General features: G+C 44.8%; 7 protein-coding genes across 7 annotated transcripts; 3 read left to right on the forward strand and 4 right to left on the reverse strand.

The window, feature by feature from the left end:
- Positions 1-20,062: 20,062 nt before the first annotated feature.
- On the reverse strand, positions 20,063-41,982 carry LOC136524160 (uncharacterized). Its single transcript, XM_066517622.1, has 8 exons — positions 41,273-41,982; positions 41,022-41,189; positions 40,101-40,719; positions 38,286-39,414; positions 37,885-37,953; positions 34,190-36,807; positions 22,009-23,238; positions 20,063-21,405 (listed from the first exon to the last, which is right to left on the reverse strand). The coding sequence occupies exons 3-8, from the start codon at positions 40,428-40,430 to the stop codon at positions 20,320-20,322; spliced, it is 6,462 nt and encodes a 2,153-aa protein (XP_066373719.1). The 5' UTR covers positions 40,431-40,719; positions 41,022-41,189; positions 41,273-41,982; the 3' UTR covers positions 20,063-20,319.
- Positions 41,983-42,998: 1,016 nt separating this feature from the next.
- Positions 42,999-47,953, reverse strand: LOC136522207 (pyrophosphate-energized vacuolar membrane proton pump-like). Its single transcript, XM_066516001.1, has 8 exons — positions 47,588-47,953; positions 45,496-46,070; positions 44,949-45,328; positions 44,734-44,820; positions 44,318-44,648; positions 43,765-44,175; positions 43,618-43,677; positions 42,999-43,519 (listed from the first exon to the last, which is right to left on the reverse strand). Exons 1-8 carry the CDS (start codon positions 47,847-47,849, stop codon positions 43,313-43,315), a joined length of 2,313 nt encoding a protein of 770 aa, XP_066372098.1. The 5' UTR covers positions 47,850-47,953; the 3' UTR covers positions 42,999-43,312.
- Positions 47,954-51,711: 3,758 nt separating this feature from the next.
- LOC136522208 (UDP-glucose 6-dehydrogenase 2-like) lies at positions 51,712-53,003 on the forward strand. Its single transcript, XM_066516002.1, has one exon. It carries the CDS (start codon positions 51,806-51,808, stop codon positions 52,298-52,300), a length of 495 nt encoding a protein of 164 aa, XP_066372099.1. The 5' UTR covers positions 51,712-51,805; the 3' UTR covers positions 52,301-53,003.
- A 9-nt stretch (positions 53,004-53,012) lies between these two features.
- Positions 53,013-64,260, reverse strand: LOC136524161 (UDP-glucose 6-dehydrogenase 2-like). The gene is made up of 2 exons (XM_066517623.1): positions 63,454-64,260; positions 53,013-53,333 (listed from the first exon to the last, which is right to left on the reverse strand). The coding sequence occupies exons 1-2, from the start codon at positions 64,069-64,071 to the stop codon at positions 53,013-53,015; spliced, it is 939 nt and encodes a 312-aa protein (XP_066373720.1). The 5' UTR covers positions 64,072-64,260.
- A 34,771-nt stretch (positions 64,261-99,031) lies between these two features.
- LOC136524163 (secreted RxLR effector protein 161-like) lies at positions 99,032-99,928 on the forward strand. The gene is made up of 2 exons (XM_066517624.1): positions 99,032-99,620; positions 99,834-99,928. Exons 1-2 carry the CDS (start codon positions 99,032-99,034, stop codon positions 99,926-99,928), a joined length of 684 nt encoding a protein of 227 aa, XP_066373721.1.
- Positions 99,929-103,017: 3,089 nt separating this feature from the next.
- Positions 103,018-106,379, reverse strand: LOC136521656 (ER membrane protein complex subunit 7 homolog). The gene is made up of 7 exons (XM_066515409.1): positions 106,163-106,379; positions 106,017-106,060; positions 104,919-105,027; positions 104,556-104,619; positions 104,355-104,471; positions 104,108-104,216; positions 103,018-103,370 (listed from the first exon to the last, which is right to left on the reverse strand). Exons 1-7 carry the CDS (start codon positions 106,258-106,260, stop codon positions 103,285-103,287), a joined length of 627 nt encoding a protein of 208 aa, XP_066371506.1. The 5' UTR covers positions 106,261-106,379; the 3' UTR covers positions 103,018-103,284.
- A 277-nt stretch (positions 106,380-106,656) lies between these two features.
- LOC136521332 (phosphoenolpyruvate phosphatase-like) lies at positions 106,657-112,346 on the forward strand. The gene is made up of 10 exons (XM_066515062.1): positions 106,657-106,862; positions 108,154-108,350; positions 108,437-108,634; positions 108,981-109,092; positions 109,743-109,966; positions 110,100-110,238; positions 110,898-111,118; positions 111,271-111,392; positions 111,628-111,789; positions 111,972-112,346. The coding sequence occupies exons 2-10, from the start codon at positions 108,180-108,182 to the stop codon at positions 112,051-112,053; spliced, it is 1,431 nt and encodes a 476-aa protein (XP_066371159.1). The 5' UTR covers positions 106,657-106,862; positions 108,154-108,179; the 3' UTR covers positions 112,054-112,346.
- Positions 112,347-133,132: the final 20,786 nt, after the last annotated feature.

Here is a 133,132-nt window from a genome sequence, read left to right on the forward strand (position 1 = left end):
AAGATCCAATACTTTGGCATCATTGAAGAGATATGGGAACTTGACTATGGAAGGGATATAACGGTGGCCCTGTTTCGATGCCGCTGGATCAAACAACACCAACTGAACGAGATCGGATTAAGAGTTATGGACCTCGAGAATCTAGGCTACCAAGATGACCCTTGGGTGCTCGCTTCACGTGTCGCACAAGTTTTCTATATGTCTGACCCATAAAGTAACCTCCCCCCAAAGAAGAAGACAAAGCACGTGGTTGCCTCCGGGAAAACAGCACATTATTGGAGTTGATGGCATGGACGATGTTGAAGCTTACAATAACTATGATGAGATGCCGCTATTCACAGACTTTCCTAAGAAGATCAGTGTTGTGGAAAAGAACCTCCCCAAATATATATTGCCATGGGAACGAAAAGGTGTCAAGGGGAAAGTCGTTACAGCGGGCTAGCTAGTTGTTTAACGTGGAGTGTTTATGTAAATGTGTGTTTATAAGACTTTATTTATGGATGCGTGTGAGACTATATATTTATTCATATATAGAATAATACAAAATATTATACAGGCGCCTGCCCCCGTATTTATAAGACTTCATTTATGGATGCGTGTAAGACTTTATGAAACTATGAGTCATATGCGAATTTATGAACAATGTTTCCTAATACTTTGTCACATGAAGAAGTGACCAAAATAAAAGTTGTAGATAGTGAGGAGTTCAACAACTTTTATGTTCACGACTTTTATTGTTGAAATCATTTAAGGTTTCAAAATCTTGTTTGAAGTTGCCATTTAGTGAAATTCAAAATTTCAACTGTTCAAATTTGGTCAAATGAAAATATGATCAAAATTAAAGTTGTACATATTGATGAGTTCTACAACTTTGGTATTCATGAGTTTTTCATCTGAAATCATTTACTCTTTCAAAATATTATTTCAAGTTGAAATTGTTTGAATTTCAAAATTTAAGTCGTTCAAACAAAGTCACATGACAAGATAACCAAAATAAAAATTGTACATGTCGATGAGTTATACAACTTTTATATTTATAACATTTTCATTTTATTTCATTTAATGTCATAAAATTGTAGTCGAAGTTTTAAAATTCAAAATTTTAATTTTTGTTTTCTATATTGTTTTGACTATAATTATTTATATATATATTTATTCATATATAGAATAATACAAAATATTATATTTGTGCATATACATAATTTTTTTATATTACTTTGTGTTTTTATGATATAAAAAATATAGAATTTATAATTTAAAAAATAGAAACTGTTTGTAGGGGCAGTTGGATCAGGAACCGCCCCTACAAATGTATTTGTAGGGGCGGCTGGATCAGGAACCGCCCCTACAAATGTATTTGTAGGGGCGGCTGGATCAGAAACCGCCCCTACAAATAGTCCCAAGTATAAATAAGAGGGCGCACGGGAGTCAGACTATCTAGGCGCTATCTTCTTCCTCCGACGCCGTCAGGCTGCCCCGCGCGCCTAGGGTTTCTGCCGCTGGCCACGCCGCCGGTCCCGCGCCCGCACCTGGCCCCTGGCGCCCGGCCCCTGGCGTCCCGCCCCCGCACACCGACGACCAGGCTCCCGACGCCCCGCGCCCGGCCCCCTGCCCCCTGCCCCCTGCCCCCACGCACCGACGACACATGTATGTTCCTCCTCTCCCTTTCTCTGCTGTGCTGCGTCTGCTTGCTGTCATTTACTTAGCAGTTAAGTTGATTTCCTTTTGAGCTCTTATCTGGATTGGATTAGTGCTTGAGAATAATATAAGTACTACTGGTGGTCTTAGTACTTATTTATTAGTCATCAGGTGTTGGCAGTAGCTCAGTTCAGGTCCTGTCCTGTATGTATGTATGAGTGTACGCCATGTATGTTAGGACCCCTCCCAGGTCTAGGTGCTGGAAGGAAGGCAACACCAGCTTAGTGTTGCCCTAACTTAAAATTCCCATGTTGTTTAGCCATTCTCCGGTTTCCAGTAGGAAATTGAGCAATCAGTGGTAGCATTAGTACTAGCTGAACCTAGGATCTGGCAAAGATCTTGAAACCTTGCTGTAACATAATCATGTGTCACTTGCAATGATGTAGTACTAAACTGGAGGGCTTGGAGATCCAGTTGGCAGCAGGTTGGTTGGGTGTCCATCCCCATCTTGAACAGAGGCTGAAGAATCCTATGCTAGGATTCCCATCCCCTGATCCCAGCTTGTCCCCCTTGTCTGTGTTTTGAACATAGTAAGGCTTCGATTTTGGTGATCAGGGTGAAGTGGGGGCGGATGGTTAGTAGTTTTGCGGGCAATTGAGTTCACTGTATGCAATTTGAGCTGTCACTGTTTTTTTGTGGTTTTTTTAGTGTGAAGTTGTATTTGAGAACACTTTCAGAGCGTAGAATTTGCTCAGCTGCTGAGATTTGTAGACGTCCTAGCTGTTGGATAAAATATGACAATGGTTTTATGATTGATAGAAGTTTTCTGTTTTGGAGGCTATTATCAGTAGACAGCTAGTTACCGTAACCGTAACACATCAGGTCATCTTGCGGCATAGTTCTTTCTTTTTTACATACTTGCTAAAATCTGGATTAGATTTTTGGAAGGCATCGTGGCGAGCTGTTCCAGAGTGTTGTTTTAAGAAGACTGATTAGATTATTATTAAATTAATGGGCTAATAACATACATCATAAGTGTTTTGAACAATGAAATGCTTAAAGGTGAAACTCATGACTACAACATATGTGATACAGAATTAGATGATGTGTTTTGTGAAAGATTTAAAGTAGTTCTGGATAGGACAATTTAACACATAATTTTTACTTGTTTTACTCATTAAAATCTTTTGTCAAAAAAAACTTTCTGTATCGTGTGATTGTGTCCATGGAATTGTGTTATAATGAGCCTCAATGCTGGGCATATAAGTCCAGAACTGATTTTATTTGCTCATCTTTATCTTTTTTGCATCTGTATCTTTTTGCCAATAATTAGGACACTGAATTATGCAAATTGGTTTGCTTGTACAACTGGGCATGCTTGTACAATTGGATGCCCCAATTTGGATCCACCACTGCTCCGCTCTGCTTGCTGCTTGCTGCTCAAAATTGAAACATGCTTCCAATTATAGAAGCTGTTAATGCTTATCTTGGACATGATGATGGCTATTTCAATTTTTACACGCTGAGCAAAGTGCCTAGAGTAATGGGAACTATACATGATGTTCATGCCCATTTTGATTCACACGGAGCAAAGTGCCTTAGGTCAATGATGTTAGATTTTTAGGCGCAGGAGGAGCACCCTTAGGTGCGGCAACCGCACCTTACTTACGATTGTTGTCTGCAATTTTTGCTAGCTAATAATCAGTACACCCCCTCAGTGCATCCTCCCTATCTAATTAGCACTATTTCCTAATGGTATCTATGGACTAATTAGTAGCTTTGATGAGAACTTGGGTTATTAATTGAGGCCTAAGACACTTTGCAATGATGTTTCTATACATTCTTAATAGTATTATTTTCCATCTGTGAACTGTTGGTACTCGTTTCCTGCCATTTGCAATAGCTCATTAGCTCATTAATCCTAGCTGTTCTGGTCCTAGATACATATAGAGTTGTCCATTTTTGGGAGATATGATTTTTTTGATGTCACTGTCAGGTTTTCACCGTGTGCTATATAGTTCTGCAATTTTTTGTATTTCTACCATGTTAACATCAAAACTAGCTCCTCTGATGCTCTTCTTTCATTGTATGCTTGCAACCTTGCACTTGTTTGTTTAATCCTTGCATTTATATTATTCTTCTTACATTGTCATTTGTCAGTATTATGATGATCCTCAAGTTTTAGTAAAAATTAAAAATACACTATTGTGGCCGGTGGCTACTAATCTTCTCTGTACTTGCTATCTTCTCTGTACTCCTCTTCTACTACTACTCTCCTCTACTCCACTCTACTCCTCTCCTCTCCTAAGCAGCTGTTGCTTTTTTTGCTACTTCTACTACTTCCCTACTACTACTGTCTACTACTTCTGATTGTCCGATCTGCTTATCAGGTTCGGAAGATATTAAGCATATGATCTTCTTACATTGTCATGTTGCTTTTTCTGGGAAGCAACACCTGCTTTTTTTTGCCAAATCTCCCCTCTCCTCTATTTGTTGCCACCTTTCCTATCCTCTATGTTTTGGAAGCAGCACGTGCTTTTTTTTGCCAAATCTCCCCTCTCCTCTCCTCTCCTTTGTTTTGCCGATGATGAAATCGTCCAAGTCCATACATTATATGGAATATGAGCTGATGATCAAGAACTTGTGAGGAACTTGGCATCATTAGCAGCCGACCCTACATTACCTTCTCCTCTCTTCTCTGTTATGATGCCTTGATGCTCCAAGTTCAAGATCAGATGATGATTGACATGTTTCTGAGGCCTCTACCACTGCTACTTCTTGTTTTTTTATATATTGTTGTTTTATAGGACTACTTTGGTTTATAGACCTTTTTGATTTTTTATACCTTCTCGTGTACCTAAAGCACACTTTCTTGCATCTATTAGAACAAAGCGCGAAATAATGTCGCGGACACCAGACAGTGCAGCCCGATGCCCCGAGCATGATGAGCAGCCAATCCTTGAGGAGCAAGCACTAGAGGACTAGCTTACTCAGGAACAGTTCAATAAAGAGGTAGAAAAGGATCTAGAAGTGATGCTTACTCAGGAGTAGTGTGACGAGGAGGAAGTCCCCGAAGGAGAGGCTGCTGAAGGCGAAGAAGAAGAGGATGATGATGATGATGACTCAGGAGAGGGATATGTAAGTCCCGAGGATCCTTTCCCACGTGAAGCCAGAAGGAGGCCAACGGAGGAAGATTTGGACAAGGACTTTGACCCGAACGAGAAGGTAGGGAAAAAGCCTTAGCTTGTAAATTTTGCTAAAGCTTTGGCTGTGTTACCTCTGCTAACACTTTGACCTATCGTATATACAGGTCCCTCCTGAAACTCGGAAAAGACGATGTCGACGTCCATGACATCTCGCTGGACAAGACGGAGTAGAGGAAAGGAGAGCAGAGGCAACAGCCACAGAGACGGATCACGATGCCTCTGCTCCACAACCTGAAGACACAACCACGACTACCAGGCCTAAGAGGAAATGAGGGGATAGAAAAGGAAATCTATATCCAGATAAGGCATGCTATGTGATAATGGAGGTCGGGCCAGCAGGAGAGGTCCTTGAGCCAAAGGAATTAAGAGGATGATTCCATAATGCGATCGGGGCCCTAGTAAGAGATAAATTGAACCCAACAAACCATAACTAGAAAGAGATACCAGAGAACAAAAAGAATGAACTATGGGATAGGCACCTGAGGGTCAATTTTAGATTTCTGGAGGGTAAGCACAAACTGGTAAAAAAATGCTGTCAGGATGATGGGAGAGGTATTCCGACGTTGGAGGTCGGAGCTCAACACGAAGTATATCCAAAAGGGGTTAACTCCCTTCAACGAGTTCGGCAAAATAACTCCTAGTCAATGGGAGGAGCTCGTGGCTCAAAAGACTTCACCGGAGGCATTGGAGCTCAGTGCCCGTAACACCGAGCTGGCGAAGAGGAACAAACACCACCATCATCTAGGCCCCAGTGGCTACTATGCCAAGGAAGAGCAATTTAGGAAGATGGACAAAGAGGCCACAGCTGCTGGGAATATCGATGTGACAAATTTGAAGGTACGCTCAAGGAACTAGATATATACGAGGAGTACAGAATCATCCTGCAGTAATCTTAAGTTTGATAAGCCAGAGACCCAAGAGGCGGTATCAAGGATACTGAAATATGCTGAAGACAAGGAGAAGGGCTCCTTCAATCCTTCTAGAGAGAGGGACGAGCTTAGCCTTGGCTTAGGAAACAAGGAGCACACAGGCCGCACCAGGGGGCTAGGGAAAAGGACGACCTAGAAGCAAGGATTCGAAGAGGACAGACACATGTATAAGAAACATGGCCGAGACCGGGAGACTAGTCTTGAGCTCCAAGTGAAGGCTCTAGTTGCGAAGGTGCTGGAGGAGCAAGGACTGTCTACGGAGCCACGGATATTAGTGACGCCGCCGAGAGAACTGGCATTAGTTGGCAGCCCTCCGAAAGTTCCTAGCAGCCAAGGTTCCACTGCAGCCACAACCCCCGTCGATCGCATATGGGAACCAACTAGTTGCACCTTGGTGTTTCTAAGCGGCCGACAGAACACTGTGAAGGAGGTGGCAATGGGTGTGGCACATCCTCCTAGTGGCTTACACCACAATAATAAGATACCGCCAGACTACACTAGGGCCGAGGTGCATACCGTGAAGCCCAAGTTCATGCAGTGGAGGATAGACTATGCAACTCCTGAGGGGCTGGTGTTACTCAGAGACGTTATTGGGCAGTTCATCCTCTGGCACAAACGGGACATTATATTGACTGCTTCTTCGCCGCCTCCTCCTCTCCCAAATTTGGAGCGAGTTGTTGAGGTTGGGGAGATATTTTCACCGTCTCATGACCACCACATACCTAAGATGCCACATTCTTCCCTGCCTCCTAGCGAGCATGTGCCTGATGAGATGCCACAACCTTCTCTAGCTCGTACCAAGCAAGTGCATGATGAGATGCCACAGTCTTCTCAACAAGCACAGCCAATACATGAACAACGAGTGCTTCCTAAAGAAGGTGATGCACAAGAAGACAAGGACGTGCCTGAATGGGAACTTTGAAAGAAGATTCCAATCAACATAAGGCCAGTTTATGTTTCGGTGAAAGATGTCTCGTCGGTGTCCAAGTGGTATTCACATGACCAGTTCAAGCCTGAGAACCAAGTTAAACAAGTCCCATCACGGGGTTCTGAGGAGGCCGTAACTAGCAAACTCCACCAAATTGCAAAGCAGTATTCAAATATTGATGACATCAAATGGTCAAAGGATTGCCCAAAAACATATGAAAGAGGCAAGCCCTTCATACCAAACCGGGACATCCAGCGCCTACCACTTGGAATGAGAAGGTTCCATGATTGGTACTTGCGTGTTCTCCCAACGAGCATAGATCTCGTACAAGCATGCTTCCCCACCGGCACATTTGGAAGCCCAGCCAGGAAAATTGTCTTTGACTTCAATGACATGCACACATGCTTTCACCTGGGAGAAATAGAGATGAATCTAATTCGCACGTGGTGCTTGTAAGTCCTTATCCTCCCGATATGATATGAATGTAATCTTTGAATTTTGTTGTAACTAACCAACGCCGTGATTTGTAGAATGCAAGTGCACATTGTCAAACAAATGCCAAGTCTGAAAGCCGGATATGTAGACCCTCAAGCTATAGCCCAACCAAATTTTAATTACCCTAAACAGTGGACACTAGATGCCAAAGAGCTAGCTGCTTCAAAGACTCTTCGGGAGAAAGAGCGCATCCGTACGGCAAAACTAAAGGAAGAGTCCCTTAAGGTTGCGGCATACATTGCTCTGGCTTTCAAAAATCTACAACACTCTACTATATGGCTACCATACAACTTCGAGTAAGTTCAAGTATATACTTAAAGCTTTGTTCGATATATTTTATTTGATGCAAAAGAGCTTATCTAGTTCTATGATTAAATCCATGCAACAACCACTGGATTTGTATAGCCGTCGATGTCGGGAGGAGCATGGCATGGGTCTTTGATTCAATAGATAAGGACCCGGCGACATACAAATACTTCATATCGATTCTCAAGACGTATACATATCGACAATCCTCATTAGCTTATATGTTTGTATACATACTTGTAACGTTCACTTATGGATACTAACAAGTTGTATTTGCTAAAATAATTCGAACAGCGCATTTAGGTTCTGTGGCAGAACCTCCTAAATTATAGGGCCCACATGCACTTGTCACTGTCCAATGACCTTTGACATCCATGCACATGTTCCTGGTAACTTAAGAAGTCTGTCGGGTGTCCTCGGGGAACCCTGAATCATCCACGATTTCTGAGCAGGATCACATTACAGAGTCATTGCAGTATTACAACATTGAAAACTCCAAAAACAAACTTTTTATAACTTGACAAGATCTACACTTTTGCTTTTAGGCTCAACCCCAAAATATGCTTAGATTTTGAAATGAGTTTTCAGGGTAGAATTTAAATGCTGAAAATCAGGGTTTTCTCGAAAATTCCAAATCCAAACCAAATTTTTGAACTTGATTCAAACAATTCAATTCAACACTCATAACATAAATGTAAACTTGTTTTAGTGAATGCATATCAAAGTTTGCAATATGACCAATGCCTTGCAATGCATATGATGACATGTCCTATTTTTAATATTTAAACACCCGGGGTGTTACAATCCATTCCGTGGCAGAACCTCCTAAATTATAGGGCCCACATGCACTTGTCACTGTCCAATGACCTTTGACATCCATGCACATGTTCCTGGTAACTTAAGAAGTCTATCGGGTGTCCTCGGGGAACCTCGAATCATCCACAATTTCCGAGCAGGATCACATTACAGAGTCATTGCAGTATTACAACATTTATTCAAATATATACATCAGAGTAAAAATAGCGGAAGTCTTACGATAACATAGTTTACAAACCAGTTGTTTCAAACCTTACAAACTAAGTTCGATAATTATTACAAACCATAGTAGTAGTGGAGTGGCATTATAACATAATACAAAACACACAATAGAACTGCCCTGCCCAAGGACCACACATTTACTTCTCATCGTCAGAATGAACAATAGTCATGCAGCACGATCCAAAATAGATCTGCTCATGAGGCTCACCTGCAACAAGGGTCAACGAACCTTGAGTACAAAAGTACTCAACAAGACTTAACCGAAATCAGAACTGATAAACTTAGGAATGCAGGCTCAGGGATTCAAGGTAGGGCTTTAGCAATAATCAAAGTTCTTTTGCGTAAAAGCTTTTTAACAAAATTCTTTATTTCAACAGTTAACACTTCATAAAATCCCATACAAAGATGACACGATCCGTATTGAGATCCTGAAACTTCATATCCAACACCTTCTCAAGTTCAGTTATTAAACTACGATGATGAATAGAGAAATGAGTCTCCATAACCGAGGAGTAACGACGATTCGAACCGATTATAACCCAGCTGGGGATTCCAGACCACACGACATATGCAGGTCCCCGACCTACATATATCAACCTACCCTCAGATCCTCTAAAATAAGAACGGGTCCGCGCCACCCGAGAATACAGTACTCCACCAATCTAGCCCATTGCCACGTGGGTACACGCTATTCCCGCCATCTCTCCACTCCTAGTGCACGAGTTGCCATTCTCGTAATAGAATCACCAAGTTAAGGCTTATCGGAGTATGTGGTTAGTACTATAAAGTCTCACCGCACACAGTTCAACTACGGACGGACCTTAATTGACACAGGCGGAAAGAACCCGCTCACAAGACCTCCACGTTTTGTGGCTCTCACATGCCGAATCCGCCCGGTCTAGATTTATTACTTCATATTCTCATATCTCATGATAACATAAGTAACCAAAGATCCATTTGAAACTCGTAGGTGACAGGTAATCACCCGACTTTGATCTGTCTAAGCATGGCTAAGCATAACTAGACATTTACTACGTAAAACTGGTAACAAGGTAGATACAGAAAAACAATGTTGGTAATGCACCAATTAGGCTTTTACTTAACTCCTTAATCATTTAATGCAGTGTAGAAAAGCAAAAGCGAAATTAATTTGTAAAGCACAAGGTAGGGTTGTATGCATCCGGGGCTTGCCTTCGTTGACGGAAAAGTCTGGTTCCTGCGACGTTCCACAAGTATTCGATCCGACCTCAACAGACGGATTAACCTCCTCCACAACTTGATTAACTACCACGTGTTCACCTTTGTTCACTACACATAGTAACAATGCCATGTTTAACATGATGCGGAATACAAAACATGATGCTCGATGATGGATACAAAAGTTAACAACTGGAATACAACTTTCCTTCACGGTACAGTTACAAGTCAAACTAACTAAACCTTTCTGGAATACTAACATCAATTGCCAAAGATCATTACCAACTAATGACCCAAGGACATCACTCAATCAAAAATTCAAACAAAACCTAAATCACTAAAGGTTACTATTTGCTTTTATGAATTAATTATTTAATTAATAATTATGAAATAAATCAACTTGTTTCAATTGAAATCAAAATTTTTGTAAATGTTTATCACATGATAAGTAAGTAGCAAAACAAATTTCATAATTTTTGGACAATTAAATAAGCCTAGAAAAATCATGGAAATCCATTTATTAATAAATTGAGAAATTTTCATCACATTCAAAAAGTATTGAAAAACATTATTTCATATTTTTCTTAAATACTATACATCACAGAGAAGTCATACAAAAATTTTCATAATTTTTGGAGCTCTAAATAAATCTACACAAAAATAACAAAAATAGACACTATTCATTCATTCCTGAAAATAGAAAATCCATTTTTGAACTACACAGTCACTGACATCCCGACCCCACCCGTCATCGTCTACCTCCCGCCTTGACCACGACGGTGACGGTGCTGACCGACGAAAACTCACTGCCGGTGAGACCAATGGCGAAGGCAATTGCACTAACATGCTCCCCACGACTCTGCGCATCAACTGACGTCCTTAGTTGCATCGATTGCGGCACCAAATGAGCACGGCACCGGCCATGGCGGACACGTCAGCACGGCGGCGCTACGCCAGCAAAACAAGGCCGGTAGCAATTAAACAACTGGCCTAGGAAGACTCAGGAGCTCACCCCGATCACGCTGGAGTCGATGACCGAGCCGAAGGATCAACGGAGAGGAAGATCGACGATCACAGCAGCTGCGGCGGCACGAGCAACGTCGACGGCGAAGTCCCGGTGGCTGCGGTGGACAATTTGATCAAGCATCAAGGTACAAAGCACCACGGCATCGTGGCAAAACTGAATCATGGCTCGGCAAGGACAGAGACTCACCGCAGCGCGCTGGCCACGGCGAAGAAGAGCGTGCCTAGCGAGTTCCCGGTGAAGTCAAGCGACAAAAGCAGGTTGGTTGGGTGCGCAAGTAGCAGGCGGAGCTATGACAAGCTTTGCAGCAGCTGGAGTGCGCTAGAGCGACGGTGAGAGCTCGCCAGAGTTATGGCAGTGGCGACGGCAAAAGCAGAGGAGCAAAAAGAGCGACGGCGACGGCGACTCAGGCTAAATAGCATGGCTTAGAAGCAAAAATAAGCTGCGCTGTGGCCTTCACCACGCCAGCATGATGCCAAAGACGGCCACGACCATGCCTGGAAGCAAACCGAAGGTCGCCGGCGGTGTAGCAAGAGCGGCGGCCACTGTTCACCTTAATTTCAAATTTGGCATTCATTTTAAATTCCAAATTACTCCCAAATTTGTATAACACCTCAAAAATCTCCAATTATAAAAGTTGTTCAAAATTCAAAGTTCTACAACTTTGCTTTTATAACCAACCCCTAATTCGGTCTACATTTTGAAATGAACTTTTGAATTCAAATAGGGGATATTTAACGAATTACGCATTTTCGAATTACTTCAAATTTTTCATAACAACATTGAAAACTCCAAAAACAAACTTTGTATAACTTGACAAGATCTACACTTTTGCTTTTAGGCTCAACCCCAAAATATGCTTAGATTTTGAAATGTGTTTTCAGGGTAGAATTTAAATGCTGAAAATCAGGGTTTTCTCGAAAATTCCAAATCCAAACCAAAATTTTGAACTTGATTCAAACAATTCAATTCAACACTCATAACATAAATGTAAACTTGTTTTAGTGAATGCATATCAAAGTTTGCAATATGACCAATGCCTTGCAATACATATGATGACATGTCCTGTTTTTAGTGTTACAATCCTTCCCCCTAAAAGAAATCTCGCCCCGAGATTCAAAGTCATAGGGTAAGTAATGGAAAAGGAAATGTGTCGCAAGAACACACACAAAATATGTCCAAAAATAGTTGAGGTCCCTTTACAAAACACAACTGGTAACTTACGAGCTCAACTAACATTACTCTGTTCTATATTGACGCAAGAAACTCCAGAAATTTTTCTAATAAGTAATCTTTTGATTCCCAAGTAGCTTCTTTTTCTAAATGTTGATTCCATTGTATCTTGTAGAACTTGATTGTCCTTCTTTGAGTAACACGATCTTTCTGATCCAAAACTCGGATAGGATATTCGGAATAAGTCAAATCTGGTTCAAGTTCCACCCCTTCAACCTCAACATTCTGCTCAGGCACTCGAAGACACTTCTTCAATTGAGAAACATGGAACACATCATGTACAGCTGCGAGATGTTCTGGTAATTTCAAGCGATATGCCACTTTTTCATACCTCTCTAAAATTTGAAATGGTCCAATATATCGAGGTGCCAACTTGCCTTTAACACCAAAATGGGTAACTCCCTTCATTGGTGATACTTTCAGATATACAAAATCTCCTTTATTAAACACCAATGGTCTACGTCGTCTATTCGCATAACTCTTTTGTTGGGATTGAGCTATCTTCAAATTACTTTGTATTTGCTTAACCTTGTCTTCTGTTTCTTTCACAAGGTCAACCCCAAAGAACCTTCTTTCTCCAGGCTCAGACCAACTTAGCGATGTTCTGCACCTATGACCATAGAGTGCTTCAAATGGAGCCATTCTAATGCTTTCCTGATAACTATTGTTGTATGAGAACTCGGCCAGAGGTAAGCATTCGTCCCACTTAGTGGAATAGTTAAGGACACAACACCTTAATATATCTTCAAGCACCTGATTGACTCTTTCAGTTTGTCCATCAGTCTGCGGATGATAAGCTGTACTATACAATAGTTTGATACCCAATGAAGAATGCAATTGTTTCCAAAAAATTGGAGACAAACTGTGTACCCCTATCGAACACAATAGTCTTGGGTACTCCATGGAGACTCATAATTCGCTCCAAATACATCTTGGCATACCGTATAGTGGGATATGTATTCTGAACTAGAAGAAAATGTGCTGACTTGGTTAGTCGATCTATAATAACCCATATTGAGTCAAATCCCTTTGATGTCTTGGGTAGACCAACAATAAAGTCCATACTTATGTTCTCCCACTTCCATGATGGAATAGGTAATGGTTGTAATTCACCAGCAGACCTCAAATGTATAGCTTTCACCTTTTGGCAAGTATCACACTTTGCGATGTATCTAGCAATCTCTATTTTCATTTTAGTCCACCAAAATCTTTGTTTCAAGTCATGGTACATCTTGTTACTTCCCGGATGGATAGATAACCTAGTAGCATGTGCCTCATCCAGAATTGACTGTCGCAACTCAGTAACTTTTGGTACCACCAGTCGATCCTTGAACCATAACACACCTTCATCATCTATGCTGAAGCATTCTACTTTTCCATTTTTTACCCTTTCTTTGATATGGGTTATACCCTTGTTTTCTTTCTGAGCAACAATAACTTGATCTCGAATAGTGGCTTCAATAATTATGTTGGTCAAACTACCTTGTTGAATTACTTCTACATTCAACTTCTTCATTTCTTGACATAAAGTCAAACCCATTGTTCTCACTGCCAGACAATTGCAATAACTTTTGCGACTGAGGGCATCTGCAACCACATTTGCTTTACCGGGGTGATAATGTACTTCCAAGTCATAATCCTTAATCAATTCTAACCATCTTCTCTATCGCATGTTCAACTCTGACTGAGTAAAAATATACTTTATGCTCTTGTGGTCTGTATAAATATGGCACGTATTACCAAGTAGGTAATGCCGCAAAATCTTTAGAGCATGAACCACAGCCGCTAATTCCAGATCATGAGTCGGATAGTGTTCTTCATGTTGCTTAAGTTGCCTGGATGCATAGGCAATGACTCGGCCTTCTTGCATCAACACATATCCAATACCAATACCTGAAGCATCACAATAAACATCAAACGGCTTCTCGATATCAGGTTGGGCTAATACTGGTGCAGTGGTCAACAGTCTCTTCAAAGTCTAGAAAGCCTCTTCACAATCAGTTGACTAGACAAACTTGACTTGGTTCTTCAACAACTCAGTTATGGACTTTGATACTTTAGAGAAATCTGGAATAAACCGATGGTAATACCCTGCCAAACCCAGAAAACTCCGAACTTGATGAACTGTGGTTGGCGGTTTCCAATCAAGCACATCCTTCACTTTGCTTGGATTAACTGCAACTCCTTCAGCCGACAAGACATGTCCAAGAAATTGTACTTCCTTAAGCCAGAAATCACACTTGCTGAACTTGGCATATAGTTGATGCTCTCTCAAGCGGGTCAGAACAATTCTGAGATGTTCCGCATGTTCTTTCTTATTCTTGGAATATGCTAGGATGTCATCAATAAACACCACTACAAACTTGTCTAGCTCAGGCATGAATACTGAATTCATCAGATACATGAAATGAGCTGGAGCATTTGTCAAACCAAAAGACATTACCAAGTATTCATATAATCCATATCTTGTGGTAAATGCCGTTTTGGGAATATCTTCAGGCTTTATCTTGATTTGGTGATATCCTGACCTCAAATCTATCTTAGAGAAAATTTTGGCTTCGGCCAATTGATCAAAAAGCAAATCTATCCGAGGTAATGGATACTTATTCTTGATGGTCACTTCATTCAACGGACGATAGTCGACACATAACCTCAGGGTCTCATCTTTCTTTTTTACAAAAATTGCTGGACATCCCCAAGGTGATGAACTAGGTTGGATAAACCCCTTCTCAATCAATTCTTGCAACTGAGTCTTCAACTCGGCTAACTCCTTAGGTGGCATCCTATAAGCTCTCTGAGAAATCAGAGCTGTTCTAGGTTGCAACTCTATGTTAAACTGAACATCCCTATTAGGCGGTAGACCGGGTAAATCTTCAGGAAACACATTCGGAAATTCACACACTACCGGGATATCTCTAATCTCTTTGACAGCAGTTGCACAAACCTTGCCCACTGATCTTCTTAAGGTTGGAAGTTGGATGAGAAGTTGAGAATTACTATCAGGCAAACTCACCCTTAATGTCCTATTCAAAGCATCTATAACAGCCTTATGCTGATACATCTAATTCATTCCCAAGATTACATCTATATCCTGATCCTTAAGGATAATCATGGTAGTGGGAAAAATATGCCCACCCAGGTTTATGGGTACCTGGTATACCATTTCCTTAGTACACAGACGTCCCCCGGGCGACTGTATAAAGAAACTTTCCTTTGTTGCCCCAATTGAAATTTCATACTTTACGACAAATGTTCTATTGATGAATGAATGAGATGCACCCGAATCAAAAAGTATAACTGCAGGGTGATTGGCAACAGGAAACATACCCATCATCACTGGCTCCCCTTCCGGAATTTCTCTAGCTTGAATATAGAACACCCGTCCTGTCTTCCTCTCATCTTTGCCGTTCTGAGCATTCTAATTGGGGTTCTTGTTGATTGGCAGGGGCCTTCTGATAATTTTGATTAGCCTGCCTAGGATATGGACATTCCCTAGAGAAATGACCAGTCCTTCCACAATTGTAACATGGATAATTATGACCCTGGGACGTTGGAGCATTGCCACCAGGAGCATTGGTCAACTGTGAATTCGGGTAGGTTATAGCAGGACGGACATTTGACTGTTGCCCGGCTTGAGACTGCGGTGGACGATAAGGAGGACGATTATGATTTACTGGATGATAGATCACCCTCTGCCTCTTTTGATTTCCCCCAAAAGATCCAGACGGCATACTCTTTTTCTTTTTGAGCTCCTTATGCTGCCGATACTTTGACTCTGAAGCAATTGCAATATTTACTGCCTCATGATAAGTAACATTAGTACAAGTTGTCATCATTGTCTGTAGCTTGGTATTCAGACCTCTCATAAACCACCTCTTCTTCTTGGCATCAGTATTGACATGTTCAGATGCATATTGTGACAGGTGATTGAATCTTCCCACATACTGCATCACTGTTTGATCTCCTTGCTTCAAAGCAAGGAATTCATCCAGCTTCATAGCCATAACTCCTTCAGGGATATAATGGGCTCTGAAGGCAGTACGGAACTCAGCCCAAGTTATTGGAATGCCAGCTGGTTGCATAGCTACTAAGTTTGCCCACCAAGCACTTGCTGCTCCTCTAAGTTGCTGAACGGCAAACGCAGGTTTCTAATATTCCGTGCATGGGATAAGATCAAATTTCTGCTCTATGGTTCGAAGCCAGTCATCAGCCTCCAATGGTTCATCTGCCTTGGTGAACACCGGTGGTCTCGTGTCTGTAAAATCAACATATGTGGCCTCCTGTCTGTTATGATGGCGACCACGGTTTCCGTGCATCTGATTCTGATTACTCTGAGCTATCTCATGAAGCAAACGAGAATTTTCGGCCATCACATTGATAAGTGTGGTTATAGCATCAGCAAGATTTGTTGGAACTGGTGGCGGATCTGGAATACCGTCCTCATCTTGTGAAGTTCCCGGAATATACGAACCCCGCGTACGACGCATCTGCTCATAACAAACGAAACTTTATTACAAGTCTTTATTGAATTGCACTAAAGCTTACTCCAGACACATTACATAGAGTTTACTAACATAAACACAAACCCACAAGTACAAAAACAAGACTACATAACTTAACTAGAACTAACTATTATACAACTCTACTCCTTTCCTTGATTACTTCAAACTTTAGGGTCAGTATCCATTCCGGAAATATTACCGCCTTCATTATCACTTTCATCGATCATTACTAATTCTTCGGGATCTTCTTCTTCTTCCTCTTCTGATTCGTCATCATCGGCAAGGATGACACCGGGGTCCATGGCATCAGCTTGGGGTTCATGATTCGGATCTAGTAGATTGCTTAGCCTATGAACTTCCTCATGCAGATAAGTATTATGTTCTTCTAATTCTTCTACATAGAATTCTAGCTCATGAGTTCTAGCAGTAGCTACAAATTCCCTATGCCAAGCTTCATTCCTTCCCTCCACCATGCGAACTAACATATGTTCGCAGTTCCTGTGCGCGGTGGTGAGACGCCTCAATTGATCTTGTAATTCTCCTACCTGTATGGCATCCAAAGCCCTATCTCTAGTAGCTTGTGCTAACTCTGTAGAAATCCTCTGTATCTCTGCCTGGGGATTAGGCCTAGAGCTGCTACTGCTAGCACCATCATTCCTAGGGGCAAGTTGGTGACGAGGAACTCCTTTGGGTCCAGTGGACTTACGGGGCGTCATCTTGGTACGAGCCATACTATAGGAAGCCAATTTAATCCAAGTAAGACCATTTGATCAAAGTCTAAAGAGCAGCTAGGATGGATTACATTACTCAAACCAGACTCACTACTCAACTCCAGACTCAGAGGTGAAGGAAGTAACGAGTGAATTAATCATGATGCATGAATCGTTCTTACGAACAAAAACATCAAAGTTTATAATACACATAAACAACATTTGTTTTTATATAGGGCATAGTAAGATTACTACTCCACCACACAAAACCTTTTTAAACCAATAGGGAACGGTGAGAAAGAAATAAGATAAGTAAGAAGCAATTTGGACCAAATTAACAAGTTAAATTTATTTGCCCCAAATCGTTTTGAAGTTTTTGTAAAACAATACTTCAACAACTTTGTAATGATCGCTCCGATACCATTCTGTGGCAGAACCTCCTAAATTATAGGGCCCACATGCACTTGTCATTGTCCAATGACCTTTGACATCCATGCACATGTTCCTGGTAACTTAAGAAGTCTGTCGGGTGTCCTCGGGGAACCCCGAATCATCCACGATTTCCGAGCAGGATCACATTACAGAGTCATTGCAGTATTACAACATTGAAAACTCCAAAAACAAACTTTTTATAACTTGACAAGATCTACACTTTTGCTTTTAGGCTCAACCCCAAAATATGCTTAGATTTTGAAATGAGTTTTCAGGGTAGAATTTAAATGCTGAAAATCAGGGTTTTCTCGAAAATTCCAAATCCAAACCAAATTTTTGAACTTGATTCAAACAATTCAATTCAACACTCATAACATAAATGTAAACTTGTTTTAGTGAATGCATATCAAAGTTTGCAATATGACCAATGCCTTGCAATGCATATGATGACATGTCCTGTTTTTAATATTTAAACACCCGGGGTGTTACAGGTTCTATGTCACTCATCATCACGGAAGGCATGATCCAGCGAGGAAGGAAAAGCTGGCTATAAAAACACTATGTGCGGTAAGTGTAACTTACTTCTTCAGTACTCCGTTACATGGCTGTCAAAAGCATTACCTAACATTTTCATATGCAAAACACACAGTGCCCCAAGCAGAGGCCTGGGAGTGTACATTGTGGATACTATATATGTTCTATGATGAGTAACACCAGTGCCTACAGGAGACACCCCTCAAGGGTAAGTTTGAACCTCTTCATCAGTAGTATAAAAACTTCGTACATGGTATGAAATACTAAACCGAAACTTGTTCTCTTGTAGTGGAGAGAAGAGAAAGGAATAAAAAAAAAGACCCATACAAGGATAACCAACTCTTAGAGCTCGTCGGCGACCTTTGCAACTTCATATTGGACCAGATTGTACACGTCAAAGGCGCCTACCATGACCGAGAGTCTGACTTAGGTAGAAATCCTCAGTACCAACACCTTCGTGAGACTGAAAGGCTAGCTCTGGACGTTGATAACAATGTGTATGGAATTTGTATATTAAATGATGGATTGTATATATCCTTACGAATTGGACTTGTAATTGTAGTTTATATAATACTATTGTGCTTGTAGTCGCGTTCGGAACGTTGGTCGCGGGGCGTTCGGCAACGCGAACGCGGTTCAGAACGTTGGTCGCGGGGCGTTCGGCAACGCGAACGCTGGATGGAATACGCGGAAATAAACAGTTCTGGTCGAATTTGAATTGTAAATTTGAATTTTTTTTTGCGGGAAAACGTACTGTAGGGGCGGTTCTAGATTGAACCGCCCCTACAAACAGGTATTATAGAGGCGGCTGGCACTACAGCCGTCCCTACAAATCGATTTGTAGGGGCGGTTGGTGATTGAGCCGCCCCTACAAATCGATTTGTAGGGGTGGTTCGTAATACCAGCCGCCCCTACAAATCGATTTGTAGGGGCAGCTCAATCACCAACCGCCCCTATAAATTGATTTGTAGGGACGATCTGGGAACCGCCCCTACAAATGTATGATTTGTAGAGACGGTTTGGTAGGGGCGGCTGGCCAAACCGCCCCTATAAATGGTTACCAGCCGCCTCTAAAAATGCTTTTTGCAGTAGTGATGGTTTTCCGAATATCCAAATCTACAATTGCAATGGATTTTGTGTTTTCATGGATATACATCCAATTTTTTTGTGCTGTGTATTAACTAACAATATATAATCTCCGCCACAGGTTAGTGACCGTGTTTTCTTTGATGAGGCTGAAGATTGAAGATTAGAGTGGTGCCTTTTATTTACTTCATTCACGGTAGACTACTGATGCAACTCTTTTAATGTATAATTTTCATGTAAGCATATTTAAATCAATTAGTAATCATGGTACAAATATATGCCCCATGGTAGGTACAACATTTAATTCAAGTTTATATAGTTTTTTTTGTCTTTAGTTACACCCCTGGCAAAAAACTAAATCTGTTCTCTGCTTATATCGCATATATACTTATGTATTTATACACCAGCGAGATTCCTTCTACATCCTATTTCTCCTAACTCAATTCCAATTACTTTTACATTCCCGCAGCAACACGTGGGGAAATCACCTAGTTTAATTTGCACAAACAGCTAAATATACTGAGTGTACGTAAATCTAAACAGTGGTTTAGTGAACCACAATCGTCATAGTCGTGTCTTAAACAGAGCACGATCATAATTCATGGTGGATGCAAAATTGGGCAGAAAAGAATACCGGGTGCAGAAAGGATCTACGCTTGTAGTTCGTCGAAGTCGAGGAGAAAAAATATTCTGAGAGGTGTACTAGCACACATATGAACACAAAAGAGAGTTGCACAGAGGGTTTATGTATGATCCTGATAAAATAAAAAACGTTGACCTCATCTGGACGGAAGATTGCAATGCACCAGCACACAACACTATCATGGCAACATCACCAATTATCAATATAAGAATGTGCCTCAATTCAACGGTTATTCTATAATGGATGTTTGATATGCATATGGTGCCTCTAATGCCATGTATAGAGAATCTACGGCTCTGCATATTCGTCTGAAAAATGAAAAATAAGACTACCCTCTCACCAACAACCGGAAGCTGAAAAGAGGAATAAACAGACCTATGTTTCCAGCAGATGCTGAACCTATACAAGGAAATTGATTCTAGGTCCATTTTCTCCGCTCTATATGTAACTTTGCACCATGTGGCAGCTTGCTCTTATCCTCTCCAGATATACAACTTTGCTCAAGTAGATAACCACAACAAAGGGTCAATGTCTTCAATGTGGTGAGATGTTGGATGCCTGCAGATGCAGGCAAAGTCTGCCAAATGTAGGTATCTAATTTGAATTCCTCAAGGGAAGTGATCTCCGGTAACCACTCTGGCAGTCCTTCGATATTCTCACAGTTCAAAATCTCTAGCTTCCGGAGGGATCTCCATCCTCGGATGCTCTCAGGCAAAGGTATCTTGTCAGCACAGTGGTCGATAGTCAATTCTACAATACTATCGAAGCGCTCAAGACTCTTCCACGATGCAGAAGACAGCCGTCTGCTGTGCCTAATCTCCATTTTGGATGGTTGTGGTAACGGGGTGGATGGTCTCATGATTCGCTGAAAAGATGGACATAGGTCTTCGCGGGGACTGCCTGGGCCTGATAAGACATACATGGCGCTCCTTGGGATTGATGGTTCAAACCTCAATCGAGAACAACAGTGTACCTCCAAATCTTGAAGGCTTGGGAACAAATTGTCGTCGTGACCCTGCTTCTCCATATATATTTCGAACTCCTTATCAGTTACTTCTGATAAGATAATTCTTCTGAGCTTCCTAAGTGGTTCAGTGCACCAGATGCGAACTTTTGGCCCTAGGCTCTGTATCCATGAAAATGAAATGTGCAGCTCTTCAAGACTCTGTAACTGATCCAGATGCACATGCTCAATATGCACATTGGAGAGCTCCAGTTTCACAAGGTTTGTGAGTGAAGACATCCAGCCGGGGAAATCAGCACCAGAATAGTTTTTTATGCGAAGTATTTCCAGGCCACCATTAGGCTGGAGCTTTTCTAAAACATGCTTATTAGGTAAGCCTCCTTTATAGTCAGGACTCCAGTCCAAACTCAGTGAACGCAGATTCTTTTTCCCTATCAAATCCAAATTCTCTGCTTCCTCTGCTCTGCGGACAAGATGAAGATCCTTGATTTGTAGTTCAACAATATGAGGGCCACTTCTGCAGAAGGAAAGAACAGGTCTCTGCATTTACCAGAAACGTGAGGAAACAGTAGTAAGGCATGTTGCAGTGGTCAAGCATGTAAGGACAAAGCAGCCTATGACAAAATTAATTTAGATAACAAAAGGATAAAATGCTTGGTTCGGGGTACCATCCAGTGCCTAAACTTATAAAATGCGCATTTAGAACCCGAAAGTTATTTAATCGTGTTATGTGAGGTCCAAATCACCAGCATGCGTGTGGGTGCCATGTCATCACACAATCAGTGTGCCATGCGTGCAGATTAACTTAAGTTATGGTGATCTAGATATCATGTGACATGATTAGTAAGTTTAGAAATATAGATGTGCATTTTATAAATTTGGGGACCTAAATGGCACCTGAACCAAGCTCGAGGATTGGGTGTGCATTTTACTCTATAACAAAATTCAAAGCTATATCTACTGATAAGTGATAATGTCAACGCTTACATACAAAAATTGTTTATCACATCAATAAGCTATCACGTGCATATAAATAATGCAATGATCAAATACAAAACAGGAAAAAAACTATAAATATTACAATGCTGAGGGAGAAAATAAGGAGGGGTTCAGGTTAGTAATTTAGGACCGGGAGTAATTTACCTCAGGTACATAGCATAGGCGTTTGATGTGTTTAATATTGTCATAGTCCTCTCCCAGCGTGCAACCCTCAAGGATTCTTAAATTGCATTCCCTGAGAACTAACTCGTCCAAAGCAGTCAGGTATCGGATCGATTGGGGCAAAACCTCCAGTTTGGCAGCATGCACTGTCAGCTTCTGTAGTGACGTGAGTTCTCCAAGCCAATCCGGTAGAGCAGAAAAATCCCAACATTCTACTATCTCTAGTGTTTTGAGGGAGCGGTAGCTTCGGATGCTTTCTGGCAAGGTGATAAGGTCATTGCAGGAATGAACACTCAGTTGCTCGAGATTAACACAGTACCGAAGAAGTTTGGAAATATCTGAAGAAAAGCCACAGTTCCGTATTTCCATGTTCAGTAATGCCAAATTCGAACTACCAATGTATCTCTCAGATGATAGTACATCGCTGCTTCTTTCTATGGTACAGCTCCGGCTTCCTGGGAAAGCTGGAACAAACCTCAGCCTGGGGCAGTTTGTAATATTAAGTACTTGGAGATTAGGAAATACTTCATCTCCATGGCTCAGCTCATCATCACGAGTTGATAGTGTTGTGGTCGTCCACTCCTCCAGGTTGTCCATACTCGCAAGGGTAAGTATTCTCAGTTTCATAAATGCCCTGTCAGCCCCATATATATCACCGCCCACTTTTCTGAGGCTAGGCATATTTGAGATGCGCAGAAATTCTAAGTTTGCTAGTTGGCCTAATAAAGGGATATGCTCACACCATAGCATGCCAGAGAGCTCAACTTTCACAAGATTTGGAAGGGAAGAACTTATATTCGTTACCCAAGAACAGAATGTATCACCCCTATAGCCTCGGATTTTGAGTACTTCTAGGTTCCCATGAGGCTGGAGCTTTTCTAGAACTGCGATGTCATTAACTGTGCTTGAATCCTGCGCAATACTGCTGTTGTACCATTCCAAACTCAGCGACCGCAGTTGTCGATATTGGGCCAACTTGCCGTGGTCGCTTACTTCCTCTGCTCTCTCCACTCCTTCAAGATTTTTGATAGTTAGGTTCTTAATTTCGTAGTCATGGTATTGATACAGAAGAGAGAATTTATTGGAGCAACTGGTGGCATAGTGTAGTGGGTGCCCTTCCTCTTCTCCTTCCATGTTTTCCACCTCTCCCTCTTCCACTTCTTCCTCCTCCATCCCTCGACCCCGATTCGTTGTTACCCTAAAAACAGCCTCCTGCGTTGCACGAAATGCGAGATTAGGAACTAAACAAACAAGTAGCCATATTTTGAATGAACGCTGTATGTATAGACCGTGTCACTCCGGCCCATCCGACCAGTCACAGCAACACAGCGTCCCACAAGCATAGCACAATCATTACATTCCGTCATACTAAAGTGGGATTTATATGAATCAATTTAGTAACAAACATACTACATTTTTTTTAAAAGTCACAGTAACATAAAGTTTTGATCAATGGTACATATGATAAAAAATGTTAAAGTTATCGCATATAATTTAATTTGAAACTAAAAATACTGCTAATTTGCTTTTGGAAGTATATTTTGCAATGTATAAGTTCATTGATCATCATGTAGTGCATCTGTATTTTAGGAACGTGACACTTCCTAGCATCTGGTTTGCTACGAAATGCATCCTTCAACTTTTACAGTACAATAAGCCTCCTGTGTTAATGGTGGACATAAAATTTGATACTTGTCAGACTACGCAGCGGAACCGGTCCAGCCACCCAGCTCGCTTTACCCACGAGCTGGTACCTCAGGCTCAGGCTCACCGGAGCCCACAACATAATAAGACTTTGGGACTAACTCAAGCTAAAAGACAAGTCTAATAGGTGAGGGTTGCCCGTCTGATATGCTGAGCTCCACCGCTACGAATTTTTGATGTGTGGCTAAATCAAATGATCTCCCCCGTCATGCATTGGGTCAAACTCTTCACATCACACAACCCTGTGTAATCTCCGGAAGATGTTCTCTAGGCCCAGAGTCCAGCACACATGATCTGTGTGAGTCTCCAAGATGTTAACAAGCTCCCCTATCACTATTTAACCCTGAGATTTTTTAGATTTTCTGATCATGGGCTTTGATACCATTTGAAAGGAAAATATGCCTCTAACGGGAAAGCATGAATTCACACACAAGAAATACACACGAGCACGAGTGATTTTGGTGGCTGGAATGACTTAGCCTTTTTTGTTTTCTATTCTACTTCTATAGCCAAATGTGAGTTACAAATCAGGTTGTGATAGCCTCCTAATTAATGTAGAATATTACCCAACTAATCAACATGTTACTCCATGCTGAAAATTAGCTAAACTAAATGCTATGAACCTAGACACAGGATTATTTCCAGCAATCTCCTCCTACTTCCTTGTGTTGACTTGGAGTTGAAGCAGACCATTCCAATCCTAGCATGAAGCTCAAGGAATCTGACTCGCCCAAGTGCCTTCGTTTGATTGTTAGCGAGCTGGTCCTTAGTGCCGACAAAATTAGCACTAATCCTCCCATCATCCAAGCACTCCCTGATGAAGTGGTAGCGCACATCATTGTGTTTTCTACGCTCATGGAAGATGGGATTCTTCAACAGAGCTAACACTAACTTGTTATTAACCTTCAGCTCGACAGTGCTGGTGTCTCTTCCCTTGAAGTCACCAAGCATCTGTGCCAACCATACCGCTCGTGTGGCTACTGTTGTGGCAGCAACATATTCCGCCTTACAGGACGAGAGTGCCACAACCTTCTGCTTGAGACCATGCCACTCACCAAGTTGTAGCCGTCGAAGAACATGTCCCCAGATATACTCTTCTAGGTATCCACATCGCGAGTGAGGTCGCCAAAGTTGTACCCAAGAGTCCCCAGATGTACTCTTCTAGGTATCCACATCGCCAGTGAGGTCGCCAAAGTTGTACCCAAGAGTAGCGCCTCCTTTATCCTCCCGTAATGGCAGCCAAGACATAGAGTCCCGGCCACATAGCACGGGATCCGCTTCACTGCCACCATGTGTTCCTCCATAGGCCACTCCATGAAGAGACTCGCATACCCCACAATTAAAGCGAGGTCTGGTCGTGTGTGGACGAGGCATCGAAGGCTTCCAATAATCCTCCGGTATAGAGTGATGTCCACCTTCGCTATCGTGCTGTCACAGTTTAGCTTGAGCCGCTCCTCCATTGGGGTGTGCGCACAATTACAGTCCTTCATCCCTGCCATCTCTAGGATGCACTTGGCATAGTGCACTTGGCACAGAGTGATGCCACTACCATCACTGCTCTGCTGCACCTCAATGGCAAGGTAGAATGAGAGCAGTCCCAAATTGCTCATCCTGAACCTTGGCTTCATCTCCACCTTGAAGTGGCTGATCTCTGCCTCGGTCAATCCAGTGATGATCAAATCATCCACATAGACCACAAGGAGTAGTAGCGAGTCGCCATGGGCATGCCGGTACATCACCGGCTTGTGCAGGCTCTATTCGAACCCGAGAGCACGCCATAGTTGTTAAGGCGTCGCTATACCGACGCCATATCGTCGCCATATCGCTGTGGCGTTTTTCTGGCTCTCGCCACGGTGACGCCACGGCTCCGGCGTGTATGGCGTCCGCCATAGCGCCGTGGCGTCCCCGTGGCGCCAATTTGGCGTCCTGTGGCGCCTTTGTGCGCTGTGGCGGGCGCAATAGACGGTGAGGGTGAGGGTGAGGCCGTGAGGGTACCTGTATAGGCCGAGTGGCCGATTGGAGCCCTCCGAGACCGAGCCCGAGACGCAACCGCAAGCAGCCCTCTGAGCCGCCGCCACCGTTGGTCGTCGGGACGGTCGCCCTCCGCCCGCCCCCCGCCTAGAAATCCATCCGCTTCGCCCTCCGTCGGCCTCCCCCGCCCTCCGTTGGCCTCCCCCGCCCTCCGTCGGCCTCGCCCGAGCCCGAGCCGGCCGCCCCCGCCTGGATCTCCCGAGCCGCCGGCCCGCCGCCTGGATCTCCCGAGCCGCCAGCCCTCAAGCTTCAGCGCCCGCCAGGTACTCTCTCTCTCTCTCTCGTCTCTACTCTATTCTGGTGAGTTGAAGTGCTGAGCTGCTGATCGGTCATCGCCTCATCGGTGAAGTGGTCTCGTTAAGCATTGGCTAGTGTTCCACTGTTCTGGTCTAGTGAAGTAGCATGCTGACTGTTGAAGCTCTCTAGTCTCTAGTTTGCTGCACAAGCGAGTAGTGAAGTGGTGATTTGGTGAAGTAGTGAAGCTCTCTAGTCTCTACTCTGTTATGCACTTTGCTCAAGAACAAAGAACAGACCTGTTATAGATGATTTTGGTGAACAACCAATGGATGCTACTGAAGATGGTGGAGAGAACGTGGATGCTTCTAACGATCTCGATGAGTTTGCATTGGACGACTTTTGAGAGATGAGATATTTGGAAGTTTGAGAGATGAGAGAGTTCTATGTCTTTTGTGCTACATTTACATTGCTATTTTGATTTGCTAATATTGTAGACTATACCTTTTAAGCTACATTTGCATTACCATTTGTCAATATAATTTCCTAATATCCAATGTATGTATTCGCCACGCCGATGTGTGTATGGCGTCGCCACGCCGCGCGCCATAGACGCTGTAAAGGTGTGAAGGTGGTGGGTCGCCACGCCTCGCCACGCCGCCATAAAAACTATGGAGCACGCAATGTAAAGTCTAACTTCTCTTTCCATGCCTGCAGTGCTTGACATAGCCCATTGAGCGCCTTTCGCTCGCGTAATACCTTGTGCTCAGTGCCGGCGACGATGAAGCCCGATGACTGCATGATGTAGTCTTACTTGCCCAAGTCACCGTTGAGGAAGGCCGACTTCACATCCATGTGATGCACCGACCAACTTTCTTGTGCAGCCATGGCTAACAATAGCTGCATAGACTCAAGGCGAGCCACGGGTGCAAACACCTCGTCGAAGTCAATGCCTAGCTACTGCACGTACCCCTTGGCGAACAAGGCGAGCCTTTTGATCATTGCTCTAGCCTCATTCTTATTGAGCTTGAAGAATGAAGACCCACTTCAACCCAATGGAACGACGCCCATGAGGGAGCTCTACCAGCGACCATGTACCATTTTTTAGACGAAAAAAGAATTCTATTAGAATATAGCTGAGTACATCATCACGTTACAAGCACTCTAGAATACACTACATATATCTAGAAACTGATCATCTAAATTGTACGCACGCATTCTATAGCTCCAAATCTCAACTCCAAACATGTATAACGATTCGTATGGATGACCGTACCGGCAAACACTCGGCAAAAGGCCTGAGAACAGATGCCCAACAAACGTCGGCCAACGTTCCTGCAGGCAAAGTGGAGAACTTCTTTCTTGTGTCTTCCTTCTTCTTTCTACCACAGAAGAATAAGGACGACCGATCTAAAACTTATCCTCCATAGTCCTTCATTGTGGTCAAATCTAACCACAACAAAAAGAAGAGACAGGAGAAAATAATTCCATGGCGGTGAAATCATCTCCGCTTGAAAGCCCTAGTTTGGTTTTGGCTAATTGATGAAATCTATTGGACTAACCTTATGTCTAAGTGTGTTGATAACTTAGGGTGGTCCAAGTCCAAGATGTGGAGCTAGATGGCACTCATGGTGATGGAGGTGGCCAAAATATGGTGAATCAAATGCTCCAACTTGGAAAAGAAGAAAGAGAAAAACAAAATGGACTCAAGGCAAAGATATAAGCAAAAGGGCCATTTTGTTATGCCAGTCAAGACACTATAGAGAGTGTGACCAGATTTAGGATTGATAGTCGTACTATGAAGTGGAGAGAAATTCATTGTGAAATACGGTTACCAAAGTGCCACTAGAAGTTCTAACTCATTGCATATGCACTTAGATTCTAGTGTGCTAATTAACCCTTGCAAAATGATTTAAAAAATGCTAACACACATGCACAAAAGTTGGGTACACTTTGGTGTTGGTACATGAGAGCAAGGGAGAAGAGATTGCGCTTGAAATAGAGCAAGGGAGATGAAGTAGGGGCGTCGGACCCTAGCCGGCCTGGGCGTCGGCCCATGCGCCTCCAGTCTGGTGGCTAACCCTAGGTGACAACATCTCTACACGTGAGCATCGGACCCAGCTCAGGGTGGGCTCTGGCCCATGAGCTTCGGGTCCGATGGTGCCTTGCATAGTGTGCGCAGGCTCTGGACTCAGCTCGGCGTGGGCGTCATCCCTGTGGCCCTGAGTCCGACGGTGGTCAACAGAGAGTAGCGCGCGAGCAAAGTAAGCGTCGAACCCTGGTGCTTGGTCCGGAGGGTCTAGCCGGACTGGGTCTGACGTGTTTGTCATGTTTCTGGACCTCTTAGTGTGGTTTCTGCACACCATCGGACCGAGGTCGGCGATGGTCCAAAGGGTGCACTATGCGTGTCCGGAGCTGGGTCCGGAGCGCGTGGTCAGTAACCGTTGGAGCGCAGCAACGTGTCAGATATATGGGACAGGGGTACCTGCACTGCCCGTATATGTGACCATCACCAAGCCATTGGCCCAGCAGCCGCCAAGGAGGCCCACAAGGGCTGGCACGATCAACCAACGTGGAGATCAAGGTAAGCCAAGGCAGGTGAATCTGGACGATAGCTACGATCAATCTGTTGCGCATATCGTGTAACAAACTAGGAACTCAATCTCCTAACCCGATCGCCCTCTCTGTAACCCTACCTCTCCTGCCTATATAAAGGAAGGTAGGGACCTCAGGCTCGGGATCCATCTTCCACCATTCCAATCTACTACATAGCTAGGAGCAACAGCCCCTATAATTGAGCATACGAATACAAGAGCAGACGCACCACTGGAGTAAGGATTAACGCGCCCCGCGCCTCAAACTAGTATAAATCTTTGTGTCTCGTGTGCTACCATTTGATTCCGTCTACGCGATCACGTTGCTGGATATTGCCGGAGCAAAACAATCCGATAGTTGGCACGCCAGGTAGGGGCCTTTCGCATTCAGATTTGTTTTTGTGTTTCAGATGGGAATTGTCTTCGACTTCGGCGACGAACTGGAGAAGATGCAGCCAGGCACAAGGATCATCTTCGGCAAGCTCGACTTCATCGCCGACCGGTTTCGGGACCTGCGCCTGCAGGAACCTGAGTTGACCGAATGGGAGGAGGAACAGTCTCTCCAGATCCGTGCTTTCGCCGCTGGATTGGAGGAGGCTGTGGACGGAGGACCGCTCGCCATCGCCCGTCATCTAGCCCACCACGGTCAGCTTTTCGCTGAACCCGGCCGAGAGCCTAGGCTTGACGCCAACCTTTTCCTACGCAAGATTAGGGATCCAGTCCCGACGACGGACACGGAACCCGATCCGATTCACTCTCAATTCTCGGGAGCACCAACACACGCGGCGATGACTCGCAAGACCCAGCTTCTTCAAGCTACCACACTACCTTTCAGATCCCTTACAGAGGATTCACAAAACCCACATCAAACTGATCGGGATCGCAGCGATGATGACTTCGACTTGAATCTCGTCGGAGTCACCATCCACAACCTCAGCTAGGGCGGTGTTGATGGTCACTAAATGCATATCCTAGCCATGAACAATGCAAACAATTCAAGGAAAAATCAACATAGAGCATAGGGATTTGGTTTATAACTAGCGCATTAAAGAAAATACTACTAAATCTACAAATCTAATTACATAGGAAATATAACGCCCGTTTCATGATATTTGTCGCCTATATCATGTAGATCTACTTTGTAGAAACCTAACAAAATCGGTTTCATTTTTTCTAATCCTTGTGTGATTTATTATTATGCATTTTACAATTTTAAGCTAATTTGATCATTTGCAAAATAAATAAATAAAAAGCTAGTAAACAATTTTGCATTGAGAACCCTAAATTATTTTAAAATTCGTTCATATGTTTTTTTTTTCTTTTTGTCGTCGTTAGTGGCGAGGCCTCGGCTGCGGGTGTCGTAACGATGATCTTCGTCGCTATATCTATGTTCCACAGCTAGAACCTAGCCCACTCCAAGTTCTAGGGTGTCATTAACAGTAGCAGCTAGGGCCGGGGATGAAGCAGCAGTAGCAGGGCACCAACGTGGTTCTGCTGCCGAGCCGACTCGGGATGTTGTTGTTGTACGCAGCGGCGCTTGTCGCCTCGCTCTCGTCCTTTTTTCGTTGTGCGTTGCAAACGTTCAGCAAGGGACCAGAGCCATTGGTAGGCCACGTGGCTGTGGCCGGGGTGCTGTTGTTGGCCTGCGTCAAGGGTGTGCGCCCTGTGGTGTTGTGTGATCTGATTTCGTTGGCGGATGTGCCTGGCGGTAGACTTCGCCATGAGGTTGTGCATGGATGTTGGACGCCTGACCTTTGATGAGGGCAACGTTAAAGGATATGCTCTCGCGCTCTAGGATCGGATCGGTATGTTTCCATGATTGGTGTGCCATGGTCCACCTGTATAGTCCGATGGAAAATCATATGTTGCACATGCTGGATTGACTGACAGAGGCGAGCGAGCGGGGCAAAGCATTGCCGCGCACACAATTCTGTTTTATATTTTTGTGTGCACTGTAAAGAAAAACTAATATCATGATAATTCAATGCTTCAGTTGTAAGAAGTCAAAGGCCAGCTGAAAGAAGTGGATGCGTATGTTAGACTTGCAAATCTTCTGGATTGGTGACCACAACTTGGTGCCCATGCAAAATACGTTTTGCTGAGGGAACTATTAAAATATTAGATTTTAAATTGTTGAACATATTTTATATAAGTCTACCGTGTTTTTTTTATTTTTTCGGCACGAGTAACCGGCTTGTGTTAGAGCTATCTCCAAGAGTACCCAATATTTTTATTTTAAAAACATGAAGTTTTGATTTCTTAAAAGGTATAGGGAGGAATAAAGAATGCTATCTCCAAGAGTTTCCAATATTTTTATCTCAAAAAAATTTAGTGCGACACTTTTTTCCGTGAACCGGTCCCAGATTTATGATGTTTTGCATCAGGAACCCTAGATTTGTTTCTATACCCGTTTAAGCTCTCCCACCAGATATTTCTCTCTTGCGCTTTTCCCACCTGGAACCCTGTCTTTCCTCCTTTTCCTTTCCCACCCCTTCTACTTCTCAGACTCAGAGCCAGGCAACGGGCAGGAGCAGGGCGACAGACGGGGCGTCCGACGATACCCTTAGAGATTTTTTATTTAGGGGTATAGATACCATCTAAATATTACTGATTGGATACCTCCAACGGAAACTTAACGTTAATCCTCATGAGACCCTTTAGGAAAAGATAAATCAGAAACATCCTGCCTTTAAATTTATATACTCTAATCATCATACGCAAATAATATCAATTGAATCTATTATGTTTTCTAAAAAAAACTATCCACCTCTGCCACTATAAAAAAATACATAATGTAACTATTAAACTAAATAACCATCAAGTATGCTATATATATTTTAAATTACACACTTCTGCTAAGTTCAAGTTCAAAGTAAGTATAAATGCTATATGCAGACCAAGTAAGCATGCATACATTAGCAATAAATATATAATTTTATAGTTTATCAACCATGAAAAATGTCCTCATAGCAAACCACAGAGAAATGACACTACTATTTATTTTAAATTATATTAATATTCCATGACAATAAAGTTGATAAATTGTGCACTTTATATAAGTTTATACATTTTAACCGTAACATTATGACATATAAATATTGGTAGTTTAATTGTAAACACTATTTTTTTAATAAAACACTACTACACATGATTATTTGGTAGTGAAAATCCAACATTTTGTCGTGGTGTGGGCTTAAATAACTTTTATGTGGTTGTTGTAACTTGTAAGTTGTAACCAAGAGTGCAGTTTGGGGCCTAGAATCGTTTTTTATGAAAACAGAAAAGAATATTTTGAAGAAAAGAAACTAGAAAGCATTGGAGTTTGAACTTAACTTATGGAATAAACTTGCAATATAGTTGAAATAAAAAATACATACTCATAATGTCAAAAAAGTTGCAATGCAACAAAAATTGATATAACTTAAACTATACGTATTAAAGACTCAACAAGTTGCATATAAAGGATGAAAACACATATAGATAGAGCCTATATCTAAAGTATGTATTATGTTAGGAAATATATGTGTGTACATATAGAGAGAGAAAGTAAAGCAACTTTGAGTAGTTATACATACTAAATTTATTCACAAAATTTTTAGTACTTATATGTAACATAAGATTCTATGGCGTGCTAGAGCATGTGTTGATAGGCTAGTTCAATTCAAATTTCACTTCACGACATGTAAACCAACCATAGTTTAACTCGTTAAGTTTCCTGTGTGGAGACTGTCTATCTGGATTCAAGTGCTGGAATTGGTATGGTTTTTGCATTTTCTAGACTTGTTCGAAAAAAGCAATCCTATTCACTAAGTGGTAGGCAACAGGTCTGTTGATAACAAGGCATCTGTGGTAGACTTAATCTTAGCATCTAGCGGCTTTGTCTCTCAAATGTTTTTCTATAGTTATAGGATGTGTGTGCTTTCGTTTGTGGGAATGATTTGTGTGTGTGCATACATGTGCATATGCGTTGGTAGGTACTGTATTAGAAAAAAAAACTATGAAGTGAAGAAAGACTAAACGGGCATTCGTGTGACCATTTTGCCATTTTTTAAAAAACATAAAAAGAATCAAATAAGTTGCTTAAGTTTCACACAAGGAGCAGGTCCAACCCATCATTGACAAAGTTGTAGATCAGCTACCTGGATGGAAGGCAGATCTGATGACACGTGCTGGCAGAGTAATTCAAGTACAGTATCACAGGAATCCTAATCTATGTGGCCATGGCAACTGATCTTCCGCCTTGGGCTATCAAAACCATAGATAAGATCAGAAGGGCATTCTTGTGGAAGGGCCGAAAAGAAGCAAAGGGTGGTCACTGCCTCATTGCCTGGCCTAAAGTGTGCCGCTCCCAGGAACCGGGTGGTCTTGGGATAGCAGATCTAAAGTCTTTGGGTATTGCCTTAAAAGCAAGATGGCTGTGGCTTAAGCGGAGTGTGCCCAGCAGTAAAGAGGTAGCTGGCCTCGTCTCTGTCGCTGTGATAACAGAGGTGGGGAGTGGATCTAATACAATTTTTTGGGAGGACAAATGGCTGGACGGTAAGGGAATTCAGGACATAGCACCTCTTGTCTTTGCACTGGTTCCTAAAAGAAGGTTAAATAAGCGGACTGTGCTGGAGGCCCTAACTGAGGAGAAATGGATAGAAGACATTCAGGATGAAATATGTATGACAGGCTTGATTCAGTACCTAGAGCTTTGGGACATCATGAATTCAGTGGAGTTGAATGATAACATCCCTGATAAGCATATCTGGAGGTTATCTTCTTCGGGACAATATACAACAAAGAGCGTTTATGATACCCTATTTCAGGGAGCAATCTCCTTTGAACTTTTTGAGATAATTTGGAAATCTTGGGCACCCCCCAAATGCAGATTTTTCATGTGGCTAGTTGCTCACAACAGATGTTGGACAGCGGACAGATTGGCAAGGAGGGGTCTCTCTCATCCAGAACAGTGTCTTCTATGTGATCAGCAGGAGGAAAATATTCATCATCTTCTTGTGGGCTGTGTATTCTCAAGAGACTTTTGGTTCTCCCTCCTGTCACATTTTGGCGTTGCATCACTTGCTCCACAACTTTCTGACCATTCCATTGATGAATGGTGGAGAAAAGTTGATAATGCTGCTAGTGGGGATTTGAGGAAGGGTCTGAATTCCCTAGTCATTCTGGGAGCCTGGAGCATATGGCAGCATAGAAATGATTGCATTTTCAATGGTGCAACCCCAAATGTTAATATGGTTCTGGCTTTGGCAAGGGAAGAGGCCCATTGGTGGAGCCTGGCTGGAGCTAAAGGGATCTCCCTTCTCACTGCCGGAGGAGCAGCCTAATGGGCTGCTGTAGCTGTTGGGTCGTCCTTTTGTTTTAACCGGTGATTTAGTTTCCATGTACTTGTGAGTGGGTGTGGGTTTGGGTCTATGTATGGCTCTCTCTTCTTCTATTAATACAATGATACGCAACTCTCCTGTGTGTTCTAGAAAAAATGATGCTACAGAATTCTATCATATATACCATGTCAAGTTGAAACAGAAAATAAGCTTAAATATTATGCTGCGGAATTGGATAAAATCTTTCTCAAATTCTAAAATGAAACGATGGGAACTTACCTTCTGTGTATTGACATATGGAATACCTTGCAGACGGGAAAGTCGGCAAATATTTTTTTCTGACAGTACAGTTATTTTTTCCAATCTGGTCAACCTATACAGAGTTGAGTTCATGTCGGAGATGTTAAATTTTTTTTTGAAAGAACCGCCGATGTTATTGTTTCCAGGCTCTTCATCAAATTCAAGTACAAGTTCTTGTAGTGATGTGAAGAATACCAGAAAGTTTTTAGGACAAAACATGTGACATCTTGCTATCTTGAGTTTCCGAAGATCCATGTTGCTCTTTGCAACTCTAATCCATTGTTTAAGATCATCTTCGGAACACCTCTCAATAGATATCTTTGATTTGAATGTGAGGGTTGACTGAAATATATCATATGTATAATGTTGGATATCTGTAACATCATCCTTGATATGATCCATGTTAAGACTGCATTCCCTGATGACGTACTCTTTACTCATTGGGATGTATGGATACAATTTTATTTTCTTGCAGTTTTCTATCTTGAAATAATCAAGCATAGGGACTGCCTGTTCTGTTCTTTCATTCGATGGACCTGGAGCCAGTGGCGGCCTACTGGTAACTGCAGGTGGACCATTTTCGGTACCGATGTCCTGCGCTCTCTTTGTTTCTCTCGACATGCCACAGGCTGCGGCTTTCAACCAACCCTTCACTAGAAGTCCTCCTGCCGCAGCCATTTTTTTCACTTGCTTATTTATAGGAAGAGAACCAGGTAACTTGTCAGGCTCTTCTCCCATTTTGCTCTCTTCCTCATCATGGTCATTAATTACTCCCACCTCATTTACTTTTGTTCGTATGCTGTCATCAGAAAATATAGATACGGTGGTATTGTATTGCAGTTGAACCAATGTCAATCGTCTTAGCTTCTTGCACGGCACAATTTGTACATGATGAAGCAGGGGCATATTATTGATTTCCAGTTCTTGTAGATTTGGTAAATGTCCCAATGCAGGAATATAGTCACATCCCTTGAGATCACATAATACAATTTTCACAAGATTCGGTAGCGTATCATTTATCTTATGAACCCAATTAGGAAATTGGGTACCCCTGTAGCCTTTTAAAGAGAGGCATTGCAAATTGTAATGCGGCCTGAAATGTTCCAACACTGCCGTAGCCTTTTCCTTTTCAGAAAAAACCCCATCAGGTGGCAAAGAAGACAAACAAAAGGACGTACCCAGTGCAGAGAGCTCCTGCTTTGTGCGGGGTCTGGGGAAGGGTGAAGAAGACAAAAACGAAGACCATTCAAAACTCAAGAAATGAAGCTGTGGATTCCTGCCCAATTCCACTTGCTTTGCTTCCTGTGGAGACACCACATTCTCAAGGCATTTGATGTTTAGCTCATGTTGAGTGAGATCCAGGATCTGCTGGAGAAGCATAATATTGCTGTGGTTGTCACCGGGCTGTGTCCGTACATCAAAGTTGGGCAAGGTTAGAAGGTCTACCAAGCTTGCAATGCCTTGTTCTGAGAAGAGCGTGAACCCTCCAACTGACAGGTATTTAAGACAAACCAAACGTTGGGTGACGATATCCTCTTGCAGCATACCTAACTCTAGCTCTCTATTAGGGTCTTCTGAACTCTCTAAATTTCCTGCAGAGGTTCCTGGATCTTCAGAATAAGCTTTTGCACCGACCCCGGAGAGATTTAGGTACTCCAACTTACCAAATTTCCAGTGCGGTATCAAATTTAGGAAGTTCTGAATTCGAGAACAACCTGATAGATTTAAACACCGGAGCTCACAAACACTGGTACAGGAATTCGGAAGGGCAGCCAGATTAGTACAATCTGATAAGTCCAAAATCTCCAACATCAGGCAGCCAGCATCATTCCAGCACAATTCAGGAAGAACTTCAAGAGAGGTACAACCAGACAAATTCAAAACCAGAAGCTTCTTCATGTACTTAAATAACCCACTAGGCAGTAGTTTCAACTTGTGGCAGAAGGACATATTTAGATGTATCATATTTGCAAGGTAAATGAAATAATCAGGCAGCTCACAAAGTTTGTAACATTGCAATAGATTGAGAAACGAAAGATTCTGAAGGCCACCAAAGTTTGAAGGCAGCGTTTGAAGCTGAGAACAATATGAAAGGTCGAGGAATGCAAGTTTCTGGAGCTCCCCAAACTCTTCAGGCAGTGATTGTAGGCTACCACATCTTGATACGTTCAGGTGTAGTAGCTCTTCAAGTTTATGAATGTCCTGTGGAAGCTCTTTAAGATATGAGCAGCCATGTAGGTCCAAATATTGTAGGTTGACAAATTCAGAAATGTAACTGGGAAGTTCAACAAGGCAGGTATTTTCAGAAAGGTTCAATGCTTGTAAACCATGCAATGAGCTCAAGGACTTAGGCAGCAGACCAGTTTGCATTCCAGATATATTTAAGAACTTCAAGAGTCTCAAATTGCCGAAAGAAGCAGGTAGCTCGGAAATAGTACATGCACTCAAATCAAGCACACGTAAGAATTCAGCTCCCATCAGAGACTTTAAAGTAGTCTGAACAATGCTGCACTCCTTAAAATGAAGAGCTCTTGCTGTGCTAGGAATAGACCAATAAGATGGGGATGAGTCACATAAGTTTGAGAGCAACATGTATCAACAGTTGTCTATATTTGTAGGAGGATTTTGCTGCCTCAAAGGCAATAACTTCGTCACCTGCAACTAATCTTGCAAGCTCACGAACCAAATCATGCATCTGGAATAATACACCTCGAGGTTTGCTATATCTTGCAAACGGCTGAAAAGTGAAATGTACCCATGTTAGTCAACTACCTTCTGCAGTTCAGACATATATTAACCATCATGTATATTTAAAAAAAAAAAGTAAACATAAATTGGGCATGAACTTTAAGAGAAAATTCTCACTAAATACTTCCTCACAAATACAACTATACAAAGGGATTCTGAGATTGTTAGGACAGTTTAAGATGGATAGGACAAGACACATGTATCCCTCGTTATTAAAGCTATGCCTAACCCATTTGTTTAGTAGAATTTAACATGCTCTGTACTAATGTACTCAGAACAATGTTATCAGATCGTCCGATTAATCAGTCCTTATCGGTACCTAGTACAGTACTCGATTAGGCACTCCGATTCGATCAGAGCGATCAGAAACCTGATCGTCCGATTTAGCGTCGATTAATCGCGATAAATCGTCCGATAAGGTGTACTTCAACTGGGCTAGCTCTGTTTGGGCCAGGCCCGTTAGGGTTTCTCTTTTATACCTCTCCCCCACTCTTTCCCTCACCTCCTCAGTCCTCACCCCCAGCCTCCAGCCGTCGGCTGCATTTGTTGTGTGTGCAGCTGCATCTCTTCCCCTCGTCCTCACTCTCTCTACCAACTAACCAGAAACAGTCTTGATGCTCGATTTCTACTATATAAGTATATAGTATATGGTATATATATCATACATATATGATATATGTCTTGCTATATACAGGACGATTATATGGACGACTAGACCGATAAGAGGTCAATTAATCGTCCTGATCGTCGACTAATCGTCCTAATCATCCTTATCCGTACCAAGGCAATTAGCAACAATTAGCCAATTTAATAACATTGATTCAAAATATATTATCTTAGTATTTCTTCAACAAAAGAACCCTCCACATTAATTCTCACGGCCTAGAATTCAGTACTAATTTAATAAGAGAACAAAATCAAAGTACCTCGGCGTGGAAAATCAAAGTACCCATATGCATTTTGAGGAATTGCCCACACCACTACTACGCACATATCTAACCCAAAATGTCCTTATATCTAAAATAACATATTGGAATCCTATGTGACTTCTATAAGATATGAGTACATGGAATACAATAATAGAATCATGGAGGTAAAATACCTCTAACAGAGGGTGACTAGATCATGTACAGATGAATCAACGTGGATTGCCATTTTTGGCAGGGGGGGGGGGGGGGGGGGGGGGGGGGGGGGGGGGGGGGGGGCGGGGTAAGGGGTAATGGAACTAGATGGGGGGGGGGGGGGGGGTAAGGGGTAATGGAACTAGATGAGGTTATGTAAATAGAACTTTGATCTCCAATAAAGTAAAGAAAAATGAAAGTCTTACAGTTGGGGACATTCCAGCTACAGTCCTGAAGAAAAGACATCTCACGAAGATCCTCAAAGTATCTTTCTCCAGCTTGTTGTGCAGTGAACGATTCGCCATGGAGCTGAACAAATCCAAGAGAAATCCACTGCTGAATCAAGCTACTCTTCTCTACATACCAGCCTTTGGGAAAAACAGCGCAATATGCAAAACAGAGCTTGAGATGATAAGACATGTATTGATAACTAAGCTTCAGTGATGGTAGCACTTTCGTATCTTTGAGTAACCGTCCATCATCTCCATTTTCTGCCCAGATATCACTATCCAGTATAGCTTTCCACTCATTAGTTGTCCGGCAAAGGTATCCGAGAGAAATTGCTGCTAGTGGCATTCCTCTGCATTTCTTGACTATCTGTCTTCCTGTACTTTCCTTATCAACATCCACCTTTCCATATGGAAATGCCTTTGCTCGGAACAACTCCCAGCAGTAATTGTCCGGTAAAGCACCTAATTCTATTGTCAAACTCCCATTCATTAGCTTAGCAACTTTTACACTGCGTGTGGTTGCAATGATCTTGCTGCCTGCTTTAGCACCCCGCAGCAATGTCCTTAGTTTTTCCAACTCATGTGGATCTTCTTCCCATATGTCATCGAGAACAATAAGAAACTGTTGCCCTTCTAAAATAGTTTTCAAGCGGTCGCGTGTAGCTTGTAAGGTGATACCAGCAGGGCTGCTTGATTTATCTAGTTGGGATATGATAGATTGACCGATGGTCATGATATCAAATTTTACAGAGACATAGACCCATGCTTGGATTTCAAAGAATTGCCTCGTTCTATCATCATTGAAGACCATCTGGGCAAGAGTAGTTTTACCAACTCCTGCGAAGCCAGAGATAAAAATAATGAGGAAGTTTGAGTCATCTGTTTGCAGCATACTGATTAATCTTTCTTTTTCTTCCATCCTCCCAACAGGGACTTCATCAGCATCTGAGAATGTCTCCCGTTTCCTGATTACTTCTTCATCATTGTTGCTAGTGTGTTCTATGAAGTTGAATTTATTCTGAAGGTCTACTATCTCCTCTATGGTTTCCCTCATTCTTTTCATTTTATAAGGCATCTTCAACCTTTCAAAGCATAAAACTAACCCCTGTTGTCAATAAACGGCATGGGTCAGAAACAAGTTCATCATAAGAGCATCTCCAATAGTTCCTAAAAAAGCAATTGTAAATCAATATATTTTCCAAGTGGCTAAAGAAAGTTGGGAGCATATTTGTTGGGTTCCTCCAACAGTTTCCAAAATCTCGGTCATAAAATATAGAAGACAATTTTACACCAAGAATCACGGACTAGTTTCTAAATCATCCTAACCACTTTATATTTTCTTCTCTCTTGCTGTCCTACTATTTATTCTTCCCCACGTCCTTCTACCTTTAGATTGGCCCATGGATACGCGCACGATTAGGTCGAATTTCCCAAGTGCGGAAAGATTGAGAGTTGAGGTAGAGAGTTGTTGGAGAGCAGTTTTTTTCAAGAAACAACAACAACAACATAGCCTTTCAGTCCCAAGCAAGTTGGGGTAGGCTAGAGCAGTTTTTTCAATAAAAATGACGTACCCAATGCAGAGAGCTCCCGCTCTGTACGGGGTCTGGGGAAGGGTGTTAGTGGCAAGCCTTACCTTCGCCTGTGCAATGCGAGGAGACCGCGACTCGAACCCGGGACCTTCCGGTCACAGGTGGTAAGACTCTACCGCTTGCAGGGAATGGGTTTTGGAAACTCTTGGAAATGCTCTAAGCTACTGTAGTTTAGCTTTGAAGCTGGCAAGTGGCAACTCACCTTTGTAGCCTTGGCGCTAAGCGCAAGGCCTTCACCCTTGTGGGCGGTGGTCCAGGACTCGAAGAGTAGCAGCATATCCTCCAAGTCATAAGCCGCAGCCTTGAGCTTCTTAAGCGTGTGACGGGCGCTCTCTAGCCTTGACGACTGCCTCTCCGCATCCTCAAGGAAAGATTGGATAAAGGACAGGTTGTCCTTGATGCTCTTCAAATCTTTAATGAAATTCAGCTGCAAAGCAATGTCGTTCCAGGTGGCGTTGAAGGCGAGGTTAGCCAGCTTGCCCAAAACCGTCTTCAGCGCGACAGAGGCTAGCAACTCCCCGACCACAACCATTGTCAGATATGACGGGAAAGAAACAGGCTGCTGAATTTCAGTGATTTATAGAGCGAGATCTGAAATTCCAGGAGCAGAGGCCAACTAGATGTGACGCATGCTGCTGGCACGGCGTCGGGGTTGACCACACCTGCACCTGCTGGATGAGAACGATGATTGGAATTTTGCAATGCCACCGAAGCACCTTCTGTGATTTATGGAACGAAATCGAACATATTTAGAGGTTTTATTTTCACAATCAAAATTCTTTGCTTGCTCTCGCTTTGACAGTGCGTGCTTTTCACCACTCCTGAAACAAACAACCAAATCAACATATTTAGAGGTTTTGTTTTCACAAATGAAAATTCCAGTTGTTCATACGGACTTTTTTTGACAGTGCAGTTTTCTGTGAAGTGGAAAGTGCAACCGAAACGAGAATGAGAGGGGATGTGATTCGCAGGGATCGAATGAATGTTTTTTTTTATGAAACAGGAGAGGTTGCCCCCTACTGGAATTTTATTAAAAAGGTAGAAACTAGAAAGCACAAGTACAACAGATCAGGAATCGTAAAAACAAGGATCGAATGAATGTTATTAATTTACAGTATGATACCATGATATATTGTTGTTGTCGGCCAAGCTTTTCTTCAAACCGAAGTCTACACAAAACTTCGTTGGGGTTGAAAAGTGGCAGGGGCACAGAGCGGTGGAAGCACAGGCTCAGCTCAGAAGCAATGGCGCCCACATTTGGATGGATGGGATGTAACCAGGTACTAATATGCTGCACAAAACCAGGTGTTGTCAAGTAAGGGACGAACAGCAGAGCAAAGGCCAGAGCAAGGGGGCACGTGCCATGAACCTTACCAGCAGGAGGAGACGCGGTGAGTGATCTGGGCGTCTGTGTGTCTGTCAAGTCCGGCGAACCTACAGCTGCAAGTGCAAGCGGCGGGGCAGAAGGCCAGCCAAACAGGCAATCGTCTACTCCTCTTACTCTGTCCGCCCTTCGATGTGGGCATTGCATTGGGAATGCCGCAGTTGGACTTTGCTGTTGGAAGTTTGGAACTTTGCAATGCTCGTGTCATTGATCTAGTCGTGATGATGCACCCGAGGAAAATCTCTTGTAGACCTTCGATGCTTCCAAATGTGTTGGTAACTTACTATGCAGTACGCACCGAGGAAGGAGTACAAGAAATTCTCACCCGCCATTGAAATTCTTCAATCCTAGGGTTCCACACGGAATGAGGCCCAATCCATTGAAATTCTCACAAAAAAACTATGAAGTCAGCTTATCCCCCATTTGGTGGTGCGACTCTTTTCCGATATTGGATTGACCGATGCAAGCACCAAAGAGCGCCAACCTCGCAATAGCAGCCATCGGATCCGCATCCCAATCTCCAGTGCTACATCCGTCGTCCGGGCAGTGCTCGCGCTCCCCACGATCTGCTGCCATCGAGGACTGGACTGGAGGGTAGAGAGAATCATGGGACTGCGGAGAAGGGAATTTGCAGGGTTTCGCAGAGAATTTGGGATTGGGAATTCAGCCAAGAAAAGAGGAGACCTTTAATCATGGGCCGTATTTGTCCTTGTTTTCTGAGACAAAGATATGACAGCCTTCATGGGCTTAACGGCAGCTGTATAACTTGGAGTAATTAAATTTCAAAAAACCTACAATTCCATGTATGTATCAAATAAGTACAGCTTCTGGATCATATTTCAAGAATAATAAGTACATCTCCAGTTTCAAGAATCTACAGCGATACATGTGTAAAACAAAAATAACTACTCCCTCCATTTTGAAATTGAAAGTCTTTCGTCCCAAGTTAAGCCCTCTTTGGCACGGCTCATCCAAAACGGTTTTACCGATGAAGCTAAAGCCGGTGAAGTCAGAAAAACTGGCTTTTCCCGGCTTCTAGTTTATTTTAACCCCGGCTTACAAAACGGTTTCACGCTACAGTGCCTCGATTTGGGCAAAATAGATGAAGCCGGCACAGGCATAAGTCATGCCAAAGAGGCCCTTAATATAACTTTGACATTAGATACGTACTCCCTCCGTTCTAAATTATAAGACTTTTTTGACTTTTCTAGATACAAAATATTTGCCATGCATCTAAATATATACTATGACTATACATAGTAAAAACAATATATATAGAAATATAGAAAAAAAAAACAAAATGTCTTGTAATTTGGAATAGCGGGAGTAACAAAAAAAATAAATGTTTCCAATACAAAAGGAAAAAAAGAGAGGAAAACTACTGAGCTATATGTTTTGAAATTAAGCCAGATTTAGTTTCATCCAAAGTTAAGCTTATCTAACCTTCACCAAGTTTACATAAAAATATATTAACAATTACAATACCAAATAAATGGACAAACTAATCAACCTTGATAATGTTGTAGATGTTTTTGTATTTTCTATAAACTTAATCAAAGCTAGAGAAGTTTGTTTTAGAAAGCTAAACCAACTTACAATTTTGAACATAAGGAATGGAACTTTGTGACCAGTGTCTCACAAGAAATGACAGCAGACACAAACATGCAATCATCATCCACATATAAATGAAAACAACATAAACACCAGAGTTTCACGAAGACAGGAACATATGAATTGTTCATTCCTTGATCATCATCGAAATATCTACAGGCCATATCAAACATCCCAATACACCCATGTCCAGACTCCATCCTGTAGAATGCTACTAGACCTTTGCTCCACTCGGCTACTGCAACTAGACCCGAAAACTAGGTGATACCATGGCTGACAAGTTCAACATGACTGCGACACAGTACAAACAAAACAAAAAGGAAGAAATGCACCATATGGGTAAACTGAAACTTCTCTATGACATAGGTATCTAGTGCTCTCCCCCGGCAAAAATAAACCATCGATCTTCGATTCTTCCTCTAAAGCCATTTGAAGAGGATGCCTCCATGGGTGGCGAAGAAGGGGGCAAAGACAAGGGACTCGACGGCCATGAGCTTGATGAGGATGTTAAGCGAGGGGCCTGAGGTGTCCTTGAGGGGATCACCGATCGTGTCACCGATGACAGCAGCCTTGTGTGGGTCTGAACCTTTCGGGCCCAAGGTTCTTGCATGCTCAGATGCACCAGCCTGTAAAACCATGAAGACAACCAAAATTAATCCACTTGAGCAAATATGGGGTTGGAAGAAACCTTCTCACTGCTATGCTATCGTCTTCATGGTTTTACCTCAATGTATTTCTTTGCGTTGTCCCAGGCACCTCCAGTGTTGGATGCAGAGATGGCAATCTGAATGGAAACAATATAGATTATATGAATGAAACATGCAGCATGGTAAGAGATTATGACAATGGAAGTGTTGAAAAGAGTGCGAACCTGGACACCAGAAACAAGAGCACCAGCAAGAACTCCAGAGAGGGTTTCAACACCAAACAAGATCCCAACAATAAGAGGTGTGAGCATGACAAGTGCGCCAGGGGGGATCATCTCCTTGATAGATGCATCAGTAGAGATCTTGACGCACCTCGCATAGTCAGGCTTGGTAGTGCCCTCCATAATCCCAGGGATGGTGTTGAACTGCCTGCGGACTTCCTCGACCATCTTGAGTGCTGCGCTGCCAACACTCTTCATTGTCATCGCTGAGAACCAGTATGGAAGCATGGCACCAACAATCAGTCCAATGAAAACTTTAGGTGACAGAACATCAACAGTCGAGATCGCAGCACGGCTGACAAAAGCACCAAAGAGGGCAAGAGACACCAAGGCTGCTGAACCTATTGCAAAACCCTACATGCACAAAATCATTGGAGTAAGCATTTAGTACTTCAAAATGCACATTTTATAAAGAGAAAAATAAACAAATGCATTGAAGGCGTTGTGGCCAATTCTGAAGAAACACATTGCAATTAACAGTGAGATTGACATTTACCTTCCCAATGGCAGCAGTAGTGTTTCCAGCAGCATCAAGAGCATCAGTTCTCTCACGGATTCTGTGGCTCATGCCAGCCATTTCAGCAATTCCTCCAGCATTGTCACTGATAGGGCCATAGGCATCAATGGCAAGGCCAGTGGCGATTGTGCTGAGCATTCCAAGAGCAGCCACAGCAACACCGTACATGGCGGCAAGGCTGAAACTGAGGAAAATACTAAAAGCAATAGCAAAAATAGGGATAATGACGGATTTATATCCCAGAGCAAGGCCAAAGATGACATTAGTAGCAGCTCCAGTTCTGCAGGAGTCAGCAACATCCTGTACAGGACTGCAGAAGGAAATTCATGTAGTCAGATGCTTGAAACAATATATAAATTAGAGCCAGTAATAAATATGATCGAAATTGTATGCACCTGTATGCATTGCTCGTGTAATACTCCGTAACAAATCCAATAACTAGTCCTGCCCACAGACCAACTGCCACGCATAGGAATAATTGCCTACCAAATTTAGATCAAAGTGAGATCATGTATTTAAGAAAAAAAATGTTATTAAAATATAGGAAATCAATTGAAGAAACAAAAATGTTATTAACAATATAGGAAATCAATTGAAGAAATGGCAGTACCAGTTATACACCGTCTTCTGCACACCAAAGTTGTAGATTGTGAATGTATATGGAAGCCCTAACCAACTGACAAGTGCAATGCCAACAGTCATCACAGCAGTGGAAATTATAAGCTGCTTCTTGAGAGCCGGCTCAATTTCATCTACAGCCTTGATCTCAAAGAAATCCGTTGCAAAAAGAGTGGTTATCAAGCAAGCTATGATACCCACAGAGCTAATGAGGAGTGGGTACAACATAGGGGTGAATTCATGATTGATCCCGAAAGAAGAGATTGAAGCAACAACAAGCGCAGCGCATGAAGACTCAGCATAGGAGCCAAAGAGATCTGACCCCATTCCAGCAATATCTCCAACATTGTCACCAACATTATCCGCAATGACCTGCAAGAAGCAGAAGTCAATTTTCAATGTAGCATGTTGGTGTAAAACTGTAAATATCCATAAAAATGACATTATCATGGTCAATAACGTGCCGTTACAGAGCTTCAACACGAAGGATTAAATTAACTCATGTTTAAGATGCGACTCTTCAAAAATAGAATACTTACAGCTGGGTTTCTCGGATCATCTTCAGGGATATTCCTTTCAACTTTCCCAACAAGATCAGCACCAACATCAGCAGCTTTGGTGTATATCCCACCACCAACACGACCAAAAAGAGCCATAGAAGAACCACCAAGACCATAACCAGTGATAGCCTCATAAAGGCCCTCCCAGTCATCACCATAATAAATTCCAAACAAGTTGATTGCAATAAAAAGAACAAAAAGGCCACTAGAAGCAAGCAGAAAGCCCATCACAGCACCAGAGCGGAAAGCAGTAATGAATGCCTTTCCAACACCCTTCCTAGCCTCAAGAGTTGTCCTGGCATTTGCATATGTTGCAATCTTCATTCCAAGGAAACCAGAAACAAGAGAGGTGACTGCACCAAGCACAAAGGCAATGGTGCTGAAGATAGCATTGGCAAGGGCAGGCTTGCACGTCTTGCCCTTGCTGTAGTGGCATGGCTGACTCTTGGTACTGAAGCTCTCAACAGAACCAAGGAAGAGGAAGATCAGGACAGCAAAAATGCCCATGAATAGTCCCACATACTTGTATTCAGTGAAAAGGAAAGAAGTTGCTCCTGTTTAAAACAAAGCAAGGCTATTTAGAACCACAAGCGTGAATACAATACAATTATACAATAAAACCAGAGAATAACCACTAGTAAGAGAAGGCCTAAAAATAACAAAAATGATGACAGAACTACCAAATACTGAAGATATCGACATAGCAGTAAAAAAAAATGCAATAGGATGATAAGCAGTACTTATCCTCTTTTATTGTTGTGATGTTAACTGCAACAGGACTGGACATGTCACCCAAGAAGCATGTCAACATCAAAATAGACAGAATAATACCTAGGTAAAAAAAAATGATGGACTGTAATCTTCATCTCCTCATGAGAAAGGGAAGCAAAGCAGACAGTAGCAATACTAAAGTAACTAATAGGATCCGCATATCATGGGACAAGAGTCACAAAATCTTCATACGTCTACTCTGCTGATTCCTGTAGAGCATAGTATGGCTCCAAAAGTGAAGCATAACCCAAGCATCACAATGCTAATCCTATTAGAAGAAACAAATCCTGACCAAAGACATGGACAGAATCCAACCAATATCACTACCAACATGAGGCAGCCAATAATGCAAGCACCCAACAGAGGACAAACTGCTTAAAATCTGCAGGCACCTTCAGACAGGCACTGTGCACCAATAATTACCTTACATGACACTGTTGAATGGACCACAAGATCTCTGGTCCATGTGCGTCCGTTCTAGGATTCCTTCCAAGTTCAGCGGATGCGGTTGAAAACAAAACTAATTCCTACCTGCTACAATAATGCAAATCCACGGAAAGTTCGTTATCTTGTTATCCTACATCGGGCAGCAAGGACCACAGGTGCAGCAAACGACGTATCTGCTGCCTGCAGTAACTTATCCTATCCCCACAGGCCACAGGATGGTCACAGCAGGGACTTCTTGAGAACAGAGCACTACCATTAGTTCTATATGAACACATCCAGCCCCACCACAAATATCTCACAAAAAAAATATCTAGTATGGACAACAAAGAGTTTATTTACCGCAATTAGGACACGCACAGCTAAGAGCTATTATAAGATGTGTTGGGTAAAGAGGGAGCATCCCTAGTTTATTGTTGGATCTAACTGTGCCTGGTAGTAATATAACAGTAGATAACCCAGGCACACAGCTAGAACAAAAAAAAACGAAATAGTGAGACATCCATGCAACAAACTAACAAACACGGGACACCAGCTGATCGAGAGCACAGTTTTAGACTGAAACTGAATTGCCTAAAGAATTAAGTAACGCGTGAAATTCTATTCACACGCCTGGTGGACTCTTGCACTGCAGCAAACTGATATGCCTCATAATCATATCGAGTAATAAGTAAACTTATTAGGTTCACGCCGCAAGCAAACAAAACAATAAAAACTGCAAAATTCCCACCAAACACCGAAGCAGTGGAGCTTATCAACCACTAAACAGCCAGGAGCACAAGATCTACGATTAAGCGCCCTCAGATCCACAGAATCCGAAAAACACGAACACCGGCACGGGGCGCTGAGTCCTCACCTTCGGAGATGGCGTTCTGGATCTCGGCGCACTTGACGACGACGTTGTGCTCGTTGAGCCCCTCCTCCTCCTCGATGAGGTACTCGCTGGCGCCGGCGCCGCTCTTCCCGGCGGAGGAGCCGTCCGCGCGGCGCGGCTCGGGGGAGATCTTCACCTTGGAGACGAGCACCCACTGCAGCACCGCGAAGGCGATGCCGACGGCGGACGCGACGGGCACCACCACCTGCGTGCCCAGCTCGGGCAGGAACGCCGACGCGGCCATTGCCCCCCGCGGCGAGATCCGGGCGCGCTAGGGCCCACTTTACGCGGAGAATTTCGAGCGGAAGTTCGTTCGAGCGCCCGGGGAATGGAGGGAGGGAGGAGAGGAGCGGATGACACGGGTAGCCGCCGTTTTATATGAGAGACGAGGCCACTGGATTCTACGGATGAGGATGAGAAGAAGGGCGTTTCGGTAATTTTAGTGCAGTTCGATTCGTTTTTTTGTTACCGTTTTCTGGTAAATCTCGGTGCTGGTTTTTAAATTCTTTTTTTTTTGTTAGTACTGTATATAAAACGTGTTGCCATGATGCATGGATGTGGATAAATAACTAAACATGTTCTATAATTAGGAGTGATTGTGTTAAGTGAATCAGGGGTGTGTTCTTCTTGTGAAGTAAAACGTAAGAGGCCTCAAAATGTAACTGTATCGTTACGACCATGACGAAGTGGAGTGATCAATTTACCGGTAGTGTACACATGTAACGTCGTAAGTATAAGGTTCTAATATCTGATTATTCTTTCAACAAATGACTTTTCCAAATTATAGATTTGAAGCATTTCTAATTCGGACTTGTTTTCTACTAGCCCATGCCATCAGGCCATCACTATTGGAGCTTGTTCCAACGGCTCCGACAGGGAGAAATGTTGGATCAGGATCCTCCGTTTCACCTCATCTCTATCCATCTGCCACGGTTTCCGGATAAAGTTGGGATAATAAGAAGTGGATAAACATACGGAATTATATCTCCCATTTTTTTAGGCAAAAAAGCCCATGCTATCTTTTTTGTTTTCTCCAGGTTTAATTGAGGGGATCCCATTTCGATTGTCTTTGATGAGAGAAGCTACACGAATTTTGAAATTCTCGCGTTTGTTCTTCACTTCTCAGGCTTGGATATGGGTGCGGCGCGTCATACGCATAATTAGATATACAAATTCTGACTGGCCTTTAATTAACACCTTGATCCAAATTTATGTATGATCTAAACTGCCACAAATATATGACCCAGCCTAAAACGTGCAGCAAGCAAATCATAAAGTGATGGTAGTAGTATTATTCATTTGGACAGTTGCTTAGACGAAACGGCGATGACTCATCACTTACTCATGCATGTTAGCCAATGCTGCCAAACTCTACTTGACTGAGCTCATCCATCTCGTTTCTCATCTACCAGTCCACATTTCCCTGAAATAAACTACTAAAAAACTACCATTCCACACACTGCTTTTTTTCAAAAAGAGAAAAAAAAACTACCAATGCACAGTTGCAGACAACGGATTTACGAGCTGTTATGGGACGTAGAAATTTCGCTGTTTGTTGGTACGTAGTACAAGTTTGATTAAAAAAAATAAGGCTGTGTTTAGTTCGTGAATTTTAGGAATTTGGCTACCGTAGCACTTTCGTTTTTATTTGACAATTATTGTTCAATCATGGATTAATTAGGCTCAAAACGTTCGTCTCGCAATTTCCAATCAAACTGTGCAATTAGTTTTTTTTTCGTCTACATTTAATGCTCCATGCACGTATCGCAAGATTCGATGTGATGGCTACTGTAGCACTTTTTGGAAATTTTTTTTGGGAACTAAACAAGCACTCATTAAAAACAGTCTGAATAAGAACCACCGTCACGCTCCTTAAATTTGCCTGGGTTACAATAACAAGGCCTGTAACGCGAATTTAACAAACAGTTAGAAAAGTGCAGTTAGGCCTGAGTACAAGAATCTCAAAATATAGTGCCTACTTTTTTTCCCTTAATCGAAAGTAGAGCATGCATGACTGTTAGTGGCCTTTTTATTTTAAATGTCCATGTACTAATGACTTAATGTCAATGCTAGTTTGTTTGCGCATCACAAACTATCATCTCTAGAAGCACTTCACAGATTTGCGCAAGCAAAAAATCATATTGTATTTATTTTCAAGATCTTGTTTGTTTTCACTTACTGCAGGCTTGAGTAACCATTATCCAATGGAGATTTTTTTATTCTTATTTTTTCTAGTTTAGAATTTTTGAAGCGTGGTGACTAAAAACATATACTCCATCTGTTTTAAATTATAAGTCGCTTTGTCTTTTTTGGTTCATCTATTTTACTATGCATCTAGACATATTATTTATCTAGAGGCATAATAAAATGAATATACCAAAAAAGTTAAATCAACTTATAATTTGGAATGGAAGGGGTACAATTGAAATGTTTGGTGAGACTTTTTTTACTGGAAATTCGATTACAAGCCTACTACACTCTCCGTCTACAAAAGAATACAATTCTCGTTTTTCAAGAAGTCAAATAATTTAAACTTTGACTAAATTTATATAAAAAAAGTGCAAACGTTTATAATACAAAGTAAGTACCATTAGATTAGTTATAGAATATATTTTTATAATAAATTTATTTGGAGCCATAAATCCTAATAACATTTGCTATAAATTTCGTCAAACTTGAGCTTATTCGACCGGCACGTATCCCATAATTACATTAGGGGATGGAGGGAGTACTATTCGACTATTCCTTCGCTGCTCAGGGCTTCCCAGCACCATACTTTTACTTATAGCACGTTACGGATGATAGGATAAAAAAGAGGTGCTACACTCGTCATAATAGCTTGCAGAAGATACATATGTCATGGTCCATGCTAAAAAAGAGAGACAGGAAATAAAGGTGAGATATGATGAAAGAAAAAAATTTCTTTATAAATTACAAGTAGTAATAGTTTATATTGTGTAAATAGTAGTTCTAATATTTTTCTAATATATGTGAATCACTTTATTTTTTACAGAAGTGTTGGCATCGACGGTGCCCTCGACTACTCTGCTTCAGCTTTATTTTTTCGAAAGATGTGCTTCAGCTTTAGAAGAAGCGAAAAGACACGAGCACTGTAGGAAGTGACGTGGCAGCAAATGGCGATCCATTTCAAGGGCAGCGTGTGGACACTTCTCGTTCCATGTTCCATCCCCTCCCTCCGTCCCGGCCTGGCGGCCTCGCCTCGTGGGTTGGGGTCACCCACCGTACAGGCTACCGCTGCTGCCCGTGCCCCACGCGCAGAACCAGAGGGCATCGATCGCATCGGACGTGGCGGCGCGGTGAAGGGTGGGTGCGCCGGGAGGACCACCGTGTGGAGCGGTAGCCTCGTGTTGCGGGCAACGCGCACTTGCGCTCGGCAGGGCCGAGACCGTCGAGTAGCTGGGAAACGGAAACCACGGTCCACGGGTGCGGCCGTTCCGCTGACGTGGAGCAATTAATCCCGAGGGAAGAAGGCGGCTTTGGCCTTTGGCTCGTACTGCACTCGGCTGCACGCCAGTTGCGTTGCGTGTACAGGAAAGCAAAGCCTCAAGCACGCGCAACTTGTTCTATGAGAAAGAGTTAAATGCACCAGAGATCCATTAACTTACGAGGAGGTTTCAGTTAGGTCCATCAATTTTTAAAGTGACTTTTTGGGTCTATAAACTTTCTATCCGTATCATTTAGATCCATATCTCTCCACATAAACTTTTTATGCTGATGTGGCTGCTGACTTGTCCATTAAAACCAACTATTGACCCTTCGTTTCGTCAAACATGTCGTGTGCGCGCGAGCAGGTGCCGCTGCCGCGGCCACGTACACGGGCGTGCGAGCGGCCGGCTGCCCGTGCTGGTGCAGTCATGCTGCCGCAGTGGGTTCCGCCGGACCGCATCATCACCACCAACCTGTGGTCCGCCGAGCTGTCCAAGCTCGCCGCCAACGCCTTCCTGGCGCAGCGTCGACGTCACCGAGGTGGCGCACTCCGTGGGGAGGGACGCCCGCATCGGCCCGCGCTTCCTCTCCACCAGCGTCGGCTTCGGCGGCTCCTGCTTCCAGAAGGACATCCTCAACCTCGTCTACATCTGCGAGTGCTACGGCCTCCCCGAGGTGGCCGCCTACTGGCGGGAGGTCATCCGGATCAACGACCACCAGAAGAGCCGCTTTGTCAACCGCGTCGTCTCCTCCATGTTCAACACCGTCGCCGGCAAGAAGATAGCCGTGCTCGGGTTCGCCTTCAAGAAGGACACGGGGGACACCCGCGAGACGCCCGCCATCGACGTCTGCAACGGCCTGCTCGGGGACAAGGCCGTCATCAGCATCTACGACCCGCAGGTGACCGGGGAGCAGGTGTCGCGGGACCTCGCCATGAACAAGTTCGACTGGGACCACCCGCGCCACCTGCAGCCGCTCAGCGCCACCGACCTGGCCAAGCAGGTCGCCGTCGCGCCGGACGCCTACGAGGCGGCGAGCGACGCGCACGCCGTCTGCATCCTCACCGAGTGGGACGAGTTCAGGACGCTCGACTACAAGCGCATGTTCGATGCCATGCACAAGCCGGCATTCATCTTCGACGGCCGCAACGTCGTCGACCCAGCCAAGCTCCGGGAAATCGGGTTCGTCGTCTACGCCATCGGCAAGCCGCTCGACGATTGGCTCAAGGACATGCCAGCCGTCGCATGATCCATCCATCGATCCATCTGCAGGACTCCTTACACTTCCTCTGATCCGATCCTGCTATTCATCATTAATTAGGTTTCCCTGTTAATTTCATTGTATTCTCATTTCACAGCTTTTTACTTCGTCTTCGCGTCCCGCGGCTGGGCACGCACGCCGCCTCGCGCCCATGGCCGGCAGCCCTGCCGCGCGAGGCCGGCAAGGGAGGGCGGCCACTGTCCGCGATCTTCGATGCCTCAGTCACCCGCGTCGACGTTGACCGCCCGAGTATCCGCACTCCACTGCCGTGGGTTTGCTGGCGCCGGCGGCCGCGACGCGCGGCGCTGAACCGGCATCATGCACGGGCGCCGCCATCCTCCTCCTGGGCATCCCCACGCACTCGAGTCCGGCTCCGGCACGGCGTCCGTCGAGCCCGCATGCGCTCGAGCCCCTGCTCCGGGTTCGTACGCGGCGTTCAGATACAGTGAAGTTGTGCGAACCGATACTGAAAATGCATATACAGAGTCAGGACGTCTTATGCAACCATCCATAAATGATTTTTGGCATAAAAAAAGCTATGACCGTCGTCGTGCCGCTCCACTGTGCAGCTACAGCCGTTCCATGCTGCATCACCGTAGCTATGACCGTTCTGTTGGCGTATAGAAAAAAAAGCTCGCCGGCACCGGCGAGCATGCCATTGCCGTTACCACCATCAGCACCAGAACCACCATGCTGCAAGCTACGACAACCGGAGCCAATCGTCGAGCGGCTTGCCGATGGCGTAGACGACGAACCCGATCTCCCGGAGCTTGGCTGGGTCGACGACGTTGCGGCCGTCGAAGATGAATGCCGGCTTGTGCATGGCGTCGAACATGCGCTTGTAGTCGAGCGTCCTGAACTCGTCCCACTCGGTGAGGATGCAGATGGCGTGCGCGTCGCTCACCGCCTCGTAGGCGTCCGGCGCGACGGCGACCTGCTTGGCCAGGTCGGTGGCGCTGAGCGGCTGCAGGTGGCGCGGGTGGTCCCAGTCGAACTTGTTCATGGCGAGGTCCCGCGACACCTTGAAGGGTCGAGATGGCGACTAGAGGGGGGGTGAATAGTCTTTTCTAAAACTTAATCGCGTCGGCTAACCGATACAAATGCGGAATTTAAACTAACGTTCTAGCCAAGACTACACCCCACTATATATGTTCACTAGCACCTTGCAAAGATAACAATTAAGCAATAAAGGTGCCGGGCTAGCTAGAGCTCTCCTAAACAATTCTAGGAGCAAGGTTACACAAACCTATGCCACTAGTACTTTAAGTGACAAGGGAGCTTCTACACATGCTAGTAAGCAAAAGCACAAAGCTAACTAAGCTCACTAGCAATGCTCAATAACAAGGCAACCAATGCCTAATTAGAGAGCGCAAATACTTAGTTACACAAACTAAGCAATGTGACTAACAAGGTTACTAAAACCAAATTAGCCACGCAAGGGAGCTACTTCTATGCTACACAAGCAAGAAGGTAATTAGCAAGCTACACAAGCTATCTAATTACAAGAGCAACTACACAAGCTTAATATGTATAAAAGTAATTGCAAGCTTGTGTAATGGGGAAGCAAACCAACGGGAAGAACAAGGTTGACACGATGATTTTTCTCCCGAGGTTCACGTGTTTGCCAACACGCTAGTCCCCGTTGTGTCGACCGCTCACTTGGTGGTTCGGCGGCTAATTAGCATCACCCGCTAAGCCCGCACGTCGGGCGCCGCAAGAACCTACCCCTTGAGTGAGGGTAGCTCAATGACACGCTTTACTAGAGTTGCTCTTCGCGACTCCCGCGGGGCGAGCACAATGCCCCTCACAAGCACTTCTCCGAAGCGCCGCACAAGCTTCTTGCGCGCTTCGACGGAGACCACCACCAAGCCGTCTAGGAGGTGGCAACCTCCAAGAGTAACAAGCACCACCGGCTTGCAACTCGATCACCTAGTGCCACTCGATGCAACCTCACGATGCAATCGCACTAGAATCGCTCACTCACACAATCGAATGATCACTATCAAGTATGTGTGTGATGGAGGGCTCCCAAGCACTCACAAGCATGGACACTAAGTCCCTTGAGGTGCTCAACACCAGCCATGGCCGAGGGCCACTTCTATTTATAGCCCCAAGGGCTAAACTAGCCGTTACTCCTTCACTGGGCAACGGTCGGGACGACCGGACGCTCCGGTCGTGTTGACCGGACGCTGGACCTCAGCGTCCGGTCGCCCACAGACGACCACGTGTCCCGGTTCCAACGGTCACTTGACCTGACCGGACGCTCCAGCTTCAACTGACCGGACGCTGAACCCCAGCGTCCGGTCGTTTCCAGTAAGCTCCCGAGCATGACCGGACGCGTCCGGTCGAACGCGATCGGACGCAGCCAGCGTCCGGTCACACTCCAGCGACTGCTACACTCCACGTCAGCGCGACCGGACGCAGCCTGCCAGCGTCCGGTGCATTCAGATCCAGCGTCCGGTCAGTTGACCGACGCCAGCATCTTCTCCATTTTCTTCACCCTTGCTCAAGTTTGCTAACCACAAGAATTTGCATCCGGCACAATAGAAAATAGACATTCCATTTTCCCGAAAGCGCCGAATCCCGCCTCGCAAGCTCGGCGGGAGGGAGAGAGGGACCCAAACCCATCTCACCCCTGCAAACACCACCGCCTTTGTAAATGTGCCAACACCATCAAGTGTACACCACCATGTGTAAGTGTGTTAGCATTTTCACAATCATTTCCCAAAGGATGTTAGCCACTCAACTTGCCACGCCACTCGATCCTAGCGACAATGCAAAGTTAGATCACTCGAGTGGCACTAGATGACCGATATGCAAACAAGTTTGCCCCTCTTGATAGTACGGCCATCTATCCTAAACCCGGTCATAAACTTCTCTACACACCTATGACCGGTGAAATGAAATGCCCTAGGTTATACCTTTGCCTTGCGCATTCCATTCCATCTCCTCCAATGTCAATGCAACACATGCACCAACACGATCAACAATGATATGATCCACTCCATATCATCACATGATCATATTGGTTCATCGATCTTGACTCTACTTGCTCTTCACCGTTGCCATCGTTCATCGGCGCCAAGTCTCGCTCAAGCTTCACCGCCACGCGGTCCATCACTCCAAAGCCTTCGACTTGCCCTTCACGCTTGCAACCGGTCCATCAAGCCAAGTCTTGTCTTGATCTTCTCCACCTTGATCACACGACTCAATGTCATGTCTCATGTGCAATAAGCTCCTTCATCATCACATGTGTGAGCTTTGCAACATCTCCAAGCCATTTTCACCTTCATGGCATATGTTGCTCACACACATGTACCTGTGGACTAATCACCTGTGTATCTCACATAAACACAATTAGTCCACCTAAGTTGTCACTCAATTACCAAAACTAAACAAGGACCTTTCAATCTCCCCCTTTTTGGTAATTGATGACAACTCTACAAAGATAAGGAAATTAAGCTCTTTTGGATTCATGTTGCTTGCCCAAGCAATTTTACCATGTCAAAATGATTTTGGACAAGTACCATAAACCCGAGATGGTAGTATTAGCTCCCCCTACATATGTGCTAGAGTATTTAATTTGAAGCTTGCACATATGCATAGATTGAAATTGTGGGAGAGTAAATACTACAAAATGATGCTAAGGTGTATGGAATAAACCTTTGAAGCGTGATACCAATCGGAGTTGCACCTTTAAGTTCATCCTTAGCACCATGGTTAGCTAGATATCACTTGATAATAAAACACTAGATACCTTGTGAGATCAACATTAAAAGCAAGGTACTAGCATTACTTGAAAAGCATACCAAGTGTCTAGCTATCATCCTATGCATGCTAGTTATCAAATCATCATCCAAGTTCTACAATTAGCATACACCACACAAGCATGCATATTGAATTAAAAAACTTATGCAATGCAAGCAAGCACATGAATATGCATATATCAAATGCACTTAATCAAAGTTCATGAGCTTGCTCCCCCTACTTGTGTGCTTCTCTTGTCCAAGAATTTTGATCCATCTCTTTTCTTCAATGTTGCTCCCTCTTTGTCCATGTCCAACCTCTATTTCTTTTGTATCTCATCTCTTCCATTGTACATTCTCTCCCCCATTCAATCAAGCTTCATATCTTTGTACAATCTCTCCCCCTTTGTCATCAATTTCCATAAAAGGTGTGCTTCTTATTGATGCAAAGGTATGCACTTTGGGGTAGATGGTTGAGACTTGCATTTTTGATGGACATTACTTGAATATTGGAATGACACCACAAGTAGATACCATTTAGGATTTGCAACTTGTACTACTTGTATCTTATCATTCTTATGCATGGGTCATCCATTTTATTTCACTTAAGCTCTTGTAGGTGAGGGATGCATTCTTCATTTGATGATCACTTAAAGTTGAGGATCACTTGTGGAACCATCGTCTACTATGATTGATACTATGTATAGATACCACTTGTAGGAAGTGAATATCATTTGAAAGAATCTTCTAGTATGGAACCACTTATTTGATTTATCAATAAAGACCATTTCTTGAACATTTGCTATCTTCATGAGTACCACTTATAGGATATCACTTGTGAGTTGAAACATACTAACTAGATATCCATTTGCATTGTTGTCTTGTGCTTGTACTCTTATCATTATCATGAGCTTCTTATGTGACTTGAACTAAATTGTTTTGCCTAAGCTTTCAAGTCCGGTTTGAACCAATGACAAGCTTCTTCACACCTCTTTTAAGGGTTATCTTGTCAATGTTGTACTTGTCACTTGTTTAGCAATCCAAATTAAGTCAAGTACTTGGGTTTACTAGCTCATGAACAAATTCATATACTAACCACTAGATCAAGTAATCATTCAAACAATAGTGGTAGGCTATGAATTTAAAACATTTCATTTGTTATGCATGATCCTATGAAGCATGTACTATATGCACTAACCGCATACTAGTAAGGGATGAAATGAACATGCACATTACAATGATACCTTTGCTATGTTGGAGTAGAGGATAGTCACATAGATTCCAATTCATTACTCCAATAGCAATGTGAAGTCCAATTAAAGGCTTGGTGAAGACCAATAGATACCAATTTGAATTCCATTCTTCATCCATATGAAATGAATACCACTTATGATCAAATGCACTTTCTTGTTGTGGTTGACTTGCTTTATCTTTTGATCTTTGCTTGCATGAGAGCATCAATATGAGAATACCACTTGAAATGTCATGATTAGCTCTCTTTTGGGTGTTGCTTGCTTTTCTTGATCAACCCTATTGATTTCTTCAACTAAGCATCTTAAATGTTCCTCGGATCACCACTTCCATGTTAGCCTTCCAAGTACCACACTTGGTTTACCTACTCATAGGCGGCAAGCCCCTACACTAGGGAGAAGTGACCTCTCTCCAAGAATCATTCTTGATACTCACTTGAAACAACTTGATTGATTGATCCAAGTGATGGACTTAACTTGATGAGTAACCTTGATTCCTTCTTTAAGTCCTTTTCTTTCTACTTGTTTAAGTCCTTTTCTTTCTACCAAATGATTTCCAATAGTCACTAGAACTTAAACTTCAACTTCATCTTGAGTTTGATCTTGATCTTCTAATTTGAGTACCAAAAGTGTGCAAAGTACACTCCTTAATCACATGACCTTGTACTCTTTGTTTAACATGTTTCTAGATCATCTTAAAACCAAACTTAGGTGCCTCAAACACTTATAAACATGTTTCCAACTTGAGGACCTTTCAATCAAAGTGACTCTAGATCCATCCAATATTTGTCACTTTTCTGATAGATTTTGTACCCTTCAAAGAAATAATCATATATCCCAAAGTACAAATCCAAATACCACGAAATTTGGTGGAGATGAGATTCACTAAGTTATCTAGCAGCCATAAAAATTTTAGCTTCATTTGATCTCATATGAACTGCCAAATTTTAATTCTTCCACCACTGCTACATGCTGAAAACTGCTGCACTATAGCTGACAAGAACCACTCCAAAACCGAAGCATTTCTTATCCAATTTTCATAAAATTTCTACAGCATCTTATACCATAAGTCTAGAGCATGTACACCAATTTTCATGCCAATCCAATAAGTTTTCAATACTCAAACATGGCTATGATCACAGCTAGCTCAGATTTTGAATATAGGACAGATTTCAAGCAATTGAGCTATTCTTGACCAAATATGAATCAAACTTGATACTAACTTGTTTGAATACTTCCATAAGACATATATCCATTCAAACCACTTACTAAATGTCATCTCATGAATTTATCCGACACAAATCAATTCAAACTTGATTACTAAGCAATTATCCATTCAAACATCTCATAGCAAGCAACATTGCATATTTATCTAATTCAATTAACTCATATGCACCCAAATGAAATGATCAACTAGAGATATACCTTGCTTAGCTCATGATCATCCAACTAGCAAGTTTCAACTCAATTATTTGCAAGTCATCAAATATTCCAATAAATCACCACAACTTGAAATTTACACTTGTATGTTGTAGCACATTTGGACTTCATTCAATTTGTCATGGCATTGGGATAATGATCATCACTTAGCAATACTTGGCTCAACTATATGATCAATAAGATGAATATCATTTGAACCAAGCCTCCAATGCCGATGGTACCTACAATCAATCATCCACTTTTTGATGGTACCCAAACAACTTTGGGTCCTCTCAAGTTAGGAGCAACATACTTAGGCAATGCCTTAGTATGAATAGCGGGATGCTTTGCAATTGCAACCAATGAGGTACCATTGCCATCCTTTCTAAGCATATCATGATTATCAATTGAAATAGGCTTAGAAATTTTACCTAGGGGACATGAATGTGCCATGTGTCCCCTTTCCCGGCATGAGTAGCACTTTCTCTTTGATTGAGCCTTCTCTTCTTTGCTCATGTGGTGCTTCTCATTGCCTTGCCTCTTATGGATTGCTTGATCCTTCTTGTCAAGCTTGGTAGGACACTTAGAGGCAAAGTGTCCCGTACTTCCACACTTGAAGCACTTGATGTGAGCATAGACTTTCTTCTCATTGTCATTCTTGCTCATCATCTTGGCATCTTGAATTTGCATTGGATGCCTTGCCTTTCCACCCCTTCTTGTTTTCTTCTTCTTTATCACCAAATCACCACCATCTTCATGGTTGATCTTGATTTGTTCTTGGGGTGTCTTCTCTTGCTCAACTTGTGGCTTTGGTTGAGGCTTCACTTGTTGCTTCACCAATTCCTTGGTTGGGCATATTGAGGTAAAATGACCCCAAGTGCCGCACTTGAAGCACTTGACATGCTTAAGCCTCTCTTCTTCTTTTAGCTTCTTGAGCTTCTCAATGTTAGGGCAACCATTTGCAAAGTGTCCCACTTCATGACACCGGAAGCATATGGTATGAGAGAGCTTTCTTTGTTGTAGCTTCTTCATCTTTCTTTCTCTCTTTCTTTCGCCCTTTGTCATCTTCTTTTCGAAGCCAAGGCCACACTTGTCACCATAGTTTCTTTGAGTTTTCATCATATGCTCAAAGGTGACTTTTGAGTTGTAGCACCTCTCTAACTTGTTGCTCAATTTTTTCACTTCATTTTTGAGCTCATTGTTCTCCTTCAAAAGGTTAGTCTCACAAGACATAGAAGTAGAACAAGCATCTATATGTGAAGAGCATGTCATATCTAATAAATCATCACAAGAGGTGGATACATGCTTCTTGCCTACATCACAAGGGTTAGCAATAGTATGAGATTTGTCATGTGACCCATGTGATGAGCTCTCATTATTTTTAAGTTTCTTTGTAAATATTTTAATGAGAGAAGCTTGTTTTTCTAATAATTCATCATGAGATGCAAGTAGTGTCTCATGATTCAATTTAAGCTCATCAAGTGAAGATTTATAAGCATTATTTAATTTCTTATGTTCTTCACAAGAGTTCTTTAGAAATGAGTTTTCATTTTCTAATTTCATTGTTTTAGCTTTCTCATTTTCTAAAGATGTGGTCATGCTAGCAAGTCTACTAACAAGCTCATCATATGAATCAACATGATCAACCACATTATCATTTGATACCTTAGTGTCACCTTGTGACATGAAGCAATGTGGTGTAGTGGATGTGCTTGTAGTAGCATCATCATGGCACGAGCATGAACCATCATTACCATCAAGTGTGCATGGGGTAGCATCATCACTTGCAACACTTGTGGCATCATCATCAACCTTGTCAAGTGAACTTGTAGTGGATTGATCATCATCATCCTCACTTGACAATGAGGTGGAGCAATCTTCCACAATCACCAAATTGTGGTTATGCTCAACACACTCATGTGTCTCCTTCTTGGGCTCATCCTCCTTCTTGAATTTTCCATCATCCCATGTGGAGGAATCACCGAAGGTGTCCTTGATGGAGTCCCATATCTCACGAGCGGTCCCCTTGTAGTTTACTTGCTTCATCAAATCAAAATGTAAAGCATCCAATAGAAAACAACAAGCATTTGCATCAAGTTCATAGAGGACTCTTTGAGCTTTGGTTAGAGTTCTATGATCCAAGACATGGGAGAGACCACTAGTGACAACCCACCAAAATTTAGGTCCCTTTGCACGAAAATGATCAAGCATATGATTTTTCCAAAGTGCAAAGTTAGTACCATTAAAAATGTGATTCTCACAACTATCTAGCCCATTAGACGCCATCCTCTCGGGTCGGTGAAGACCACAAATGAGAGACCGGGCTCCGATACCACTTGAAGGGTCGAGATGGCGACTAGAGGGGGGGTGAATAGTCTTTTCTAAAACTTAATCGCGTCGGCTAACCGATACAAATGCGGAATTTAAACTAACGTTCTAGCCAAGACTACACCCCACTATATATGTTCACTAGCACCTTGCAAAGATAACAATTAAGCAATAAAGGTGCCGGGCTAGCTAGAGCTCTCCTAAACAATTCTAGGAGCAAGGTTACACAAACCTATGCCACTAGTACTTTAAGTGACAAGGGAGCTTCTACACATGCTAGTAAGCAAAAGCACAAAGCTAACTAAGCTCACTAGCAATGCTCAATAACAAGGCAACCAATGCCTAATTAGAGAGCGCAAATACTTAGTTACACAAACTAAGCAATGTGACTAACAAGGTTACTAAAACCAAATTAGCCACGCAAGGGAGCTACTTCTATGCTACACAAGCAAGAAGGTAATTAGCAAGCTACACAAGCTATCTAATTACAAGAGCAACTACACAAGCTTAATATGTATAAAAGTAATTGCAAGCTTGTGTAATGGGGAAGCAAACCAACGGGAAGAACAAGGTTGACACGATGATTTTTCTCCCGAGGTTCACGTGTTTGCCAACACGCTAGTCCCCGTTGTGTCGACCGCTCACTTGGTGGTTCGGCGGCTAATTAGCATCACCCGCTAAGCCCGCACGTCGGGCGCCGCAAGAACCTACCCCTTGAGTGAGGGTAGCTCAATGACACGCTTTACTAGAGTTGCTCTTCGCGACTCCCGCGGGGCGAGCACAATGCCCCTCACAAGCACTTCTCCGAAGCGCCGCACAAGCTTCTTGCGCGCTTCGACGGAGACCACCACCAAGCCGTCTAGGAGGTGGCAACCTCCAAGAGTAACAAGCACCACCGGCTTGCAACTCGATCACCTAGTGCCACTCGATGCAACCTCACGATGCAATCGCACTAGAATCGCTCACTCACACAATCGAATGATCACTATCAAGTATGTGTGTGATGGAGGGCTCCCAAGCACTCACAAGCATGGACACTAAGTCCCTTGAGGTGCTCAACACCAGCCATGGCCGAGGGCCACTTCTATTTATAGCCCCAAGGGCTAAACTAGCCGTTACTCCTTCACTGGGCAACGGTCGGGACGACCGGACGCTCCGGTCGTGTTGACCGGACGCTGGACCTCAGCGTCCGGTCGCCCACAGACGACCACGTGTCCCGGTTCCAACGGTCACTTGACCTGACCGGACGCTCCAGCTTCAACTGACCGGACGCTGAACCCCAGCGTCCGGTCGTTTCCAGTAAGCTCCCGAGCATGACCGGACGCGTCCGGTCGAACGCGATCGGACGCAGCCAGCGTCCGGTCACACTCCAGCGACTGCTACACTCCACGTCAGCGCGACCGGACGCAGCCTGCCAGCGTCCGGTGCATTCAGATCCAGCGTCCGGTCAGTTGACCGACGCCAGCATCTTCTCCATTTTCTTCACCCTTGCTCAAGTTTGCTAACCACAAGAATTTGCATCCGGCACAATAGAAAATAGACATTCCATTTTCCCGAAAGCGCCGAATCCCGCCTCGCAAGCTCGGCGGGAGGGAGAGAGGGACCCAAACCCATCTCACCCCTGCAAACACCACCGCCTTTGTAAATGTGCCAACACCATCAAGTGTACACCACCATGTGTAAGTGTGTTAGCATTTTCACAATCATTTCCCAAAGGATGTTAGCCACTCAACTTGCCACGCCACTCGATCCTAGCGACAATGCAAAGTTAGATCACTCGAGTGGCACTAGATGACCGATATGCAAACAAGTTTGCCCCTCTTGATAGTACGGCCATCTATCCTAAACCCGGTCATAAACTTCTCTACACACCTATGACCGGTGAAATGAAATGCCCTAGGTTATACCTTTGCCTTGCGCATTCCATTCCATCTCCTCCAATGTCAATGCAACACATGCACCAACACGATCAACAATGATATGATCCACTCCATATCATCACATGATCATATTGGTTCATCGATCTTGACTCTACTTGCTCTTCACCGTTGCCATCGTCCATCGGCGCCAAGTCTCGCTCAAGCTTCACCGCCACGCGGTCCATCACTCCAAAGCCTTCGACTTGCCCTTCACGCTTGCAACCGGTCCATCAAGCCAAGTCTTGTCTTGATCTTCTCCACCTTGATCACACGACTCAATGTCATGTCTCATGTGCAATAAGCTCCTTCATCATCACATGTGTGAGCTTTGCAACATCTCCAAGCCATTTTCACCTTCATGGCATATGTTGCTCACACACATGTACCTGTGGACTAATCACCTGTGTATCTCACATAAACACAATTAGTCCACCTAAGTTGTCACTCAATTACCAAAACTAAACAAGGACCTTTCACACCTGCTCCCCGGTCACCTGCGGGTCATAGATGCTGATGACGGCCTTGTCCCCGAGCAGGCCGTTGCAGACGTCGATGGTGGGCGTCTCGCGGGTGTCCCCCATGTCCTTCTTGAAGGCGAACCCGAGCACAGCTATCTTCTTGCCGGCGACGGTGTTGAACATGGAGGAGACGACGCGGTTGATGAAGCAGCTCTTCTGGTGGTCGTTGATGCGGATGACCTCCCGCCAGTAGGCGGCCACCTCGGGGAGGCCGTAGCACTCGCAGATGTAGACGAGGTTGAGGATGTCCTTCTGGAAGCAGGAGCCGCGGAAGCCGACGCTGGCGGAGAGGAAGCGCGGGCCGATGCGGGCGTCCCTCCCCACGGAGTGCGCCACCTCGGTGACGTCGGCGCCCGTGGCCTCGTAGAGCGCGGAGATGGCATTGACGGAGGAGATGCGCTGCGCCAGGAAGGCGTTGGCGGCGAGCTTGGACAGCTCGGCGGACCACAGGTTGGTGGTGATGATGTGGTCCGGCGGAACCCACTGCGGCAGCGTGACTGCACCAGCACGGGCAGCCGGCCGCTCGCACGCCCGTGTACGTGGCCGCGGCAGCGGCACCTGCTCGCGTGCCCACGACATGTTTGACGAAATGAAGGGTCAATTGCTTTAATGGACAAGTCAGCAGCCACATCAGCATAAAAAGTCTACATGGAGATATATGGATCTAAATGATCCGGATACAAAGTTTATGGACCCAAAAAGCCACTTTGAAAATTGATGGATCTAACTGAAACCTCCTCACAAGTTAATGGATCTCTGGTGCATTTAACTCTTTGAGAAACAAGCACAATACTAATATACTTTGTTTTTGTAAAGCATATATAAGTTCATTGATCCGGACGATACAACGTAATAAGTTTAAGGAACTAAATTGGTGAGTTGCGAGTTTACGGACCAGGATGACACAACAGAACAAGTCTGAGAACTTAAACGAGTGATTTGCAAATTTAGAGACCGATGAGACACGGTCCAACAAGTTTGAAGATCACCAATAAACTTTACTTTGCCGGCTCCTTAGGCTCATGCCCCATTGTCTACAAATCCAACCACGTAGTTTTTCTAATAAAACATTTATTCACCTGGGCTTGATTAGTTCCTTGATTAGAATCGTGTTACATTATAAGTTATGCCACATAAGCTTAACTTGGACAAGGCTACACAATTTGTTGATGTACAATGTTATACATGTGATTGCTTGCTTGCATAAGTACGGAAATGTGCCTTGGGCTGCACAGTGGGGTGCAGTGGTAGACTGCATAGCTGGATAGACATGATGATGTGGTCAAATTGTGGGATGTAGTTTGAGATTGCTTTGAGGAGAGTGCTTTGCATAAAGACTAGTGCAAGTAATCAAACATGAGTGAATTACGTTATGGGGTCTGAAGAAGTGTGTGTTTGGTTGCACCCAAATTTACCCTAATCCACGTAGATTGCGAGAGATTAGAGTGAAAAATTAAAAGGATTAGAGTCCAACCAAATAAGACCTAACTATATTTCTCCATGGGTTGTATCGCACACATTATATGAATGCCATGTAAAATTATTACATATAGAAAGGTAAAAATGAGAGAAAAAATGTATATTCCTAGATACAACTTGACCTTGATATCATGTACCACCTATAAGCATGTACATAGATACAACATATACGATAATATATAATAATCATATGCATTGAACTGAGTTGCGGTTTAAATAAAAAGAGTAACATGATATAATACATTAATCATTGTATGAGGTATTCTAATCCATCTATATCTATTAAGATCTACTCCAATTCATATGGGTTAGGAGGAATTGTTTCACTTGTACGGGATGTTAACTTCAAAGATATTTTATAGAGAAGTGTTGGTAAAAGGAATCGCAGGCTATATAGAAAATGTTGTAGGTAGGAATCACAACACTTTACCTCGAAACACACAAACAAATGGAGAAAGCCTAAGCATCCATGATATCCGAGGTGAGCCGGAAGAGCGAATTCCACGTGTCACTCCACTCCTCAATAATTCCATCCATTATTAGGTTCACTTTCGCAAAAGTTAGTTGCTGCCGTGCACCAGGATAAGACGAAGTGTACATAATTTATAATAATGACTAGGTAGCGTGCCCGTACATTGCTTACGTTGCTACAGGACAGCTAAACTTTGGTAATAGAAACACATGGATCACACGATAAGTGACATTTAATTCAAAAGGCAAAGTTCATGAAATTAACAGTCACAGAGAGCGCGACGTCGCAAGCTCACAAATTCTATTGTATAGAGATTTCCATGATGTGGCTAAGATAATGTTTTATATCGGCAGGAAGAAATCTCCGATATCTATTTCTTTCGTGCGCCAATAAATTCATGAATAAGTTCCGTCGCATCTCCGTACCATCTTGCATACAGGTTCGAGTATATATGTAAATATTAGTGCCTGTCACATGGATAGTACTACGTGTCTTAAAAATTCTCTCACAAAATCTCCATACCAAAGTTTGAGTATATATGTAAATATTATCATCGTATGGCAGCGGCACGGCCTCCCCATGTCGGACGGCGGCGGCGGTGGAGCTGGAGTCGAGCGGTGCGGCGTCACAGCATCGAACGGCGGTGGCGCTGTGACCTGGGAGCGATGCTTCAACTAATGTAGCGCCTAACGTTTAAGTAATAAGGTCTACCTAAGAAAATGTATGAAGTACATATTTCTAAAAATAAACCATCCTCCTCCATAATCGTACTTTTAAAACCCCCATTCTTACCTCATCTTTGCAATACTTGGCACAATCATGAATTTATAATCCATCTAACCAAAACTTAATTACACCAGCACAAATTGGTATTAGTACCCATTCATTGTATTATGCACCTAGCATCTTCAATGGTCTACGTTTTGCCAAGCATATAAGGGGTTGCATCAACCGATTTCTCACATCCAAAATCATGATGAGCATCATCAGCCATGTATCGATAATGGAATGCATACTTGATGCTTGTAGGACAAGAGAAAGGAAATGCAAATTTCTCTAGACACGGAGCCATTTTTGTAGCATAGCATTACCATATAACCATCAGATTCAATAAGGTTAGGGAACACATGCCCTTCAAGGCTTAGTTTAGCTTCTGCTATTATCCCAACTACTTACAAAAATAAATAGAGGACCAATTACATACAACCATCTGGTAAACATGCCAAGTAACCAAATAAATGTTGAGCCTGTCTTCTCAACTTCCTGTGTTGCTAGTACCAAGGATAGTTTTAGACTTCCAGTGCTGTATATGTTACCAGTGAGAGGTATTCCATCTTCCTGAAGCTCCTCAGCGTCAGTGATGAGGACATGACACCCATGCATATGACCATGTTTGGTGCATGGCATGGAGGGGTAGGAGGCCAGCAAGGGTGTCCAAGTCAAGAAGGAGGTCCGAGGCTAATTCAGCTCGAGTCCCCGAGGTGGAGGCCCAAAGCAACTCAAGTTCGAGTTTGTCTCGGGTTCCAGGACCAGTCTACCTTAAACTAGTCACCCAGGACGCATCCGGACTCTGTTTTCGACGATCCACATATGGTTGGAAAGCTAATTTGATAAGGAAGCCAATCCAAGTGGTTTCACATCAAAAGACCTTTGGAATCAATGGGAATCATCGAAATAAGTCAGCGTCCAGAATCTGCCAGGGTGCTGCGACGCCGTCTTTTGATCCGTTGGACCGTGTATCGTGTTTCGGCCCATTAGGGGGCGCGTCTAGGGGGGTGACACCTAAGACTCTATAAATAGCAGCCATCGCTCTCCTTAGGGTTTGGGTTTTATTTAGTTCTTGATTTTCTCATGAAACAGACGTCGTTTTGCTGCAACTGTCGCCGCCAAGGCCGCTTGTTGTGAACCAGAGCCCCCGTTCTTGATCTTGTTCGCCTGTGGTGATTAGTCCTTTCAAATAAAGACTTGAACTCTTTCGCATTATCATAATCCTTATATTTATTTGCAATTTCAGATTGCATTTATCTCGTTCTTGCTTGTGTTCTCGATTTGCTTGCAGGAAAGCCTTCTCGGCGAGGTCAATCGCGTTCGCGTGGTTGATAACCAACGGAGTAGTGGTGTAACGGTTGTGGGAGTTCGAAGCAGTCTTGGTTCAAAGCCTAGATCGTGAACGTCGAGTCTCCACAAATCAACGCTATCATACCTTTTGGAAGATCGGGCCTAGTCTACATCAAGTGGTATCAGAGACCTTGTTGCCCGTTAGGTATAACTTTATTTTTCTCTTTAGATTGTTACTGTTTTTGCATTACCTATAGTCCACAAAAAGCTAAAAAAAATATACACCGCCACATATTCCCTGTCCTATAGCCTCGTTGTGCCGTGCAATTTCATCTCTATGTCGCGTGGTTGAGTTTGTGCCCTTGGTCAAGCTCTGGTTGCTGGTTTTAGATCGTTTTTAGTCCAGTTTATGTTTTCCCCTTTGTTTTTCATCATAATCCGTGAACACCTTCAAGTCTTGCTGTGTTTTCTTTATATCCATCAAACCCTAGTCCACGCCATCTAATTTGTTATACTTGTCTTCACTGTTTCCATCAAATCCTTGCTGCCATGACCAATTTTGCGCGTATTGTTTCCGTTTTGTCCTCTAATTCGGAGTCAGTTCATACAACTGGTCTAGTTTTTGCATACTAACTCGGATTTTGATGTTCCATATATCAAAATCGATCAGAAAAAAAATTTGGATCTGTCCATCTCCCGCAAAAGCGGGGTCGATGATTTTTATTTTGGTCAAAAAGTGGTCACAAGATCCTCTTTTCGTGGTCACAAGGTTTTTGTCGATTTCGAGCACGTCTTCTGAAAATTTCACAGGCCACATCTTTCACTTGTTAAGCTCATATTTTCTGTGGTTACTTCTTTTGTGCTCCTAAGTGAAGAAAAAATATCAAAAAAATTAAAAATAAAAAGTCAAAATTTCTCAAAAAAAAATAACGACAGCCCCAAAAAATAGAAAAAAAGAGAGGCGCAAAAGAGGAACAATATCTAGAGGAGCACATAGAGAGCGTCATTTGAGCTGTGTTTGCATGTGCTGATTTCTACTTTGTTCATAATCATATTCTTGCTGTTCACATCACTTGATACATCTGGTACTTGGAACGTGAGTAGACCAGCAACTAAGACAAGTACTTGGGATACTTGTTCAGCTTTGCTATTCAGTTACGAATTTTGCTGTTCCTTGCTACTATATTGTGCCTGTCCAAGCTCCACTTTCTTCTAACCAAGTATAGGTTTGCCTTGCAACTGTTACACTCAAGCACAACGGTATCACAGTCACCGACCGATTGCACCGCCTGTTGCTTTGGTAAGAACACTTTATAAGACCGTGGTAAGACGCTTGAGAGTTGAGTGCCTTGTTTTTCCTTATCCACAACCTAAGTAGTTGATAGGGATAATACTTTTGTGTTGTCTTTTGCTGTCTTCTAACAATGACAGGTTGTTCATATCCACCGACTTATGATGGTATAGGTGCTGATGAGTACATGGAGTGAGAAATTGCCATAGATAACATATTTGCTACTCGCTTTATGTGTCCAAGGAGGAAGGTAAACAATACAGCTAGTGTTTTATGACATTCTACTTTATCTTGGTGGGAGTCTTTAGATCCTTCTGATAAACCTTAAACTTGGAATGATATAAAACTCCTTATGCGAGAAACCTTTGTTAATCCACCTCCTGTTTTGACTTCATATGCTGAGGTGCACCATTTAGAGGAAGAGTCTGTTGTTATTCCTCTTGCTATGACTAACCTTCTATAGGATAATGTACATAAGCGAGAGGATGACATGGAAGAAAATGAGGAGCTCACAACCTCATATGCAAATTCAGAACCATCATTATACAATGCACCTATTACTCCTGCTAAAAATACAGGTAATGCCCATGGTGCTACACTCATGGAAGGTGAGAATTGTTTTAATGTACTAATTTTTTTCACAAACCATGCTATCATAGAGCAATTGTTAGTGGAACCCTCTCTTGATTTATCTTTGTCCCATGATAATTTACTTGATGTTCCTTGTGATAAAGATGAATTGGTTGATGATGGTTCAGTTTTACATGTTTTGGAACCAACCACTTGTGCTGAAAATAAACATGTTATTCATATTGCTACTAAAACCGATGAGCTCAATCTGTTGTCTTCTTTACATACTTTGGGTTATATTGAATTTGATGTTTTATGTAACCTAGATTGCTTGGAGGAGAGCCTATTTAAATATGCTGATTTGCCTTGGTTTTCTAAACATACATGTCATGTTATTGGCAAATATAACAACAAAGGACAATATATGATACATCGAGTATACATTCGTAGTAATATGAATTCTCCTTTTGTTGTATAAGATTATGATCGTTTAGAGGGCAGCCATAATAATACAAACATTTTCTCATGTTCCTCAAAGAAACAAGTTCACTTCCAAGAAGAGGAGCATTGTTGGTTGTTACCTATGTCTGCTAGACCATCTATTCCTGCATTGCTTTTGGTTAGTTCTAATCTTTTGCAGGATAGTGTTGACATACATCGTGTGTATTTGGATCAAGGAGTCTACATGCTTGCTGAATTTTTTATGCGAGATGACACGCTAGAAACTTGGAAACATAGTCATATTCCTTCTCACAATTATTTTAGTTCCCTTTGTCTTCGCAACCCCGTTCTCTTTTGTGTTGTGTAGGATCAGTTTCAAGCACAATCGACGTCGAGGACGGCTTTTCGTCAAGAAGGGGAGGATGATTAGGACATGATACCCATGCATATGACCATGTTTGGTGCATGGCATGGAGGGGTAGGAGGCCAGCAAGGGTGTCCAAGTTAAGAAGGAGGTCCGAGGCTAATTCGGTTCGAGTCCCCGAGGTGGAGGCTCAAAGCAACTCAAGTTCGAGTCTGTCTCGGGTTTCAGGACCAGTCTACCTTAAACTAGTCACCCAGGACGCATACGGACTCCGTTTTCAACGATCCACATATGGTTGGAAAGCTAATTTGATAAGGAAGCCAATCCAAGTGGTTTTACGTCAAAAGACCTTCAGAATCAATAGGAATCGTCAAAACAAGTCAGCATCCAGAATCTACCAGGGTGCTGCGACACCGTCTTTTGGTCCGTTGGACCGTGTATCGTGTTTGGGCCCATTAGGGGGCGCGTCTAGGGGGGGTGACGCCCAAGACTCTATAAATAGCAGTCGTCGCTCTCCTTAGGGTTTGAGTTTTATTTAGTTCTTGATTTTCTCATGAAATAGACGTCGTTTTGCTGCAACTATCGCCGCCAAGGCCGCTTGCTGTGAACCAGGGCCCCATTCTGGATCTTGTTCACCTGTGGCGATTAGTCCTTTCGAATAAAGACTTGAACTCTTTCTCATTATCATAAGCCTCATATTTATTTGCAATTTCAGATTGCGTTTATCTTGTTCTTGCTTGTGTTCTCGATTCGCTTACAGGAAAGCCTTCTCGGCGAGGTCAATCGCGTTCGCGTGATTGATAACCAACAGAGCAGTGGTGTAACGATTGCGGGGGTCCGAATTAGTCTTGGTTCGAAGCCTAGATCGTGAACATCGAGTCTCCACCAATCGACGCTATCATACCTTTCGGAAGATCGGGCCTAGTCTACATCAGTCAGTCCCCTGCTGTGTCGCTAGAATGCTACTCAAGATGACCTGCTGCTCAACCTGAAAAAAGGAGTGAAAGCATCTAGGCCCCTAGTTGGGTTTCAGTGATTAATGACAATACAAGATTACTATGACTAACGTGTGTTTTGCAGAGGCAATTAAGTTAGGTCATGGTAATGGAGATCATTTGGGCAATCGAGGTGGTTATGCCCCTACGATGGAAATCATTTTGATTTTCAAAGGATGGACGACAAGGTTAAGGATGACTAGTTCTAAGTATCGATTAGAGTTGGAGAGACACTTAGAGTAGTTTAGGACTTTGTTTTTCCTTTGGCCGTACTATTAAGGGGGGTATGGATGGGTAGTTTGACCTAGGTGAGTCTAGTGAGTTAGGTGTGGTGCACACTTGTTAAAACTAGCACTAGGTAGCTCCTACATATGCCTAAGATTCAATGGAGCAAACTTCATTCACGTATGATCGAGAGTTGGAAGTGAATGGAGGGTCAAATACTGACCGGACGCTGGCTTCGGTGTGACCGGACGCTGGCGCAGAGTCCGGTCAGTTCATTTGACTGAGGTGAGATTGTTCGGTGCGACCAGATGCTGAGAGGTCAAGTGACCGGACGCTGAGAGGCAGCGTCCGGTCGACTCCAGTAAGGTTCTAGAGAGGGAAAATTACGACCGGACGCGTCCGGTCAGTGCTGATCGGACGCTGCCCAACGTCCGGTCACACTGTGAACACTAGAGTTTGGGGTGTACTGACCGGAGCGTCCGGTCAACATGACCGGAGCATCCGATCACCCCATAGAGGCACATAACGGTTTATTTTTTAGCCCACGTTATAAATAGAAGCTCCACACGTGTGTGGAGTTACTTTTGCTCATTCCAACAGCCGAGAAACACGTTTGTGAGTGCCAAGAAGAGGAAGGTCCTAGTGAGGTGATTGAGATTTGAGAATCCCAAAGAGAGCCCTCATTAGTGAAGATCAAGAGTAGCAAAGTGTGCATCCACCTTCTCATTAGGCTTGTCGTGGTCAAGTGAGAGTTCATGCTTGTTACTCTTGGTGATCGCCATCACCTAGATGGCTTGGTGGTGATTGGGAGCTTAGTGATCATCCAGAGAGCTTGTGGATGACCCAACTCAAGTTGTGAGCGGTTGTGGGTGATTCACCATGATGGAGTGTCGAAGAATCAACCCGTAGAGAGCACTTGATCCTTACGCGGATCAAGGGGGAGCTACACCCTTGCGCAAGTGCTCCAATGAGGACTAGTGGGGAGTGGCGACTCTCTGATACCTTGGCAAAATATCGCCGTGTTCCTCTCTCTCTCTCCATTTACTTTGAGCATTTACTTTGAGCAATTCAATACTTGTCTTTACATTCATAGAATTGCTATGCTAGAGTAGGATTGGAATTTAGGTTGCAAGTCCTTTGTGCGGTAGAATACTTAAAAACACTTTCTAGGCATAAGGGGTTAATTGGGCTAACCGTAGGATTTATTTATTGCAAAGAAATTTAGAATTAGCCCAATTCACCCCTTCTCTTAGGCATCTTGATCCTTTCAATTGGTATCAGAGCCTCGTGCTCATATTTTAGGCTTTACCGCCTAGAGCAAGATGTCTCACGGGGATGGACCTCCTCCTATCTTTGAGGGAGATGATTTTCCTTATTGGAAAATTCGCATGGAGGCGTATTTGAAAGCTCTAGATGTTGGTATTCTTAGAGCCACCTCACAAGGCTTCCCAAAACCTCGAGATGCTACTCATCTACAAGGCAATGAGGTGAATTACGAGAAGTGGAATGCAAAGGCTCGAAACACTATTTTTAGAGGCCTTTGCAAAGATGTATTCAATCGGGTGAGGAACCACAAAGACGCCCATGCACTATGGTCGGACGTTTATGCGCTCCATGAGGGAACAAAGAGTGAGCGTGAGGAACGCTATCATCTTGTCATGAAGAAGCTCAACTCTTTTGAAATGCTTCCTAAAGAATGTGCTAATGAGATGTATTCACGTATGAATGTTCTTGTAGAGGAAGTTAATGGGCTTGGACTCACTCAAATGCAACCATCCGATGTTATAAGAAAGATATTGAGTGTCCTCCCCATTGACAAATATGGGCATATTGTGATCGTGCTACATCAAGGTAATCTTTCCACCGCTACACCGACACAAATCTTGGGAAAGATCAATGCTCATGAGATGTATATGCACATCACACCTCAAGATGGCTCATCCTCTACAAAGAAGAAAGAAAAAAGACTTAGCATTCAAAGCTAGCCAAGAGAAGGGCAAAGCAAGGCTTGAGTATGAGAGCTCAAGTATAATGAAGTTGATGATGAAAGCCTTGCTCTCATGGTGAAGAAAACCACCAAGATGCTAAAGAAACTAAACAAGAGTGGCATCAAGTTTGATGGCAAGAAGAAGTTCTTCACAAGCTCAAGAAGAAAGCCAATCTCTGAGATGGATTGCTACAATTGTGGCGAACTTGGTCATCTAGCTCACCAATGCATAAAGCCCAAGAAAGACAAGTTCAAGAACAAGAACAAGGGCAAGAAAGATGACTCAAGCAATGAAGATGAAGATGAGAACAAAAAGAACAAGCCATACAAGAAGAGAGATGGCAAGAAGAAGGACTTCCACAAGAAGAAGAAGAGTGGAAAGGCTTATATCGTCGGTGATTGGCTCACGGACATTGATTCATCTAGTGGAAAGGCTTATATCGTGCACAGTGGGGCGTAGTGGTAGACTGCATAGCTAGATAGACATGATGATGTGGTCAAATTGTGGGATGTAGATTGAGATTGCTTTGAGGAGAGTGCTTTGCATAAAGACTAGTGCAAGTAATCAAACATGAGTGAATTACGTTATGGGGTCTGAGGAAGTGTTTGTTTGGTTGCACCCAAATTCACCTAATCCATGTAGATTGCGAGAGATTGGAGTGAAAAATTAAAAGGATTAGAGTCCAACCAAATAAGACCTAACTATATTTCTCCATGGGTTGTATCGCACACATAGAAAGGTAAAAATGAGAGAGAAAATGTATATTCCTAGATACAACTTGACCTTGATATCATGTACCACCTATAAGCATGTACATAGATACAACATATACGATAATATATGAAAGGATCAAGATGCCCAAGAGGGGGGGTGAATTGGGCTAATTCTAAATTTTCTTGCAATAATCAAATCCTACGGATAGCCCAATTAACCCCTTATGCCTAGAAAAGTGTTTCTATCAAACTAACGCACAAAGGACTTACAACATATGTTCCAAACTTACTCTAGCATGACAATTCTATGAATGTAAAGACAAGTATTGAATTGCTCAAAGTAAAGAGAGAGAGGAACGCGGCGATGTTTTGCCGAGGTATCAGAGAGTCGCCACTCCCCACTAGTCCTCATTGGAGCACCCGCGCAAGGGTGTAGCTCCCCCTTGATCCACGCAAGGATCAAGTGCTCTCTACGGGTTGATTCTTCAACACTCCATCGTGGCAAATCACCTAAAGCCGCTCACAACTTGAGTTGGGTCACCCACAAGCTCCGCCGGGTGATCACCAAGCTCCCAATCATCACCAAGCCGTCTAGGTGATGGCGATCACCAAGAGTAACAAGCATAAACTCTCACTTGACCACGCGAAGCCTAATGAGAAGATGGATGCACACTTGGCTACTCTTGATTCACTAATGAGGCTACTCTCTTGGATTCTCAAATCTCAATCACCTCACTAGGACCTTGCTCTTCTTGGCACTCACAAACATGTTTCTCAGCTGTTGGAATGAGCAAAAGTGACTCCACACATGAGTGGAGCTTCTATTTATAAGGCAGTCTAAAAAAACGAACCGTTATGAGCTTCTGCGGGGTGACCGGACGCTCCGGTCGTGTTGACCGGATGCTCCGATCAGTTCAACCCGCGAACCAGTAACAATGAGTTGATCGGACATTGGCAGGGTCCGGTCAGCACTGACCGGACGTGTCCGGTCGCATAAAACCCTTACTAGAACCTTACTGGACTCGACCGGACGCTGAACCCTCAGGGTCTGGTCAGTACTGATCAGACGCGTCCGGTCACAGATTCCCTTCTCTGGAACCTTATTGGAGTCGACCGGACGCTGCATTTCAGCATCCGGTTACTTGACCTCTCCAGCGTCTAGTCGCACCGAACGCAGACTGTCGATCAAATGAACTGACCGGACCCTGCGGCCAGCGTCCGGTCGCACCGGGGCCAGCGTCCGATCAGCTTTTGACCCTCCATTCACTTTCAACTCTCGATCATATGTGAATGAAGTTTGCTCCAAAGGATCTTAGGCATTCATAGGAGCTACCTAGAACTAGTTTTAACAAGTGTGCACCACACCTAACTCACTAGACTCAACTAGGTCAAGCTACCCGTCCATACCCCCCTTAATAGTACGGCCAAAGGAAAAACAAAGTCCTAAACTACTCTAAGTGTCACTCCAACTCTAATCGACACTTAGAACTAGTCATCCTTAACCTTGTCGTCCATCCATTGAAAACCAAAACGATTTCCATCGTAGGGGCATGACAACTTTGATTGCCCAATCGATCTCTATTACCATGACCTAACTTAATTGCCTCTGCAAAACACATGTTAGTCATAGTAATCTTGTATTGTCATTAATCACCGAAACCCAACTAGGGGCCTAGATGCTTTCAATCTCCCCTTTTTTGGTGATTGATGACAATACCACCTCGAGTATGTGAAAGAGTGAGGTTTTTGACGGGCTTGGTTCATATAAACTTTTGTCGATAAGAACAAAAGTGTTAGTCAAGTTTATATGACCCAAGCCAACACAATGTACTCAAAGAATATGAATTAAGCATGAGTACAAGTAACAAAGCTCATTTGCATCGAAGTATGAACACGGAAGCAAAGACAAATGAGCATAACACAAGTGATATGACATATAAATAATGTAAAGTAGAGAGCACACATGTCATATATCACAATCACGTAGATAGCACTATCACATAGATATAATAGTATGCATGAAAGTAACACACGAATGCATAATAGTAATAGTGTATCACACAGATAAGACTCCAAATGTATATAATAAGCTAATACTAGATAACTAGCTCCCCCTAAATCACGCTCCCCCTGAGTCTACATACTCGAACCCTCTCCCCCTTTGGCGTCAAACACCAAAACCTAAGGGTTAGTCGGTGGGGCTGCAGCGGATGAGTCGGGCGCTGAAGTACATGGAGCAAGCTGGAACTAGGCACCATCATCATCTGACCCTGAACTCTAAATAGACTGACCCTTTGTAGCAGGAAGTGTCGCTGAAGCGGTCTGGGTCTGAGCTAGGGCAGGTGCTGCCTGTGAAGCTGCTAGTACGTCTGTCGTAGGATCTAAAGAGGCGACAAACGAGGGGAGCCTCTGAGTAGTCACTGCGACTGGAGCTGCTATAGAAGGACCGACGGTATGCATATGAGGTGGTGTAGGCATGCCGGTCAACTCACTAAAAGATGCTCCAAGACTCCTGGAGACTGACGTGTCAGGCATAAATAGCGAGGGTGATTGCTCCAGTGAGAAACCCATGTGATATGGAGTAAACTGCGGGGCAACCACCGATGAGGACAACCACTAGGACACCTGAACTGTAGGTGAGGCAAACTGAGCTAGAGGTTGTCCCTGACTCTAAAGCCCACTGGGCTGTATAGCTGGAGTCATCGAAGTGGTGGCAGGCTAAGCAAGCTGGGGCGAAGGCTGTGGCAGTGGGGCCCCAAGTGCTATCACTACATGCTACATAAATCCCATAAGCTACTGCTGCATGAGTAACTGCTGCTGATGCATCTATTGCTGCTACTGCTGGAGGAGCTGCTGCTGCCTCTAGAACTTGTCCTGACAAGCCTAGAACTGTGCAAATTTGGCAGCGGTCTCCTATGCCTGTCGTGCCTAATCCTGCTGCATCCGCTCAAGAATGGCAATCAATGCGGGGTCTGTCTGCGGTGCTGGTGGAGCTAAGCTAGAACTACCGGCCTCTGCATCATGTCTGCATGGAGGCATCTGAGGAATTGGCAGATAGTCATCATCCGAACTATCACTGGACTCGGTCATCCCCTGCTGTGCCTCAAGCTACTCCTCCTCTATAGCGGCTATGCCTCTAATGATCTCATCCTGCTGAGCTGCTGACTCTGGAACATCTAGACGACGACTGGGCTGAGCGAGTGCCTGTGGAGTGCTATGCCTGATCCTCTATGCCATGTTATATGCAGGAAACTCTGTGGTGGCAGCCTTGTACTCTGCAACCATCTCAGGGGTCCTGACCTGCATAGACTTGAGCATCAAGAATGTGACCCAATGTGCATAAGGAAGCTGTCTACGACCCTTGAAGCCCTCAGCAATAGTATCCTCCATCTCTGATAGAAGGAGGTCCCATATGTCGAACACGGTCTACTGCATCAGGGCATTGAGGAGCCAGAGCTGTAAGCGAGTCAGACCCTCCCTATATCCCAACCTGGGAAGAAGTGTCCTCCTGATAATGGCCTCTAGCACTCGTGCTATAGGAGTCAGGTCACTAGGGTTCCTACTCGACCCCTCACCAAAGGGCTCCTTAAAGCAATGTCGCACCAGATCTATAGGGGGCACCATCCCTCCATGAGGACGCCTGGGAGGCTCCTGCTGTCCATAGCATACCTCATGCAACTTGACAGGCTGATCCTGTAGCCTCAGTATCTCCTGGGCCCTGAAACTCATCACCCTGTAGTCTCTGCTGTTGAATGCAAAGTGAATGAAGTTGTGATGTGGATCAATGTACAGTGAAGCATAAAACTGCCGGACCCAAGATGGTACATATACTCCTGTCCGGCCAATCAGATCTGTGAGCCCCGGCAGATATGACAAGTAGGGGCGGATGTGCTCTCCAGCTGCTGCCACAATAGACTCTAAACTGTAGACTCTCTGAGATCTGAACACTGCCCCACTGTTGAGATAGGCATTATAAAAATCCTCCTGGAGCGGCGTGTAGAACCCCTCAGCTGCTCTCTCATCCCTCCTCGGAGGGAACCACGCATCGAACTCAACAAACCTCAGCTGGCGAACCTGTCTGGCTGGGCGGCCCTCAAGTCAAGATGTACCACTAGAGGCGGACCCAGTGGTCTGGGCGGTGGGCGTGAACCCCTGCGCTGTGTAGCTGGCCTCACTGGAACTGTAGCACTAGTACGACCAGAGCGGCGAAGCTGGGGTGCCGGCTCGGTCTCCTCGGCCTGCTAGCCCTCCTGAGTCTCCTAAGCTGGCTGAGGCTCTGTTGGTGGGGGCTCCTGCTGTGGCTCCTGCTGAGACTCCCCCTAACGCTGAGGCTCCTCAATAGCCAGACGACATCCTGCCATCATGACAGTCCTAGGTGGACTACCATGAAGTCACTCAATCTCCCTCAGTCTGTCCTATGCGTCTGTTGCCAGCTGATCTGCTATGATGATTCCACTGCGGGCACCGCCTCTCTCGGCACGCTCTACGGCCTCTACAACAGCTGCTGCTCTCGCTGTCTCTGCGTCGGGGTACTTGCGCTTCTTAGATGTCACTTGCTTTGTTGCTTTGCCTTTCGGTCCTGCAGGCTTGTGAGGCGGGGGCCTCTGGTCATCATCACCTGGGCCACCACCAACATTCTTGGTGCAAGCCATCTAATCTGACAAGAGGATGAATTGCCGCTGGTGAAGATCAACTGTCAAACTGACACTCCCGAGGCTTGGCCTCGATCCTTACTCATGAGCTTGGCTCCGAGTTGACTGCCAACTGCCACAAGAACCACAACAACACCGACTCGCTGCACGATAGAATAGATGGACATACGAATAAATACAATATATCTAATAGATGCGAAAGACCTAGGAAGCAAGCAATGTAGGTGCGAAATTGAGACGATGGGCAAACTACCTGACGATCAGCGATCCGGGAAAAGAAAAGACGTCGCGCGGGGGAACCTCGAAACCGGCTAGGGTAGATCGAAAGCCCTGAATGCGATTGGAAATCAGTGCATTGCAATTTATCTATCACACAGGCAAATCAAATTTGGATCAAAGGTCGGGCCTTACCAATGATGGAGGAGGCAAGGGTTAGGGCTTGGATCAATGGCCTTGAGAGACCCTCGGTGCCTGGGGAGCCGATGGCGGCGCTAGCACAGAGGGTGCGCGATGAGCGCGCGAGGGGGTCGCTGGCGTGCGTGGCTTGGACGCGCAGAGAGACTCGGTAGCGGGCTCCTCTGCGGCGACGCAGTGGCGAGCGAGGCAGGGGCGAGCGCAGGCAGGGGAGGTGCAGTGGCATGCTTGGCTAGCGCAAGGTGCTCAGCTATAGCGGCGCGGTGGCTTAGGCGCGGGAGAGCCAGAGGTGGCGGCTATGGCGATTATGGTTAGGCCTAAAAACATGATGGCCATGGTTAAATGAGAACCCCCAACGCGATAGGAAAGGAAACGGAAAAGAGTCCTGAAGCCACGCGAGATCCACTGACTGAACGCTCTAGTAGTAGCGACCGGACGCTACCACCCAGCGTCCGGTCGATTCTAGAGAGGTCCAATTCCTCTGAAATCGGGACTAGACGCGTCCGGTGGTCCATGACCGGACGCAGGCAGGGTCCGATCAGTACAACCTGTTCTTCCTTCAATCGACCGGATGCTGGATCCCTTCCTGACCGGACGCACAAACGCAGCGTCTGGTCACTCCTTCTGCAGCAGTTCACCTCCTGTGAACTGACCGGACACTGGACAACAGCATCCGGTGTAGCGTCCGATGCACCTTTTCTAGCAAAACTTCAAAGTCCCTTCGCGCTGCCTGTTCCCAATCAAGTCCCAACTTGAATAAGATCCAAATAAACACTAATTGGGACTGATGTGAGTGTCCTCTCTCAAACCCTCATATTTTTCAAAATATTTTGCCGTAGGCTATTATTCTTTTTAAGAAAATAGGCAATAAGAGGGCAAATGGAACAAAACGACAAAACAACATTCATGCATATGCAATACTTGTAAGTAAATCTAGTTGCTTGTCAAGTTTGATCCAAGGTTAAGCTTATTCACACGCTTTTTGGCGGTTATCTTAACCATGTTAGACAAGCCCTATATGCATTGCCAAAAATTAAACATGTTGTATATTACAATGAATACAAGGGACAACACATGCTCAATTTTTAGTGAAGTTACTAAAATCAAGCACATTGAGCTCATTCCGCAATCTACAAAATATAGCCTCATTTAGTGGTTTAGTGAAGATATCTGCTAATTGATCTTCGGTTCTTACACCTTCTAGTGATATATTATTTTTAGCAACATGATCTCTTAGAAAGTGATGGCGGATATCTATGTGCTTGGTGCGAGAATGTTGAACCGGATTATTTGCAAGTTTTACCGCACTTTCATTATCGCACAAAAGAGGTACCTTTTCTAGAACTACACCATAGTCTAGCAAAGTTTGTTTCATGTATAAAATTTGTGCACAACAAGCACCCACGCAATGTATTCCGCTTCGGCAGTGGACAAAGCCACACTATTTTGTTTCTTGGAGGACCAAGACACAAGTGATCTACCAAGCAAATGGCACCCTCCGGATGTGTTCTTTCTATCTACTTTGCATCCGGCATAATTCGAATCGGAATAGCCAACTAACTCAAATATAGCTCTTTTGGGATACCAAAGACCAATGCTTGGTATGTGCTTAAGATACCTAAGGATTCTTTTTATGGCAATTAAATGTGTTTCCTTAGGACTAGCTTAAAATCTAGCACACATACACACACTAAACATGATGTCGGGCCTAGATGCGGTTAAGTATAACAAGCTACCAATCATAGAACGGTAGAGAGTTTGATCAACCGGGTTATCTCCCTTATCTAGGTCGAGATGTCCATTGGTAGGCATTGGTGTCTTGATTGGCTTACATTCATCCATCTTGAATCTCTTGAGAAGATCTTTTGTGTATTTCTCTTGAGAGATGAAGATGCCTTCTTTCATTTGCTTGACTTGAAAACTAAGAAAGAATATAAGCTCACCAATCATGGACATCTCGAACTCCTTCGACATCAATTCACCAAACTCTTTGCATGAGTCTTCATTTGATGATCCAAAGATGATATCATCAACATATACTTAACAAATGAAGATATGCCCATCAAGCTTCTTGGTGAATAGTGTGGTGTCGACCTTCCCAATGGTGAAGCCCTTCTCAATGAGGAAGTCCCGAAGATGCTCATACCACGCTCTTGGGGCTTGTTTAAGCCCATATAATGCCTTGGACAACCTATAAACATGATTAGGATATCTAGGGTCTTCAAACCCGGGAGGTTGATCAACATAGACTAGTTCATTAATAAAGCCATTTAAAAATGCACTTTTCACATCCATTTGATATAGTTTCATTTCATGATGTGATGCATATGCAAGAAGGATACGGATGGCTTCTAATCTTGCAACTGGTGCAAAGGTCTCTCCAAAATCCAAACCTTCAACTTGAGAGAACCCCTTTGCAACTAGTCTTGCCTTGTTCCTCACAACAACACCTTGATCATCTTGCTTGTTGCGGAACACCCACTTTGTTCCAATGACTCTTGCACCTTTTGGTCGCTCTTCAAGAGTCCAAACTTCATTGCGAGTAAAGTTGTTCAACTCTTCATGCATGGCATTGATCCAATCCAGATCTTTAAGAGCTTCTTCTACCTTGGTAGGCTCATAGCAAGAGACAAAAGAGTGATGAGCAATAAATGAAGTAAGTTTTTGAGATCGAGTCATTACTCCCTTTAATGGACTCCCTATGATGAGATCTTGTGGATGATCTTGTAGGAGAGGTGTATTTCTTCTATTGACCACTTGGGGAGGAGGTTGTGTAGCATCAACATCTTGTGCTTGTACCACCATTTGCTCATGAGAGATATGAGTATCTTCATTTTCTACTCTCTCATCTTTTTTACCATCTTGTGGCACACTTGATGAAGAGGGTTGATCAATGACTTGTACATCATCTTCATCATCTTTTGGCTTGATGTCTCCCACTGGAATATTCTTCATAGCCTCCCTCAATGGTTCATCACCTACATCATCAAGATTCTCATGTGCTCCTTGGGAGCCGTTAGATTCATCAAATTCCACATCATATGTTTCTTCAACCAAGCCGGTGGTATGATTAAATACTCTATATGCTTTGGACTTTGATGAGTAACCAACAAGAAAACCAATATCACAACGTCTTTGGAACTTCTCTAGGTGTTGCCGCTTCTTGTAGATGTAGCATTTGCAACCAAACACCCTAAAGAAGGAGACATCCGGCTTCTTCCCATTGAGCAACTCATAAGGTGTCTTGCCAAGGAACTTTTGAAGGAATAGGCAGTTTGATGCATAGCATGCGGTGTTGATTGCTTCCGCCCATAGAGCTTCGAGGGTGTTATACTCATCTAGCATTGTTCTTGCAATAGTGATCAAAGTCCGGTTCTTCCTCTCAACTACACCATTTTGTTGAGGAGTATAAGTTGCGGAGACTTCATGCTTGATCCCAACTTCATCACAATAGGCTTCAATGTTTGTGTTGTCAAATTCTTTGCTATTGTCACTTCTAATCTTCTTGAGCTTCACTTCGAATTCATTTTGAGCTCTCTTGGCAAACTTTTTGAAGCAAGATGCAACTTCGGATTTGTCATGAAGGAAGAACACCCATGTATACCTTGAATAGTCATCCACAATCACAAGACAATAGAGATTTCCTCCCAAACTCTTGTATGTAGTTGGTCCAAATAAATCCATGTGTAGGAGTTCTAGGACTCTTGTGGTTGACATGAAAGCTTTGGTTGGATGAGTATTTGCAACTTGCTTGCTGGCTTGACATGCACTACAAAGCTTGTCCTTCTCAAACTTCACATCTTTCAACCCTCTCACCAAATCATTCTTCATAAGCTTCTTGAGTGAGCGCATCCCAACATGAGCAAGTCTTCTATGCCATAGCCACCCAAGTGTTGTTTTGGTGAATAGGCAAGTCTTCAAATTAGCATCTTCGGAGGTGAAGTCAACTAGATATAAGTTGTTGTATCTAAATCCATTGAATATCACTTGATTGTCATCTACCTTGGATACAACAACCTCCTTCTCGGTGAACAAGCATTGGAAGCCAAGATCACATAATTGTCCAACGGATAACAAGTTGAAACTCAATGAAGCAACATAGAGCACATTGGAGATGGAATGATCATTTGATATTGCCACTTTGCCCAATCCTTTAACCTTGCCCTTTGAATTATCTTCAAATGTTATTTTCTCTTGTCCATCTACCTCTTCATCTAGTGAGGTGAACATACGAGGGTCACCGATCATATGTTGAGTGCAACCACTATCAATAACCCAATGACTTCCACCGGTCTTGTAGTTCACCTACACACAAGATATTCAAGCTTTAGGAATCCAAACTTGTTGAGGACCCTTCACCTTCTCAACAAGTGACTTAGCCACCCAAATCTTCTTAGGTCTACTCTTGTTGGGGGGGGCCTAAGAACATGACTTTCATCTTTCCACTAGAATCTTTTCTAAGCATGTAGTGAGCATTGAAAGCAAAGGGTCTAGCATGCTTGGGCAAGGGTTGTGGCGGTGGAGTTTTACACTCATGAGCAAAGTGGCCTTCTTGTCCACACTCAAAACATCTCTTTGGCTTTGGCTTTGGCTTTGGCTTTGGCTTTGATTATTGTTGTTGAGCTTGAGCCTTCTTCTTCTCTACACTTGCTATATATCCAATGCCACTTCTATCCATCTTTATGACGGTGTTCATAAGTAGCTCACTTTGGAGATGCTTGCCTCTAGCAAACTTGCTCAATCCCACCTTAAGATGCTCTTTCTCCATCTTGAGCTTCTTGTTCTCTTCCTTGAGAACATCATTGTTCTTCTCTTCCTTGAGCTTCTTGTTTTCTTCTTTGAGCTTCTCATTCTCAAGGATCAACTATTTGTCATGATCAAGAGTTTCTAGCACAATGATGTTGTGGCTTTTCATCTCTTCAAGATCTTTCATGAGCTTCTCATTATCACTCTTGAGCTTGACATACTCATCATAGTCATTGCACTCAACCACTTGCTTGCCTTTGCTACTAGATCCATGCTCAATGCTCTCATCAATTAAATCATCATATGAAGTAGCTATATCAATCTTGACAACATGGTTAGTAGCATCATGTGGCTCATTTGGTAAAAATTCTTGAGCAATAACAAGAGTATCATGATTAATCTTAAGAGTAGTGTATTCATCTTTTAGCTTGTTGTGGCTAGTGATGAGTTCATTGTGCACCCACTCAAGTTTATCATATTTATCTTTAAGCTCTTTCTTGGAAGATTTGAGCTCCTTGAGTTTGGATGATATAGCATCATTAGTTTCTCTAAGCTCATCATTAGCCTTTTCTAATGTATCACACTTAGCTAAGAGTGAATCATTTTTAGCATCAAGCTTTTCATTTGTAGCTCTACTCTTTCTAATGGTCTTAGTGTATTTTCTTAGTATTTTGACAAGATCATCATATGTAGGTGAATCATCATCATCGCTATCGTTATCATCATCACTAGCATGCTCATCATCACTACTATCATCACTCTTTGTTACCTTGCGTTCACCCTTAGCCATAAGGCATAGGTGTGTAGAGGATGATGGCGATGGTGGCGGTGAAGATGCAAGATCAATAGCAATGGCGGCCACCTTCTCATTGTCACTATCATCATCGGATGATCCACTTGATGAATCAATGTCCGTGAGCCAATCACCGATAATGTAGGCCTTTCCACTCTTCTTCTTCTTCTTGTGGAAGTCCCTCTTCTTGCCATCTCTCTTCTTGTATGGCTTGTTCTTTTTCTTCTCATCTTCATCTTCATTACTTGAGTCATCTTTCTTGCCCTTGTTCTTATTCTTGAACTTGTCTTTCTTGGGATTTGTGCATTGATGAGCTAGATGGCCAAGTTTGCCACAATTGTAGCAATCCATCTCGGAGATTGGCTTTCTTCTTGAGCTAGTGAAGAACTTCTTCTTCTTGCCATCAAACTTGATGCCACTCTTGTTTAGCTTCTTTAGCATCTTAGCGGTCTTCTTCACCATGAGAGCAAGACTTTCTTCATCATCTTCATCACTTGAGCTCTCATACTCAAGTCTTGCTTTGCCCTTATCTTGGCTAGCTTTGAATGCTAAATCCTTCTCTTTCTTCTTTGTAGAGGATGAGCCATCTTGTGGTGTGATGTGCATGTACATCTCATGAGCATTGATCTTTCCCAAGATTTGTGTCGGTGTAGCGGCGGAAAGATCACCTTGATGTAGCACGGTCACAATGTGCCTATATTTGTCAATGGGGAGGACACTCAAGATCTTTCTCACAACGTCGGATGGTGACATTTGAGTAAGTCCAAGCCCATTGACTTCCTCTACAAGAACATTTAAACGAGAATACATCTCATTAGCACTTTCTTTGGGAAGCATTTCAAATGAATTTAGCTTTTTAATCACAAGGTGATAGCGTTCCTCACGCTCACTCTTGGTTCCCTCATGGAGCGCACAAACGTCTGACCATAGTGCATGGGCGTCTTTGTAGTTCCTTACACGATTGAACACATCTTTGCAAAGGCCTCTAAAGATAGTGTTGCGAGCCTTTGCATTCCATTTTTCATAATTAACCTTATCGCCTTATAGGTTAGTAGCATTTTGAGGTTTTGGGAAGCCTTGTGAGGCGGCTCTAAGAATACCAACGTCTAGAGCTTCTAAGTATGCCTCCATATGGATTTTCCAATATGGAAAGTCATCTCCCTCAAACATAGGTGGAGGTCCATCCCCGTGAGACATCTTGCTCTAAGCGGTTAAGCTTAAAAACATGAGCACGAGGCTCTGATACCAATTAAAAGGATCAAGATGCCCAAGAGGGGGGGTGAATTGGGCTAATTCTAAATTTTCTTGCAATAATCAAATCCTACGGATAGCCTAATTAACCCCTTGTGCCTAAAAAAGTGTTTCTATCAAACTAATGCACAAAGGACTTGCAACCTATGTTCCAAACTTACTCTAGCATGGCAATTCTATGAATGTAAAGACAAGTATTGAATTGCTCAAAGTAAATACTCAAAGTAAATGCTCAAAGTAAAGAGAGAGAGGAACACGGTGATGTTTTGCTGAGGTATCAGAGAGTCGCCACTCCCCACTAGTCCTCGTTGGAGCACCCACGCAAGGGTGTAGCTCCCCCTTGATCCGCGCAAGGATCAAGTGCTCTCTACGGGTTGATTCTTCGACACTCCGTCGCGGCGAATCACCCAAAGCCGCTCACAACTTGAGTTGGGTCACCCACAAGCTCCGCCGGGTGATCACCAAGCTCCCAATCACCACCAAGCCGTCTAGGTGATGGCGATCACCAAGAGTAACAAGTACGAACTCTCACTTGACCACGTGAAGCCTAATGAGAAGATAGATGCACGCTTGGCTACTCTTGATTCACTAATGAGGCTACTCTCTTGGATTCTCAAATCTCAATCACCTCACTAGGACCTTGCTCTTCTTGGCACTCACAAACGTGTTTCTCAGCTGTTGGAATGAGCAAAAGTGACTCCACACACGAGTGGAGCTTCTATTTATAAGGCAGCCTGAAAAACGAACCGTTATGAGCTTCTGCGGGGTGACCGGATGCTCCGGTCGTATTGACTGGACGCTCCGGTCAGTTCAACCCGCGAACCAGTAACAATGAGTTGACCGGACGCTGGCAGGGTCCGGTCAGCACTGACCGGACGTGTCCGGTCGTATAAAACCCTTACTGGAACCTTACTGGACTCGACCGGACGCTGAACCCCCAGGGTCCGGTCAGTACTGACCGGACACGTCCGGTCGCAGATTCCCTTCTCTGGAACCTTACTGGAGTCGACCGGACGCTGCATTTCAGCGTCCGGTCACTTGACCTCTCTAGCGTCCGGTCGCACCGAACGCAGACTGCTGATCAAATGAACTGACCGGACCTTGCGGCCAACGTCCGGTCGCACCGGGGCCAGCGCCCGGTCAGCTTTTGACCCTCCATTCACTTCCAACTCTCGATCATATGTGAATGAAGTTTGCTCCAAAGGATCTTAGGCATTCATAGGAGCTACCTAGAACTAGTTTTAACAAGTGTGCACCACACCTAACTCACTAGACTCAACTAGGTCAAGCTACCCGTCCATACCCCCCTTAATAGTACGGCCAAAGAAAAAATAAAGTCCTAAACTATTTTAAGTGTCACTCCAATTCCAATCGACACTTAGAACTAGTCATCCTTAACCTTGTCGTCCATCATTTGAAAACCGAAACGATTTTCATCGTAGGGGCATGACAACTTTGATTGCCCAATCGATCTCTATTACCATGACCTAACTTAATTGCCTCTGCAAAACACACGTTAGTCATAGTAATCTTGTATTGTCATTAATCACCGAAACCCAACTAGGGGCCTAGATGCTTTCAATATATAATAATCCTATGCATTGAACTGAGTTGCGGTTTAAATAAAAAGAGTAACATGATATAATACATTAATCATTGTATGAGGTATTCTAATCCATCTATATCTATTAAGATCTACTCCAATTCATATGGATTAGGAGGAATTGTTTCACTTGTACGGGATGTTAACTTCAAAGATATTTTATAGAGAAGTGTTGGTAAAAGGAATCGCAGGCTATATAGAAAATGTTGTAGGTAGGAGTCACAACACTATACCTCGAAACACACACAAACAAATGGAGAAAGCCTAAGCATCCATGATATCCGAGGTGAGCCGGCAGAGCGAATTCCACATGTCACTCCACTCCTTAATAATTCCATCCATTATTAGGTTCACTTTCGTAAAAGTTAGTTGCTGCCGCGCACCAGGATAAGACGAAGTGTACATAATTTATAATAATGTTTAGCGTATACTAGCTTCAGATTACTTTACTGATCCTTTTGTAGCCTATTGGTAATTTTGAAGGGACTATGATCTACTCACTTTGTCTATTATTGCACTCCGAAGCATTCTCCAACTATTTGGAAAGATAAGTCTCGTCACACGTGTATTGCTTCTTCCACTTCTATATCCATAACATGTAAACTTGACCATAACTAAGGCTCTGTTTGGTATGGCTCCAACAACTTTAACTCTTTAATTAGTCTGCCCAGTGGCGAAACCAGGGGGCACCCCCACCCCCTTGCGCAGTAGATTTTGTTTAATACCTATATAAATATTTGAATTTATAGCAAAAAAATATCAATTTCACTCATTTTTATTAATATATTATGATTTTGGTTATAAATAGTGTAAAAAGGTTTAAAAATTGTTGAAATATATAATTATGCATATTTTATCACACTAAAAAAATTAATCAAAATCGCTGGTTCCGCCACTGAGCCTGCCCTTCATGTATTTAAAAACCGAGGGAGTAGAACAGAGACAAGAGCTCACAATGTGCAATCTTTAATCAATTTGTGTGTGAAAAGTAGATAAAAGCACAGACTGGTGACATATGGTCACGGGAGTGGACTTGGAACTGGACATGGAGATCTTAGCTTATAGTAGATAGCAGCAAGGACCATGTCAAGAGAGGAGGAAAAAAAATCATGTCAGCCCAAATACACTAATAGTACTACTGTTACACAATGCATATGCCTTATGCTCAGTGAAGAGCAGCAGCATCACACGGGTTCACAGCATTTTTTGCTTAAAAAACGAAGACGGATTAACCAGCGGTTCTCAAGGGAAAGTAGTGTGAGGAGATGGGATGGGAGGATGCAGTCACATGGTGGTGAGTAAACTATTTTGCAAAGGCTGCTGTTGTTGGTTGGTTGGTTTGGAGGAATTGAAACATCAGTTGCATCACTGGAACAGCAACACATGTCCTAACAATCGGTAGATCTAGGCCCAAGATTTTCATAACTATAACACATGTTTTGTGTCATGCTAAGACAATGTACCTGCTGCAACAAAAGTGGATCTACCATGTTATAAATAGAACTCATTCATGCTCTAAAGCTGACAATTTTCTAATATATCTCTTGCAATGTAAGCACCAGTTATTTCCACTATATATGTGCAGCGATTTTCCACATATACAAAATTAAACGACAAAAGAATTAAAAGTGAACCTTGTCTGGCATGAGATAATCGTTTTATATAGAACTTTTTGTGATGTGGATCTATAACATGAGTTCATTGTCATGGCAGTTGGCAATGAGTTGTAAGTTGCAGCTTCACGGATCTGATCCTAGTGCGACCCGAATGTTGCCTTCAAAACAATTCGTAGATCTAATAGATAGAAACTTTTTTGGGTAATGCTGTAGTAGCACAGCCGAACAGCAGCAAAATACATCTTGGAAGACTTCTTCACGACTATAGGTGAGGGGTCAAGGAATGGGATCAAGAAGATCCTACTAACATGTGAGCATATGCTTGTGAGATGCTAGCCAGTAGTAGCATATGTTTGATATTTCACCTCCTGTTTAACACAGAGTAAACTCTTGCATATGACAGCGCAATGCAAATCAGCGATGGAGGAGCATCCAGCAGTTCACATCTGTGTACAGAGATAGATGATCTGTCCCTTACACGTAGCCATGGATGGTAGGCAGGTGCCGGTATCTCTAGAGGCATAGTAGACGGCTGGTCCAGTCTTTAAATTTCTTCCCTCAATGAATTCAAGTTTTATTTATTTGATGGGTTTAATTATTCGTCATGCTTTGTCTTGGTGTAATGGCAGGTGAGGCACTTGACAGTGATGTAGTATGCCTCTAGAGTCTAGATTCATGGGAGCAGCACATTCCTATCCTATGCATCACGGTGGTGCCGACACTTTCTTCTCTACAAGGAACAATAAATAATAAAGATAAAAAGTAGGGTTAACATAACACCCTAAAATTTGTATGATTTTAAAATAAGAGAAAATAATTTATTTATGCATTGGTGTGAGCATTTAAACCTAGTGGAATAATAATTTTTGTTAACTTAAAATCAATTATAGGGTTTACCCACATGTTTATGCATACATGCTGCTGCATATTATTTTTGCATTGTGTAGTTTGAAATCAAACTTCAAATTGATTTGAATTTGAATTTGAAAATTGCTTTGGAAGTTTAGAAAAGTAAAGGAAAAGGAAAACTCACCCCTCTCCCTAGCTTTTGGCCCGAGCGGCCCAGCTCCCTCACCTCTCTCCCTCTCTCCTTTCGGCATGTTGGCCCAGCCCGCTTGGCCTCACTTCTTCCCCCGCGGCCCAGCAAGCAAGTCGGACCAGCGCAGCCGCGCAACGCCCCCTCTCTCCTTTCGCTATCACCGTGGGCCCGCTCGTCAGACGCGTCCCCCTCCTCCAGCTCGAGTTCAGGCCGGACTCTGTTCCTCCCGAGAGTCCGCCGCCGCCCCGTTTTCCGCCCGATTGGCTTGCTGCCCACGCCGAGAGCCTCATAAATAGCAGCCCTGCGCCCGCCACCTTTTCCTAACCCTAGAGCAGGTCGCTATCTTGTCCCGAGCTCGCAGCAGCAGCCCTCATTTGGATCTTGTCGGAAACAGAGCTCGACCCGCCGCCGCAGTCACCGTCGTCCGCGGCTTCTTTGCCCCTTTAAGCTGGTCTCCGAGCTTCGCGTTGGCTTTGCGAAGTCGCCGAGTCGGTTTTCCCTCTTTTCCTCGCTCTCTTTTGCTTACACGCCGACGCCAAACCCTTGCAGGAGTTCGCCGTCCGCCATCCCGCACCGCGCGTCATCGTTGGTCCGCTTTTGCCTCCGTTCTCGGTCTTGGTGAGTTCGCTGTCATCTCCTCTCTCTCTCTCTCCCCATGCCCTCGCTTTGCTCTGTGGTGGTCCATAGGGCCTAAACTGGTTCACCGGCGAGCTTCCTCGCCGCCGTTCATGGCCGCCACCGCGCCGTCTTTTTCTCCGACGGGCGCTCTCTCTCCCCCTCCCATCTGATCTGCACCATTCCCTTTAGATCCTACGGTCCAGATCGGTCGGTACCCTTTCGCCTGGCTTATTTTCTAAAGAGCCCCTCGGGTTTTTAATTTTAGAACCCATCGTCCCTGCACTTTTGCTAAAGAGACCATCGGCTTTTGAATAATCTAACCCGCAGTCCATGGCGCACTTCCAAAATACGTTTTCTCTATTTATAGTTTTGCCACTAATCATGTTTTAGCCATAAAATCTTCATTTTAACTCCGATTTGATCCGTTAAAGTTGCGTTTGGTTCATAATTGAGTAATCTACATGTTCATACTACTGTTAGATATGTTTTCAACTCTTAAAATTCGAGGTTAGATTTAATCTACTATTTTATTAAAGAAAATCTTGTTTAATTCATAACTTCTTTGTTTTAGCTCCGATTTTTATGATCTTCATGTCTGTGTGTTCGTAGCGAGACGTAGATTCATTTTACGAGCTTTTCATCTTGATTCTATGTTGTTTGGTGTACTGTTCTAATCTATAGCCTTTGTTTGCTTTGCATGATTGCTTTTGGATGCTTGTATGTTGCTGTGGTTATCGAGTATAGACGGTGAGCAATTCGTGGGTGATCAAGAGTACTGCTTTGACGAGCAGGAACAGCAGGAGCACTTTGTTCAAGGCAAATATAGCATGGGATTATCCTTGTTTCCTATCAACTTTAATACATTTAATTCATATTGCATGTGTCACCTTGATTGGGATTCCCTAAAATTGAACTTATATATTGTCTCCTATGGGATATGTATTGGGTGGCTTTGCTAGTGCTCAACTAAACCATGATCTTGTAACTTGACTAATGGAATAAGCAATAAACATTAAAACTTGAGTTTTTAGCAACTTGAAAACAGGGGCTGGAGTGTTTAGCTACTTTCTAAATGCTTCAGATTCCTCTTCTTAAGGACTTATCAGTAAGTGATCATCCGGGACTTATAGTACAGCTGTGAGGGCTACATGGCAGTATGAGGACCTTTTCTAGCTTGTTAGATGTTATCTTTATTGGCGTAAGAATGGCTCGACGAATCGGGTATAGTGTGACCTCTGTCCCCTTGAGTATAGGCTGCGCGTTATTGTGCCATCGGGAAGAGGTGCTCTACATCTGTTTGCCGAGTGAATCTAATGGTCCTAACTTGTTAGACGAACCTTTGAAAGGCTTCATAGTGAACCATACCTGCTCACCTTGGAAGTGTTTTGGGAGTTATAAACCCGGGCATATGGGGTATCACGACTCACAGTGAAAGTGTACAACATCTGCATAGTGTAAAACTGGTATATCAGCCGTGCTCACGGTCACGAGCAGCCTTAGAACATTTATGGAATAGATGATCACTAAGAATTATCCGTTTATGCCATTCATTATTCTTATTTACACTAATCATGTGTTTACTATGAGATTAAAACAACTTGTTGCTACTCCTATGCTAAAACTGTGACAACTAAAAGCTGAATGATGTTAAACCCGTGTCAAGCCTTTTGAGCCTCATGAACCCCATATTACACTTGTTGAGTACGACACGTACTTACGCTTGTTTATTTTCATTATTTGGATAAAAATCTCAGATGGGTAACAGATGGCTACGGTAATGATGACTTTCTTGAGGATTACTAGACTTGTGGTCAACCAGTTGACGTCCCTATAATATGGAGCTTCCGCGAGAGATTTTTCTTTATACTACCGCTACATTTATGTGAAGACTCTGTCTTATTATACGTGATGTAATAAACACTTATGATGATACTATCTATAATTTGTCGTCTTATATGTGTGACTGATCTCTAGGCACACATAAGATTTTGCATCCTATTTTATCCTTAAACACTTGTGGGATGTAGTTTGAGATTGCTTTGAGGAGAGTGCTTTGCATAAAGACTAGTGCAAGTAATCAAACATGAGTGAATCACGTTATGGGGTCTGAAGAAGTGTTTGTTTGGTTGCACCCAAATTCACCATAATCCACGTAGATTGCGAGAGATTGGAGTGAAAAAATAAAAGGATTAGAGTCCAACCAAATAAGACCTAACTATATTTCTCCATGGGTTGTATCACACACATTATATGAATGCCATGTAAAATTATTACATATAGAAAGGTAAAAATGAGAGAGAAAATGTATATTCCTAGATACAACTTGACCTTGATATCATGTACCACCTATAAGCGTGTACATAGATACAACATATACGATAATATATAATAATCCTATGCATTGAACTGAGTTGCGGTTTAAATAAAAAGAGTAACATGATATAATACATTAATCATTGTATGAGGTATTCTAATCCATCTATATCTATTAAGATCTACTCCAATTCATATGGGTTAGGAGGAATTGTTTCACTTGTACAGGATGTTAACTTCAAAGATATTTTATAGAGAAGTGTTGGTAAAAGGAATCGCAGGCTATATAGAAAATGTTGTAGGTAGGAATCACAACACTTTACCTCGAAACACACACAAACAAATGGAGAAAGCCTATAGTAGATAGCAGCAAGGACCATTTCAAGAGAGGAGGGGGAAAAATCATGTCAGCCCAAATACACTAATAGTACTACTGTTACACACTGCATATGCCTTATGCTCAGTGAAGAGCAGCAGCATCACACGGGTTCACAGCATTTTTTGCTTAAAAAACGAAGACGGATTAACCAGCGGTTCTCAAGGGAAAGTAGTGTGAGGAGATGGGATGGGAGGATGCAGTCACATGGTGGTGAGTAAACTATTTTGCAAAGGCTGCTGTTGTTGGTTGGTTGGTTAGGAGGAATTGGAACATCAGTTGCGTCACTGGAACAGCAACACATGTCCTAACAATCGGTAGATCTAGGCCCAAGATTTTCATAACTATAACACATGTTTTGTGTCATGCTAAGACAATATACCTGCTGCAACAAAAGTGGATCTACCATGTTATAAATAGAACTCATTCATGCTTTAAAGCTGACAATTTTCTAATATATCTCTTGCAATGTAAGCACCAGTTATTTCCACTATATATGTGCAGCGATTTTCCACATATACAAAATTAAACGACAAAAGAATTAAAAGTGAACCTTGTCTGGCATGAGATAATTGTTTTATATAGAACTTTTTGTGATGTGGATCTATAACATGAGTTCATTGTCATGGCAGTTGGCAATGAGTTGTAAGTTGCAGCTTCACGGATCTGATCCGAGTGCGACCCGATGTTGCCTTCAAAACAATTCGTAGATCTAATAGATAGAAACTTTTTTGGGTAATGCTGTAGTAGCACAGCCGAACAGCAGCAAAATACATCTTGGAAGACTTCTTCACGACTATAGGTGAGGGGTAAGGATGATGGGATAAGTCTCTGTTGGCAGTCTTTGTGGAGCTGGCTGCAGCTGATCTTTGTGGGGTTGGTTGCAGCAGCATCTTGACTGAGAGGACAACATCTTTGCAGCTGGTCTTTGTGGGGCTGGCTGCAGCATCATCTTAGCTAGGACAGCATCTTAGAGGACAATATATTAGCATCTTAGACTAGCATCTTGGCATATGCTTGGCTGGCTAGCAGCCTATAAATATGTATCCCCAACCCCTCAGGTTGGTATGGTATTGAGAAATAAACCAGAAAATTGTCCCAACTCTTAGTGTCATCCTCTCTCGATGAGAGTAAGAATTCTACTACTACCAAGAGTGAGAATTCAGCGACTGACAACTGGTATCAGAGCCATATTATCCTGTAGCCTGAGCATCTCCTGCTCATCTTCTTTCCCAGCCTCGCAACAGCCCCAGCTAGGAGCAGTAGCAGCTCCGGCCGCTCCTGCTCACTCCTCTCCCTCTGCGCACTCGTCTGAAACAGCTCTCTCCCCACGCAGTAGCCCCCCGGTAGCGCGTCATGTCTATAGGGCATTCTCAGCGCTCGGTCGCCTCGAGCACGCGGCGTCGGCAGGAGGCCAAACTTGCCGCGGCAGAGGAACGCGAGCGAGCGGCGGCAGAGACCGCTGCGGCGGCGGCAAGGGCGTCGAGGCTGGCAGCGGCAGAGCGGAGGCAGAAGCAGCGGCGGCGGCGGATGCAGCGCGTGCGGTGGCAGCGGAGGTCGAGGTTCTGCGTGGCAGCATCGACTGCTCCATTTCCGCTGACGACACCGCCGACGCGGACCTCGAGCTGCTAGAGAGGGAGGCAGCGCGAGCGCGGGGGCGCAGTGGGCAGCCGCGCACGCCCACGAGCGTGGCGGCAGCCCAGACAGGTGCGGACGCGCTGGCGGCGCTCCTGGAGGAGGCGCGCACGGCGGTGGCGCTCCTGGGGCAGCCGCGCATGCCCACGAACGTGGCGGCAGCCCGGACAGGCGCGGACGCGCCGGCGGCGCTCTTGGAGGAGGCGCGCACGGCGGTGGCGCTCCTGGAGGAGATGCGCATGGCAATAGTGGCTGACGGGTCGATGGAGAGCGCGACCTTCACAGGCAGCGTGGCTCTCTCTCCCCGGATCGGTACCATGGTTACCACAGTTTCCAGGCTGTTGTCAGGGACGTCGGCCCCGGCGGTGGGTGGCCTACCCTCACCAAGACCAACTACGTCAAGTGGGCTGCAGTGATGAGGGTAAAGCTCCAGGTGCGGCACATGTGGGAGGCAGTCCGGTACGGCGACGTCGACTATGACCAGGATCAACAGGCGCTAGATGCCCTCATCGTTATAGTCCCGTCCGAGATGCAGTTCTCGCTTACCAACAAGCGGACTGCCAAGGAGGCTTGGGACGCCATCGCTGCGGCACGCATCGGCAGTGACCGCGCCCGCAAGTCCACACTGCAGGCACTTCACAAGGAGTGGGAGAACCTGGCCTTCAAGCCAGGTGAGGACGTTGATGACTTTGCTCTCCGTCTCAACACTCTGTTGCAGAGGATGGTGCAGTTCGGCGATGACACCTACGGTGAGGAGAGAGCTGTCGAAAAGCTCTTCCGCAAGCAGATGGCTCGCTCGATCGAGTCTCTGTTGGATCTCTCCACGATGTCGATCGAGGAGGCGATAGGTCGCCTCAAGGTCGTCGACATCGATGAGCCACAGCCTCTCTCGGGGCCCATCACCACTGGCGGGAAGCTCCTTCTCACTCGAGAGCAGTGGCTTGCCAGCCAAGGTGACCGGAAGAAGGGGGAGCCTTCCTCCACGACAGGGGGCCGCAAGCGTGGCAAGCTACGCAAGGCGCACAGAGACACCCAGGCCGGGGCGTGAGGACATGCCGAGGGTGATGCCCACGGAGGCGCCCAGGGCCCCATCATCGATAGGCATAAGCCAGTATGAGACGACGCCTGCTGCAACTATGACCAGCTTGGCCATTGGGCCAAGGACTGTCGACAGCCATGACGCGGCCAGGCCCATGTCGCACAGGTGGAGGAGGAGGAGTCGGCTCTGTTCATGGCACATGCAAGCATTGAGCTACCTCCAGCGGCACCGGCCGCAGCGGCTCTCCTCCACCTTGACGAGCCAAAAGCACATGCCCTCCTCGACGACGGCTCCAGCAACGACAAGACTGACGGATGGTGCCTCGACACCGGCGCCACCCATCACATGACCGGTCGACGGGAGTTCTTCACTGAGCTTGACTCTAGCGTCCGAGGCTCCGTCAAGTTTGGGGATGCCTCCGGCGTGGAGATCAAGGGCGCCGGCTCCGTCATCTTCACCGTCATGTCTGGTGAGCATAGGCTGCTCATCGGAGTCTACTACATCCCCACGTTGAGGAACTCTATCATCGGCTTGGGACAGCTGGATGAGAATGGTTCACGCGTGGTGGTTGAGGATGGAGTCATGAGGATTTGGGATCACCGGCGTCGCCTTCTTGCCAAGGTAACCAGAAGTGCAAATCGACTCTACGTCCTCAACATGCAGGTGGCACAACCCCTCTGTCTCGCTGCTCGTCGGGACGACGAGGCGTGGCAGTGGCATGAGCGTTTCGAGCACCTTCACTTCGAGGCCCTGAAGCGGCTCAGTGCCACGGAGATGGTGTGAGGCATGCCGTGCCTCGACCATGTGGAGCAGCTCTACGATGTCTGCGTGTTGACGAAGCAGAGGCGACTCCCCTTTCCCCAGTGGGCAAGCTTTTGAGCCAAGGAGAGGCTCGAGCTTGTGCACAGGGACTTGTGTGGCCCAGTGACACCGGCCACACCGGGAGGACAACGCTACTTCCTGTTGCTCGTCGACGACCTCTCCCGCTACATGTGGGTGATGGTCCTCAGCAGCAAGGGAGAGGCTACGGACGCCATTAGGCACGCGTAGGCTACTGCGGAGGCGGAGTGCGGCCGCAAGCTGCGCATGCTGTGCACCGACAACGGCGGCTGAATTCGTGTCGTACTGCGCTAATAAGGGCATTTAGTGCCACTACTCCGCGCCGTACAGCCCACAGCAGAACGGCATCGTCGAGCGGCACAACCAGACGGTTGTGGGGATGGCTCGGGCCCTTCTCAAGCAGAGGGGGATGACGGCTGTCTTCTGGGGAGAGGCGGTGGTGACGATCGTTTACATCCTCAACCGCTCGCCTACCAAGGCGCTCGATGGCAGGACGTCGTACGAGGCTTAGCATGGGTGCAAGCCGACGGTCTCTCACTTGCGGGTCTTTGGCTGCCTCGTGTTTGCCAAGAAGCTTGGCCACATCAGCAAGCTCGACGATAGGAGCACTCCGAGAGTGTTCATCGGCTACACGGAGGGCTCGAAGGCCTACCGCATCCTCGACCCGAAGACACAGCGTGTGCGCACGGCGCGCGACGTTGTGTTCAATGAAGGGCGAGGATGGGCATGGGACAAGGCGGTGGATGACAGCTTGGCTCTGACGTACGACGACTTTACTGTCGAGTACGTCCACTTCGAGGGAGTTGGGGGAGTAGGCAGCTCTTCTTCGACGAGCGCGTCTACTCCAGTCCCTGAGCCTCCACCGACCCCGGCGCCTGCTACTCCGACAGCACCACGCTCTCCAGCCAGGACCTCGGCTGCGATGAGTTCTTCGTCAGCCCCACCACAGCCGGCAATGCCACGCACTCCAGCATCGATAGACACCACTCCGAGCACGTCTACTCCACCACCAGCTCATGTCGAGCATAGCCCGGTTGAGCTCGCTACTCCGCTCTCTCACGACGAGGAGCGCATCGATGCATACCACGATGGTGAGCCGTTGCGGTACCGTACACTGGAGAACCTTCTCGCCGACCAGCCAGTGCCGGGACCGGTGCCTCATGACCTGGAGGCGCAGTTGCACCTTGCGTGTGACGACGGCGAGCCTCGGTCGTTTGCAAAGGCTGAGAGACACGCGGCATGGTGCGCCGCGATGCAGTTGGAGATGGATACGGTTGAGAACAACCGCACCTGGGAGCTTGCTGACCTTCCTCGTGGTCATCGCGCGATCACCCTTAAGTAGGTGTACAAGCTGAAGAGGGATGAAGCTGGCGCCATCGTCAAGCACAAGGCTCGCTTGGTGGCATGAGGTTTCGTGCAGCAGGAGGGGGTCGACTTCGATGATGCCTTCGCTCCTGTGGCACGGATGGAGTCTGTGCGACTCCTCCTTGCGCTAGCTGCCTAGGAGGGCTGGCGTGTTCATCATATGGACGTCAAGTCGGTGTTCCTTAACAGCGACTTGAAGGAGGAGGTCTACGTGCACTAGCCACCGGGATTTACAATCCCCGGCAAGGAGGGCAAGGTGTTGCGCCTGTGCAAGGCCCTCTATGGCTTGCGGCAGGCACCGAGGGCGTGGAATGCCAAGTTGGATTCCACGCTAAAGGGGATGGGCTTCAAGCAAAGCCCGCACGAGGCGGCCATCTACCAACGGGGCAGTGGAGGAAATGCTCTACTGGTGGGTGTCTACGTCGACGACTTGGTGATCACCGGCACCAAGGATGCGGAGGTGGCGGCATTCAAGGAAGAGATGAAGGCCACCTTCCAGATGAGTGATCTGGGGCCTCTTTCCTTCTACCTGGGAATCGAGGTGCATTAGGATGACTTCGGGATCACGCTTCGATAAACCGCCTACGCCAAGCGCGTCGTTGAGCTAGCTGGGCTTACCGACTACAACCCAGCTCTCACTCTAATGGAGGAGAGGCTGAAGCTGAGCCACGACAGCACGACGGGGGAGGTGGACGCTACGCAGTACTGGCATCTTGTAGGGAGCCTTCGCTACCTCGCCCACACACGGACGGACTTGGCATTCTTCGTCGGCTACGTTAGTCGGTTCATGCAGCGACTGACGATGGAGCACCAGCAGGCTGTGAAGAGGATCATCCACTACATTGCGGGGACTCTTGATCATGGCCTCTACTACCCTAGGTGCCCTAGAGCGGCACACTTCGCCGGGTACAGCGACAGCGACCACGCCGACGACATCGACACCAGCAAGAGCACGAGCGGGATCCTCTTCTTCCTCGGCAAGTACCTCGTTAGCTGGCAGTCGGTCAAGCAGCAGGTGGTGGCCCTATCCAGCTATGAGGCCGAGTACATATCGGCCTCCACCGCTTCGACTCAGGCGCTCTGGCTCGCTCGACTGCTCGGTGATCTCCTCGGCAGAGACACTAGAGCGGTGGAGCTCAGGGTGGACAGCAAGTCCGCTCTGGCCCTAGCAAAGAACCCCGTTTTCCACAAACACAGCCAGCACATCCGGGTGAGGTACCACTTCATCCGAGGTTGTTTGGAGGAAGGGAGCACCAAGACGAGCTACATCAACACCAAGGACCAGCTTGCGGACCTGCTCACCAAGCTCCTTGGGAGGATAAGTTCCTTGAGCTCTGCTCCAGGACCGGGATGGTTCAACTTTCCCACAAGACGACGCACAAGACTTTGGGGGAGAAAATGATGGGATAAGTCTCTGTTGGTGGTCTTTGTGGGGCTGGCTGCAGCTGGTCTTTGTGGGGCTGGCTGCAGCAGCATCTTGACTGAGAGGACAACATCCTTGCAGCTGGTCTTTGTGGGGCTGGCTGCAACAGCATCTTAGCTAGGACAGCATCTTAGGACAACATCTTAGAGGACAGCATATTAGGACAACATATTAGCATCTTAGACTAGCATCTTAGACTAGCATCTTGGCATATGCTTGGCTGGCTAGCAGCCTATAAATATGTATTCACAACCCCTCAAGTTGGTATGGCATTGAGAAATAAACCAGAAAATTATCCCAACTCCTAGTGTCATCCTCTCTCGATGAGAGTAAGAATTCTACTACTAAGAGTGAGAATTCAGCAACTAACAAAGGAATGGGATCAAGAAGATCCTACTAACATGTGAGCATATGCTTGTGAGATGCTAGCCAGTAGTAGCATATGTTTGATATTTCACCTCCTGTTTAACACAGAGTAAACTCTTGCATATGACAGCGCAATGCAAATCAGCGATGGAGGAGCATCCAGCAGTTCACATCTGTGTACAGAGATAGATGATCTGTCCCTTACACGTAGCCATGGACGGTAGGCAGGTGCCGGTATCTCTAGAGGCATAGTAGACGGCTGGTCCAGTCTTTAAATTTCTTCCCTCAATGAATTCAAGTTTTATTTATTTGATGGGTTTAATTATTCGTCATGCTTTGTCTTGGTGTAATGGCAGGTGAGGCACTTGACAGTGATGTAGTATGCCTCTAGAGTCTAGATTCATGGGAGCAGCACATTCCTATCCTATGCATCACGGTGGTGCCAACACTTTCTTCTCTACAAGGAACAATAAATAATAAAGATAAAAAGTAGGGTTAAATACAGCACAACAGTTTGGTCAGATTTGGAACCAGACCTGCCTTCAATAATTAATGGTTAATACTACATAGGAGAATCAACACGGCAGGGTAATCAATTACTAGACAACTTCCAGTAATCCTGATGAGCAATCTTGGATCAGATCAGAAATGGAGGTGTCCTAGAACAAAAGTTACTCTATTTGTGATGTTGCTTCAGTCTGTCTTGCTAGAGAGAAAGGACCAGTATTATCAATGTAACTGACTTGTTCTAGATGAGCAGTAGGTGGCTGTTTATAATCTGCAGTCAGTGCACAGCAAGAAGCCTCAAGCAACTGTTGACACAGCTCAAACGGCCCTTTCTGTATTACAGCCTTCACGACTGCAAGTGTGCTTCTCTTTTCCTCTACTGTATCATTCTGAACTTTTTCTCAAGAACATATTCCAGCTTAAAAAAAAGGCAAAATCATAGAAAAGAGGAAATGCCAAATTCCTCTTGCATGGAACGCCATCGATGACGACGGCGACATCTCGCTTGTGCTAGCTAGCACGGACCACGCCAGGCCATCACGGTCATGGATCCAGCCCATCATGGGTATAGCTCCTGTGTCTCAAAACTCAGAACAAAACAAGGCCAAAATTCGGAGCGTTTTCCGCCCAGAAAACAGACCAAACTTGGGAATAAAATAAATGCCAGGAGAGGAGGCAAATGATCCAAACAAACCCCACCAAAAGAATCGGAGCATGGTGTGTATATATTCTCCAGCACAGAAAAAGGCTTGCGATGATTCTGTGAACGTGGCATGTCCCTTTCAGGCTCCCCAGGCGCAATCTAGTTCAGGCATTGTCCGGCTTCCATTGGCGTCTTATCTCTTTCATTCAAGCCATTGGAGGACACAAATTCTCATGGCTGTGACTTGAGAGTGACCTGTTGTAGTGAGATAGGTCATAGATTGTACTCTACTAGTAGAACACATGTTCTTTGGCCGTTGTAATGTCTGGTGATCACATGTTCTGGCCGTATACCTTTTGTTCTGGTCCTTCTGAATCATAGTTTAAATCTATTTAAAACAATTTCGTTGAAAGCTCAAAAGATGCGCGAAGCGGTCGATCTTGTGTCAGTATGACAGCATCGCAAGAGTTACATACTACATAGTTTTCCAACTCTGGTTACGCATACAGAAAAGGGTAGACGGAAATGTATCAAACATCGATTACATCACCTAGGAGAGATCTTTGAAGGATAATCACACACGTTTTGTATCAAACTAAAAGCGCTAGGAGAGACGTGAACGCCTGAATTCACACAAGCGTGTTCACTCCTGCACGGTCATTTTCAGCAGTCGGGGGGCGCACAAGTCCACGTAGTTGGTGAGAACATAACACCCCCTTTTCTCTCTCTGGAGAGATGTAAACATGTTATAGTAGTTCCTATCTTCGTAGAAGTAGGCTTTAAAAAATTATCACTACTTAGCAAAGATACCAACGTCGTCACCAATACCTGTATGTCGCTTTAGGTTAGGCCATAAGCAATTTTCATACTGCCAGTCTGCCACGGACTAGGATACACGTGTTGTATTCCCGGGCTAAAGCTGAGGCTCAATGTATTGTCGTACTAACCCACAACATTTGCGAAATGGTACTCAGCAGGGTCAAGCAGCTCGCCGGCCTTCGGCCATGGCGTCATAGGCCCGCGTGTGGTTTATTAGATCGATCCTAATGGATCCCAAGGATGTCTTAGCCAAAATGTAGCCCCTTGAGTTATCAGCCGGGCCGGGAATGGCCTCTCTTATATTTTTAAAACTTCTATCTCCTTAATACAATTAATACAATTACGCAATGCTCTTGCGTATTCGAGAAAAAAAACATCATACAAACTATCATCAATGGAATTATGGAACCAAGTTCGTACCTGCTTAGAACTACTCAAACGTTTTGGCTTTTTTAAGATCCACAGCTTTTGTTTGCTATGCACTTAGATATACACTATGTCTAGATATATAATAAAAACAATGTATGTATTTAGAAAAGCTAAAACGTCTTATAATTTAGATGGAATGGAGAGAGTATGTACTAAAAATCGGCACGATTGGGCAATTTCTTATTCTTACGCGCTTGTCAAACAGGAGTACGGCACAGACCTATCCTTATGACTGTTCCCGTAACAGGAGTACGGCAAAGACCTATCCTTATGACTGTTCCCGTTAGATTCCATAACAATTTGCCATAATTGTAACACAAGTTTGCTATCCCATTGTCCATCAAGGTGAGGAGTTCTGACGCACCACCACATGTCTACAAACAAGTATGACTACAGGCTACGCCGGTCGTCCGATGACTAAGCAAGGTGTCTAAGATTCAACTGATTCAATCAAACAATACATATATATTGGACAAAATATCTCAATCTGCGGTATATGCTAATGTGCCACATGACTAGTTCAGCTAGAGGTTTCAGAAGGTTCTACATCACAGACAAATTACAACTTAAAATACAGTAAAAACTGGGGAAAGAGTTTCCACCTTGTTCCAAGGAAATTACTCTGAATGAGTGACGTGTCAAGCACTTCAGTACTGCTCTTAATCACATTGTAGAATATAGACCTTTGCAGTATCCTCATGTTCTACTTCTAGCCCTGCGCTCTGGATAGCATGCCAGAGAATGATGAGGGGTTGTTCCTCATTTGTTCTTGAGCTTGCTTCATCTCCTCAGGATCTTCCATGAAGAAAAGTAAACTCAGTTAGGCAGATATAGAAATGAAATCAACATTAGCATTTCAAATGCTGAAGAAAACTATGAAACTGAAGTGCGACTGTACTTCCAGCATTAACAATAACTAAAACATCCCACAATCGATAACTGAAAAGGGTTATCTACATAGAACCACTTTACAAGCTCTAGGGAGCACACTCGATCAATAATGGCAAGTACATCATGAGGCCTACAACTGATAGGATCATAGGAAAAAACAGCTCCCTAAGGTTTCTCTCAAGTGAATTTGGGAGATGCCAACATTGTCAACTTACTGTACTGAAATTTTAAGATGAAACAGTGAAGTATATAGGCTGCGGATAACAATGAACTAAATATAAGTAATGTGCTTAACAGGTACAAGACAAATAGTAGAAACATAAGAAGTTTTAGATAAAGAAAATCATCACCAAAACATTATTTAAGGCCCATTTCATTAATACTTACAGAAAGGGCAGATTATAACCAAGAGATCCAGAAGCACAACAGTTTAAACTAATAAACTCGATGCCCTTCTTACTCTAGAAATTTGACAGTCAGCTATTGCACAAAGCTCAATAAATACAACTAACTCTACCATTATATAATGCAATGCAACACTGCTCTTAGTCTTAGAAGCTGCTGTTTGCTAATTGCAAGCTTTAGTGAAACATACTAACTGAAAGCTTGTATCTATTTGGTGTAAAAGAGGTGAAATATACCTATGTTCTCCATCAGCTTGGGCATCACGAAGACCATTAAGACCATAAAACCAACCATCAACCCCATGGGGCTCTTCAAAAGTGACATGACGGAGAAAGGCTCCCTAACCTTGAAAAGGTTGAAAAACAAAACATTTAAAGAGGTTGCTTCTTTTAGCCTTGAAAAAGGGATAGGCTGGATCAAACCCAACATAAGCCACCAGTGATAAGGAAACAAGTATACAAAAAAATATGTAGCAATAGCTACCTCATAGTACTGCTCTTCTTTCAGAGGTTCCAGAACAAGCTCATTTAGAACTCTTCTGGTTTCAGTCAATGCTGCTTGAATATAACCAGGATTCCTTGCACTAATATCTACTCGAACCTATCATGCACCAGAAATATGGAGTAAATTACTTATATCCATTTCTGTTCACCTTACCAACAAAATCAAGGAATAAATACTTACTGGGGAAAAGAAGTAGCCAATTGAGGAGACCTCAATAAGATGAGTTCCAGCTGGCACGTTGTGGCTAAAGTATATCAGGTCAAGGAGCAACAATAAAGCAAATATAGTGATCTGCTAACACTGAACTATGATTGTATACAAGGAAAGATATACCCAAGAGCAGACAAGAATTGATGGTATGCACACATGATGAGAGCTACAGTTTCTTTGCTTAGTACACTATACCCATCTCTCGACATAAATTTTACCAACAACAAAAGGATAAATGTATGATAGTATGAGCTATGTCAGTCTAATAGGTTAATTTGCCAGAAAAATAAAAATAAACTTGAAACTTATGGCAATGCAACTTTTGTAGGATACAATGCAAAGTAACCATCCGGCCTGGCAAATGTAACCCTCTGGCCGCCATTAAGTATCACTTTTGTGTTTGATGTCTTGGCTGGAAGACCAAAGCCCTTCACACTCGCGCCTATAGCCATAACACAAAGATAACATCAGATAGACAGCATAGGGTAGTAGCTTTCAGCTTGAAATTTAGGTTCCAAGCATTCTTCGAGGTGCAATAAACATCTAAAATGAACAAATCCTACACTGAAAAATCCCATAACTAATATCCATAAGCTAAAAGTACTCTCAGGGAACAACACACACACCCCATCCATTGTTTAATTTGTAATATTTATTACTTCTGATAAACCTTGCAGAAGCATTGGTCAGAATATCATAGCAATGCATCCACACATCAAGAAAACTAGTTTAGTGGTGCAGAGAGAAGGCTAAACAAAAAGCATATCAGAGACCTTCCAATTGCAGGCAACTTTTCAAAAATCACGCTGGCATGGCATCATTATATCATAAAAGCAAGATCCTATTGCAAATTCATTAGGTTACTGCAATGACAATAGCAAGAAATCAACATGTCATCTTCAGAATTTCTGCATCTGTATGTATACTCCTTTTTTTGGACAGAACACAGCTGCTGATTCATTTCAGTTGCATTAACCATTAAACACCAGACAACAAGAACAGCACACAGGCACACACACTTGTACAATTCATGGCTGTACTTAAGTTTGTGAGCTATAAATTTAGCTAAAAAAACTTTACAAAATCGTTTACCATGGAGGATCCCAAAACCAATGAACAACAGGGCCTCATCATTTTGAATCAGGCCAACAGTCAGTCAATGCTTGCATACCTCTAATTTCCTAGAAATCGAAACTGCTTCAATACGCAGATTTAGACAAACGAATTGTTTGACATCCACACAAAACACAGGCACATCCAGCAACAAAAAAAGAGAACTAAATCGAGATCTCGGAACCCCAGCACAATATAAGGCGCGACTAATTTAGAACTGAGTTACACTCATACAATCCCTAAAACGCTGCAGACCTAGGCACCTGCAACAACCTAAATACAAATACGGCCAAATTCAGTGGGAGCTGGATCACTTACCATCGATCTTGACGCGGCCGGCGATCGTGTACCCCTCTCCAGATCTAGAGCCACAAACCACAAGAGCCAAATAGGGAGAGCGGTCAGCAAAGCATCCGGCCGATCGGATCACGGAGCGAGCGGAGGTGAAGGACAGGGACACCTACCCGGCTTGATGCGCTGCCGCGGTGCCGAGGCAGGCCGACGCGACGGCCACGAGGAGAAACAGGAGCAGGTGCCGGTGGCAGAGGGAGGAAGCGGCCATCGTCGCCGTGGTCGTCGTTGCTCGTCACGGTCGCCCAAGGCCGGAAGGGAGTAGGGCTCGTCGGCTCGTCGCGGCCGATGATGAGGTGTTTGCGCTTCTGTTCGGTTTGGTGTTCTCGGAGTGGGCTTCTGTCGAGGAGACGGCGAGTAATGGGCTCTTTTTTGTGCTCAAACGCAATGGGCTCTATTTGGGTCTATTTGGGCTACGCTAGTGATCCATCCTGACGGTCAGATCCGGCCCAGCGAACTGGAATCTGTGAGGTGACTGTGGCGGGCCCGCGGCGCAACCAACCGGACCGAGTTACGAGGGATGTCGACAGGTGGGACCCGTTTGTCAGTTAGTGTGACTCATCCCGATCCGTGCTGGCGTCTGGGGCTCTTTCTCTTTGCCGTTCCGTCACGGCTTAGTTTGCTCGCCAAACTGACTGATTGTGATTGGTGTTTTTGCCAACGCTGCGGCAGCGCCGCCGAGCACGAGCCCGCCGGGAGGCTCCTGCACCTGCCGCTCCAGGGTGCGCTGCCGCCATTGCTCATCCCCTCCTTTGTGGAGGCGTGGAGCGGAGATCCACCCGGGCGCCAATTGGTCTCCTCTTTCGTTGGCAGGTAATCCTAGGACGGCCTCCGTTTCTCTGAAGAGTTGGTCTTGTTCGCTAGCAGATCCAAATCTTCTCTGTCTCTGTCTCTACGTTGGCTCGGTGTGTTGTGTATTGGCGTGCTGCTGCGTGGTGTCCTGTTAGTCCAAATCCATCCATCCATGTTTTGCCTAGGTTCCTTTGCGTCTTCTTCAGGCTCAAGATCACACTAGTTGGCTGGCACCACACTACTTCTTGAGGTCTTGGTGCCCAATTAAGTCGGGGATACAACGAAACTCGTGCGAATTGATGTTCGTGCAGAACTTATTATAAGCAAAATCAAACACTTTTTGCAACGGTTATATGTCCTGAGCCTACTGATGTGTTAAGAAAAAAAAAACAGTTAGAACTACTACTCTTGTTAGATGGATGGGGAGTACGAAATCCCAAGCAGAAATGAATTCAATTGTTGGGATAGTTCCTATTTTCTGCACACCTTTAGCTCATCAAGGAAAAAACAAGTAAAGAGAGGTACTGTCGTTGGAATTGAATGCATGTTATCAGGTGCTGAAAACTGGAAAGACTTCTCTGTCTTCGTTTGTCCTTCCTCATCTGTACACTTGTGCTGCTCCGTATGTTCTTTCTTCTATTTGTTTGCTCTTACTATTTCTTGAATGACAGCTCTACGGCCAATAAATATGTAGTTTGGTCGTGTTCTCTTATTCGTTTTTTTCCATGCTAGAGTACGGGCTGTAGGTTCAAGATTCTTTCTACCCTTTACAGTTGGATTAAAATAGGTTCCTAGTAACCTCAAATGGTTATGATATATATTAATCATGGGTTGGGTCCACCAGACCAATAGCTGGAAAATTGGATGTTCTCCTTTTCTGTGAGATTTTCTAAAAGGTTCCTCCTTCCTTGGTTTCTGCAAAAGACTTGCCACCTACTTTTACTATATAATAGATGAGTGGTCATATTTGCATTTAAGGGCAGTGTGTCATGTTTGGCAATATCACAATAATGAGGTAAGGTTAATTTTTCTTTAGCCATCTGCTGACATTGTATCTAAGACCGCAGTGATGATCTCAGGCTAATCGTGGTAATATCGAAGTATCAAACTAATGAAAACTATGTGTTCTGCTGCTCTTACACAATTTAATAACTTTAGTTGCTATTCTTCTGACCAAGTCTTTTGTGTAGTAGTAATACAGTGTTGCTGGTTTATTGCTATAATATTTCTGTTGTGTGATCAGTGAAAACTAGCTCATTTGCAATCCATTGAATCTCTTAAGCATTTTTGCAAATTGATTTTGTAATTTTAGGCTGAGTAACGTCAACTCCTGAATCAATGAGGGGCTGGGGCTTGCTCGTGTTATCGCTACATGTTCTTTCATGCCTGGTTAGTGGTGTTGCCTCTGGTCGAACAAGCTCTTATGTGCGCACAGAGTTCCCATCTACAGATATACCTCTAGATAGTGAATGGTTTGCAATTCCAAAGGGATACACTGCTCCACAGCAGGTAAGTAATTTTGTCACCAGATTCCAGCTCATTATTAGTGCTATCATTGTACAGTCTGTTTAGTGCTTACATCATGCTGGTACCAGGTTCATATCACCCAAGGTGACTATGATGGAAAGGCAATTATTGTATCTTGGGTTACTCCAGAAGAACCTGGGCCAAGTGAAGTGTTTTATGGCAAGGAGAAGCAATATGACCAGAAAGCAGAAGGAACAACAACGAATTATACGTTTTACGATTACAAATCTGGATACATACACCATTGCCTTGTTGATGGCCTTGAGGTAATATACTAATAGGTTTCATTTTTTTCTATACTTCAATTCAGGCTTAATGTTATATTCTTATTCAAAATGTTTGCCCTGCACACTATTCACCCTGCCAAATATCATAACTCAAACACAATGCTTCTTTAATAGAGATAGATTTCTCTTGATGAAACGAATTTATTAATGCAGCTACTTTTTAGAATGCTATTTACACAGCTACCTCTCAAGTAGTATGCACATGTTGGATTGGCCACAGAAATTTTCTTTATCGAATTTCAACTGTACAAGGTTATTTTATTCTAACATGATGCTATGTAAAATTCCAAATATATGCTGTAACTTTATTGTTTGCACTTTGCAGTATAACACTAAATATTATTACAAGATTGGAAGCGGAGATTCAGCTCGAAAATTCTGGTTTGAAACGCCTCCAGCAATTGATCCAGATGCATCATACACATTTGGCATCATAGGTTTGTCTTTCCTTATTTAATTATTATTACTTTAGATCACTGCATATTGCCGTTCAATTGTGTTGGACCTCTATCAACCCCTGCCCTAGCTAGGTTGCATGATACAGAGCTGTGTGAAATGACAGCAACTATTGGTCACAGATTGCTTTTGACCTTGCCTAGCAAGGTAGAAATTGGAGCAAACAATACTGTGTGGGCTACCTACCTCTGCAATGCTGACCATAGAAAATGTAAATAATCATGGCACACATGACTGAAGGGACACCTATCCCCACCGCCATGCAGACATCCTGCCCCCACCGCCCCCACACACACACCCCACGACACCGTCAGAGAGTGTCAGTATATCTGAGGGAGCAGAGCCCCAAATGGATAGTATAGGTGTTGAGTACAGCAAACATGTGTTGATTTAAATCAGCTTACGCTATATAATGATGAAGCCTGGTTAATGGCTATATTTACAATCTTACCTTGTATATTCTGAAACAACTCCTGATATGCACTCTGACCTTCCATAAAAGGCATTCTGGGAAAATAGAAAATCGATTAGTCGTCATGGACAAAAGTTAGGCAAATAATATTGCCTTAGTATTACTGATTCAGCGCTTTGAGCAGATTGATCCCAACTCTTTCTATCTCTGTTGTTCCAGGTGATCTGGGGCAAACATTTAATTCTCTCTCAACTCTTCAACACTATGAGAAAACTGGAGGTCAAACTGTTCTATTTGTTGGGGACTTGTCGTATGCTGATAGATATGAACATAATGATGGCATTCGTTGGGATTCTTGGGGTCGATTTGTTGAGAGCAGTACTGCATACCAGCCATGGATTTGGAATGCTGGAAACCATGAAATAGAGTACAGGCCTGATCTGGTAATTTATGTTCACATCTTTGCTAATACAGCACCTTCCATTTGAACATAGCCTAAACCTGTTTTAAAAGAAAAAAAAACATGCTTGTCTTTTCTTTCAGTAACTTCTTTATTTTTTTATTTGATATTTCCAGGGAGAAACTTCTACATTCAAGCCATATCTGCATAGATATATGACTCCATATTTGGCATCAAAGAGCAGTTCTCCTATGTGGTATGCTGTCAGGCGTGCATCTGCTCATATCATCGTGTTGTCTAGCTACTCTCCATTTGGTAACATTCTCTTCAAGCTTGTTTTCTTTTGTTTCTGCCATAGATATGGAGTTCTCTGGCTGCAAGAAGTTTAAAGTCATTTGTGTGTTACACCTTGATACTTTTATTTATATATCTGAGATTCCTTTGCTTTTGGTGAAAAGTGAAAGTTTAAATGCAGTTAAGTGATGAGCAGTTGTAACCTGTAGTGTTGGGTGGAAAATAGGTGTTAGTGCTTCCCTAATTGAAAGAAACAGGCGGGGCGAACCCTTATACTGAATAAATATATATATTAGGAAAAAAAAGGTAAACAACTGAACAAACAAACAAGGAAAAGGAAGCTAGGTTTGTACAAAAGAATCTACCCAGACACTTATAAGGTGAAAATAACTCCTCTTCGCACGATGCAAAAACATTGCGAATTCATGAATGAACTTGGATTTGCAAGCCTGCGCAGAAGGCAAGATTTGACTGAAATGTAGTCATTTCTCACTAGCCAAATAATGCTTCCCTAATGAGTACATTCTCACAGTAATCCCTTTAAATTGGCATCATATATAGTTATATACTACTAGATTTCAGAAACATGCTTGATTTTAGTAGCTGATTTGTTAGTTTCTTTTGTGGCATATTCCCATTCAAGCTTGTGACCTAACTTCTAAACTTCTGATGGTTATTAGTAAAATACACTCCTCAATGGTTGTGGCTGAAGCATGAATTCAAGCGCGTGGACAGGGAAAAGACACCTTGGCTTATCGTTCTCATGCATTCTCCCATGTACAACAGCAATGAGGCACATTATATGGAGGGTGAGAGTATGAGGGCTGCTTTTGAGAAATGGTTTGTGAAGTACAAGGTCGACTTGGTATTTGCAGGGCATGTTCATGCTTATGAGAGATCAGTAAGTTCTTCCCTTCAACAAAGTTTCCTTCCATTTGATTTTTTTTTTCACATGGTAGAAATTCTGAGTTTAGTCTGGACTGTGAATTTGTTCCTTCAGAGTTGAATCAGATATCTGAATGTTGATTTCTCATTGATACCCTACACTTGCAGTACCGCATTTCTAATGTCAACTACAACATAACATCGGGAAATCGATATCCAGTGCCAAACAAGTCTGCTCCCGTTTACATAACAGTTGGTGATGGAGGCAACCAAGAAGGACTTGCTTCAAGGTGAGAGGAACTAATAGCCGGCAAACGTTTTATTGGTGCTATTATGTTTACTGAACTCATACACTCATCTGGCCTACTAGAAGGAAAATTGTGGTTGAGGAGGTTTCCACTTTCTAGTCTCGTCTCACCTTAGCATCAGAGATAGATAGTTTCTCCTTCACATTATTGATTTCATTTTTTTTTTTTTCCGAAGTCTTACGAGCCTTGCCTGTTGGGCTAACCCACCATTTTGCAGGTTTTATGACCCCCAGCCAGACTACTCAGCGTTCAGGGAGGCCAGTTATGGTCATTCAATTTTACAACTGAAAAACAGGACTCATGCTGTCTACCAGTGGAACAGAAATGATGATGGGAATCCTGTTCCAGCAGACACTGTGGTGTTTCATAACCAATATTGGTGCGTGTCCTACTTACGGTTTTTTTCTAGGGCAAGCATTGTTTTCAAATGTAATGTGCATCTGTTGCTTCCGTTATGAGCTCAATTCCTGCCACTTTGACTATAACCTTTCGTAATTTGCCATTGTGTTTCCTTAGCTCTTGCCACCCAACTGACTGAAATGCCAACTGTTTGGTGCACAGGACAAGCAGCACACGTCGCAGGAGGCTGAAGAAGAACCATTTCCATCTCGAGAACCTTGAGGATCTGATTTCCCTATTCTAGGAAGCCGGTCTCGCAGGATGTCACGCAGCATGAACTTTGTGGAACAATCGCAGCATAGCAGCACTGTTGCTAGTGCCCGCTTCTCTTGGAAGCAGCAGAGCCGGTCATCAGACTGGCAATGGCAAGTCCAGCTACCTGATTTCATGCCAAAGGAGCCACGGTGACCTCTGTGGATCTGAAATTTTGAATGCTGTACTTGTATGAAAATAGTGGAAATAGTACGGCTGCATCCGTACATATGTAACATTTTACATACGTACATACAATAAACATTAGTGTCCACCGTTGTTATCCGGAAACCATTTTCGCCTGTCTCTGCGTTGTGGCCAGTGGAGATTTGTTATCTGTGGATTAATCCCTTTCCATCTCATTGCCGAGTTATGAGCTAAAATGTGGACACATGCTGGTGATATGAATTCTCCCATTGAGAAACGGACAAGTGTGCAGTAGGTCGGCTAGACCATTCTTAAACTGAGACCTGGCCCAATCCCATGAAGCCAGCCTATCCTGGAACCGGTAGCGTGATGATCTGCATGGATCCTACTATCTGACCTGTACCTTTCTTTGCACGTACTAGTTACAATCTTAATCCCCGTTCGGCTTATCCCATATCTGACTCAGTTTGACTTCTTTTTTCAGCCAGAACAATGTTTTTCTCTCACAACAGGGCCTATGCCCTACTCCGCCAACCTTATTATTGCAAATAAAATCTTTCGCACGTCACCTGGAGAGAGTTCTCTACCATTTCGTTGAATCGTCCACGTCACAGTCACAATCTTTTTATTCTTGCTTTGCTTTATGATTTAGATTTTTCAGTGAACAAAAAACCTTCGCTTCCCCTTGGAATATATATAAAAAACAAAAAAAAATGTCTCTTCAATTCATACTGGTGATTCAAAAACCGAGTCCAAGTAATTTTCAAACCGCTGGATATCGACGCCTCAAACTAATCCCACTTGCCTTTGGAGTAATTCCCACTCGAAACATTCACTAGCTTTAACTACTTCTTGTCCCACAAGTAAGTAACTCGTCCAAAATGCTAATATAGAGGGCAAAACTCCACACTTGACACAACTTACCTTATTTAATTCCTTCTTGTCCCGCAAGTAAGTAACTCGTCCAAAATGCTCACTCTGTCCAAAAAAAAGAATGTAAATCTCCCTTGAGAAGTCAAAGAATCTTTAAGGTTTACTAAATTTATAGAAGATATTATGTACATTTGAATATCCAATTAAGTTTATTATAAAAATATATTTCAGACTAATCTAATGATGCTTATTATTATACTTGGTTAAAATTAAAAATCTTTGACTCCTCGAGGTGTGATGGTTATATTCTTTTTGGAACGAAGGTAGTATCACAATACTCCTGGTCCTTTTAAAAAAGAAACTGCTCCATAAAAAAAAGTTCAAACCAACCTGCTCCATAAAAAAAATTCAAACCAACAAATGGGTTGGATAGAACCATGAAACCCCTCGGGAAGCCGTCCACGAGAAGAGCCATAAAAGTTCAGCTGCTCCAGACAGAATCCAAGTGCCACAGCCCACAGACATAAACCAAACTACACCAACCAAATCAGAGCCGTACTAGATCATACATACAGTACAGTACAGTACACACCAAACCCGTTTGGCAATTAACAACGCCGCTAAATATTCCTTGAGGATAAGCTCACGCATAATTTAACCACCAGACTCAGCCCACAGGTGCCAGCCACCACATCGGATCCGCCACACGGTCGTTGCGTCAGGAGCTGTAGGCGGCGTCGGCGAGAGCTTCGATTTCGATCACCGTCACTCGTATCCGATGGTTCACCTGATGGAGAGGAAACCGGGTGACCTCGAGGGCAGAGAATCGCGTCACCGGCGAGGCGGACTGACAGCGCCGCCGCTTGGCGCACGCTAAGGACGGGACGCCGTGTGGCCGCCGTCGCGGGCCAGGTGGATGGAGACCCGCCGCCGCGTCAGCCGGCCGGGCTTGTGTTGTGAGCATCGGAGAATGGCAAGTGGGGGCAATATTATTTAGGGCTTTTGGTATGGCTTATGTCGGTTTTGGCTTTATCTATTTTACGTAAGTCGAGGTTAAAATAAATTAGAAGCAGAGAAAAATCAGTTTTTTTTTATTTCACCGGCTTTGACTTCACCGGTGAAGTCGTTTTGGATGAGCCGTGTCAAATAGGGCTTTATTTATCCGACGGCCATGGGCCCATGGCGACGAGAGGGCACGGCGACCGGTGTGGCGCATGGATGGGCTCGGAGTCGTGGATGTGTTTGGTCGCTTTCGATGCTGAATGGTACTATCTCAGTAAATACATTGGTCTAAAAAAATAATATTTGGTTGGTTGGGATGGATGCAGTAATCTTCTCCGCATGCCTTTATATATAAAAAAAACTCCAGATGCAATAATCCTACGAAGATATTTGGTTGCTCGTATGGTTGGATAAAAAAAACTCTTCTCTGGAAGTGACATCTGGCCCAATACAACCAAGATAGCTACTGAATCTCATTTTAAGCGTATCCATCTAGGCATAATTGAGGTATATTTTTGCATCTATTCCTACAGGCTGCATCCACTCAGCATGTAACCAACTGAGCATCTTTCTCAGATTATCTTGGTCCCACGCAGCCAGGATAAAGTTGATGCATCCAACAAAACACACCCGTACCTGCTTGCGTCTCGAGTCTCCCTAACTCTGTGATGGCTAGCTTTCGTGAACGAGGGGTCTTAATTTTAGCCCCCCTCCTAGATGGGCAACGGCCCGGCCCGGCCCGACACGGGTCTGTGCTAGGCACGGCCCGATGCCAGCAGGCCCTGCGGGCCTAGCCTTCGGCCTAGGCACGGCGCTATGGGCCATTTTGCGGGCCGTGTCAGCCCGTCAGGCATGGCCCACTTGAGCAGGGGAGGAGAGGAGTCGAGGTCCGAGCTCGAGGCCATGGAGGCGATGACGGCGGCGTTGGGGTGCGGGGTCGAGGGGGCTACCGGTTGCGTCGGTGGCATCAGATCCGCACGGCTCGCGCAACGCGCTCCAATGGCGGCGGTGCATCGGTGGCCGGTGCCCATGTGAAAGGTTCTAATGGCTAGAGGGGGGTGAATAGCCTAATAAAAATTTCTACAATAACACTTAACAAAATGGTTAGACAATTATGAGGCGAAGTAAGTGTTGCGCTAGCCTACTCAAAATGCAAGCCACCTACCACAATTCTAGTTTAGATAGTGCCTATTCACACAATAGCTATGACACTATCCTATGTTAGTGTGCCCTCAAAGGCTAACTAAAGAGCCACACCAACCAAACAAGCAAGCTCTCACAACTATCTACACTAAAGAGCTTGTCAACTAGTTTGCGGTAAAGTAAAGAGAGTGATCAAGAAGGTTATACCGCCGTGTAGATGAAGAAACCAATCAATCACAAGGATGAATAACAATGAAGACCAATCACCTCGGAATCAATGATGAACACAATAATTTTTATCGAGGTTCACTTGTTTGCCGACAAGCTAGTCCTCGTTGTGGCGATTCACTCACTTAGAGGTTCACGCGCTAATTGGCTTCACACGCCAAACCCTCGATAGGGTACCGCACAACCAACACAAAATGAGGATCACACAAACCACAAGCAATCCGCTAGATTACATTTTGGCTCTCCGTCGGGGAAAGGTCAAGAACCCCTCACAATCACCACGATCGGAGCCGGAGACAATCACCACCCTTCGCTCAACGATCCTCGCTGCTCCAAGCCGTCTAGGTGGCGGCAACCATCAAGAGTAACAAGCGAAATCCGTAGCAAAACACGAACACCAAGTGCCTCTAGATGCAAACACTCAAGCAATGCACTTGGATTCACTCCTAATCTCACAAAGATGATGAATCAATGATGGAGATGAGTGGGAGGGCTTTGGCTAAGCTCACAAGGTTGCTATGTTAATGAAAATGGCCAAAGGTATGAGCTACAGCCGGCCATGGGGCTTAAATAGAAGCCCCCATGAAATAGAGTCATTATACCCCTTCACTGGGCATAACGCGGGCTGACCGGACGCTTCAGTCAGTTGACCGGACACTGAGCCCCTAGCGTCCGGTCGCTCGCAGTCAGCCACATGTCCTGACTTCAACGGTCATTAGTCTTGATCGGACGATGCACCTGAGTTGATCGGACGCTGAACACCCAACGTCCGGTCGTTTACAGTAAGGTTCCAAAACGATTTTTGCCGACCAGACACATCCGGTCATGCTCGACCAGACCTTGCCAGCGTCCGGTCACATTGTGACTTCTTACTGTGCTGACCGACAACACGACCGGACGTAGCCCTTCAGCGTCCGGTTGCTGAGCGACCCAGCGTCCGGTCAGTTGACCGACGGTAGCATCTTTGCGACCAACTCCATTTCACCTCTAACTTCTTCACCCTTGCTCAAATATGCCAACCACCAAGTGTATCACCTTGTGTACATATGTTAGCATATTTTCACAAATATTTTCAATGGTGTTAGTTCTCCACTAGATCCTAAATACATATACAATGAGTTAGAGCATCTAGTGGCACTTTGATAACCGCATTCCGATACGAGTTTCACCCCTCTTAATAGTATGACTATCAAACTTAAATGTGATCATACTCTCTAAGTGTCTTGATCACTAAAATAAAATAGCTTATATGGTTTATACCTTTGTCTTGAGCTTTTTGTTTTTCTCTTTCTTCTTTCTAAGTCCAAGCACTTGATCATTACCATGGCATCATCTTCATCATGCTATGATCTTTATTTTCTTCAACACTTGGAGTGTGCTACCTATCTCATTATCACTTGATAAACTAGGTTAGCACTTAGGGTTCCATCAATTCACCAAAACCAAACTAGAGCTTTCACCATGCGAAAGGATCTGGTGGAGGCGGGCTCCACGTCTCCAATGGCGGACGCCGTGAATTTGGTGGAGGCAGGATCAAGGAAGGAGGAGCGCCATGCTTGCCCAAGCTCAGAGTGGGAGTGGCCAGCGGGTGCCGAGTGGGGGGCTACGTGTGGGGTAGGCGAGTAGAGCGCGGGGAGGGAGGTGAGCCTGGCGACTCGCAAGGAGAGAGTCAGAGAGTGGCACGGGATTAGGGAAAGGAGAGGAGAGAGTGTGGCATTGGGAGTGAAAGCATCTAGGCGCCTAGTTGGGTTTCGGTGATTAATGACGACATGAGATTACTATGACTAATGTGTATTTTGTAGAGGCAATTTAAGTTAGGTCATAGTATAGAAATTGATTGGGCAATCATGGTTGTCATGCCCCTATCGATGGAAATTGTTTCGGTTTTCAAAGAATGGACGACAAGGTTAAGGACGGACTAGTTCTAAGTGCCGTTTGGCGTTGAAGAGACACTTAGAGTAGTTTAAGACTTTGTTTTTCCTTTGTCCATACTATTAAGGGGGTATGGACTAGTAGCTTGACCTAGGTGAGTCTAATGGATTAGGTGTGGTGCACACTTGTCAAACTTAGCACTAGGTAGCTTAGGAATAGCCCTAAGATCTATAGAAGTCAACTTTATTCACATAGGATTTCGAATTGAAAGTAAATGGAGGGTCAAATGACTGACTGGACGCTGGTTTAGTTATGACCGGACGCAGCTTGGAGAGTCCAGTCAGTTCATTTGATCAGCAACTACAGTCATGTACTGACCGGACGTTGAACCGTACATGACCGGACGCTAGGGTGGCTGCGTCCGATCAACATCAGAGAGCATCTAGAGGGGCATTTTGCTGACTGGACGCGTCCGGTGGGTGATAATCGGACGCAGGTCAGAGTCCGGTCAGAGCTAATGGCTCTCTCTGACATAGTGACATGTATTACTGACTGGAGTGTCCGGTCACCCTAACCGACACGTCTGGTCACCCCGAAACTTGCTGTGTTGGCCTCCAACTATTATATTTTGAATGGGAGGGTATAAATACTTATCTCACTCATCCATGGGAGGTCTCTTACCTATTTGTTTAGCTAAGAAGCACCTTTAGAGTGCAAGGTAGTGCAAGAGTTTAGTGAGTGATTGAGATTTGATAATCCAAGATTAAGGACCTAATTAGTGCATAGGAAGTAGCAAATGTGCATCCACCTTTTTTATTAGGCTTGTCTTGGTCAAGTGAGAGTTTGTGCTTGTTACTCTTGGTGATCATCATCACCTAGATGGCTCGGTGGTGATTGGAAGCTTGGTGATCATCTAGCGGAGCTTGTGGATGACCCAAGTCATGTTGTGGGTGGTTGTGGGTGATTCATCGTGACAGAGTGTCAAAGAATCAGCCCATAGAGAGCACTTGATCCTTGCACGGATCAAGGGGGAGCTACACCCTTGCATGGGTGCTCTAACGAGGACTAGTAGGGAGTGACGACTCTCCGATACCTCAGGGAAACATTGTTGTGTTCCCTTCCCTCTCTTTACTTTGAGCATTTACATTTGAGCAATTCATTTTATGTCTTTATATTCCTCGAATTGCCATGCTAGAGTAGGATTGGAACCTTGGGTACAAAACTTTTATGTGGTAGAACAATAGAAACATATTCTAGGCACAAGGGGTAAAATGGGCTAAGTGTAGGGCTTAATTATTGCAAAAAAATAGGATTAGCCCAATTCATCCCCCCTCTTAGGCATCTTGATCTTTTCAATTGGTATTGGAGCCTCAAGCTCCCTAAATTAGGCTTAACCGCCTAGAGCAAGAAGTCCTACGAGGATGGACCCCCTCCTATCTTTGAGATAGATGATTTTCCTTATTAGAAAATTCGCATGGAAGCATACCTAGAGGCTTTAGATGTTGGAGTTCTTAGAGCCGCCTCTCAAGGCTTTCCAAAACCTAAGGATCCTGCCAACTTTTAAGGCAATGAGGTTAACTACGAGAAGTTGAATGCAAAGGCTAGAAACACCCTCTTTAGATGCCTTTACAAGGATGTCTTTAACTATGTGTGGAACCACAAAGACACCCATACACTATGGTCAAACATTTGTGTGCTCCATGAGGGAACCAAGAGTGAGCATGAGGAACGCTATCACCTTATGATGAAAAAGCTTAATTCATTTGAGATGCTTCCTAGAGAAAGTGCCAGTGAGATGTATTCACGCTTAAATATTCTTGTAGAGAAAGTCAATGGGCTTGGACTCACATAAATGTAACCATCTGATGTTGTGAGAAAGATCCTGAGTGTCCTCCCCATTGACAAGTATGGGCATATCGTGATGGTGCTTCATTAAGGTGATCTTTTCACCGCTACACCAACTCAAATATTAGGGAAGATCAATGCACATGAGATGTATATGCACATCACTCCATAAGATGGCTCTTCTTCCACCAAGAAGAAAGATATAGCATTCAAGGCTAGCCAAGAGAAGAGGGACAAAGTAATAGTTGATCATGATGCTCAAGTGATGATGAGATTGATGATGCAAGTCTTGCTCTCATGGTGAGAAGAACCGCTGTGGGGGGTATGACCCCGGATACCCATGGCAGACCACATGGGTTGCGCCCCTAGGGGTGGCCTAGCCCACAAGATGAATCCTTGCGAGGCATGGCTCTGCTCGACACCTCCCACAAGACATCTGGAGGATATCCTGAAGATACTACGAGATCTATTAGGATATGTATGATCCCTAGATTCTTGTAATTAGTTATTACTTTCTGGTTATCTCCTAGATCTAACCGACTTATAACCCTGCTCCTTGGACTATATAAGGCGGGCAGGGACCCCCTCTAAACATACTCAATATCATACGATAGCTAATATAAACCAACAGACCATAGGAGTAGGGTATTACATCATACTGATGGCCTAAACCTGTCTAACTCGTGTATCTCTATTGCCTTCTTGTTCTTGATCTCATGCTCCCCTGTCGATCAATCTACCTTCGTGGGATACCCCTCGGAGGACTACCGACGATATTCTGTCGACAGTTGGCGTGCCAGGTAGGGGCTATGCGTGCTGTTTTCCTTGTCGAACAAGATGGTTTTTTTCCACAGGCTCTTCATCCCTCCCGTAGCCCGGCCAGATCTTCACGGTCGAATTGATCATGTGGATCATCAATGCTAATGGAGTCGGAGAGCTCCTCGAGCCAATGCAGATCGATTCTACGCCGATCACCCCCGCACCTGCGACTATAGATCTGATCTCGAAACCACTTCCGAGGTCACCTTTGTCAACAACCCGCTGCTTGCTTCCTCACTACTAGAGGAGGTAGATCAACAGCAACGATCTGATCACATCCATCGATTAGGTTGGTCTCAAGCTTGTCGATTACCTCTCCATCGCCGAATCGGCTCTGGACACCCTTGTTCAGCGCCGACCACCCACCAATCTAGACCTCTCAAAGGCTGCTCGGAAGAATCCAGGAGTTATGGCTCTGCCCTTCGAGCTTGCCAACGCTGCCGCCACTTTCCAAGATGCCCTAAGGGGCAAATTCACCGACTAGGTAGGAGACGCTCATCCTTTCGCCGACCAGTTCGCCGACCAGCCTTCGTCGGCCGTCAACATGCTCCATGTCAGCTGGCACCCTAGGGCGTCCCTCCACACCATCCTAGAGGAGAGTCTAGGCTCTGAGTCCCAAGACTCCATAAAGACCCTCGCTAAAACCTCCGCTAAACAATTTTCTCTCCCTCCTCTCCGGGGGGCGTGATATTCAACGTCAGCGTCGATAGCCCCCCTTAGAACAGTGAGATTGAGGAGGAATGCGCCGCTCACGAGAACCAGAATGTCAACTGCGCACAACACTGAGCAAACGAGCATGCCCTCATGGTGGCTGAGTAGTAGCTCGACTCGCAAGAGAGGCCACTCCAGCGCAACCTCGATGAAGAGTTTCTCCACATTGATGGCCATGACGTTTTTAGGACTCCGAGCGCCAATCTAGTAGCCGCCAACGAGCTCACCCACCTCCCATAGACGCCTGAGCTCACCAAGGTCACTGCCATGCTTAAAGCAGTGCACTATCAGGTCAATGAGATCCGCCAGGATCAGAGACCCTCTTACTCCACCACTTCAATCTGCCGATCAGTTGCCACAAGAACCGGCCGCCGCCAAAGTCACTTCATCGACCAGCACCGCGACGATAGGTAGCCCCCCCAAGGTGGAGCTAGGGGCGATCATGTCGAACATCACCACCAACACGACTAGGAGGTCGACCAGGACGTCTAGGTGCATCTCAACAATCATCGAGATGCACGATGGTGCATCGACGAACGCCGATTCGGTCGCCATGAAGATGAAATCCGCCACCATTAGGAGTACGAACAAGAGTACGGTAACCTAGACTCAGCTGTCGAACCACTCACTGGTGGCAATACCGCTAACGACAGCGTCGACAACTCCGAGGGCCTTTGGCATTTACAAGGACACTCCGAACACTTTAGTGGCCCCGTGGTTTCAAGATCACTAGGGGCGAGCCCTACGAAGGAAGAATGAACCCGACACAGTGGCTACAGGCTTATGCCACTGCTGTCCGTGCCACCAGAGGAGACTCTAATGTCCTAGCAAACTGCCTTCCTATCATGTTGACACCTACCGCCATGAGCTAGTTTATCAGCCTTGCCCCAGACTCCATCGGATCCTAGGAGGATTTGAAAAAAGTCTTCATCGATAACTACATGGCCACGTGCACTCGATCGGGCACCAAGCACGACCTAAACCGCATCGACCAGAAGCCATCTGAGCTCCTCCGTAGCTACATCCGATGCTTTTTTGAGATGAGGAACTCTATCCCCAACGTCATGGAAGCTGAGGTCATCACCGCCTTCATCCGAGGACTCCACCACCATGAGCTCCGCTCCAAGTTCAACCGTAAGCCGCCTACTAAGATCGATAAGATGATCACAACCACCAACCAGTACGCCGATGCCGAGGAGGCTGAGGTGTGCTTCAACGAGGATGTAGGCAACCAACAACCAACATGCCAGTATGAAGACCGCCCCGCCGACCGACGCCACAGTGACCGCCATTTCGATGACCGTAGTTATCCTTATAACAACGGTTGAGATCAACAAGAAGGTCCCAAGTCTGGCCAAAATCGCCGCCGCCGGCCAGACCACATCGTCGCTGCCATCAACGAACCTCGCGCTAAGCGCAACTATGATGAGTAGTATAGGAAGATCCTCGAAGGCCCATGCCCGCTCCACAAGAATGCCAAGCACAAAATGAAGGACTGCCTCAGGTTGGCTAAGGAATTCCAGAACAAAAAGCTGGACGACGACGCCAATGATGGAGCCGAAGGTCGCTGACCACCTAGGGGCAATGGCAATGCCTTCCAGGACTATGACAAGGTGGTCACCACCATCTTCGGGGGCCTTGCCTCCACTGAAAGCAGAAGGGAATAAAAGCTCACCACACGGCGGGTGCTCAATGTCACCACGGAAGACACTATCGCCAACCCTAGCTATCACCCATGGTCTAAGGTTCCCATCACCTTCAGCAAGGATGACCAGTGGGCGGACATTCCCTACATAGGGTGCTTCCCCCTTGTCCTTGATGCAATCGTCCAAAAGGTGCTGTTCAGAAAAGAGCTCATCGACGGTGGGAGCGCTCTGAATCTCCTCTTCGCCGGAGCCCTAAAAGAGCTGGGCCTCGGTTTGTCAGATCTTACACCTTCCAACTCCTCCTTTTGGGGTGTGGTACCTGGCAGGGCCTCCAAACCGCTTGGAGAGATTACCCTACCAGTACAATTCGGTACGGCAAGCAACTACCGCGTTGAACACATCAACTTCTACGTCGCCGACTTCGACCCTGCCTACCATGCCATACTTGGTCGGCCAGCTCTAGCCAAGTTCATGGTCATATCACACTATGCCTATCTGGTGCTGAAGATGCCTTTGCTTGTTGGAGTGTTGGCCCTAGAGGCCAACCTCACCATCGCCTACGCCTGTGAGACAAAGAGTCTCGCCCTCACCAAAGCTACCGACCTCTCCATCTAGATGGCTAGCGTGGTCACCGAAGCCAAGATAGTGCCTACCAAAGACATGAAGATCCTAGAGCTGGAGCCTCCTCGCGCCTCCGCCAAGTTAAAGGAAGTCAAGGAGGTCGGCCTCGGCCTCAACGACCCCTCCAAGACCATGAAGATTGGGGCTCACCTTGACCCTAAATAGGAAAGTGCGCTCGTCTCCTTCCTACGTGCCAACGCCGATGTGTTTGCTTGGAAACCTACAGACATGTCAGGGGTACCACGGGAGAAGATCAAGCACTCCTTGAATGTCTCGCCGATAGCCAAATCGATCAAGCAGAAACTTTACCGATTCATGCCAGACAAGGAGGCTATTAGGGTAGAAGTAAAACGGCTCTTAGCTATCGGATTTATAAAAGAAGTGTATCATCCTGATTGGTTAGCGAATCCTGTTCTCGTTCGAAAAAAGAATAAAGAATGGAGAATGTGTGTTGATTATACTGATCTTAACAAACACTGCCCTAAAGACCCCTTTGGTTTGCCTTGGATAGACGAGGTTGTTGACTCCACCGCTGGCTACGAATTACTCTCTTTCCTTGACTGTTACTCCGGCTATCACCAGATCTCTCTCATGAAAGAAGATCAGATCAAGACATCGTTCATCACGCCTTTTGGTGCGTATTACTATACCACCATGTCCTTCGGACTCAAGAATGTTGGGGCGACTTATCAATGGGCTATCCAGATGTGCCTCAATCAATAGATCGGCCGCAACATCGAAGCTTACATCGACGATGTGGTCGTCAAGTCCAAGACCGCCAATAATCTTATCGCCGACCTCGAAGAAACATTCGCCAACCTAAAAAGATACTGATGGAAGATGAACCCTTCAAAGTGTATCTTTAGAGTTCCATCTGGTATACTCCTGGGCTACATTGTCAACGCACGAGGCATAGAACCCAATCCTGACAAGGTCTCTGCCATCACCAAGATAAAATGACCAACATGCGCCAATGATATACAGAAGCTTACTGGCTACATGGCTGCATTAAGCCGCTTCATATCGCGCCTCGGCGAAAAAGGTTTACCTTTCTTCAAACTCCTCAAGGCCTCCGAGTGCTTTTCCTGGTTGGAAGAGGCAGACACAGCTTTCGAGCAACTTAAGTTGTTCCTTACAAAGCCTCCGATCATGATGGTGCCATGGTCTGACGAGACTCTCCTGATCTACATCGCCGCTACCTCTCGCGCCGTTAGCATAGCAATTGTGGTCGAACGCGAGGAGGCCAAACACGCCTATAAGGTGCAGCGTCCGATATACTTCATCAGTGAGGTTCTTAACGAGCCCAAGACTCGTTATCCTCAGGTCTAGAAGTTGTTATACGCTGTCCTGATTATGTCGCGCAAACTCTGCCACTACTTTGAGTATTATAAGATCGTCGTGGTCACCGAGTTCCCTCTGGGTGACATCCTCCACAACAAAGAGGCCAACAGCCGTATCATCAAGTGGGTTGTCGAGCTCGACACTTACTCCATTGAATTTAGAAGCAGACCTATGATCAAGTCTCAGGCGCTCGCTAATTTTGTCGCTGAGTGGACCAAGATCCAAGAGCCCATTGCCGCTACCTGCCCTGAGCACTAGATGATGTACTTTGACGGTGCCCTCAACACCAATGGTGCTGGTGTGGGCATTCTGTTCATCATGCCGACCAAGGATAAGCTCTGATACGTCCTCCGGATACACTTCACGGCCTCCAACAACGTCGCCGAATACAAGGCATGTCTCCATGGACTCCGTATAGCCATCGAGCTCGGTGTCAAATGCCTTATGGTAAACGGGGACTCCGCACTGGTCATCAACCAGCTTAACAAAGATTGGTCTTGTTCCAACGATAAGATGGACGCTTATTGCACCGAAATTAGGAAGCTTGAAGGGAAGTTTTACGGTATCGAGTACCACCACGTGGTGCGCGACCAAAATCAGATCGCCGATTACTTGTCCAAGTTGGGCTCCTCTCATGCCATGGTTCCACCCGGTGTCTTTGTCCAAGATCTTGTGGCGCCGTCCATTAATGAAGAAAAAGAAATTTAGGAAGTTCCACCCGCTGAGTAGCTGGTACTTACGGTACCTTTGCCGGCCACCGATTGGAAGGAACAATTCATCAAGTACATCTCCAACGCCGAAGTACCAGCCGATAAAAATGAAACCGAATGCCTAACTCGTCGAAGCAAACATTACGTGCTGGTAAACGGCAACTTGATGAGGAAAAGTGCTAAGGAAGGGATTTTGCAAAAATGCATCACCCAAGAAGACGGAGTGAAGTTGCTCCTCAAAATTCACTCTGGTTCCTGCGGCAACCACGCGGCCTCGAGAACACTGGTCGGCAAGGCTTTTCAAGCTAGTTTCTATTGGCCCATAGCCATCTCTGATGCAGAAGACCTCGTCCAACATGTGTGAAGGATGCCAATTTTTTGCTAAGCAAATACACATGCTGGCGCAAGAACTACAAACCATCCTAGCTTCCTGGCCCTTCGCATGCTGGGGACTGGATATGATCGGCCCTTTCAAACTAGCACCAGGTGGTTTTTCGGTACGTGTATGTTGCCATCGACAAGTTCTCCAAGTGGATTGAATATAAACCGCTCGTCTCATCTACTACAAAGAAAGCAGTCGAGCTCTTCGAAGATATCATCCACAGATTTGGTCTCTCGAACAGCATCATCACCGACCTTGGAACTACATTCACTGGCCATCACTTTTGGGATTTCTATGAAGATCGTTGTATCTCTATCAATTACGTCTCTGTTGCCCATCCTAGAGCCAACGGTCAGGTCGAACGGGCAAACGGTATGATACTGGATGCCCTCAAAAAGAGATTATTTTAGAAAGACAATAAACATCTAGGCAGATGGCTCAAAGAGCTACCAACTATAGTCTAGGGATTGTGTACTCAAGCCAGTCACAGCACCGGCGTGTCTCCATACTTCTTGGTTTATGGCTCAGAAGTCATACTTCCAACGGATATCGCCTTCCGAGCACCTAGGGTGGAAAATTTTGATGAAGAACAAGCCACAACTATTTAGACAGAGGACATCGATAGGGCCAAGGAGGAACACCTAACCACTTGTGTCCGCACAACCAAGTATCTAGAAGGCTTGTGAAGGTACTACAACTGCAACATCAAAGGTCGTTTATTTGCTGTCGGCGACCTTGTCCTTCATAGAAAGCAGAAAACTGAAGGGATACATAAGCTCTCCTCCCCCTAGGAAGGACCTTACGTTGTCAAAGACGTTACCCGACCAGGGTCTTATCTCCTACGAGACTTAGATGGAATTGATGTTCCTAACTCCTGACATATCGAGCACCTCATACGTTTCTATCCTTGAAACGCCTTAGATATGTACTCTCCACTTTATGATGAATAAAGTTTTGATTTCCGTAATTTTTCTCCATTTTTTCTCCACTATGGTTTAAATCTCCACTTACAATCACCGGGTTTTACGCTACTTCATGATGAGCTCCACCAACGTTGTCACCGACCACGTTTCTCCAAATCTCCAATTCGCTGAACACATAATCTCCAATTCGCCGAACGCATTCTCCAATTCATCGAACACATAATCTCCAATTCATCGAACGCATTCTCCAATTCGCTAAACACATAATCTCCAATTTGTCGAACGCATTCTCCAATTCGCCGAACACGTAATCTCCAATTCGCCGAACGCATTCTCCAATTCGCCGAACACGTAATCTGCAATTTGCTGAACGCATTCTCTAATTCACCGAACACGTAATCTCCAATTCGCCGAACGTATTCTCCAATTTGCCGAACACGTAATCTCTAGTTCGCCGAATACGTTCTCTCCGAACCATCGCAAAATGTTTCTTCAAAATGCTGAACATTTTGCTCCAAATCTCTAAGATATTTCGCCGATCAGCGAGCAACATACTTTCTTTTCTGTTCTCTTTAGAGAAAACCCAGTCCCCGATCTCTCCCTACACGTGCTACGGGCTCCGCGCTCTGCGTTATTGGTGGTTGGCTATGGTTCCTTGGTCACGCCTGTTCATCCTACACGTCTACGGGCTCCGCGCTCGACGTTATGGACTATGGACTAGCTAAGGCCGAGGGCTCAACATAGAATTAATTGCTTGGACGCCGGTTATATTACCTATATCTCCAAGTTATTTTGATAACCGCCATGCAGCCCACGTTTCGTTCTTTTCTCTATGGAGAAGACCCAGTCTCTGATCTCTCCCTACACGTGCTACGGGCTTCGCGCTCTATGTTATGGGTGGTCGGCTGTGGTTCCTTGGTCATGCCTGTTCCTCCTACATGTGCATGGGCTCCACGCTCAACGCTATGGACTATGGGCTAGCCGAGGCCATATGGGTCAGTAGCGAACCAACTGCTCGGACTCTACTTGCACTATGTGGTTAAAACTATGAAGATTATTTTCGCTGAAATTCAATCTAACCGCATCCACATGCACCTTATAATATTTATCATATACATAAGTGTTTTTTATGCCTTCGCGCATTCTAGCTATACTGTCCAGAAATTACAAATGATATCCGCCAAGCAGATCATTGTGCTCCGCCATTGTCGTCCATTTCGTCGAACAGGTCTATACCACTTGCCAACTTCTACGCTGCGTCCTCCACCTCATCCTCTAGCTGTTGGGTCTTTGCCTCGCTCAGTCCTTCGGTGAACCCACCCCCTATCGCCTGAAGGTCAGTGGCTGGATAGTGGGATCGAACCACAACAAGGGCGTGGGTAGCGGCGGTAACAACGGTGTCACGGTTAAAGCCCTTGAAGCTCTCCCACACCGTCTTACATCTTTCGATGACGATGTGCCCTCGGGCTGAGGAGCCACTTCTGGTTCGACGCAGTCGAGCACTGGTTTGATTTCGATAACTATGGCATCAAATTTGTCCCTTTGGGTCTGGGCGTCCTGCTCTAGCACATTGAATTGTGCCTTGACCCTCCGACGGTAGTGTGCAAGCATTACAAAGTTCCATCAAGCAAGGAAGTTACTTCAACCGTAACCCCGACCAGAGAATACTCACCGTTCAGCTCCTCGGCTAGCTTGCTCGCTCGCTCTGTCTCCATCGCCTTCTCCTCTCGGAGTTGCTCGAGGGCCTGGCATAGCTGGCTGAGCTATACATCTTGTTCTATAAGTACAATAGTTAGCACCACAAGTAAGCGTATCCAACTATGCAAAGCACTTTCATCGATCACACGTATCTTTCTTCTGCTCGAAGACTTTCTGTAGCTATTCCAAATGCTTGGAAGCATCCTTCAGTTGTGTGGAGGCAGTGGCCAGCTGCTCAGACTTGCTTCGCAGTTGTTCTTTCATAGTCGCTAGCTGTTTAGATAGGACTCCCTTATGGTGTTCTAGGTCCCACGCATTGGATTAAGCGAGGTCTCGCTCATGTCAGGCCCTCTGGGTGTGTCTCTCTGAGAGGTTTATTGCCTCCTTAAGTTTTTGGTTCTCCTCGGCAAGGGGTTCCATCCTCTTTATCAACTGGTGTCGCTGCTCGGTAGTCTGATTTATTCCCTGAAATTTACAAGGACAATAATAGTATTCAATCTCCCATGTCAAAACTAAATACTCAGGATTGAGTACTAACCTCGATTTGTTTTATTACTCCGGCAAGGGCGGATTTCAGCCTCCTTATCTCCTTGGGGTGTCCTCTTCCTCGACAACTACCACCTCGTCACTGTGCCTGTGGAGGATTCGGATGGATTGGGTTTGAGGTTCGGCATGAACGATCTCCTCCACCTCATCCTCCTCTTCCGCAGCAGTGGGAGAAACCACTGGGGGGCTTTGTGGCTGGACAGCGGGTCTGACCATGCCCTGTGACGCCTCTGGGTGCGCCATTAGCTCCTCGAGCGCCATTGGTTTCACCGACCTAGACTCTGGTGCTTCGCTGACAACTCCAGTTTTAGCTCCTGAGGGCCCGACAGTAACCGTCGTTGCTTTAGGTATTGTCGCCGACCCGTCCCCCGCCGACGCCGACGTCTCGCCATCTCCTAGTCCACCCATAGCGGTGGTTGACTTTTTAGCTGGCTATCGAGCACCTGGGGACCCTAACATGGGAGCTAACGTCGTTACCTCTGCTCCAAGATTGGCCCGAGGCTGCTCATTAGTCTGGGCGGATGGGTCTGGACCCTCCATATGACTTGCACTACATCATATCATTTGGTCAATTAGCAAAAAAGCTAAGACAAGACAGCAAAGTAACTCCAATATGAGAGTACTTACCATTTGGTCTGCCAGTGTAATTTTTTAAATCGACGATGCCTGCCTGAGCCCCCAAGCGCGGCTGTTGGGTTGACTCCCTTGTTCTAGGGTGAAGGTCTCGCCTCCTCTATAGTCGGCCTCTGCTCCGCCTGCTGCTCCAGGGTTTTCTCTACCCGTCGCCCTAGATTTACCTCTGCCTATTGCTTGGGGACTCCTGTCGCCTGCCCAGCGAGAACCTCTATCGCCTGGTGCTCGGGGACTTCTTCGCTTCCCCTTGGTTGCTCCTCCATGCGTGTGCTGCTTGGAGGTGCTTGGGTGCTTGGAGGAGGAGCAACTAGATCTTCATCATCATTAGACCACTCGAGCACCGCGGTCCTTCGCGGTCGAGTGGTCTAGTCGCCACCAAGCGAGATGCCGCCTCATTTGAGAGGAGCAGCGGCCATCATTTTTCTCTTCTTCTAGGGCGACTCATTCGCCGCTGCCCTCTTCCCCTGAACTTTCTCCATCACCAAGGGTGAACTCCTCGTCCGACCAGCGTCAGTGCCTCTAGATTCTGATGGGGCGCTGGCCACATCTTCTTCAGACCGAGCTGGTGGCCGGGCATCTACTCCCCTCAGCCAATCACCCCTCGAGACATCAGAGAAATACACCGCTCTTTCCTACGAATGGATCTTTGCATAAGCAAATCAGTTCATTGCTCGTCAATGCTTTAGGATTAAAAGTATCAGGAATAAAAATCAAGATGATTACCTTCGGGGGCAGATATGTGCAATTGAAGGCCCTCATTTTCTTTGGCCAGGCGAATAAAATGTTGGGAGCGAACAGCTCTGCGGCCCGCTCTAGGTCATTCTTTTTTGTTAGTCGTTCTGTTCTCTCCCGGGTCCCGTCGTCATCACCTCTGTAGTCAAAACCCGAGTGGGCCCTCTCCTTGTAGGGCTAGACGCGGCGCACTATGAAGCTTGCTGCCACCAATTTGCCTCTAATTTCCACGCCTCTAATTAGGTCGAGGAGCTCCATCACTTGTTCCATGTCAACACTATTCGGTTTCTCCGACCAGCTCCTCTGGTTCCCCGGGATATGGTGGACGTCGCAGCAGATTGCAGGGTGGCTCTATTTCATGTAGAACCACTTGGAATTCCACCCTTTCAGAGAAGTGTTCAGCGGTACGTTAATATACTCGCTGGCCATTCAATCCCGGAGCTACAAATAGACGCCACCGACCACCCTAGAGCCACCACTGCCTTTCTTCTTCAACCAGAAGAGATGTCTAAAGAGGTTGAAGTGCGGCAGAACCCTAAAAAACGCCTCATAGAAATGGATGAAGATTGAGATATGAAGAATGATATTGGGATAGAGGTTGCACAGACTAACCGCTCAGAGCTCCAATAGATCCCTTAGGAATGGATGAACAGGGAACCCCAACCCATGTCAGAAATAATCTTCAAAGACTACAACTTCATCGGTGTTAGGCATTGAGAAGGGCTCACCACTGGCTGGCCGTCATCCAACGATGACACGGTCAGGAAGCACGCCTGCCGCCACCAATGTCTCGAGCTCCATTTCTCCCATGTGCGACGGCATCCACTCTTCGTCACGCTTGGCTCTGACACTTGCTTTCTTTGGGCTCGCTCTCTTTGGGTTCGCAGCTCTCCTCTTTGGCGCCATCTTTCAGATCTAGATGGGGGCTGGCACCGGTAGCGTGCATAGGTGCAAATCTAGAAGTGTGAGGACTGCGGAGGAAGATGAAATGGTAAAGTGGAGAAGGTGGAAACTTGGGATGCAGCGGCGCAGTTAAAAAGCACTTTCCCCACCTCTTCACAGTCGAGGGTTTTTGGTAAACCGTTCCCACGATTTGCGCCTCTCTGAATCCTCCACAATAGCAAGGTGGGCCGTATTGTGGGCTTTTGCGCAACTACAGTCCACGTCGCCCATTTATTACCGTCGTCAGTTGCTACTCGTCGAATAATCGCCCACTTCTTCACCATTTATTGAGGATCAGTAACCGACACTATACAACCGTTACTCTAGTTTTTTCTCCACGATTTGATTTCTCTGATATCTCCGCTTGTAGCTCAAGGACTGGCTGCCTGCTCGGCTAGTCCTTAATTGTTTTTTTGTTTCTGACCCTAGCATCACGTGACTGCGTCACCTACTACCAAGCTCGGAGACTAAGTGGGCACACTTCACCTTGCGGTGAATGTGCTTTTTCTCTTTTTGGGGTCACGCCCGGGGACTGGCTGCTTGCTTGGCTGGTTCTCTACTTTCTGACCCTGGTACCACATGACTACGCCATCTACTATCAGGCTTGGGGACTAAGTGGGCACACTTCACCTCGCTTAGAATGTGTTTGCTTTATTCTAGAAGACTCCGTGACACTTGAAGCTAAAGAAGAATATCTCCTCCACTCGTGGTCGGACTCTAAGTGGGCACACTTTGTCCACTGCGAGGAAATTTTTGATTCTGAACTTGAGCTCCTTACACCCTTATGGCAAGACGTGCTTGGGTTATGCTGCTCGGTTACGGGTCGCACTGCTTGGTGTTAGTATATGCTGTTCGACAACTGCTCACGATTGCTCGGCAACTCATCACGGTGGTCGGACCGTGAGTCTATACTGCTCGGCTTCGTTTGCCCCTGCTCGGACAAGCTCAAGACAGCATTGCACAATGGGTACAAGGCGCTCGGGGACTAGTTATGGGGGGTATAACCTCGGATACCCACGACAGACCACATGGGCTGCGCCTCCAGGGGCGGCCCAGCCCATAAGACGAAGCCTTGTGAGGCACGGCTTTGCTCGGCGCCTCCCGCAAGACATCTGGAGGATATCCTGAACATACTGCAAGATCTGTTAGGATATGTATGATTCCTAGATTCTTTTAATCAGTTATTACTTTCCGGTTATCTCCTAGATCTAACCGACTTATAACCCTGCTTCTCGGACTATATAAGACGGGCAGGGACCCCCCTCCAAACACACGCAATATCATACGATAGCTAATACAAACCAACAGACCACATGAGTAGGGTATTACGTCATATTGACGGCCTGAACCTGTCTAACTCGTGTGTCTCTGTTGTCTTCTTGTTCTTGATCTCACGCTCCCCTGCCGATCAATCTACCTTCATGGAATATCCCTCGGAGGACTGCCAACGATATTCTGTCGACAACCGCCAAAATGCTCAAGAAGCTAAACAAGAATGGCGTCAAATTTGATGGCAAGAAAAAGAAATTATTCACCAGTAGTAGAAGGAAGCCCATCTCCGAAATGGATTGCTATAATTATGGAGAACTTGGTCATCTAGCTCATCAATGTCCCAAACCCAAGAAAAACAAGTACAAGAAGAAGTACAAGGGCAAGAAAGATGACTCAAGGGAGAGTTAGGGTTAGGGGCCAGCCACCGGGCTCTTAGCAGGAAAGGGAGAGAGTGCGGCTCTTAGCAGGCCACGGAGAGAGAGTGGTTCTTAGCAGGCCATGCCAGACACCAGGCCACCACCGGGCCGCCCCTAAAATTGCGGGCCGTGCCGTGCCAGCCCGCATGCCTAGGTAAGGCCTAGACATGGCCCGCTCCCTCGGGTCGTGCCAGCCTGGGCCCGTTGGCCACCGGGCCAGGCCGTTCTTGAGCCGTGCTAAAAAAGGGCCTCGTGCCGAGCTGACGGGCTCAGGCTACATGCCCATATATATTGCTAATTGTGTTTTTCAGTATCAACATCTTTGAATTCCAACTCAAGATCATGGAAATGCCTAGTCTTTATCAAAACTACCACTGCTGATTGAAAAATCAAGGGGTTATATATTAAACGAAAGGATGAAAATGGTAACTTGCAAGAAATTTTTATTATTTCAATCAAGTGATTTTGCCGATGAATGATTAGACATAACTCTAGTGTATGTGTATATTCTCTGCAACGAATAATCTTTAATAGGAGCGTAAAGTCTAATTTTTAATCTTCAACTTACA

Source organism: Miscanthus floridulus, chromosome 18 (assembly GCF_019320115.1).
Source record: "Miscanthus floridulus cultivar M001 chromosome 18, ASM1932011v1, whole genome shotgun sequence".
Classification (NCBI taxonomy): Eukaryota; Viridiplantae; Streptophyta; class Magnoliopsida; order Poales; family Poaceae; genus Miscanthus; species Miscanthus floridulus.

Coding starts and splice junctions, on each gene's coding strand:
- LOC136524160 (XM_066517622.1), bottom strand. CDS start 40,430: ATGGTTGTGGTCGGGGAGTTGCTAGCCTCTGTCGCGCTGAAGACGGTT. Junction 39,415..40,100: donor TTAGCGCCAAGGCTACAAAG/GTGAGTTGCCAC, acceptor TATTGACAACAG/GGGTTAGTTTTATGCTTTGA. Junction 23,239..34,189: donor CATATGTCAATACACAGAAG/GTAAGTTCCCAT, acceptor CGTGCAACGCAG/GAGGCTGTTTTTAGGGTAAC.
- LOC136522207 (XM_066516001.1), bottom strand. CDS start 47,849: ATGGCCGCGTCGGCGTTCCTGCCCGAGCTGGGCACGCAGGTGGTGGTG. Junction 44,176..44,317: donor CTACTGCTGCCATTGGGAAG/GTAAATGTCAAT, acceptor TTGTGCATGTAG/GGTTTTGCAATAGGTTCAGC. Junction 43,678..43,764: donor CTCTTGTTTCTGGTGTCCAG/GTTCGCACTCTT, acceptor GTTTCCATTCAG/ATTGCCATCTCTGCATCCAA.
- LOC136522208 (XM_066516002.1), top strand. CDS start 51,806: ATGTTCAACACCGTCGCCGGCAAGAAGATAGCCGTGCTCGGGTTCGCC.
- LOC136524161 (XM_066517623.1), bottom strand. CDS start 64,071: ATGTCGTGGGCACGCGAGCAGGTGCCGCTGCCGCGGCCACGTACACGG. Junction 53,334..63,453: donor CGCAGGTGACCGGGGAGCAG/GTGTGAAAGGTC, acceptor CGACCCTTCAAG/GTGTCGCGGGACCTCGCCAT.
- LOC136524163 (XM_066517624.1), top strand. CDS start 99,032: ATGGAGGAGAGGCTGAAGCTGAGCCACGACAGCACGACGGGGGAGGTG. Junction 99,621..99,833: donor GAGGTACCACTTCATCCGAG/GTTGTTTGGAGG, acceptor GGCTGGCTGCAG/CTGGTCTTTGTGGGGCTGGC.
- LOC136521656 (XM_066515409.1), bottom strand. CDS start 106,260: ATGGCCGCTTCCTCCCTCTGCCACCGGCACCTGCTCCTGTTTCTCCTC. Junction 106,061..106,162: donor GCGGCAGCGCATCAAGCCGG/GTAGGTGTCCCT, acceptor TTGTGGCTCTAG/ATCTGGAGAGGGGTACACGA. Junction 103,371..104,107: donor CAAGCTGATGGAGAACATAG/GTATATTTCACC, acceptor TCTTCATGGAAG/ATCCTGAGGAGATGAAGCAA.
- LOC136521332 (XM_066515062.1), top strand. CDS start 108,180: ATGAGGGGCTGGGGCTTGCTCGTGTTATCGCTACATGTTCTTTCATGC. Junction 108,351..108,436: donor GATACACTGCTCCACAGCAG/GTAAGTAATTTT, acceptor TGCTGGTACCAG/GTTCATATCACCCAAGGTGA. Junction 108,635..108,980: donor GCCTTGTTGATGGCCTTGAG/GTAATATACTAA, acceptor TGCACTTTGCAG/TATAACACTAAATATTATTA.